The 144,179-nt window shown below is 36.4% G+C and overlaps 2 protein-coding genes across 2 annotated transcripts; both read right to left on the reverse strand.

Moving 5' to 3' along the window:
* Positions 1-17,290: 17,290 nt before the first annotated feature.
* LOC149790558 (metalloprotease mig-17-like) lies at positions 17,291-60,730 on the reverse strand. The gene is made up of 5 exons (XM_089973243.1): positions 60,626-60,730; positions 59,641-59,811; positions 37,355-37,490; positions 17,884-17,991; positions 17,291-17,332 (listed from the first exon to the last, which is right to left on the reverse strand). Exons 2-5 carry the CDS (start codon positions 59,745-59,747, stop codon positions 17,291-17,293), a joined length of 393 nt encoding a protein of 130 aa, XP_089829369.1. The 5' UTR covers positions 59,748-59,811; positions 60,626-60,730.
* Positions 60,731-63,424: 2,694 nt separating this feature from the next.
* LOC149790559 (uncharacterized) lies at positions 63,425-89,687 on the reverse strand. The gene is made up of 10 exons (XM_089973244.1): positions 89,618-89,687; positions 86,564-86,808; positions 84,306-84,395; positions 72,661-72,799; positions 72,122-72,271; positions 71,625-71,697; positions 70,685-70,778; positions 70,091-70,168; positions 66,504-66,661; positions 63,425-63,473 (listed from the first exon to the last, which is right to left on the reverse strand). The coding sequence occupies exons 1-10, from the start codon at positions 89,676-89,678 to the stop codon at positions 63,425-63,427; spliced, it is 1,137 nt and encodes a 378-aa protein (XP_089829370.1). The 5' UTR covers positions 89,679-89,687.
* Between the last annotated feature and the right edge of the window lie 54,492 nt (positions 89,688-144,179).

Below are 144,179 nucleotides of genomic sequence, written 5' to 3' on the forward strand. Positions count from 1 at the left end.
ACATATGTATGCAGATGAGGAGAAAACAAAGTGAGCGACATATGGGTGGACAGGAAGACAAAATAAGGGGATAACTAAAATGAGTTTATGAAAAGAATGACAATAAATCAATGATGTGCAGCAACTTTCAAGTCATCTCTAGACACTAAAAACCTATTTAAACCCGTCACTACAGCTACTGAAAAAGTTTCAGCGACTACTAAGAAAGTTGCAGCGGCTGCTGAAAAAACTATATGGGGAGATATTAAGGAGAAGGATGAGGAGAGGAAAAGGGTTATGTTTCCAGTATTAAAACAAACAAAAAAGATTTTAGAAGATCTTTCAACTAATATAGCAGCAGCTTAACCTCCACCTGTCGATGAAGAAATACTCGAGGATAGCACTGAAACAGAACAAGCCAGGGCTAGGACTGATGTGAACGAAAAATTTACCGAAGATGGTAAATGATTTAGGTGAGTTTGCCGCGCTGACTTTTGACGAACGAGAAAGAGTTTTAAAATCCAAGTATGTTGATGATAATATCAGTTGTAATAATTGGTACAAGTGGATATATCGTATATACTATGGACTTGATCAGGCTAGAGAAGCTGATAGTAGATATATTGCATTTATTAACGCAATAGATATATCTTTTTCACGAATACAACAACCACACAGTACAACTTTCTTTACCACAGCAACAAAAAAAACCAACCTCCTCCACCTTTGCAACAAACAGAACAACTCAAACCTCAACCCAAGAAATTATTACCATCACAACCTGTAGTAATTTTTACCGACGAGGCTCTTGATACTTTTACTGACCGGGATAAATTAATTGATATTGCTGCGTATGATTATGATTCTAGAGAAAAATATCTAAAACCTAAATACGTTGATGAAGTAGAACGTTCAAGTTGGATTTCTGCATTATATTTTGCTTCTAAAAATTCGCGTGTTAATACAAATGATCCAGAGTACGTAAAATTTAGACGGGATATAAATGACAAAATAAAACAAGATAAACGACAATCTCCAGGAAAAAAACCTGGTGCTACTGGTAGTGGTTTGGGAAATAATTATATTTGTCATTATAATATCCTCAATGATGTGTCACGATTAGAAGTTCTTATCGGAGGAAAACGTGCCGGAAATAACTCACCAGAAATAATTAATGATGCAGCTGATATTTGTCGGCGATTATTTCAAGGTGGTATCATGGACATTGGTGTTTACCGAGAACTTATCGATGAACTCGTTGATGATTAGTTGTCACCATAATTAGATAAATGATAAATAAAATAAAAATGATCATGTACAATAGACATTATAGACCCGTACAGGTCAGAGCGGTAAACTCACGATTACCAATCTACAGAGCAACTTACGGAGATGGACTTGGTGATGTTGTTCAAGGGGTATTTAGAAGATTAGTTCCGAAAGTAGCACCTGTTGCAAAACAATTATGTATGAAAGCTATTGATGTCGTTCGTGAGAAAGCTCTTGGTGCAATTGTCAATGTTGCTGGTAAGGCGGTCTTGGCGATCAAAGATAGACTAGCACGATTAATGCGACGAAAATCACAACCAGTAAAATTACCAAGCACTACAGATATGCCCGCAGACGTCAGCAAAATAATAAATCAGGTCGCAAATAAAAAACTAGCAGTCTTGATGGATCAAGAATCTGATGAATTACAAAGAAATATTACTGCAAATTTGATAGCAGGAAGTGGACTTCGCGTTCGTCGATACTTGATTTAAATCGAAGATATATAATAAAATGTTTAAACGTATATCCGACTCAGCATTTAAGATGGATAAACCGGTCCTCAAGGATGAATCGGTACGTGATTATCAGTTTTATTCCTACGATGCAAGAGAACCAAATCACCGGGGGCGTATCAAACTTAAAGTTCAGGATACAAGTAGATATTTCTTACCCGCTGAGTCATTTACTGAAGTAGAAGGTGAACTTGTAAAGACGGATAATACTGCATACGATGCCAATGCACGAGCTGGTTTTGTCAACAACGGGATCATGGCATTATTTGATAACGCCATATACATGATTGATGGAACACATATCGAATCGATTCAGAAGTATGTCGATGTTGCTACAACAATAATTGGTCTAGCAAGATATTCTGATGATTATACAAGATCAGCTGGTCCATCAATGATGTTTGATAAAGATATTACCAACCACGCTGATCATATTCAATATATTAAGGTACAAACACCACGAGGTACTGCAGTTGATCCACAACTGGTTGATTTTGAACATGAAGATAGACCAGGTGCTGCTTTTGATATTATAAAAGGTATTAATGGAAATTTCAGCTTAGGATTTGCAACACGCCGAGCAATGTTGTTAGGAACCAGACATTTTTCATGTGCGATTCCGCTGTCTCATATCTTCGGATTTTGCAGAGATGTTAGAAACGTTATCTTTGGAATTAGACACACAGTTGTACTTGTAAGAAAAGATGATGATAATATAACGAAACTCTCACTGTGGATGCCGGTATTAACTCCATCGGTCACAGAAGAACAGAATTTATTGTCTTTTATGGATCACGGCGGTAGATCATTACTATCATGGTTAACAGTAACCACAGATGCTGTTCAAAGTACCATTAGATGTATATTTACATGGCATATAGCATCACAGCAAGGTGTTTCTGCGCCACGACATATTTTTATTGCGCTGCAAAATAATAATCGGTTGAATAGTCAAGAACGTTCACATATGATATTTGACAATTTCGGTGTTAGCGAGGTTTCGTTGAGGATAAACGGACAACAGGAACCATCCGAAGATATATCGTTAAATTATACCATAAATCATGTGGCACGCGCATATCATCGTTTGATGACATTTATGGGACGTGATCTAAACATAGACACAGGGCTGCAAATATCACAGTTAGATTTTACAAAACTGTATCTGATTTATTACTTTTCGCTGGAGCATCTTGATTTATCGAAGCAATCTGTCGTTGATATACACTTCCGAGCTCGTGTTAGTACCCCGCCAGAACTCGCGGCTGGTCAACCAGTTGTTTATGGTCCTTACAGAGCAATCGCGTTTATACTTAGCGACAAAACCATGTTACTTGAAGGTGGAGGTGGTCGAATGAGAATCGTTGATGTACCAGTGGAAAATCTATAATCATTATTTGGAGCGTGGCAAGAATTTATCATAAAAACGTCATACAGTCATGTTAAAGTAACTCTGACTCCCGGTCAGGTGAAAAAACTTCAATCAAATTCAAAAAAAAAAAACTGTGGAACAAAAATAACGTTGAAACAAGATCAGATTTCTAGTGGTGGTCCAAATAAACTGTCACTAACCAAGAATCAAATTAAACACTTCAACAAAGCATTGAAATCAAAAACTGGAGTTCAACTTGTTCTTTCTACGAGTGCCATTAAAGATATGGTTAAAACAGGTGGTATTTTCCACTTCTTGCAGCAATACCAGGGCTAATAGCTGCTGCCGCTCCAACCGTAGCAAAAGCAGCCGCGTTAGGTGCTGTTGGAACCTTTGCTGGAATGGCTCTAAAGAAAGCAACAGGAAAAGGATATAAAAAAAGATTACCAGGATCTCGTTGGGGAAGAGGTCTGAGGCTTCCAGGATCACTTCGTTAGACGCTCCAGCATCAAATTTTGATTTACATGATCCAGCTAAACGATTAAAAATAAAAAATTCAGAGGTGCTTTTATGCTAGATCAATTACCGAAACAACCAAACAGGGTTGAAACAGGTATTATTAATCTCGACTCAAATTCATGACCCGGTACTCATTGCGTATCATACGCGGTTGATCCACGTAGAATCGTTTATTTTGATTCATAGGGGTTAGCTCCACCGCGTGAGTTTATCAAGTATGTTGCACCACTTCACGCGCAAGTTTGGTATTCAACGCTACCCACACAAACAATGACAGATCCGCCAATATGAGGCCGTGAAGTAATTAATGTACTTAACGCTATATCAAAATCATCCAAACCGCCACATAAAGTCGTGCATGATTATACAAGCAAAAGATTCGTTTTAAACAGATCTTAAATTATATTGGTTGATATTTACGGAAGAAGATCTTCATCTACCGGTGTTAATAAAAAGAAAGATGACACTGATTTGTCGAAGTACTCGATTAAAGATGAACTCGCTGATATTATGAATCTTTCTGGAGTTGACCCAGGTGAGGTTGTTATTTTTCAGGATCGATATGGTAAACTAAAAACCAGCAATGTCAAATGGAATGATATAGTTCGACGAGTACTCGGTGCGGTCACGGATAATATCCCTGTGTTTACTGTCAGCGGAAAAATCAGGGATTCAACTGTATCGTTTACAACTGTCAGATGAAATTGCAAAAAGCGTTGCTAATCGCGTGAAAAATACTGGAGACACAGTGACGGGAGAACTCAGCAAGATGCATTCGCCACGCGGCTTGCATGGCGAGAGGTGTACATTAACGCCTTCGGGCTTCCGCCCCCACTTATATAGAAAAAATCCTATCGAACGGTACCGTCGACAATATGCTCTTTACGAGATTTGAACAGTGACCCACAAAACAAGAATCGGCTGCGCTAGCATTGCGCTAATGGTTCTAATCTGCTTGTTTATGTTTCAGAAATCATTATATAGTTTGACCATTACTAAAGAAATCAGTAATTAGTATTTTCTCCTAAAACACAACTGCACTTTAGTTCCGAAACACATAAATTCAACAGAAATACATCGTATCAACGTATTTCTGCTTTACAAATCAGGTTTATAAAGTTAATTATTTTAGGAATAATATATGTATCCGAAAATAATTACAGAAACGTTCTGGCTACTTGTTGTTTGCTTTATCAATTATTATCGCAGAAAGAAATACAGATGAACCAAGAAACCAAACGAATTTAATAAAATAAAAATATTGTTTCTTAAAAATGTATTGTTTGTGCTTAATAAAAAAAACATGTACCAAAATGATTGTTATTGATACAAAATAACGGAAAATATAAGGGAGATAATTGATATTCTTCCTGCAAGCCAACGGAAAATATAAGGAAGACAACTGATATTCTTCCTGCAAGCATAACTGATATTCTTCCTGCAAGCATAGCTGATATTCTTCCTGCAAGCAAACGGAAAATATAACTGTAAATCACTCTCGACAAATCGAAATTTGTCGAATTAAAGGTGTCTCAACTGACTTTAGAAATACACAGAAAAATATTATAAATATTTATGTACAGCAATTTTCCGCTTACACAGAGTGCTTTGCGAGTGTCTTGGTCAAGGGAAGTAACTTCATTACACGAATATACTCAACGGAGTTTTCTCCCTTAAATACACTGAAATTTATATTTTTAACGTAGAATACTAAAAAAAAGAACAATTTATCGAATTTATGGTACAATATTACGGGTTTTCACCTAAAATAACAAGGATAATTAACGCAAAACAAATTATTTATTTACAAGTCTGATATTTTATCGTAAATATGTCTGCGGGTCTGTGACATGGTCAAAGAGAGGTAACTTCATTACATGAATATACTCAACGGAGTTATCTCCCTTACACACACTGAAATTTACAGAAAAAAATTAAATAAATAGTTAATAAATATAATCCGAGGTAATTGCTTGCTAAAGATGACAGTTTGTATTTAACAATAATAGAAAATAATTTTCTGTTTATATTTATTTGTGAAGGTAGATTTTTTTATATTTTCTGCGACGTATTTTACCACACGCAGGTTAACATCAAAATATTTTGCAGCAGAACACATTGATTGAAAAATTCTCTCTTCACCAGTCTCTACATTAAAAGATTTAATCGCTCTAGGAATCTTTGTGAACTTACCGGTCCATCCCCGTGCAGAGTTTTCGCTTTGTATAACAGCTTGAAGATTGGATAAATTATTATGGGTTTTTATACCGTCGATATGATCGATCACAAGACCATCTTTGATCACTCCGAAGAAACACTCGTATGTGAAACGATGACAGAGATAATTTTTCTTCCCAATAGTAAACGTTAGATAACCAGATTTAATATCAAAACCAACTGGTCTCTTCAACCTGCAATTTTTAATCACACCATCACGATTTGATTCGTAGTTCGTTATTGTAGGATGCTTTACAAACTCGTGGTTCATATTTTGCTCCATTTATGTAATAGCATTATTTGTTTAAATCATAATTTGTCTGAAAGCTTAGTTTAGATAATCCTCCACGGATTTTATAGCGTTGTTACTGTTATTTTCTTTATATCATGATATCTTTTAAGCTCGAGATATTTTTTTCACAACAATTTGCATACAACTGTGTTTTTCCTCGTACATCAACACCACATCGCAGACACGGTATTGGTCCTAAAGAACCTCTACGAACGCTTTGCAAGTGTTGTCCGCAGAATTCCTTTTTACAGGACTTATTACAAGGGGTCAATGAATCCACCATGAGCCATTTGCATCGAGACATTGTATATATAATATTTTAATTTAAATACTTGTTTGAAATATAATATGAACGAATTCGATAGATTATCCCGAATCAAACCTTGGAAAGCAGATAAATTTAATCTCGACAGAATATCTCCTGACCTACCGATGCGAGATCTGGTTGATCCGAAAAATAAAAGTTTGATTAATGAAATTCACGACGCCAAGAAAGAATTTCACGCAGATGGTGCATTTCATATGTGGTCAACGTTCAAGATTATACGTAACAAAGATATCATCGACGCTACGATGAACGACAAACGAGCAGCAGTCCTCGTTAACTACCTTCATAATCGCAAATATCTTTTCAGAATAAAATTTGTCGTGCTAACAGAAACATATGATTGGATTATCCGTGACAAATATGATCCTGTTCATGCTAATAAAAAAAAACTGTCGTACTAAGTATAGATTCCAAACCAGGTCTATTAACTGGTATTGACAAACCGTATTATGAACGAGCATACCCTGTAACAGCAGTTATTTATGGAATCTATCCGATGAATGAAAAACCCAGCGTTGATAATCTGAAGCCGATGAAATTTTCATAAATAAACTGTGTAGCTGAATGAGTAACAGAACATTTTACCGTTTCGACTCGTGGAAATGGTTTAACAGATAAAAGACGTAAAATAATAAAAGAGTGGGGAGAAATGGTTAAAGATACCGGAACGTTTATCAAAGATGTCGCTGAGTTAGGAAAAAAATTAAAATTCCCAATAACCTTAGCGACGATAACAGGAGAGATTTTGTATTTTTCACAATAAAAATCAAAAGGAGCTTCGATTAAAATTATTGATCATATCGCACACGCGTGGACTAGCGCAGTAACAATATTTCCACGAGATCGAACTGTTAAATTTTACCGCGGAGGTATGTTTGATTTTATTAACGAAATAAGTAAAAAACGTTCCTGTGTCAGTATGGTTGTTTCAAAGTTCTGAAAACGACGAATCAGATATGGAAGAAAAAAGTAAATTTGATCAGTTTGTAAGACCAAATGGTGTTATTTATCGAACAGATCTTCTCCACGAGAAAATGAAAAATCTTGCACTGCAATATACTGATGATACTGACGAACTATTGAGCAACTGTTTTACTGTTCCGTCAGTTGTGGCTCATTTTGCTAGAAAGAAAAATTCGTGGAAACCAACTAGATTTGATTTTCTCAATGATACTCGAACTCGAATACTGGCACGGTGGACTATGGAATAATAAATACGATCATAAAGATGTTATTTCGGATGATATGGTTGCATGTTATCCGGGAAGTGTTCTCGGATACGGAGATTGTTCTGTATACTTCAAGAGATTCGGTCATCCGACACACGAAATGACGCGAGTATCGATAAATGGACCATTACCGGATTTTGACCTGACTGGATTTGCTTGTGTCGAATCATTCGAGTTTGCTAAAGATGTTCATACGATTTGTTATTTTTGGTTCGGTAGGAATTTTTCTGAAAAAAAAATGTGGGCACCAATAGTACTGTTACGGTATATGCTTGATTGTGCCATATTAATATCGCTGAAGCAATTATATCATATCGAAAACAAACCGAAGTTTGGCTACCACAGCAAAAGGAATATTCCAATGATGAAAACCCGGATAAAACAGATTACGAGAATAAAATCGCAAAAGATCTTGGCAGAAAAATAATTGGCAAGTTCACCCAATGAGGATCATATGATCATAAACGACATTGTACAAGATTGATCATGGATGATGCTGAGTTAGATTTTATAATCGCTGATACAACGAATAAAAAACACGTTTATAAATCGAGAAATAGCCTTCTTGCCAAATGGAAATAAACTATGTACAATTGTGAGCTATACGGACGGTGAGTCACCTCAATATACTCATTTAAAATCATCAATGTTAACGTACGTTTTGATAAATTTATTATGATGATAAATAAAATTTCTGAATTTGCTGTCAGAGTCGCCACAGATTCGTTTTATATCAATAAAAAATATTCAGGACTGTTAGAAAAATTAAATATAGACACTTGTGCATCGTGGGGTTCGTGGAGAATACAAAAGGAAAATATACTTAATTATTCCGAATCCGCTGATGTTGCGGTTAAAGATATTTACCTGATAAAATCAGGCAGAAATAATCAGATATCTTCAGTATACGATCCAATATCCAGAAATAAAACGGCTCATCTAAACGGATCTGGCGGTTCTGGTAAAAACACTCGAGCGATCGAACTATTTCAGAATTCAGATATGATCGTGCTAACACCTACACACAGACTCGCGCGAGAAATGAAACAACGAGGAGTACAGTCATGTACTTATCATAGCTTTTTAGGTACAATGGACTCCTGATCGAATGGGAGAAAAATATATTCCAAGGATTATCGTTTGGGGTGAAATATGTACTGTGTCGTTGGAAGTATTAAAAACATTTCTCGATTGGTTGTTAACAAGAAATACTGCTGTGATAATGTGCGGCGATCACGGTCAACCACCACCTATAGAAGGACCATCTCCACATGATTGGCTGAAAAAGTTCGTTTATTACTATGAAGAAATAACTGATGATCATAGAACACTTGATGCAGAATTAAGGGAATTAAGAAAATTAATCAGACTACAACCGAATAAAATTCAATGTGAAGTAATGCGTGAATTGATCTCAAAAACACCCATGAAAGACTTTCTACAAATGTGGAGACCAAACGATTTGATAGTTGTAAGTAGAAAGATAGTTCGTGATACACTTCAACGGGAGTTGTTTCAGTTATAACGAGAGAAATTTCCAACGTGCTAGTTCCGTTATGTTATCGACCAGCAGATACGCGACGGCAAAATATTGACGTTGATATACCAGGACAGGGGAAACAGAATCTTGTGTTGAATGATATTGTTGCAGTTGATGTTGGTGTTGTTGAAGATGCTCTACGTGCTGACAAATCCCCGTGGACGCTTGGATACGCGATGACAATTTATTCATCTCAAGGCTTAGCTATTACTGATACTGTTGTTTGGATCGTTGATGATCGTATCGAATGGTCGAACTTAGTTTATCTTGCAGTATCTCGAGTTAGAAAAATATTTCAACTGCGGAGAATCGTCATAGACTCGTCAGTGATCATTGATGACCTCGACGGTGATATAATAAGAAAAATATTGGCTGGTTATAAACAAAGTGACAAAAAAAAAAATAAACGCGATTTTGATCTTGATGTTGAATTTATTAACACACTGAAACAACAGCAGAATAATCATTGTGCAAGTTGTAATTGTATAATGTTATGACGGTATCTGAAAAATGATCCAAGACAATTTACTGTAGACAGAAAAAATAACAATCTTGGTCATACACGAGAAAATACTCTGTTGACCTGTCGTGAATGTAATTGACGTCAGGTTGCTGGCACCAGTGCTAGTTAAGTGATTTGGGTGGCAATTGTGTGTCCTCGGGAATTATTTGTAATTGTTCACGTACAAATCCACGTTAAGGAGCAGTTGAATCCAGTCTGTAGATTGCTGGTCTACCAGTGGATCTTGTTATGCTAGATATCTTGTGCGTCGTAATACTCCAAATAGGATCAGTCGCTCTTTTCTTACCACCTTCATGTTCACCGGGTTCATATAAATACCTGACAGTGGTATTACATAATACTGATTGTGTTGAAAAATCACGTTGTTGTATTGGTATATGTTTTTTTTTGTGATCGCGTTAATTGGTTTCATGTTGGTTGTTCGAGTAATCTCATTATTTAATGCAGTTATCACATTTGGTAATCTTGCCACCCATTCGCGAGATCTTTTATCTTGAATAAATTCCTTCGCGTATTGATATCCAAATAACCGCTCAGCGAGTGTTCAATTAAATCGTTCAACAATTGCCTGATCACGATGAATTGCAGAATGTCCTAGTCGTATTTTGACATTATGTCGCTTCATCAACGATGATACTTGACCAAGAAATTCTTTGCCAAGATCAACCTGTAATAGTTGTGGCCATCGTAAACCACCTCGTTGATAAATTCGTTCAAACGCATCGGCTACTTCAGATGCTCTCTCTGCTGATAATGGTTCTGTATCTTAGTATCTACTTGCAACATCAACAACAGTTAGAGCGTATTTGTATGTTATTTGACGTCGACCATTTTTAACGGTATCACGTGGTAGAAATAATATATCAGCCTGATGAACTTCATTAGGAACACTAACATCAAAATGTGCAAAATGAATTTGCTTAGGTGGCAGTAGATAAATTTGCCATATTGCTTGTTTGAATAACCACGCTTTAGCAGTAGAATACTTGACTTTTGCTGCATCAGCAAGTTTACTAATTGCTGCTTTACCCTTCCAGTATCCAATTGGTGAATAATAAATCGATTCCATTTATATATTACCAGCCCCTAGCGCTAATTTACCTTTCATCGCGGATCTTACTAACCAATTAGCCAATGATTCTCTTATATTTTTATTTTTTTATAGAATTTAATGAATGAATCAATTTCACATCTGCAATATGTCTGTCTTGTAAATCATTGCTTTTACACACAACATCATGAACATGACACGCTTCATCAATAGCGTTTATTGGTTCCTCGTTTGGTTTTGGTTGATCCTGATTATCAAGCCTGATATCAAGTCGAGTACCAGGGCCACAGTAATTATATCCTGGTAGATGTTTTTCTACAGAGTATTTAGCCCAGGGAGTTCCTGGGAACTTTGACATTAATTTAGCAATATCACCACCATCTTTTTTAGGTAAAAAAGAAGAAAAAAACACTGTTGCATACTGCACATTTTCCACCATATGCTATTCTCGCATTTTTTGTTGTTATGTTACTCAGCGATACACACTAATACCAAAGGTGACCAGAGATAACTGTAATATTTTAGTTGTGTTTAATGGAGTTGATACTCATACGTTGCGAAATATTCATCAAACTTGGTGTGGCGGTGACATGGACATAAATAAATTTAGAAACATTTTTTCACGAGCGCAAGCTACTCCGCATGGCTTTATAGCAATAAATTTACATGATCCTCGAACACGATATAGAATCGGACTTGTTAAAATATTTGGATAAATTAATAGCAGCAGGAAGGGCGCGACCTCATATATGTAAACAAAGTACATACTTTTTTCGTATGATGTTTTGTTTTAAGCAAATTATATTTCAACCAAGTAGTCTGTTCGCCCTTCCTGCTTTTCTCATATGGTGTTTTGTTTTAAGCAAATTATATTTTAACCAAGTGGTCAGTTCGCCCTTCCTGCTTCTTCTTTTGTTAAATCTGCCACTTTCTTGTTTTCGCTTTCCTTTGTCATGGTATTTTCCACTCCAGGACTAAAACAATAAATCATAGTAAGATTCCAAATATTACCTGTATGTATGTATGTATATATGTATGTATGTATGTATGTATGTATGTATGTATGTATGTATGTATGCATGCATGCATTCATGTTTGCATATGATTAACTGCATGACATCAAACTCTTGGCTATGCAGAGCAGAGGAAAACTTAGTTCTATTATTTAGATCTAAACATTCTAAATATCTACAAGACTTAATCATTTAAATGAAAGTACATATTGTAGCAATACACAATAAAAGATGAAATGGTTTATTAAACAGACAAGAAACGTAACTTAAAAACAAATAGGCATTGAGCAATATATAAATTTTAATCATGAAGATACTGTCTAATATAGACATAATAAATGAACGATTAATATCATGAACATTAAGTCATGATATCCAAATAATAGTTTGGGTGGAACATGTATTCGCTAAATAGCGTATGATTATAAGACAAGAACACATCGAAACCATAAAAGGACACGTATGTAAATATCATATTATCATATAGGGCAAACGTTTATTTATATGTGAAAATAAATGCAAACGCAGAAAATTTTAAAATAAAAGGAACAAAGCAACTTATGTAAAAAAGACATGTAATTATTGATTACATTGATTAAGATGCGTTTCTTTTTCATCAAGTAAACGAATTTGTTCCTGAACCTGCAGACAACTAATCATACTTGTGCTTCACAGACACCTCGTGTAGAGAAAACTTTAGTGACACTTAAAACGTTATGTCTACAAGCTTCTCGTGACATAGCCTGCTTTTCTTTGATACCTAAAAATGTATAGGTAAGAATGTTTCCACTGTTCAACAATACGATTCACAATTAATGTTCCAGATAAAATGTTTTTAACAATTTTCTATAGAATTCCGCTAGGCATGTTAGAATGTTATATCCTTTTGAATGATATTTATATTTAATATTTACCGTATATGCTAGTCCAATAAGACTTGCTACAACTATTTCAGAAAACAAAAATAAAATGCCTAGTTAATATTTCGTGCTGCATTATTTTGACAAAATTCTAAATTGCTCTTGTGGCCAGAAATTGAGATCATTACATTGTAGACAAACTCTGTATTTCCCCATTAATAGTGTATACAAAATCCTGGAGGTGTTGTATAATATCAGCCAATTCATTGTTTATTTTAGTTACACTAATTAGATCAATGACGTAATTATTATTTTACCATTTTTCGATAAAAAGGATAAGCTACACGAGCGAACACACAGTCAATAAAATTTAGATTACATCTATAATATACAAGACCATTGGAAGGAAAAACACAAAGTACCCAAACTTGTATGTTAGTCTCTTTATACTGTGAAACCATGCCACAACATATTTTGTACAAAGGGATGCTCCTCAAGGTCATAGCTGCCATCGATTTTTGGTATAATAGGCACTTTGCTTCATTCCTATAATTCCTCCAGCAATCACCGCTTTTCTCACTTGGCCTAAAAGGAATTCTCTACCTAAGACTCAAGTCAGGCTATATTCTTCTCTGAGATAGGAGTTTCTGTTGGATTAAAACCGATGCACACACTTTCGCATCTGCAACACGATATTACCGATTATACTGATTTCGAACTCTATGCAATCAATAATGTTCACCCTACTGAACTAAGTTTGTATATTTGTTGCACAAGGTGTATATGTAAGATACCAAAATAACACAAAAAATATAAATAACTGTCTCATATAGTGCCATGGTACCAAATGCACTTGTATATAAAGTATAAATACAGTTTTAAATACGAATGTGCACAAAATAGACGAAAATTATTGGTTTGTACCAGAATCAAGAACATTGGGATTTGTAATAAATCCTTTTGTGCGCATGTCTTGAGAGGAACACGAAACTGGATGAAATCACATCACGAAATGCTTACATAAAATCCAAGTCACTCAGGAAAAATTCAAAGATCAACATGATACGAGATTAATCAAGAAATAAATCGTGTGAAATCAGTGGTTATTACAATAGATAATTGAGAGAAAAAAATGATGTCATCAGTCTTAGAATACCTTATAAATTTCGAGGATTTCGTTTCACAATAATTATCCAATTGCATTGAAACTCTCATTTACAAACAATTCCACGGATACAAATGCACCACGATTAAACAAACGAGATACAACAATAATGTCACAGACTATTACAAACTTCTGTCGAGATTGCCAAGGGCCATCACGTGTAATGAAACATTTCTGATATATGTATAACTCATATAACCCAACCCTCCAAATACTCAGAATCATATAACATTTCACATTTTAAACTGATACTATGGTCCATCCTTGTTTTGACTGCTCCGGTGGCCTAATGGTTAGAGTATCCGCCTAGGATATGAGTGGTCGCGAGTTCCAACCCCCTCGAGTCATAAGAAAGACTTAAACAAAAGGGTACTAACAGCCGCCTCACTAGGCGTTCATTATTAAGAAGTTAATGTTAGGACCCTTCGGCCGTGTGACAGGATACTATGACTGGGTTGGACATGATGCTACATGTCTATTGCACGATGATCCAGTGCTAAACATCACTGTTAACGCCTACACTTTATACATAGTAGCGAATGACTAAAAAATTGTTAAAGCTAGGTAAACAAATCCAAATTTGACACACATAAAAAAAATAAGCCAATAAATACATGATTTTATTGCGGGTCTCTGTGTGATTCATTCGCTTGATCTACTTCATTTTTATTTTATTATGAACTGGCTTTTATCTTAAACGCACTATTAAAAAGGACGTTTAAATCAAGGGGGAAATCAGTCCTTGATGGTACGGTTATTTACGCTGTTTTAAAAACTCCTGATCATACAAATTTAAAGCTGATTTATTTATTGTCATTCTTATTATATTGTGATTATGTATCTGATTTTTAAAACTCCTTACCATTTATGCATGTTTTTCATATGATATCATCTGCACGCATTCATTTAGCTGATCAACTGATAAAATCAATAAGGTACACAAGGACTTGAAAGATATCCTTGGATTTTAGTTTAAATATGTTTTCGTCTTATTCACAATATATAATCTTATTTTCTTCTTTACATTACACTCATAAAGTGCTCAAAGGGATATAACTTTTAAATCTTGACATACCATAAAAAGATTACGCTCTGTAAATTCAAGGGACACAAAAACTAAACAACTATCTTTTCAAAGTTCCAGCTGAAAATATCTATATCTGCGGAGACCATATTGTAAGACACATGTCCACATCAATAGTATGTCGAACGACACAAATTTTACAATCGGGTTTAAAGCAAGATAAAAGCAGGCGTAAGTGTTAAGCAAGTGAATGAGTGATCCATCTTTTTCATGTAGAGTTAATGCCCTTAAGGTACATTGGTTTCGGTAGAGCAATTATCAACAAAAGTCAACAAACTGTATTCAATTCGGTATATGTTTATATGGACCAATACCTATTAAATTCAGAAAATATATAATTGGAACTGGCTATCTACACAGCAGAGTAATGTCTCAATTATTAAGACGATTTTGATGTTTATGACATTTAGTATATACATTTTCGTAAATGCCCATGTTTGTGGTTCATACTTCTTTACGGTTTTCAGTGTACGTTTCTAAAACGGTCGAAACCATTTGTATTTAGACTGTCCCGGCCTCATTCGGATCGTCTATATAATAACGTGTATTGCGTTTTGATAATGAAGAACACTATCAATTATTTGTACGTAATGCATTATGTTACTTCGCTTTTGTCTCTAGCGCTGTGGAAAATATTTTAATTACCAAGCTGTCTTATAACAATTTTTCAATGCGTCTAAGGCTTCCTTTTAAGCATGAGAGATCTTTGCCTTGCTGTTAATTATAAATGTTTTGAGTTTTATATTAATGGACACGACGTGAATAACATAATTTGCTGCATGTCCCGGCAACGTACATCAAACCCTGTAAAGACCTGAAACAACAATACAACTTGAGCCTTGGTTCAAATCGTAATATAGCAGCTGTAATAGCCATTTCACCATTAAACAATTACCAACCCAACGTATCCCCAGTAAAACACAAGGGATACGTTGGGTTGGTAATTGTTATATACAGTTATATACAGTTTCTTTATAACCATATCTTTCTACATTTACTTAATGTTAATCAACCTAGCATTATTCAATTTTAGAAGGGAAAATATAATAAACACTATTTAATACTTAACTATTCAGTTAAATAATTAACATTTTCGTTAGTTCATTATGTTGTTAAGTAATACCATTTTTGTTATTAGATTATAATTATGATTCCTGTATAAGTTCATGCACTAAAAGTGTTTCGAGGACAATAATAGGCGTCCTATTTTATTTATGTCTAAATATCAATTCAGTGCTCTAGTTATATGCAATTTTTTAAACAACCAAATGTACCGTCTCATAAAACAAGGAATAAAACTGCACTCGCCAGTGTTTATGATCAACTATATACGAGTTATTTTGCATATTTATTATACGTATTTCAAATCAACCTCAGGAACTTAAGCACTTATTTGTCACAAAATCGACCATACATTCTCCACAATTGATATGAATGTACATAATGATGCTCAAGATATACTGTGTGAGTTTTCGAAACGATGTTTCCGGCATGTGACAAAAGATCTTTCCGTAAATGACCTTCAGTTGCTTATTGATTAATCCAAAGAATGTCACACCTATCAAAAAGTAAAAGTGCATCGAAACAGGATTACAATCTAAAGATCTAAAGAAGTATATATAACTGGTTTCATCGATAAATCGCCCAACGATCCCCAAGTAATTCATTATATGCGAAGGAACCATGATATTTATATATATATATATATATATATATATATATATATATATATATATATATATATATATATATATATATATATATATATATATATATATATATATAATAGTACTTGTGTTTTATTACGAAATTAGTGTTCATGTCAGTTAGTGGTTAGTGACATTTAAATGAATGTAAATTAGTATACAAGACTGGGTATGATTAATTCATAAGCTTTGTCCCAATCGAAACTACGAAGGCAAGTATCCTATCTAATATCCAATGTGTGGGTCCTGCATCGGATCCGATTTCATAGATTGCTGACTTGGGCTCGCTACGTCGTGGGCCTGTACAATACAAAGACTGTTAATTCTGTGTCATCTGGATTTCTCATATGAAGTGGGCTAATGTCGAAATTTTAAAGAGTCTATAAAAATAATATCAAATTCAGGCATCATCCTTACATAATCAATATTGAATAAACTGCATTCTTTAACTTTTCACTAATTAGTAGCTGAAGCAAGCCTTAAAATTTAATGAGTAATTATACATTTTAAAAAAATCCCGAAGACAATGTGCCTTTGTGTAATTGGTTGGTATTCAAAGGAACATGAATTTGTGACACGTTAAATTGTGCCGTAGTGACAATAAACAAAGCCCACTTAAAGTACTCACCTAATGTGAACCCTTCCTAACACATTTTGATTCAATGCACCACTGCAATAAAAAAAAAAAAAAAATATATATATATATATATATATATATATATATATATATATATATATATATATATATATATATATATATATATAAAGAATTCAAATCATATGGCGAATAACAGTCCTTTCATATGCACTGGATCCAGCAAGGGATCACGTTTGTCAGGGATTGATTAAGATACCTGTAATAAACTGACTACGAACAGTGCACAGAGCAAAAATAGTATCTAGCTAGCCTAAGAGCTTTTGACTCTTAATGAGTCTTTTTAAAACTTTACATGTCTATGACTTGTTACGGATATATATAATTGACAACAGTAAAGTTTGAATTATTGTTAAATAAGAAGAATGGTTTTCTTGTCACTTCGAAATATAATTTTGCGACAGTAGATAATAAATTGTCGTTGTTTATGACATTACGTTTTGACAGAAATTTTCATGCGATGATCTGATTAATGAGCTTTTCACAGTCTTGCAGGTAAACAAAATTCAGGAGAGAGAGAGAGAGAGAGTGAGAGAGAGAGAGAGCCTGGGTGAGATATATCTTACCATATTGTGTCCGCATTGTGTGCCACTAGCTGCACTGAAGTATCTTCCACTGCACCCGCCCGTTTTGGGATCTTTACATTTTAAGTAACAAATATTTAAAGGAACAACCTGAAAAAAAGAACATTATGTCAATCATAACTTAAGGTGTATAGTGTTACGTAATTACCTGGCCACATTGGTTTCGCAAACGGCTGTTAATTGCAGCCAGCTGGGGGGCAGTAGAGCTCGTGTCAGAGGTGTCAATGTGGTGTTTGAGACTTACAATTTATTACTACTCTGATTAGATTCCACATCTGTTGAATCCTTAGTTACATTTTGAATGAAAGCGTATGCACTTAGAACAAGTTCAATTACATCCAGACTATAATTATAATCCGAAACGACATTGTTGAAAAGCACAAAGTTTTTTTTTTTCTTCTAACAAAGCCATACTTTAGGTTGTTAGATACGTCATTGAATTATAAACCTGTTATAAATTATAAATGAGCTAATTTGCAACTCATGAATCCTTGTGCTTGAATTCCGTATTGCACTTCATAGTCACTTGCAGATATTCAATTATTTACATTGCTGGCAATTTCTGTTTTCTTGAACATATTTATTGGCGTACAGCAAGATCATATTTTCATGCCTTGCATTAGATTACCAAATGCATATTCCTCGCAGTTGTTTAGTGGCTTGATAGTCTCTTCTGCTTTATAAAACAAAAACTTTGTATCAAATATCATGATGCGTTTTTTTTAATTATTATCTTCTGACGCTTCCATATATAGGTTTATATCACCTAGCGACGTTTTAAAAGTATCAACGAACGCTTCGCAGTTATGGCTATATAGTATAGCCTGTTAGGTCATTGCTCTTATGTTTTCTACTTTTGCCATGTTAGAGGAAACGAACTCGTTTGATTCAAATCTCGCTATTTACTTTACTCTGCGCAAGAAACTAGTTCAATTGCAAATTATAATAGCTCATACATTCTATTTATTTTGTACTAGTTCAGACATTATGTTGATTGTATTAGCTTATTTTATCGACAACTTGATTATCAATATCACGTACGATATAATTCATAACTCTCTCGATATAAGAATTCATACAGAATCGCTTTTGTTTATAGATATCCATGAGGTAATGTATTCACGTTGGCAACTAACATAACGTGTCATAATCATAAATGTAATACCAGTGATCTTTTAAATCTCGTGATCCGATAATTTGAGCAGTAACATTTGTTAGCTCCACTCCTTAAGGTGCATCAGATATTCAGGTAATGACTGTAGCTTAAAAGCATGTGACTTACTATAAGGTCGTCAACCAAATGAAAACCATCTGCATCAACGACGTCAACACCATTAAAGTCGACATTACGTGTTAATAATGGTTTCATATCTTTGTGTTTGACAGGGATGTACGATCGTTCCCAACGTTTTTCGGCCACTAACAGACTGGATGCTGGCAATAATGGTATGAATGTGACAAATATGTGCAAACATATTTAATAAATCCTTATAGAACATGATATCGCTCATTTTGGTGGTGGTGATCTAGGAATGAGAATTGTGATAATATTTGCCAGTTGTCATCTTTGCTAAGCTAGTAAGTCTTATTTAACTTCTCGTACCCTATAATATCTACTTTTCAATCTAGTACTGTAATATTATATATACAAAGTCATTGATGATATTACATGATGATGATAATGTCACTGCTTTGGTTCCCCTTCCGCTTGGTGTTAATAAAATTAATATTGCTTGCATTTTCAATTATGGTGATGGTGAACAAATAAACTATGTAAACTGCATGAAGTATTATTTTCAAAATACCACGTTTAAGACAAGAACGTAAAAATTTCGAAACACTTTCCGACCCAGCATATCAGACATAAGTTCATATGCACTAAGAGTATCTTACATATCTCAGGTCGGGACACAACGTATAATATATCAGCAAAGTGTATGTGGCACTTTGTAACAAATAGTTAATTTGATTGATTGTTCAATTTTTAGTGAAATCGATCTGTTCTGAACCTATTGAATTTGACTTGATTCATTTGTCTCAAACGAAGTAGAGTAAATGCAATAATCAATTGATTTTTTATTTATACTTTTAATGTTTATTTCTGATGAATGAGTGTAGCATTGTTTAGTGACTAGGAAATCTTTAAGATAAATCAGTGGAACACGGATAATGATTCAATCGGCTCTCTGTGACACAATAATAGCTGATCGTTTCAGAGTGGTACAAGGATTATATCAGCCTAGCAAACACTTATCTGCAGTAAATCATTACGCCACTTTAACTGAGTTCAATTTATTACGCTTCATGTATTACTGCCGCTTCGGGTGTACATCTTTTATACGGATCTACTTTATAAAATTATAAGTTGGTTTCATTAGCTGTACTTCCTAAATACAATACTTATATTATAGCATTTTGATGCAGAAAAACGAGTAGAAGAGGAAAATATGTTAGTCTTTTACAAAGTTCGTCAGACCTGCTTGTTAGAAAATGTTATAAAACTATGTTCAGAAAAATCATCCATGTGTTGGTACTCCAAGAGAAAAATAGTTACTCCCAATTTGGTATTTCTAAGCAAGTGGTTTTCCACACTAATTATAACAAACATGAGACTCAGGTTCAGTATGTCAGACAAGAATACAAGGCAGCAGCAGAGGGGGCGAATCGGACATTTTGTCCAATCGTCGTTTGGTTTAATTAATACTTTCTGCACTCAGCGGATCCAGCGTCGTCAGCGCCTGGTAAAAAAAAACGACGTCGTCGTCGGGGGGTAAATCGAACGTCATTTAGTTTAATATACTTTCTGCGCGCCGATCCCAGTGTCGTCAGCGTCCGGTAAAAAAGCGCGACGACCGCGTTGATGTCATCGCCCCCTCTGCTGCTAAGTGGCTATTTACAATGATCTTACAAACAGAGTGATCACTAACTCCTCCTTTTGTAGATCAATTAGGTTATTTGACTGATCGGTAAGTCTGAAATTAATTCTTGTTAAAAACCGATTATGGCATCGCATATAGACCGGATTAATTGGACTCTCAACGATTAAAAATCCCGGAGGGGCTGTTGGTGAAAATGAATAAAGGATATACCTCTGTTGAGCCTGATTTGATTGCTTGGTATTCACCTGGTAACTCCCTTCGATAACATCACACACTAGATTGATTGCTATCACAGACGTAATATTTACGTTGTATGGAGCATTATGCCTACCATCCTCTCCGTTATCGTGTCTGAGGATAGTTGATGGGGCGAGAAAATCATCAAGAGATTTTCTTAGTTCTGGTGCGTTGTATCCTGGAAACTTGAAATCGGGTAAATTGGCTTCTGTGATATTATACTCGGTTAGGAATTTTTGTTTATTATCATCGCTGTTAGCGGATATTGTTTTAACGATTCGTTCATTGATATATTCCATGTCTGATATAAGTTGGTTTAACAACTCAACGTGTTTTCGTGCTTTTGTTTTCCGTAGCTGTTCTAGTTGTGATCGGTAATTACGATTAATCTCGGCAAACGCACCAGTGATATCATTTAAACTAACTGTGACCACGGCGGACGATTCAGGAGTTTCCTTATACGGAAAATACCATTGCATGGTATTCCTGTCTTGAAATATAAACCTGCTGGGTAATAACGTGTTTCTTATAATAGACAAATCATCTCGATAACTGGGATTAATTTCATGATACGATTGCGCATTCGTGTGCAAGTCCGCGGAGATTTCATGAGGTGGATTCTTAGGCCATCCTAGTATGGTTCTTATTGAACTGTTATAAATATCAACCATATACCCCGGTGTGCTTATTTCAATCGTCGACGATAACGTCGGTTCATGAACCGTAATAGCGATTTTTGATTCTTTTCCTGTGATCGATTTTATTCTGCGTTGAAATTCTTTATTGATTTGTTCTATTTGGTATGATCCAGTTGGTATTGTAACCTCCTTCCAGTCTGGGGTTCCATCGGGTTTATTTGTCCATGCAAAAACCAGCGAGTTTTTAGGTTGTTGTCCGTTAAATGCGTCCGCTCGGATATTAGGCCAACTGTGATATACTCGCAATTTTGACAGCGCTATTTCCTTTACTGGAACCGGTGATGGGAAGTTCACACTGAATTCGGGTTTTGTTGACGTTATCGATATCATACTTGTTTGTACCGGAGTGGTGTTCTCCGCGATCCGTTGAAGTAATTGAAACCCTTCGGGGTTCAGCGACATTATTATTATTCGCTGTTTTTAGTGTTTAATTTCAACACCGAATATTAACAACTTGCTTGTTTTCAGAAGAATGTTTTAAGCCCATTGAAGTGGTTTCAGCGACGTGGTTTCCGGCTTCCAGTTGAAAATTTTCGATTTTTGACATCGCGGAGCCATACAACTGGACCATCGTGGAGAATTCAACATCGGATATGAACGAATTATCAATCGACAACGAGATCAACCCGGATAATTTCGAGTACGCGTCGGATACTATTTGATGTTTTACTGTATACTCGTTGAGTTTTTTCTGAGAACACGATGATATCTTTCTAGTGATTGCGTTGGCGACTCCAGCAATTGTTGTCGCCGCGGAGATAGCGATTGGAACAGCGATCGGGGCTATCATGGTCACCGTGGATAAAATGACACCGGTACCAGCTACTATACCGGACACCGAGTACACGGCCACGTCGATGGTGGTTATTTTACGACGGTATTTTTTTTATTTTTGCACGGTATTGTTCGGAAAGCGTTTTCAAGTTCGCGGAGAATTCTTTTGCGGTATTGAATCGATAATGATGTGACGTCGGTGATACCTCTGATTCAATTACCTTGGTGGTCATTTTATTTTAAAAAAACTATTGTTTTCAATTACTTACTTAGATCCACTACAAATTCCACATACCATGTGATGTTTGTCCTAAATAGACAGCTATCAACGGCTCTAATTATAAACCGTTCGGTTGCATCCTTGTCAACGATTGTTGATATTGTATTGTTAAACCCGGATGAACTCGACGATGATATACTGAACTGCATCGCTGAAATCAATGTCAATCGATAAATGCCCTTAACAGTTGCGGTGATATTTACTGTATTATGCGTAGGAGTCCAATCGAATGATCCATGCCGAATTGTGCATACTGTGTTGATGGCGTTCTCATGAGGGATTTTTATTTTTTCGAGTTGCTCTGTCATTCTAGGTAGTCTGTCTTTAATCGCTTCAACATCAGTTTTGATCGTTCCTCCTCCCCGCCAACTCGCGTCTATATTATTCTTGTTCGCTGCAACATTAGTTTTGATTGTTTCTATTTCCCCTCCATACGCGTCTACATTTTTTTTGTTCGCTTCAACATTAGTTTTGATTGCTTCTATTTCCCGTGTATTCTCGGTCATACTTTTTTTGTTCGCTGCAACATCAAGTTTGATTGTTCCCATTTCATATGTATGCACGTCTATACTTTTTTTGTTCGCTGCAACATCAGTTTTGATTATTCCTATTCCCCGCCAATACGCGTCTACATTTTTTTTGTTCGCTTCAACATCAGTTTTGATTGTTTCTATTTCCCGTGTATACGCGTCTATACTTTTTTTGTTCGCTGCAACATCAGTTTTGACTGTTTCTATTTCCCCTGTATACGCGTCTATATTCCTTTTGTTCGCTACAACATCAGTTTTGATTGTTTTTATTTCCCCTCCATACGCGTCTATACTTTTTTTGTTCGCTGCAACATCAGTTTTGATCGTTCCTATTTCCCCTTCATGCGCGTCTATACTTTTTTTGTTCGCTGCAACATCAGTTTTGACTGTTCCTATTTCCCCTTCATGCGCGTCTATACTTTTTTTGTTCGCTGCAACATCAGTTTTGATTGTTTCTATTTTCTATCCATGCGCGTCTATATTATTCTTGTTCGCTACAATATCAGTTTTGATCGTTCCTATTCTCCGTTCATGCACGTCTATACTAGTTCTGATCGCTGTAATATCAGTTTTGATCGTTCCTATTTCCCCTCCATACGCGTCTATACTTTTTTGTTCGCTGCAACATCAGTTTTGATTGGTTTTATTTCCAATGTATGCGCGTCTATACTTTTTTTGTTCGCTGCAACATTAGTTTTGATCGTTCTTATTTCCCCTGTATGCGCGTCTACATTATTCTTGTTCGCTGCAACATCAGTTTTGATTGTTCTTATTTCCCCTCCATACGCGTCTATATTCCCTTTGTTCGCTGCAACATCAGTTTTGATTGTTCTTATTTCCCCTGTATTCGCGTCTACATTTTTTTTGTTCGCTGCAACATCAGTTTTGATTGTTCTTATTTCCCCTCCATACGCGTCTACATTTTTTTTGTTCGCTTCAACATCAGTTTTGATCGTTCCTATTTCCTGTGTATGCCCGTCTATACTTTTTTTGTTCGCTTCAACATCAGTTTTGATTGTTTTTATTTCCCCTGTATGCGCGTCTATATTTCCTTTGTTCGCTGCAACATCAGTTTTGATTGTTTTTATTTCCTGTCCATACGCAGTGATATCATTTATAGTTGTTTTAATTTCATCCGGCTTGACATTTTTTCTACCAAAGAATTTATCAACGGCGTCATCGACCCTGTTAACATTTTTTCGTAACGCGTAAAATTGGCCCGACAGCGTTGTAAACTCCGAAATAGTAGTTTTTATCCCCGCAAGATTCGGTTCGGTTACCGTCGGGGTCCCAAAAAAACTAGCGGTAGTGAGTTGTATATCGGTGACAGATTTTTTCACCTCGGTGACAGATTTTTTCACCTGCGCGTCGAGTTCGGTCACCGATCTATCTAACCTTGTAAAACCGTCTTGGACTAATGTTACCCTATTCGTTATCGTCGATAGATGTTCACCCGGTTTGAGTCGTCCGTCGCCGGTATACAACGCGATAGTGTTCTCGGCGGCATCACGCTGTCGTATTAAAACATCGTCGAGTGACACATTACTGGATTTTAATTTACCCTGGCGGTCTTGAAATACAACTATTTCGCCCGGGTCAACACTGGTTAGATTTAACGTATCAGCGATTTCATCCTCGATTAGTTTTTTTATGTCATCGGTGGCGGGCGTTTTCGTGGATTCTTTCAGCGCCGAAACCGGTCGTCCCCAAATATCAATCATCGTAATGGTAAAAAAAACGGTTTTTTTAATTAACCCGCCGGGCCTCTACGACCCCACTAGTGTATTCGTTTACAACCACATGAGGTGGTTTCCGCGATGATGAAATCGCCGCGAGTACGTTCAATACCTCACGGCCACATATCGGTGGGTCACTTAATTGCTGTGTTGGCAGCGTGGAATAAAAAACCGGGGTTGAACACGCCCGGATATACCGCATGAAGTCGTTCGGCGGGGCTAACGCGTATGAATCAAAATAGACGATCGCACGCGGATCAATCGCGTACGCAACCCAATGAGTTCCCGCTCCGGAAGATTTATCGAGGTTAATTATGCCGGTTTCAATATTCCTTGGTGCCGCCGGTAATTGATCCCTCATAAAAACACCTCTGAAGTTTTTTATCGCTAGCGCGTCTGCGGCATCTATTAAATCAAAATTAGACATAGGAGTCATTAAACGGTTCCCGGTAGTCTTAGACCCTTTCCCGAATACCATGAATACGGGGTTCCCGGTAGTCTTAGACCCTTTCCGGCCACGGATCGTTTTTTTTATAGCCTTTCCCGGTTGCATTTTTCAATGCCATTCCCGCCGCGGTACCAACGGCTCCCAACGCCGCCGCCTTAGCCACTGCTGGTGCGGCGGCGGCAATCAACGCTGGAATCGCAGCTAACAGCGGAAATATCCCACCGGTCTTTTCCATGTTTTTAATCGCTGCGGCCGAGAAATCTATTTGAATACCCTTTTTATTCTTCATTGCATCATTGAAATGTTTTATTTGACGCGCCGTCAACGATATCTTATGATTACCACCTACCATCTGCGACGGCTTTAGCGTTATTGTGGTCCCGCATTGTTTAGCCGACTTTGATCGTAATTTCTTGACTTGACCATCAGTTAGTGTAACGCCGACAACACTATACGACATTTTATTGTAAACGCGTTTGTGTTTTCAATTACATGTTTTCCACTGGCGCATCAACGATTCTCATTCGTCCACCAACACCTTCTAGCAGCATTGATTTATCGCTGAGAATGACAGCAACCGCTCTATAATCAGCACCACCCGGGGCTATACGAGCTCGGAAGTGTGTATCAACGACGGATTGTCTCGTTAAATCAAGATGTTCCAACGAAAAATAATAAATCGGATACAGTTTTTTAAAATCAAGTTGTGATATTTGCAAACCAGTGTCGACGTTTTGATCACGACCCATGTATGACAGCAATCGATGATACACACGTGCGATATGGTTGTCGCCGTAATTAAGCTGTATATCCTCGGATGGTTCCTGTTGTCCGTTTATTCTCAGCGAAACATCCCTGACTCCTAATTGATCAAATATCATATGGCTGCGTTCTTGATTACCCAATCGTTCCCTATTCTGTAGCGCTATGAATATATGACGCGGGGCTGAAACACCCTGTCTTGATGCCAAGTGCCATGTAAATGTATCAGCAACATTATCCTCTTTAGCATCAGTTGTTACCGCTAGCCAACTCAACAACGATTTTCCTCCCTGTTCCATAAATGATAACAATCGTGCTTCCGTGGTAACTGATGGAGTCAACACCGGCATCCACAATGCTATTTTAGTTAAAACGACTTTACCGTTATCGACGCCAGCAGCACGCCATATTGCATTGTTATCATCGCCCCTTCGCGTTAGCGCGATTGTATGCTTAGCCCCATAGATAACTTTTCTGACATTTCTGCAAAATCCGAATATGTGATGGAGTAGAATCGCGCATGAAAACTGTCGGCGTTGTCCTTGCAATGTTGCTACTCGTGTTGCAAACCCTAGATTAAAATTATCGTTAGTACTTTTTATAACAGTGAAATCAGCGCCTGGTTTTGCTCTGCGGTCTGGATTGGCTGCTTCAGCCTGTGGGTCAACTGCGGTATTTTCTTTCATCAGCACGTTAATGTACTGAAGATGGTCAGCGTTATTAGTGGTATCCTTCGCGAACATCATAGATGGGCCCGCCGATCTTGTATAATCATCCGAGTATCTCGCTAACCCAATTATCGTTGTTGCATCATCAACCTCGCGTTCTATTGATTCAATTTCTCGCCCGTCAATAAGATATCTGGCGCTCTCAAATAACGCCATGATACCGTTGTTAACGAAACCAACTCGAACACGATCGTCATTTGCGTATGGTGTATTAGCGGCAACATTTGTCACGAGTTCTCCCTCAATTTCGATAAACGCTTCACACGGCAAAAAGTATTTACTGGTATCTTGGACTTGAAGTTCAATTCGCGATCGTAGGTCGGCTTGTGGTGGTTGATAGGAATAAAATTGATAATCACGGACAGAATCATCCCTGCGCACTGGGGCATCCATATCAAACGCGGGATCAGCGGTTCGCGCAAACATTTTATTATTATCATGTGAGTGTTTTCAATTGAAATCCATCAACGTCGTTTTCGTCGTAAATTCTTTGAATTCTGTTTAAGACCATTTCCCGCTATAGCGTTCATGAACGCGTTGGTTGTTGCATCAGTGGACGGCGAAGCCATCAACGACGGAGTCGTCATCAATGACTGAGCCGCCAATGACTCTAGTTTTTCTTCCACGGCGTTATTTATTACTTTACTGACATTTGCAGGCATCACTGTCGTTGATGGCATCACCGGTGGTTTCTGTTTTCTTTTTCTCACCAACGACATTAGTTTATCTCGTGCGGCAGAAAACGCCCTTCCGGCAACATCTCCAATAGCACTAATACCCCTATCACGAATAACATCAATAGCCTTCATTCCTAATTGTTTGGCTAACGGCGCTACTTTTGGAGCCATTCTTGTAAATAACCCCGCAATGGTATTACCGAGACCATCTCCATAGTACGCGCGGTAAACAGGCAATCGCGAGTTTACCACGTAGACGAGTACTGGTTTATCATGGTTGTAGTGTATGATCATTTTATTATTATCATGTTAATGTTTTCCAATTAGTAATTGTGATCACCAGTAATTGATCAATCGCTGTGATGACCGTGGTCATCAAAACCATCCACGAGTTCGTTTATGAGCATTCGATATATATTAATACCCATTACACCGCCGGCAAATAGCCGCCTGCAAATATCAGCGGCTTCATTAATAATTTCTCTGGAATTATTTCCGGCTCGTTTCCCTCCGATAAGTACTTCTAACCGTGATATATCACTGAGAACATTACCAGGACAAGTAACACTAGCATTTCCAACTAAGCCGCTGCCTAAATATCCATCTCCAGTTGTTTCTTTAGTTGTGTCCCATTTACCAAAAAATCCAGTTGACTTTTCTTTATCCACTCTACTCAATACCATCTTTTTAAAATCCTCGAAATCATTGCGGATATTTTTTGTGATTTTAAATTTGCCACGTTTTGCCAGGTATACTTTTTTATCCAATTCTTGTCATTTTTTATGTACTCTTTATACATTTTGTTTACAGCGTTTTCTCTTAGATCAGGTGAAAAATTCAGCGCGGTGAATCTAGCTAATTCAGTTACATCTAAACTTTTAATTTTATTGTATACATCGTGTGTAAATATACTTTGTGGTGAATACATTTTTTTATAGTAACGTCTCCTTCCTCTTCTTCAGTATCACCTTGTCGTCGTAGTTCTTCTAGTACTCGTTCTTTTTGTCGTTGTTGCTGTCCAGTAGTTGTTATATCCACGGGAAGTGTTTCCAGAGACTCTTTTGTTTGTTCGGTCTCTGCTGCTATCTTTTCAAGTACAGGAAGAAGAGGCACTTCTCGTCGCTCGCCCTCCTTGGGAATATCTCCATATATTGCTCGTTCTGTTGCCGCTGTAACATCCTTAGTCGCTTTAGTTACCGGGGCAAATAACTGTTCACTTCCAACAGCAAAATCAGTTTGCATTTGTTGCCGCGTTTGAAGTTTCTCTCTCACTCTGTCTCGTAACGGTATAAACTTCTTAAGCGCTGCTAGCCGCTCTCTGGCTAGCCGAGTAGTAAGTGATTCACCTACCATTATTGTAAATTGATCCGCAATTTCAAATAAAATTTTCTAATTTTCCGCCGAGTCTTTCCATGGTGGCAGAAATATATCGAAGCGAAAGTTGTGTCATTGTGTGTATATGGATAGGTAATTAAAAACTTTACAGTACGACTTTATCGAAAAAAAATAAACCATTACTTTTTCACATCACATGTATATAATGTTACATTGGTATGCCGACTTCGTCACGCGACGTGGGCACAGGTAACTTCAAGCTGAGGCTCCCCACAGGGGTTTCGTCTATAATCCTCCTAATGTTTTTAATCTTACTAGAGATCTCGCGGCGTTTTTATAAAGCCGCCCGAGTTTTTTTCGTATTGTTTCAACGGCAGTGAATAACCCAATGAATACGCTTACGTCATTGCCATACAGGTTCTCATTAATCGTATGTTGTAATCGTTCTATAAAAGAATACTCGCGGGCTAGCGTAAAACGCCCCCGCTTCGATTGCTCGTTTATAACCTCATAATCGGATAATATTTCCTCGCTGTTGAGCCTATCAGATAATACAATTCCTTGATTTTTTAATTTTGAAATCTCAGTTAATATATTATTGATGTCTTGGGAATCCATATTCTTATAAACATCTTATTTCTAATATCAAAAATTTTAATAAAATTATTGGGGGTCATTTTTGACCCCGTTTTTTGTATGGACAGTACAATGCCGTAAATCTCCACTCGATGTTGCAGAAGTGTTTGTGGCAGATTACAGGCGTACATATACTTAATTATGGACAGTACAATGCCGTAAATCTCCACTCGATGTTGCAGAAGTGTTTGTGTCAGATTGCAGGCATACATATACTTAATTATGGACAGTACAAACAATGACGGGGGCGTGGTTTGCACTCAACCGAACCAAAACGCAACCCATAAAAATCAATCATGGTTGCGTAGTTGGAAAAAACCAACCGCGCACACTATGAATGATAGTGTGGGCTGCGTTTTGGTTCGTTTTGAACTTCAACGAAGGGGGCTTTATCCCCTCCCCCCCAATTATATAGAAAAAAAAAACATCTGACCGCTTCTCGCCAGGCAATTGCCCGCTGCGAGGCGCGAACCCGTAAATTGTTGACTCGAGTTTCATAGTCAAACATGTTTGCATCGGACTACGGACGCACCTAACAAATAACGAGTTTTTAAAAAATATAAGCACGTAGTGCGTTCCAGGTGAACGCGCATAGGTAACTCATTTACATTGAAACAGACGACTATTTGCAATCACGTGACAGCATAACTCTATCATGGCGACTTCGTCATACCCTCACGAGTTATCCCCCTTCAGATATGAAAATCGAATTCTATGTCCGTTTTTACTTGAGAAAGCTGTTTGATATACTCGTTCTGCAACAAATCGTACTGAGGCGCTACAAATGTCGAAATATTTTCCTGCCTCATTCATTGACTGAAATATTTTTTCCTCGTGCGTTGATGTATCAAATGATTTGACGCCCCTTGCTGCTTTTGAGTACTTACCAGTCTGGCCTTTTTTAATATTTTCACTCTGAGAGATAGCTTGCAGATTACACAGTCTGTTATTTTGATAATTAGAATCAATGTGATCAATAACGAGACTATCTTTGATCAATCCGTGGAAACATTCATAGATGATTCTGTGACAGAGATATTTTTTCCCTCCAGCAGTAAACATTAAATACCCGTGATTGTTTTTCCATCCAACTGGTTTTTTTTTGTCTATGGTTTCTAACAACGCCGTCGCGAGATGCCTCGTAATTAACAAGCACGGGGTGAGGTCTAATGTCCTGGTTCATTTGTATAATAATACTATTTGTCTAATTCATTATTTGCTTTAATTATAAACCTTTCAATGTAGTCTTGAGGGTTTTTTATAATCCTGTCGTTGTTGGGGTCAATGACGGCGTTTTTAATTCGTTTATCGTAATAACGTTTTAACTCTCTGTATCGTTTTCCACCGCAACTGATACACAACTGCGATTTTCTTCTTACACCAACGCGGCAAACCAAGCACGGAAATGGGCCAAGGGACCCGTTGCGAACGCTTTGTAAATGATACCCACAGAATTCACCTCTACATGATTTATTGCACGGGGTTACCGACCCAATCATCAACCATTTGCAGTGATTCATTATATAATAATTCTTTCATTTAAATACTTGTTTTAATTATATGGAGGAGGAGTTCGAGAGATTATCAGCAATTAAGCCCTGGAAAAATATTAAGTTTAATCTCGATAGAGCCCTCAAGGGCGCACCAAAAGCGTTAATAAACGATAGAACCCTGTTAAATAAAATACATAATTGTATCAATGAATTCAAGCGTGATGGTGCATCTCATAGTTGGTCAACATTTCGAATTGATGGCGTTGTTGATGCTACCATGAACAACAAACGCGCAGCAACGATAATATCACAACTTGACGGTAAAAAGTATTTTTTCAGAGTAAAATTCATTGTCCGGGTGGAATCAGGTAATTGGATCATACGTGATAAATTTGAACCAGTTCTCAGCGACAAAAAAACAGTCATTGTTAGCCGCGACTCCAAGCCGGGGTTGTTAACCGGAATTGACAAACCATACTATGAACGAGCGTATCCTGAAACAGCAGTTGTTTATGGAATATACCCGTTAAATAAGAAACCTGATATCGGAAAACTAGCGCCGATGAAACAGTCAACGGGGATAAATTGTGTAGCAGAACGAATAATAGAGCATTTTACAAATGCATGTCGAGGAAACAAATTGACCGATTTACGACGTAGCAAAATAAACCAATGGGAACTAACCGTAAAAGAGCGAGGAGCAACCATTAGCGACATAGCGAGATTAGAAACGTCGTTGAGATTTCCAATAACCGTTACAACGATAACCGGTGAAGTATTATACGAATCAAAGTACAAATCAAAGGGAGCCCCAATCAAAAATATTGATCATAACGAACACGCATGGACGCCCGCGGTCACAATATTTCCACGGGATAGAACAGTAAAGTATATCCCGGGGGAATTTATACAGGATAGTTTTCTCGCGGAGAGGAAACTATTTGATGCTATTGCTTGTTTGTGTAAAAACGACCCTGTGTCAGTGTGGTTACTTCGCAGCGCTGAAAACGATGCGGATACCTTTGATCAGTTTGTAAGACCAAACGGTGAATTATATCGCACTGAAGCGTTTCACAACAAGATGAAAAAAACCGCCATGAAATTTGAAGAGCATAATGAACAACTGCTAACAAATTGTTTTACAATTCCATCGGTTGCAGCTCATGTTGCAGCAAAGAAAAATGCGTGGAGACCAACGCGCAAGGAATTTCTACCGGATGTACAATCCAGTTATTTGGAATACTATCACGGTGGACTATGGAACACTGAATACAACCGCGACGCTATGATTTCCGTTGATATGGTTGCCTGTTATCCAGCGAGTTTTCTCGGGTATGGATCCGCCGCTGAGTACTTTAAACGATTTGGACACCCCAGACATGAAATGACTCGTGTTGCTATTAATGGACCACTGCCTGATTTTGATTTAACCGGATTCGCTCGCATAGTATCATTTGAATTCGCAGCAGGACTTCATCGCTGTTGTTATGTTTGGATCGGTAGACACATGACTGAAAATAAGTGGCTGCCAATAGCGCTGCTACGGTATATGATTGATTGTAAAATGCTAGTTTCGTTGATTGTCAGTGACGCGATTATATCATACCGGGCGCAGACTGAAGTCTGGTTACCAGAACCGGAGCGTCTAGATAGCATAATTGACGAGTCCAGAAAACACATTGATGCCGACGAGGAATATATCGTCGAATGGTCCAAAAAGATATTCAACCAACGAAACAGAGAGGCAAAAGATCTCGGTAGAAGAATAATTGGTAAGTTCACACAAGGTGGAAAAAACTGCGACTACAAACGATATTGCTCACGGCTGATTATAGATGACGCAGAATACGATTTCGTAATCAAGGACGCAGTGGCGAAAAATAAATACGTGAACTGTAAAACAGCTTTCTTGTCCAATGGAACAAGGTTGGGTACAGTTGTTACTTACAGCGATGGAGACAGCCCAGCATACCCGCATTTAAGGGCGTCTATGCAGGGTTATGCTTGCATAAATTTATTCTCGATGATAAATAGATTTCCCGACACCGCAGTTAGAGTTGCGATTGATTCATTTTATATTGACGTAAAGTATAAGGGAAACATAGCCGAGTTTACTAGTCCGGACGAGAGTTGGGGTACATAGAGAATTAAAAATGAAATACGACGCGATTATTCACCATCAGCAGATGTCACCGTTGAGAACAACTACTTTCGCGGTGATAATCTATCAGAATGGTCTAATGCATCACCGTGTTCTGATCCAATTTGTAGACACAAAACAGTTTATTTAAGCGGCTGTGGCGGGTCAGGAAAGACGACCCGGGCAATTGAATTATTTCGAACGCGTGCAAGTATAATCGTGCTTACACCAACCCATAGACTAGCGCGAGAGATAAAACAACGAAATGTTGACGCCGTTACTTATCACAGCTTTTTTCGATACAGCTGTGGTGAGTGGACTCCTGATCGAATGGGGGAAAAATTTATTCCTGAGGTTATCATCTGGGATGAGATATGTACTGTTTCGTTAGATGTTTTACAAATGTTTCTTGAGTGGTTGCTGCGCGCGAATACAGCGGTGATAATGTGCGGAGATCATGGCCAACCACCACCATTTGTCGGCGAGGGTCCACATGATTGGTTAAAGGGTTTTGTGGACTATTATGAAGAAACCGATACTGATTACCGAGCACTTGATGAACAACTGCGCGAGGTTAAAAAATTAATCGGATTACAGCCGGATAGAATTCAATGTGAAATAATTCGCGAGGTGATTCCGGAAACGCCGTTAAATGAATTCTGGAAAACATGGAGACCAAACGATTTGATTGTAGCGAGTAGAAAGATAGTCAGAGACACACTTCAGCAAAAGTTGTTTAAGTTGCATAAGGAAAAGTTTCCAACGCGCCCAGTGCCGTTATGCTATAGACCCGCGGACACACGGCGGCAGAACATTGAAGTTGAAATCCCGGGCCCGACGGCGTCAGGGACAAAAAAACAGGTTCTCGTGCTGAATGATATCGTGCTCGTTGATATCAGCGTCGTCGAGGACGCGCTACGTGCTGATAAATCCCCGTGGACGCTAGGATACGCAACAACAATACATTCCTCGCAGGGACTAACCATCACGGACACAATTGTTTGGATGGTTGATAATCGCATCGAATGGTCAAATCTAGTCTATCTTGCAGTGTCCCGAGTACGGAGGATAAATCAGCTTCGAAGAATTGTTATTGACGAAGCCAGTGACGGAGTCACCGACAAAGTCACCAACGACATCATCGATGCAGGCGTCATCAATAGAAAACTCTCGGGTTACCGCCAACAGGATAAAAAAAAAACAGCGGCGTTTTGATATTGATGCCGAATTAATAATTTCGTTACGACAACAACAGAATAATCACTGCGCGAGTTGTAATTGTGTAATGCGCTGGCGTTATTCGGATAAAGACGCTCGCCAATTTACCGTGGACAGGATCGATAACAGTCTCGGTCATGTCAAAACCAATGTGAGGTTGACCTGTCTTGAGTGTAATAGACGCAACGGCGCTAGTTAAGACCACGCGGGGGTAATTGAGTATCGTCAGGTATCACTTGTAGTTGCTCGCGTGTAAACCCCCGCTGTGGGGCAGTTGAATCCAGTCTATAGATCGGTGGTCTACCAGTTGATCGTGTTATCGTTGATATGTTATGTGTGGTAACACTCCAAATAGGATCAGTAGCTCTTTTTTTACCGCCTTCAAGCTCTCCTGGTTCATACAGATATCTCACGGTGACATCGCCGAGAATCGGCTTGGAAACGCTATCTATTTTTGATCTTCCGGGTATATACTTTTTTTTAATCGCGTCGCTGGGCTTCATGTTGATTGCTCGGGTAATCTCGTTATTTAACGCTGCAATTACGCCTGGCAACCTTTTGACCCATTCACGAGATCGTTTTTCTTGGATGAATTCTTTTGCGTACTGATATCCAAATAACCGTTCAGCAAGAGTCCGATTGAATCGTTCAACAATTGCCTGATCACGATGTAGCGCAGTATGACCTCGTCGTATCGCGACGCTATGATGTTTCAGCGTTGATAAAACAGCGCCGCGAAATTCACTACCAGGATCAACTTGTAATAGATTTGGCCAGCGCAGAGGACCTCTTCGATAAATCCGCTCAAACGCATCGGCCACTTCAGTTGCTGACTTTGTTTTTAACGGCTCCGCTTGTTTGTATCGACTCGCAACATCAACTACGGTTAGCGCGTATTTGTAACCGTTGTCATGCGGCAGAAATAGTATATCAGCCTGATGAACTTCATTAGGTACGCTGACATCAAAGCGCGAGAAGTTAATTTGTTTAGGCGGTGGTAGATAGATTTGCCATATAGCCTGTCTGGATAACCAATTAGCCGCAGTGGCCCTCGTTACTTTTGCAGCGCTTGCAAGCTTACCAATTGCGGCCTTCCCCTTCCAGTATCCTCTCGGAGAATAATAGATGGATTCCATGTTGTTATTAATTACCAGCGCCCATCATTAATTTACCTTTCATAGCCGATTTTACCAACCATGAAGCCAATTTTTCTTTGAAGGATTTATCAGGAATAGCATTTAACGCGTGAATTAATTTTACGTCCGCGATATGACGCTGTTGCAGATCGCTACTTTTGTAGTAAGCAACATCATGAGCATGACACGCCTTATCGATAGCGTTTATTGGATACTCACCGGGTTTGGGCTGATTTTGATCATTGAGTCTGATATCTAATCGTGTTCCGGGGCCAAAGTAGCTGTATCCTGGGAGGTGCTTTTCTCCTGGATACTTTGCCCACGGTGTTCCGGGGAGTTTTGATAACTTGGCTGCAATATCACCTCCTCGCTTTTTTTTAAAACATCCCCAGGTTTAATAGAAATAAATCTAAACTTCTTTATACCGCATTGTACACACTTACCAGTAAGTGCTGATCTGTTATTTCTTGTTGTAACGGTTGTCATATCATTTGTGCCAGTACGCACTCTACACAATATAGATCCATAATTTATGTATAGAGATATGAATATAATTGATTTTTCGGCGACTAAAACAAGAGAACCAGTTAAGCATGTTGCAGCGTTACCAAACTCGATCCGGATGATTATCATCGGACCATCTGGATCCGGCAAGACGCAATTGTTACTTAATTTAATAATGAGATGGATGAAGTGGGATAAGTTGTATTTAATCGCCCCTAGCGTAGATGATCAACGATGCTACGAGGTGTTGAAAGATTTTAACGAGAATGCATCAGCGATCGCTGAAAAAAATGTTATTGAGTTTATTACAGATATCAATGATGCACCAGGTATTGATGATATTGATGGCGACGTTAACAATCTAGTCGTGTACGATGATGTTATGTTAGACAATCAAAAAAACCCAGCTAGGATATTTTCCAGAGGCAGGCATAAAAACACCTACGTGATATATGTCACTCAACGATACACTCAGATTCCAAAAGTAATTAGAGACAACTGTAATATTCTTGCTGTATTCAACGGCGTTGATACACACACGCTACGAAATATTTGGCAGACATGGTGCGGCGGTGACATTGACTTTAATGTTTTTCGAAACTTTTTTAGTCATGCTCAGTCAACCCCACATGGATTTGTAACGATAAATTTACATGACCCTCGGACACGATATCGTATCGGACTTGACCAAATATTCGGTTAGTTGTAAATAATTTTCATTGTAAATAGCCACTTAGCAGCAGAGGGGGCGATGACATCAACGCGGTCGTCGCGCTTTTTTACCGGACGCTGACGACACTGGGATCGGCGCGCAGAAGGTATATTAAACTAAATGACGTTCGATTTACCCCCCGACGACGACGTCGTTTTTTTTTTCCCAGGCGCTGACGACGCTGGATCCGCTGAGTGCAGAAAGTATTAATTAAACCAAATGACGATTGGACAAAATGTCCGATTCGCCCCCTCTGCTGCTAAGGCTGGTGTAAAAGTATGCTTCTATGCGAGCCAAACCTGTGGGTTTAAGCGGCATATCTCCGATTAGTAAGTATTACGTTCACACGTTTTGCATAAAAATGCCACATAACTTGCTCCATGTGCTGCTAATTGAATAGCAAAATGGAATTTGATCATTAGACAAAGTGACCTATATTGTCGTACTCTATGGTTTTTCTGGTGATGTTAACGGGCCCCCACAGGTGCACATATTACACACACACACACAACTGGGCGCAATGTACATACCCCACAGTAGACAGATCCGGGACCATTAATGACATGACACTGGTGATCAAGAGTGTACACTTCTCCTGGCTCATGCTTTATAAACCCAGCATATTCCGTCTCGTCGTAAAAAATACCTGGCTTTTTAACGCATTCTCTGAAATAAGAACGTTGTTTGCTACGAAATATACATTGGCGGAACGCTTTATATCGGCACTATAAATATAACGTTAGCCCATATGAATAGCATAACGAACCGTTATGCAGAGACTATTAGCATTACCACATGTGATTAGACTAACAGAACTATATATGGACAAGTTACCTTGTAATGTTAAATTGTGCGTACGTTTAATATGACTTAACGTTATGGCAACACAAGCAGCAGAGGGGGCGAATCGGACATTTTGTCCAATCGTTATTTTGCTTAATTAATACTTTCTGCACTCAACGATCTAGTGTCGTCAGCGCCTGGTAAAAAAAAAACGACGACGGTCCATCCTACACGATGGTGACGTCATTTGGTTTAATTAACACCTTCTGCGCGCCGATCCCCAGTGTCGTCAGCGTCCGGTAAGCACATCGACGACCGCGTCGATGTCATCGCCCCCTCTGCTGCTAAGTGGTTATTTACAATGAAAATTATTTACAACTAACCGAATATTTGGTCAAGTCCGATACGATATCGTGTCCGAGGATCATGTAAATTTATCGTTACAAATCCATGTGGGGTCGACTGAGCATGACTAAAAAAGTTTCGAAAACCATTAAAGTCCATGTCACCGCCACACCAAGTTTGCCAGATATTTCGTAGCGTGTGTGTATCAACGCCGTTGAATACAGCAAGAATATTGCAGTTATCTCTGATTACTTTTGGAATCTGAGTGTATCGTTGAGTGACATATATCACGTCAGTGTTTTTATGCCTGCCTCTGGAAAATATCCTAGCTGGGTTCTTTTGATTGTCTAACATAACATCATCGTACACGACTAGATTGTTAACGTCGCCATCAATATCATCAATACCCGGTGCATCATTGATATCCGTAATAAACTCAATAACATTCTTTTTAGCGATCGCTGATGCATTCTCGTTGAAATCTTTCAACACCTCGTAGCATCGTTGATCATCTACGCTAGGAGCAACCAAATACAACTTATCCCACTTCATCCATCTCATTATTAAATTGAGTAACAATTGCGTCTTGCCGGATCCAGATGGTCCGATGATAATCATCCGGATCGAGTTTGGTAACGCTGCAACATGCTTAACTGGTTCTCTTGTTTTAGTCGCCGAAAAATCAATTATATTCATATCTCTATACATAAATTATGGATCTATATTGTGTGAAGTGTAGAGTGCGTACTGGCACAAATGATATGACAACCGTTACGACAAGAAATAACAGATCGGCGCTTACTGGTAAGTGTGCACAATGCGGTACAAAGAAATTTAGATTTATTTCTATTAGACCCGGAGATGTTTTAAAAAAAAGCGAGGAGGTGACATCGCAGCCAAATTGGCAAAACTCCCCGGAACACCGTGGGCAAAGTATCCAGGAGAAAAACACCTCCCAGGATATAACTACTGTGGCCCCGGAACACGATTAGATATTAGACTCGATGATCAAAATCAGCCCAAACCCGGTGAGTATCCAATAAACGCTATCGATAAGGCGTGTCATGCTCATGATGTTGCTTACAAAAGTAGCGATCTGCAACAGCGTCATATCGCGGATGTAAAATTAATTCACGCGCTAAATGCTATTCCTGATAAATCCGTCAAAGAAAAATTGGCCTCATGGTTGGTAAAATCGGCTATGAAAGGTAAATTAATGATTGGCGCTGGTAATTAATAACAATCATCCAAGAAAAACGATGGATTCCATCTATTATTCTCCGAGAGGATACTGGAAGGGGAAGGCCGCAATTGGTAAGCTTGCAAGCGCTGCAAAGGTAACAAAGACCACTGCGGCTAATTGGTTATCCAAACAGGCTATATGGCAAATCTATCTACCACCGCCTAAACAAATCAACTTCTCGCGCTTTGATGTCAGCGTACCTAATGAAGTTCATCAGGCTGATATACTATTTCTGCCGCATGACAACGGTTACAAATACGCGCTAACCGTAGTTGATGTTGCGAGTCGATACAAACAAGCGGAACCGTTGAAAACAAAGTCAGCAACTGAAGTAGCCGATGCGTTTGAGCGGATTTATCGAAGAGGTCCTCTGCGCTGGCCAAATCTATTACAAGTTGATCCTGGTAGTGAATTTCGCGGCGCTGTTTTATCAACGCTGAAACATCATAGCGTCGCGATACGACGAGGTCATACTGCGCTACATCGTGATCAGGCAATTGTTGAACGATTCAATCGGACTCTCGCTGAACGGTTATTTGGATATCAATACGCGAAGGAATTCATCCAAGAAAAACGATCTCGTGAATGGGTTAAAAGGTTGCCAGGTGTAATTGCAGCGTTAAATAACGAGATTACCCGAGTAATCAACATGAAGCCCAGCGACGCGATTAAATACGAGTATATACCCGGAAAATTAAAAATAAATAGCGTTTCTAAGCCGATTCTTGGCGATGTCACTGTTAGATATCTATATGAACCAGGAGAGCTTGAAGGCGGTAAAAAAAGGGCTACCGATCCTATTTGGAGTGTTACCACACATAACATATCAACGATAACACGATCAACTGGTAGACCACCGATCTATAGACTGGATTCAATTGCTCCTCAGCGCGGATTTACACGCGAGCAACTACAAGTGATACCTAACGATACTCAATTACCCCCGCGTGGTCTTAACTAGCGCCGTTGCGTCTATTACACTCAAGACAGGTCAACCTCACATTGTTTTTGACATGACCGAGACTGTTATCGATCCTATCCACGGTAAATTGGCGAGTGTCTTTATCCGAATAACGCCAACTCATTATACAATTGCAACTCGCGCAGTGATTATTCTGTTGTTGTCGTAGCGAGATTATTAATTCGGCATCAATATCAAAACGCCGCTGTTTTTTTTTATCCTGTTGGCGGTAACCCGAGAGTTTTCTATCAATGACGCTTGCATCGATGGTGACTTTGTCGCCGGCTTCGTCAGTGACTCCGTCACCGGCTCCGTCAATAACAATTCTTCGAAGCTGATTTATCCTTCGTACTCTGGACACTGCAAGATAGACTAGATTCGACCATTCGATGCGATTATCAACTATCCAAACAATTGTGTCCGTGATGGTTAGTCCCTGCGAGGAATGTATTGTTGTTGCGTATCCTAGCGTCCACGGGGATTTATCAGCACGTAGCGCGTCCTCGACGACGCTGATATCAACGAGCACGATATCATTCAGCACGAGAATTTGTTTTTCTGTCCGGCCTGGAATTTCAACTTCAATGTTCTGCCGCCGTGTGTCCGCGGGTCTATAACATAACGGCACTGGACGCGTTGGAAACTTTTCCTTATGCAACGTAAACAACTTCCGCTGAAGTGTGTCTCTGACTATCTTTCTACTCGCTACAATCAAATCGTTTGGTCTCCATGTTTCCCAGAATTCATTTAACGGCGTTTCCGGAATCACCTCGCGAATTATTTCACATTGAATTCTATCCGGCTGTAATCTGATTAATTTTTTAACCTCGCGCAGTTGTTCATCAAGTGCTCGGTAATCAGTATCGGTTTCTTCATAATAGTCCACGAACCCGCTCAACCAATTATGTGGACCCTCGCCGACAAATGGTGGTGGTTGGCCATGGTCTCCACACATGATTACCGCTGTATTCGCGCGCAGCAACCACTCAAGAAACATTTGTAAAACATCTAACGAAACAGTACATATCTCATCCCAGATGATAATGTCGGGAATAAATTTTTCACCCATTCGATCAGGAGTCCACTCACCGCCGCTGTATCGAAAAAAGCTGTGATAAGTAACGGCGTCAACATTTCGTTGTTTTATCTCTCGCGCTAGTCTATGGGTCGGTGTAAGCACGATTATACTTGCCCGCGTTCGAAATAATTCAATTGCCCGAGTCGTCTTTCCTGACCCGCCACAGCCGCTTAAATAAACCGTCTTGTGTCTACAAATTGGATCAGAACACGATGGTGCATTAGACCATTCTGACAATTTATCACCGCGTAAGTAGTTGTTCTCAACGGTGACATCTGCTGACGGGGAATAATCGCGTCGTATTTCATTTTTAATTCTCCATGTACCCCAACTCTCGTCCGGACTAGTAAACTCGGCTACGTTTCCCTTATACGCTACGTCAACATAAAACGAATCAACGGCTACTCTAACCGCGGTATCGGGGAATCTATTTATCATCGAGAATAAATTGATAGCGGCATATCCCAGCATAGACGCCCTCAAATGTGGATACGCCGGGCTGTCTCCATCGCTGTAGGTAACAACTGTACCCAACCTCGTTCCATTGGACAAGAAAGCTGTTTTGCAGTTCACGTATCTATTTTTTGCCACTGTGTCCTTGATTACGAAATCATATTCTGCGTCATCTATAATCAGCCGTGAGCAATATCGTTTGTAGTCGTGGTTTTTTCCACCTTGTGTGAACTTACCAATTATTCTTCTACCGAGATCTTTTGCCTCGCGGTTTCGTTGGTTAAATATCCTCCTGGACCATTCGATGATATATTCCTCGTCGGCATCAATGTTTTTTCTGGACTCGTCAATTATGCTATCTAGACGCTCCGGTTCTGGTAACCAGACTTCAGTCTGTGCCCGGTATGATATAATCGCGTCACTGACAATCAACGAAACTAGCATGCTACAATCAATCATATACCGTAGCAGCGCTATTGGCAGCCATCTCTTTTCAGCCATGTGTCTACCGATCCAAATATAGCAACAGCGATGGAGTCCTGCCGCGAATTCAAATGATACTATGCGAGCGAATCCGGTTAAATCAAAATCAGGCAGTGGTCCATTAATAGCAACACGAATCATTTCATGACTGGGGTGTCCAAATCGTCTAAAGTACTCAGCGGCGGATCCATACCCGAGAAAACTCGCTGGATAACAGGCAACCATATCAACCGAGATCATAGCGTCGCGGCTGTATTCAGTGTTCCATAGTCCACCGTGATAGTATTCCAAACAACTGGACTGTATATCCGGTAGAAATTCCCTGCGCGTTGGTCTCCACGCATTTTTCCTTGCTGCAACATGAGCTACAACCGATGTAATCGTAAAACAATTTGTTAGCAGTTGTTCATCATGCTCCTCAAATTCTATGGCGGTTTTTTTCATCCTGTTGTGAAATGCTTCAGTGCGATATAATTCGCCGTTTGGTCTTACAAACTGATCAAAGGTATCCATGTCGTTTTCAGCGCTGCGAAGTAACCACACTGATACAGGGTCGTTTTTACACAAGTAGGCAATAGCATCAAATAGTTTCCTCTCCGCGAGAAAACCATCCCGGGAGAATTCTTCTCCTAAAAATTCCCCCGGGATATACTTTACTGTTCTATCCCGTGGAAATATTGTGATCACGGGCGTCCATGCGTGTTCGTTATGATCAATAATTTTGATTGGGGCTCCCTTCGATTTATACTTCGATTCGTATAATACTTCACCGGTTATCGTTGTAACGGTTATTGGAAATCTCAGCGATGTTTCTAATCTCGCTATGTCGCTGATGGTTGCTCCACGCTCTTTTACGGTTAGTTCCCACTGGTTGATTTTGCTACGTCGTAAATCAGTCAATTTGTTTCCTCGACATGCATTTGTAAAATGCTCTATTATTCGTTCTGCTACACAATTTATCCCAGTTGACTGTTTCATCGGTTTCAGTTTTCCGATATCAGGTTTCTTATTTAACGGGTATATTCCATAAACAACTGCTGTTTCAGGATACGCTCGTTCATAGTATGGTTTGTCAATTCCGGTTAACAACCCCGGCTTGGAGTCGCGGCTGACAGTGACTGTTTTCTTGTCGCTGAGAACTGGTTCAAATTTATCACGCATGATCCAATCGCCTGATTCCACCCGGACAATGAATTTTACTCTGAAGAAATACCTTTTACCGTCAAGTTGTGATATTATCATTGCTGCGCGGTTGTCGTTCATGGTAGCATCAACAATGCCATCAATTCGAAATGTTGACCAACTGTGAGATGCGCCATCACGCTTGAATTCATTGATACAATCGCGTATTTTACTCAACAGGGTTTTATCGTTTATTAACGCTTTTGGTGTGTCCTTGAGGACTCTATCGAGATTGAACTTAATATTTTTCCGGGGTTTAATTACTGCTAATCTCTCGAACTCATCCATATAATTAAAACAAGTATTTAAATGAAAGAATATAGTATAATGAATCACTGCAAATGGTTGATGATTGGGTCGACAACCCCGTGCAATAAATCATGTAGAGGTGAATTCTGCGGATATCATTTACAAAGCGTTCGTAATGGCTCTCTTGGCCCCCTACCGTGCTTGGTTTGCCACGTCGGTGTAAGAGGAAAATCACAGTTGTGTATCAATTGTGGCGGAAAGCGATACAGGGAACTAAAACGCTATTATGACAAGCGAATTAAAAACGCCGTCATTGACCCCACCGCAGACTTCGTCATCAAAACTCCTCAGGACTACATTGCAAGGTTTATAATTAAACCAAATAATAAATTAGACAAGTAGTATTATTATACAAATGGACCAAGAGTTCAGACCTCACCCTGTGTTTGTTAATTACGAGGCATCTCGCGACGGTATTGTTAGAAACCGCAGACTGAAGAAGCCGGTTGGTACCGTAAATAATCACGGATACTTGCGATTTAATGCTGGGAAAAAAATCTGTCTTATTCACAGGATGGTGTATGAAGCGTTTAACGGACTGATCAACGACGGTCTCGTTATTGATCACATTGATGGATGTCCTCAAAATAACAGACTGTGTAATCTAAGAGCTGTTACACCGAGTCAAAATTCCAAATTTGGAAAAACAGGAGGGATGAGAAAGGCAAAACCCGTAAAGTCATTTGATACAATAACGCACGAGGAAAAAATATTTCGCTCTATGAATGCGGCTGGTAAATACTTCGATATTTGTAGTAAATCAGTTCTAGATGTTGCGGAGAATATAACTAAAACAGCGATCTCAAAAAAGACGGGTCATAGAATTCGATTTTCATATATAACATCAAAGGGAGATAACTCGTTTTGTGATAGCGTCGCATGACAAGAGTTACGTCCCTTGAAGTCTAATTAATGTTGCGTCCCTTGAAGTCCAATTAATGTTGCGATTAATTAATCATTTTACGATGAAAACTAATGAAATACACGCTATTATCTAACAGCTGTATTCTTTTTTTTAATGTTTTATTTGAGTATTTGGTTTCATTTAAATGCCGTGAAACACCATTAATAAGTATTTAAGGATTCAAACGATTCAAGGGAATTCAAATTAACACACACCTTGTGACTGACGCCGCTGTATTAGTCACTTTATATATAAGATGACTCGTTATAAGCCTGGGGCTTTCGAAAGCCAATTCAACTAATCAAAACTAACCCACGCTCTTGACCCGGGCGTGTGGTTGTCTTTTGTTCACAATCATGCAACCGGGTTAATTTAATTGGGTTGCTTTTGATTGGTTGAATTGGCCGTAGAGTTCCGCCCCGCCGTTTTATGTTTGTGCTGTCTTGTGCCGTCCCATCATCCATCAATCATTTCATTGTAAATATATTCATCCTTAATTAAGTACATGTAGTGATGTCCCCCAAGCATATCTTCTGGGCGGTCTACGATGACGTTTGTCACCCTAGGCCTCCCTCCCGGAGATGTATGCTTTGGGGTTCCAAGATGTGAATGTCCTTAATTAAGTATATGTATATGCCTGTAATCTGCCACAACACTCGAGTGGAGATCTACGGCATTGTACTGTCCATGTATGCCTGCAATCTGCCACAACACTCGAGTGGAGATCTACGGCATTGTACTGTCCATGTATGCCTGCAATCTGCCACAACACTCGAGTGGAGATCTACGGCATTGTACTGTCCATGTATGCCTGCAATCTGCCACAACACTCGAGTGGAGATCTACGGCATTGTACTGTCCATACAAAAAACGGGGTCAAAAATGGCCCTAATAATTTTATTAAAATTTTTGATATTAGAAATAAGATGTTTTATAAGAATAATGAATATCGAAGACATCAATAATATATTAACTGAGATTTCAAAATTAAAAAATCAAGGAATTGAATTATCTGATGGTCTCGACAGTGAAAAAATATTATCCGATTATGAGATTATTAACGAACAGTCGAAACGGGGGCGTTTTACCCTGGCCCGCGAGTACTTTTTTATAAAACGATTACAACATACGATCAATGAAAACTTGTACCACAATGACGCAAATGCATTCATTGGACTATTCACTGCCGTTGAAATAATACGAAAAAAACTCGGACGTGTTTATGAACGACGCCGGGAGATTTCTAGTAAGATCAAAAACATTAGAAGGATTATAGACGAAAACTCCGTGGAGCTCCCGATGGTACACTCGGCGGAAAATTAGAAAATTGCGGATCAATTTACAATAATGGTAGGTGAATCACTTACTACTCGGCTAGCCAGAGAGCGGCTAGCAGCGCTTAAAAAGTTTATACCGTTACGAGACAGGGTGAGAGAGAAACTTCAAACGCGACAACAAATGCAAACCGATTTTACTGTTGGAAGCGAACAACTCTTTGCCCCGGTAACTAAAGCGACTAAGGATGTTACAGCGGCAACTGTACCCGTTCTTGGTGCGCTTGAAAAGATAGCGGCAGAGACAAAACAAACAAAAAGGTCTTTAGAAACACTCCCTGCAAAAATAGCGGCTGCTACAACACGGAGGCCACCACCACTCGCTATAACCGAACCACAAGAACCTTATGTTACAATGGCCGACGAGGAAGAATTAGGTGCTACTGCGAAAGAACCAGAAGAAGAAATACCCGAAGAAACACCCGAAGAAACACCGAAAGAAAAAAAGAAAGAGGGAAATATACCCCGTAATGTTCTTAAAAAGTCCGCAATAGATCAAATTAGAGACATCGACGACGATGAAGAATTAGTTAATTTTGTTGCTACAACATCAACTAAGAGCATTCGAGATGAGTATATCAATGAAGGTTACAAGAAAAAAATAACCTCGACGGAGAACTGGGCAAGAATAGTGTATTTAGCGAGTAAACATAGAGAAGCATTACCACATCGTGGTGATCCCGATTACGATAAATTCCTCGAGAAAGTTAAGAGTAGAACACCAAAAAAAGGAAAAGGATACCCTGTTGGTAAAGAATCCTACGGTGTTACCTGCCCTAATAGTGTTCTCAGTGATATATCACGGCTGGAAGTACTAATTGGAGGAAAACGAGCCGGAAATAACTCTACGGAAATAATCAATGAGGCCGCTGATATTTGCAAGCGGTTATTTGCAGGCGGTATTATGGACATTAATGCATATCGAACGCTCATAGACGAACTCGTGGATGATTAATTGGAAAACTGGTGTTTTTAATAAGGATGATCATACACTACAACCATGATAAACCAGTACTCGTCTACGTGGTAAACTCGCGATTGCCTATTTACCGCGCGTACTATGGAGATGGTCTCGGTAGCACCATTGCGGGGTTATTTACAAGAATGGCTCCAAAAGTAGCGCCGTTAGCCAAACAATTAGGAATGAAGGCTATTGATGTTATTCGTGATAAGGGAATCAGCGCTATTGGAGATGTTGCCGGAAAGGCGCTTTCAGCCGCGCGGGACAAACTAATGTCATTGGTGAAATTCAGGAGAAAAAAACAGAAACCACCGGTAATGCCATCAACGACAGTGATGCCTGCAAATGTCAGTAAAGTAATAAATAACGCCGTGGAAGAAAAATTAGAGTCGTTGGCGACGACTTCGCCATCCGCCGATGCGGCAACCAACGCGCTCATGAACGCGATAGCGGGGAGTGGTTTAAATTCAAAGAATTTACGACGAAAAAATCGCAATTGAAAACATCAACATGATAAATAATAGAATGTTTGCGCGTACCGCTGATCCCGCGTTTGATATGGACGCCCCAGTACGCAGGGATGATTCTGTCCGTGATTATCAATATTATTCTTATTATGCAGCGCAACCCGACCTACGATCGCGAATTGAACTTCAAGTCCAAGATACCAGTAAATATTTTTTGCCGTGTGAAGCGTTTATCGAAATTGAGGGAGAACTCGTGACAAATGCCGCCGATAATGCACCATACGCAGATGACCATCGTGTTCGAGTTGGCTTCGTCAACAACGGTATCATGGCGTTATTTGAGAGCGCTAGATATCTTATTGACGGGCGAGAAATTGAATCAATAGAACGCGAGGTTGATGTTGCAACGACGATAATTGGGTTGGCGAGATACTCGGATGATTATACAAGATCGGCGGGCCCATCTATAATGTTCGCAAAGGACTCCACCGATAACGCTGATCATATTCAGTACATTAACGTGCTGGTGGAAAGAGATACCGCATTTAATAATCAAACTGAAGCAGCCAACCCAGACCGCAGAGCAAGACCGGGTGCTGAGTTCAATATCATAAAAAGTACTAACGATAATTTTAATCTAGGGTTTGCAACACGAATAGGAATGTTGCAAGGACCACGCCGAAAGTTTTCATGCGCGATTCCACTCCATCACATATTTGGATTCTGCAGAAATGTTAGAAAAGTTGTCTATGGGGCTAAGCATACAATCGCGCTGACGCGAAGGGGCGATGATAACAATGCAATATGGCATGCTGCTGGCGTCGCTGCCGGTAAAGTCATTTTGACTAAAATGGCATTGTGGATGCCGGTGCTGACTCCATCAGTTACCACGGAAGCACGATTGTTAGCATTTATGGAACAGGGAGGGAAATCGCTGTTGAGTTGGCTAACGGTAACAACTGATGCTAAAGAGGATAACGTCGCCGATACGTTTACATGGCACCTAGCATCAAAACAGGGTGTTTCAGCCCCGCGTCATATATTCATAGCGCTACAGAATAGGGAACGATTGGGCAGTCAAGAACGCAGCCATATGATATTTGATCGATTAGGAGTCATGGAGGTTTCGCTGAGAATAAACGGACAACAGGAACCATCCGAGGATATACAGCTTAATTACGGTGACAACCATGTCGCACGTGTGTATCATCGATTGCTGTCATATATGGGTCGTGATCAAAACGTCGACACTGGTTTGCAAATATCACAACTTGATTTTAAAAACCTGTATCCGATTTATTACTTTTCGTTGGAACATCTTGATTTAACGAGACAATCCGTCGTTGATATACACTTCAGAGCTCGTATAGCCCCGGGTAATGTTAATTACAGAGCGGTCGCTGTCATTCTCAGCGATAAATCAATGCTGCTAGAAGGTGTTGGTGGACGAATGAGAATCGTTGATGCGCCAGTGGAAAACATGTAATTGAAAGCACAAACGCGTTTACAATAAAATGTCGTATAGTGTTGTCAGTGTAGAGTTGACTGATGGTCAAGTCAAGAAATTACGATCAAAGTCGGCTAAACAATGCGGGACCACAATAACGCTGAAGCCGTCGCAGATGGCGGGTGGTAATCATAAGATATCGTTGACGGCGCGTCAAATAAAACATTTCAATGATGCGATGAAGAATAAAAAGGGTGTTCAAATAGATTTTTCGGCCGCAGCGATTAAAAACATGGAAAAGACCGGTGGGATATTTCCGCTGTTAGCTGCGATTCCGGCATTGATTGCCGCGGCCGCACCAGCAGTGGCTAAGGCGGCGGCGTTAGGAGCCGTTGGTACCGCGGCGGGGATGGCATTGAAGAAGGCAACCGGGAAAGGCTACAAAAAAAAACGACCCGTGGCCGGAAAGGGTCTAAGACTACCGGGAACCCCGTATTCATGGTATTCGGGAAAGGGTCTAAGACTACCGGGAACCGTTTATTGACTCGAGAGTCAATGACTCCTGAGTCTATGACTCCCATGTCTAATTTTGATTTAATAGACGCCGCAAACGCGTTAGCGATAAAAAACTTCAGAGGTGTTTTCATGAGGGATCAATTACCGGCGGCACCAAGGAATATTGAAACCGGTATAATTAACCTCGATGGGTCCTCCGGAGCGGGAACTCATTGGGTTGCATACGCGATTGATCCGCGTGCGATCGTCTATTTTGATTCATACGGGTTAGCCCCGCCGAAAGAGTTCATGCGGTATGTCGGGGCGTGTTCAACCCGGGCGTGTTCAGCCCCGGTTTTTTATTCCACGCTGCCAACACAGCGATTAAGCGACCCACCGATATGTGGCCGTGAAGTATTGAACGTACTCGCGGCGATTTCATCATCGCGAAAACCACCTCATGTGGTTGTAAACGAATACACTAGTGGGGTCGTAGAAGCTCAACGGATTTTAGAGAATAACATTTACAATAATAATGATTGATATCTGGGGGCGACCGGTTTCGGCGCTGAAAGAATCCACGGAAACGGCCGCCGCCGACATAAAAAAACTAATTGAGGATGAAATCACTGATATGTTGAATCTAACAAGTGTTGACCCAGGCGAAATAGTTGTATTTCAAGACCGCCAGGGTAAATTGAAATCCGGTAATGTGTCACTGAATGACGTTTTAATACGACAGCGTGATACCGACGAGGGCGCTATCGCGTTGTATACCGCCGACGGACGACTCAGACCGGGTGGACATATATCAGCGGTGACGGATAGGGTAACATTAGTCCAGGACGGTTTTACAAGGTTAGATAGATCGGTGACCGAACTTGACGCGCAGGTGAAAAAATCTGCCACCGAGGTGAAAAAATCTGTCGCCGATATACAACTCACTACTGCTAGTTTTTTTGGAACCCCGACGGTAACCGAACCGAATCTTGCAACAATAAAAAATACTATTTTGGAGTTTACGACGCTGTCGGGCCAATTTACCTCGTTACGAAAAAATGTTAACAGGATCGATGACAACTTTGATAAATTCCTTGGTAAAAAAAATGCCAAACCGGATGAAATCACAATAACTATAAATGATATCACTGCGTATGGACAGGAAATAGAAACAATCAAAACTGATGTTGCAACGAACAAAAGGAGTGTAGACGCGCATGAACGGGAAATAGAAATAATCGGCGCTAATGTTGCAACGATCATAAATAATGTAGACTCGCATGGACGGAAAATAGAAACAATCAAAACTGATGTTACAACGATCATAAATAATATGGACACGCATACACAGGAAATAGGAACAATCAAAACTGATATTGAAGCGAACAAAAAAAATGTAGACGCGTATTGGCGGGGAATAGGATTAATCAAAACTGATGTTGCAGCGAACAAAAAAGGTATAGACGTGCATACATATGAAATAGGAACAATCAAACTTGATGTTGCAGCGAACAAAAAAAGTATAACCGAGAATACACGGGAAATAGAAACAATCAAAACTAATGTTGTAACGATCATAAATAATGTAGACGCGCATGGACAGAGAATAGAAACAATTAACACTAATGCTATAGCGAGCAAAAAAAGTATAGACGTGCATGAAGGGGAAATAGAAGTACTCAAAATTAATGTTATAGCGAACAAAAAAAGTATAGACACGCATATACAGGAAATAAATACACTCATTACTAGGGTTGCAGCGAACAAAAAAGATGTGGACACGCATATACAGGAAATAGGAACGATTAAAACTGATGTTGAAGCGATTAAAGACGGACTACCGAGAGTAGCAGAGCAATTCGAAAAAATAAAAATCCCTCATGAGAACATCATCAACACAGTATACACAATTCGGCATGGATCATTCGATTGGACTCCTACACAGAATACAGTAAATATTACCGCAACTGTTAAGGGTATTTATCGATTGACACTGGTTTCAATGATGCAGTTTAATATATTATCGTCGAGTTCATCCGGGTTTAACAATACAATATCAACAATTATAGACAAGAACGCAACTGAACTGTTTACAATTTATGCCGTTGATAGAAATCTAGCCCGGGCAAACATCACATGGTATGTGGAATTTGCAGCGAATCTAAGTAATTAAAAACACTAGCTCTTTTAGAATAAAAATGACCACCAGGGTAATTGAATCAGAGGCATCACCAATGTCACATCAATATCGATTCGATACCGCAAAAGAATTCTCCGCGAATCTGAAAACGCTTTCCGAACAATACCGTGCAAAAATAAAAAAATACCGCCGAAAAATAACCGCCATCGACGCGGTCGTGTACTCGGTGTCGGGCATAGTAGCTGGCGCCGGTGTTATTTTATCCACGGTGACCACGATAGCCCCGATCGCTGTTCCAATCGCTGTCTCCGCAATGACAACAGTTGCTGGAGTCGCCAACGCAATCACTAGGAAGATATCATCGTGTTTTCAGAAAAAACTCAACGAGTATACAGTAAAACATCAAATAGTATCCGACGCGTACTCGAAATTATCCGGGTTGATCTCGTTATCGATTGATAATTTGTTCGTATCCGATGTTGAATTCTCCACGATGGTCCAGTTGTATAGCTCCGCGATGTCAAAAATCGAGGATTTTCAACTGGAAGCCGGAACCACCTCAATGGGCTCTGGTTATTAATATTAAACACTAAAGACAACAAATAATAATAATGTCGCTGAACCCCGAAGGGTCTCAATTACTTCAGCGGATCGCGGAGAACACCACTCCGGTACAAACAAGTATGATATCAATAACGTCAACGAAACCCGAATTCAGTGTGAACTTCCCATCACCGGTTCCAGTGAAGGAAATAGCGCTGGCAAAATTGCGAGTATATCACAGTTGGCCTAATATTCGAGCGGACGCATTTAACGGACAACAACCTAATAACTCGCTGGTTTTTGCACGGACAAATAAACCCGATGGAACCCCAGACTGGAAGGAGGTTACAATACCAACTGGGTCATACCAAATAGAACAAATCAATAAAGAATTTCAACGCAGGATAAAATCGATCACAGGAAAAGAATCAAAAATCGCTATTACGGTTCATGAACCGACGTTATCGTCGACGATTGAAATAAGCACACCGGGGTATATGGTTGATATCTATAACAGTTCAATAAGAACCATACTAGGTTGGCCTAAGAATCCACCTCATGAAAACCCCGCGGACAAGCAATCGTATCATGAGATTAATCCCAGTTATCGAGATGTTTTGTTTATTATGAAAAACGCGTCACCCCCCGACTGGTTTACATTTCAAGACAGGAATACCATGTATTGGTATTTTAGGGACGAGAAAACTCCTGGATCGGTCTCGACGGCCGAAATTAGTTTAAATGATATCGATAGGTTTTTTATCGAGATTAATCGTATTTACCAATCACAACTAGAACAGCTACGGGAAACAAAAGCACAAAAACACGTTGAGGTGTTAAATCAACTTATATCAGACATGGAATATATCAATGAACGAATCGTCGGGGTAATATCCGCTAGCAGAACTAATGATAAACAAAAATTCCTAACCGAGTATAATATCGCAGAAGCCGATTTACCCGATTTTAAGTTTCCAAGATACAACGCGCCAGAACTAAGAAAGTCTCTTAATGATTTTATCAGTCCATCAACTTATATCCTCAGACACGATAACGGAGATGGTGGTAGGCATATTGCTCCATACAACGTAAATATCGCATCGGTGATAGCGATCAATCTAGTGTGTGATGTTATCGAAGGGAGTTATCAGGTGGATACCAAGCAATCAAATCAAGCTCAACAGGGGTATATCCTTTATTCGTTTTCACCAACAGCCCCTCCGGGATTTTTAATCGTTGAGAGTCCGATTAATCCGGTCTATATGCGATGCCATGATCGGTTTTTAACGAGAATTAATTTCAGACTTACCGATCAGTCAAATAACCTAATTGATCTGCAAGAGGAGGAGTTAGTGATCACTCTGTTTGTAAGATCATTGTAAATAACCACTTAGCAGCAGAGGGGGCGATGACATCGACGCGGTCGTCGATGTGCTTACCGGACGCTGACGACACTGGGGATCGGCGCGCAGAAGGTGTTAATTAAACCAAATGACGTCACCATCGTGTAGGATGGACCGTCGTCGTTTTTTTTTTACCAGGCGCTGACGACACTAGATCGTTGAGTGCAGAAAGTATTAATTAAGCAAAATAACGATTGGACAAAATGTCCGATTCGCCCCCTCTGCTGCTACACAGCGAAATCTAACGTTCACGAGCATCTCCTAACACAGAGCACTACTGACCGACCCTAGCATAAACTGACAACATTTAAACATACCAATTAATACATCATTGCACTGACTTGAACCCATACATACTGACTAACGCTCACACTCAATCCCACAAAGAATGTGTTGTAAAGGAAGGGTGATAATCCCCTAGGAAAATGATAACGACCTTAATCTTACATGTGAATTAAAAGGAAACAAAATGGTTTGATAAATAAAGGGCACAACAAAGCATGCAAATTACTCATGAAGTTAGTAGGAGTGCTCTCAACACAAGGATATAACATAAATCAATTACATTTTAATACTGAAGTACAAAAATGAGTGGGTTTATATAAATAAGACAATAATATAGACAAGTACAATCCCTCAAAGATACACACAAAGCACTTATTTTAGCAATGATATAGTAATATCACTTCTTAAAAACAGAGGTAGGTGGCTCCAAGACTAGTTGCATTTTGCTTTACATGTCTTCTTTGTAAACGTATCCAAACGTGTCTTGAATGTGTGCACTTTTCCTGTTGCACTGTATCATATGTTATTTCTTACAAGGCACATGCTAACAGATGACCCACGGGACTAACACACCTCTAGTGGTGTGTAGGACCGGATCGAGTAAATAGAAAATGACGGATCCTTATCAAATGCACTTCCTTCCAAACGCCGAGAGATTCAAGATCTGCTAAGAAAAAAGTTGTGAAGCCCCATTAGATTGTGCTCACGTTGAAGAAACCTAAATGTTACATGAAGAACATGTATGGCAAACAATCCAATATATATGTAAAATTTCATTATAGTAAGTATCAAACTCACTGTAGAAAAGCAACTGTATTCGTTGTTACCAACTATATGGAAACCAAGAATTGAAAGCGCTGTACCAAGTTGAAGATCAATATCGTTTACGGTTGTGGATGACACACGACAAGTTGAAATACCTTATTTGAATTGAAATTGCTACACCTTAGGAATTAACCTCTTACTATATATTTGTCAGATGTCAAGCAGTGCAAGTCAACCAATGTAACTGACTTGACTAATGGGAAATGGCACACGTTTAATAATCTTTTGGAGCGGAAAACAATTATGTGGATATAAATTTTCTTGCGCCAAAAGGAAGTGATGTTAATATTAATAAAGAGCATTATCAGATGTACGTAACCTGCCCGATGGCGTTCGCTAGAGTCTACGCCACTATACCAGCATATAAATGGTCATGGGCGAACGTCTGACAGAGTCAAAGTATAGAGAAAAGCATACGTCCTGTTTTGAATAAGCAATTATTTTGAAATAAAGCGTGCGCGGAGATACTAAAATGTAGACATTTTAACATGTACTGGACCCTCGCTGATCGCTTAACTACGAGTCAGTAGTGAAAACCGTATGTTTCAGTTGCCCAAATGTCCAAACCGTAAGCAAAGTCACCTATATTATCAATATACTTAATTTGATGTCATTGAAATATAACAGGATGTCTTGGATTTGGAAAATGTAACCAGGACTTCAAAAGACAGGCGAAGCATTTGTTGCAGAGAGAGTTGTACTGGCTTTTAAGCGTAAACCTAAAGAAAGAGATTCAAGTCACTTTATTTTTAACTGTATAAGGACCATTACAAAGATATAGGCAAATGTGCCCGAACCATCTCATCAAGCTGCAAGCTCTTTTCTTTGGTATTTCTGGCATACCATAATTTCAGTTTTGACTGAGTAGAATAAACAGTATTTCTTGCTACATTCAAAGCCTGTAAAAACTTGATTTTTAACTCAGAGACCTTATCAAAATGATTGAACTTTGAATCTTCGGTTGAAAGAAGTTTCTCCTTTAACAAGAGAAGTTTGTCCTGTAAAGATACTATTTTTAGATGATAAGTGTGCATGCATCATGACACTATTATTAGACGATAAGTATACATGCCTAACGGTACTGTTGTCAGACGATAAGTATACAGGTATAATCCGAAGATGGTATATCTCAAAACCAATTGGTGTTTGTCATACTAACTCCAACTATGTCAACGTTATCTTGAACATCATTTAAGATTGAAACCGCACATAATTATCATCATCAACAACGATAACAATGGAAGAGTCATCCATTAGTGTATCAAACTTGATGTCGTTTTCGTTCACTATGGTTTTGTTTTTATTCCAAGGACACGTGATATGTTGTCTCCTCGAAACTCGGAAAAATGCGGCATTTGCTTAATCGTGGTATTTTTTTCGAATTTTAATTACTATACGCTCACGATATGATTAATAAAACATTATAGTCGAATTAGAACTTGCAGAAAATTACATTCTGTCTCATTTAGATAAGTGACGACACAGTTTGCAACTATTATGCTAAACAGTACGTCAAATGCCAGAATATGCTGCAGATGGACTGTCTGTTTCTTCTGATCAGGTGTTTCTACCATTTGAAAAGTGTGACAAGTTTTTTAGAAGTATCACCTCTGATTCTCGGCCAATACAAATGTTTCAAGATCTTGTGATATGTCTTAATGACTTCTAAATTACCATCTAAGGAAGTGTCATGGTCTAGAGTAAGATGTTCTAGTCTATGCGACGTATGAAAATCGATTCGAAAACTCACTAAAAACTCGTCACCAACAGGTTCCTCATGCAGTTATAATTTCCTCATAATATTCACAAAATAACAAACCGGTTTATGTGTGGCTTCACTTTCGCTAATAGACCCCATAAACACACATGGTATATCAGGACCATGTTCATTGTTTCAATGAGTGTCTTTGACATTGAGTGGTAAAAGAATATCAATGTACCAGGAGCAAATGTGACCTTATCTAAAGACTGGCCAATATATGTGTAAATTAAATGAATACTTCTCTGCCCAGCATTATTCTCTAAAGCGTTTGTTGACATAGCTCTAATAAATGCACATGGTTGGTATAAATCAAATATTTCATTTTCAGTATAATTAAGTCTTGATCCAACCTGAGGTTGTCAGTTCCAGGTGGACTGACCCAATATTAATTAGCTCCAGCTGAGCCATTTCCTAGTAATAAATTAATTCTCTAAATAGAAAAATACGTTACCGGTCCGATAGTAATACGTAATGGGAGAACGTTTGATCACAGCTTTACAAGATGCAGAGCAACATTAGCAAAGTCGTCCCTGAATTCGAACAATATCAATAGAATAAGACCTCTCGTACAAATGGACAACGCCGTAAAATAAACACCTATATCCCTATTATTTTAATAAATATAGATTAGGATGAATCACCAAAGGTTCGTATATGACTTCTCGATATGAATGGATAAAGTTTAGATAAAATTAATTAGTCTAGGTGTAGAGTGACCCAAAAAATGTATTGCATTCTTTTACATCACTTCTTTTTGAAGCTGAAGTTTCTTTACTTCTTTTACTTTCATTCATTTCAAATCCAGAAATAGATTTACTAATTGTACACAGACCACTTTTATCTTGTTTGTTTCTCTTATTCTCTTGTGTTTTCTCACATACGTGAAGTTAAAATGCAATTGTCTATAAAAAAAAATAGCAGGAACATAGCGAATTTGAACTTCAGAAAAATTTTGAAGTTCTATGAACTAATGTAATGAAAGTAATATATTGGATGAGCCCCCGCTATCTGTTACGACTCTATTGTCGAAAAACTAAATGAAATAAAAAGTTTAAAAAAACAAGTTTTGTAAGACCAAATTAACAAGTTTCAAAATGAGCATTTATGCAGAACTTACTGTATGAGGAATGAATCCTAAATAATCTGATAAGTTCTGTCTCCGATCCCAAGGAACCGAGTGTTCCGAATGAACTCCAGCTCCTGAATGTGGTTACATACTAATATCTTTGTACGTGCTGAAACCTTGATGTACCACAAGTACATTGTTCTAACTGTATTAAATGAATTCACAATAATTCATAATAATAATCGTGTATAGTCCAACCACTAAAACTAGTACTTTGCAAGTCCAATACATAATTTAAAAAATCGATTACTCTTAAACTAAATATAAATGCAACATTAAACTCATCTGCAGCCTGAAATTAGAATTAGAACAAGAATAATACTAGGAAACGGGCATTGCGAAAAGTGCATCTTCTCTTATATACATCGCCGCGACTTTATTTCGACTGTATAACGCAATCCCTCCTACGTGATTTATATCTCGACACAACCCACCAGATTAATGTCGCACCAAAACCTACAAAGCCTAATCATCCCAAAGAAGCTTACAACAAAATGTAAGCATGTCCTTTATCAATATTAAAGTACCTATGCAGTGCGATACGCAAACATATAATCTATTTTCATGGAACAGAAGTAAAACACACAAAACAGATATACAATGCATCCTAAAGTCAAGCTAAGGTGAAGTCCTTCGTGTCACAACGGCCGATCCTCGCAAGAATGCACGTTGGTGAGATTTCCAAATCATTATTAGACTTTGGGACAAATGTTGCAAGTCGCCTTTAATAAACGAAAACGATTTCAAGATCACATCACGGGAACGCACATGTAACGTCCTTGAGTAAAAAGGGACATAATTAAAAGATGAATAAATAGTGAGTATTGAATCATTCATCCAAAGCTAAAGTCTGATGTGAATGTGTGTTGTGCCTTGGGACAAAGCAGATGGCAGATTTTGCTACGAGAATAATGAAGACATAATAATGCGATACAGGTTCACTCCTCAACCTTAACTGAGGTCGAGGCTTTTATGTACTTGAAAACAAACGTTGTGCTGCTCCCAAAAACACTGGCGATATCTCACGAGTTCCTCTCTACGGATGGCGTATGTAAAATCTTTTGTAAAACATTACAAGCTAGTATGTCTAGGCCAACGTCACTATTGAAATGTAATCAAGTTCATAAATGAGTGATACGAATTAATATATGTACGGCCTTTTAAATTAACATCATGTACTAGACTGAGATGGTTTTAAACTAACTTCATGCATATACATTGACCAACTAATAAATAGTCTAACACATATGCAAATGTCTCTAGAAGTATATGCCATTCATGTTCCGACTGTTAGATGCTTTGTTTCATATATGTCGGTAGTGTTCAAAAACTGAGTCAAAACTTTATATTTCAGTTGCGGGAACGAGACTCAGCTATAATCATCTGCACAATTTCAAGTTTCAAAAGAGAGATGTTGTGATCAATGTCCGTTTTGGTTGAAAATAAATTTGTTAAATGTAGATGGAAAAATGAAACGCATACATTTGCTGAATTAAAACAAATGAATGGAAGTTTGCTACATGTGAGAAAAATATTATGCATGAATAAATTATATATGGACTATACAAAAGGTAACAACACACACACACACACACATATATATATGTCACTTCATGTCCGTTGAGGGTAATGCAACTTGCATACGTGCATGTATAACTGTGATTATATATTAATGTACATGGAGACAGTGAATACATGATACACTGTTACTCTCTTACTCTCTCCATCACTATTATAGTAACATTAGACACTTGACTTTGGACCTGCTTATCTCTCTCTCTCTCTCTCTCTCTCTCTCTCTCTCTCTCTCTCTCTCATGTTCTAACACCCAATAACTCAACCAGTATTAATTTTTGGGTTTAGAATAAGATTATAATATTGTGTATTGATGCATGTTATTATTCTCTGTAAGGTAACTGGCACTTATAGAGAATTGTGAGATAATCACTAGAATATTTTCTCCACTGCATTACATGCTGTTTAATATGTACAGGGCATACTAAAGTAATATAGAAATTTTAAGAACAAATGTCATTGGATGGTTTGTGATGTCGTATAGACTATATATTCCGAAGAATAATTTAAATAAATAAATCCTCTGAAATATTAACTGAACACAATTAAACTAATTCCTTTAATATCTGATCTTAGTGTAGGATTGAATAATTCTGAAGTAACAACATTCATATAAAAATCTTAGACAAAATAATTGAGGTTCATTTTCCCATCAAATCTGAAAAGACTGCAAGTTTATTATGTTATATGTATCAATACACATTGTACATACTTTCTCCTTAGTATCCTTTTGAACGTATCCACTGAGCACCTGGAGAAGATCCAGAGATTTCTGGAGTATGGAAAGGATGGGTGAATTGCTGGTTCTATGGGAGTCATCACAAAAAGATCATCTGCCCTACATGCACTAGAATCGCCTTCACCGTCGTGATCTGCTCCAAGACTGGAAATAGTAAGCAGGCCAATCACGTGATTATAAGCGGAGCACGTTACAGCTTGTATGAATTATGTTACCAAATACGGATTTAAGCTAGACACAAAATCGAACACAATTCTTGTGGTATTATTATCATAATTCCAACATAAGCTTTCTTTCAATTTAAATACAAGTTTCGATCCATTTCGACGGTAATTGGTAGTTCGAACAGGTAGTCAACAAAATGCGATCCCTAAGAGGTAATATTTATTATTTTGTTAAGAGTTTGGAGGTTATGAGTGTAAACACTGTAAAATGTCTGAATTATATTGTGCTAGATATATCATTTGTGGGGGCCTCAGTTGATCACGTCTGTAGCCATTGCTATTCACCTTGTACGATGAACAATCTTCACGCTTATATATATATATATATATATATATATATATATATATATATATATATATATATATATATATAAATAGATAGATAGATAGATAGATATAAAGTTCGTCAACATTTCACAATTTATTTTATAATTCTCATATAAATAATACCATCATTCTTGATGGAGAAAGGAAAAATGAAATGATGATTTAAAAAAGCTGAAAGTACAGGAGGAATAGAATTTCCCTCAAATCCAAGAGGTTTATTGGTATCATATATTTTCGATTGTTCAAATGATACGGCATTCAGTGCTTGAGATATAGGAAACCTAATCTCCGGAAAAAGGCATCGATATTGGATTAGCGTGCCCTGGAAGATGATGTTATGAAAATCAGGTATTTGACAGAGGGAAATAAAATGCTAAAACATAAATGGTGCGTAAAAATTGACTTACACGTGTCCAAGTTCGTGCGCCGCACCAAGCGCCGTAAAAAGATAATCACTTGCCCGTACAATCGAAACTCGTTTACCAGTCTCACATACCCCCTCCCGAACAGACAAACCTGAATGGAAAGTTAGAAGATTGCATATCATTATTACAGTCTAGCAGGTTAACATTTCGTACGTAACATATACTATGATCTTAAAGTAGCAGTAACAAATTTACAGGACTTTATTGTATTGATTTAACTTAAATGTCATCAACATGAATTTCAATCAATGCAAAATTAAAGCATATTATGCTTGAGATAGAAAGCTATCATAGTACTTACGTCTAATAAAAATGTTTCTCAAAATACATATAATAACAAAACCTCATGCCATTAGCGATATTAACGGGTATGGGTTTGTGTGATATTGGAACTCGATGGAGTTTCAAGACAAACATGCTATTCTTTAGGTAAGCCTACACATTTATTAGAATACTCCTAGATACTCCAAACATGTGTCCATTAAGTATGAAAAGTTATGTGCAGACTACACATCAAATCTTCCTAATATCTATCAAACATTTGAGTCCCGTTCAGTGGAATGTCAGCTTTTAGCATAACATTTTGCGTATGTTTCATATTTTACGTCATAAAAGTAGTAGACTTATGAAAATAAATTAGAAAAAAATACATAAAACTGTGTTGCATATTGAAACGTCAGTAAATACCGATTTTTTTACCCACTACTCTCTTCAACAATGAGCATCCGATTCGTAGCCGTATTATTAGTGCCTTACCTACGTGGTAAGGACCATTGAAACAGTTAAAAGGCTACAGAGACAGACAGACACATACATATATGCATGCAGACAGGAACGTTAAGCTGAAATATTAGCACCATAACATTATTCAGGTACAGTTAGCATAAGAAGCACACATGCTGCAAACTAATATATGGCACGAAGAAAAAATAAATGTGGTAGAAGCGATATCAAAATGTAAAAGCTGTAATTTTGTGCTGGGATACATATATAAATACATGCATGCTTGCATAGACAGACAGACAGACAGACATACATAGGGGCCCCGAGAGGCCGAGTGGTCTAAAGCGCTCTCCGTTACGAATCAATGCCATCTCACCTGTCTGCGTGGGTTCGAGTCTAGGATTCGGCTAATGTGGGTAAGTGAGAAAGCTTGCCAGTAGCTTCTCGTAGGTCAATGGTTGTTCCTGGGGTTTTCCCGGGTTCTTCCTCCACCATTAATACTGGCCGCCATGCATAGCCTATCGTGTGCTGAAAAATGGCGTTAAACCCAACAACAACAACAACATACATTCATACATACATACATACATACATACATAAAATGTAAACCGAACCCTTTGTAATTTTGCATCTGCAAACTAGGAAAATATTTTTGTCCAAATTAGGTTGTTTAACGCTAACTCAAGCTCCCAATTACGGCCACATCTTGACAACGGCCGAAAGTGTTTACTTCTATCTTTCTATCCTTGTATCATGCGACCGTCTGCATAAATGGACCATTAATATATAAATCCCAATTTAAGCTGGTTCGAATATTACACAAACAAATGCAACTGTGCATGTAAATAACAGCTACGCACTTAATACATACCACTTTCCGATTTATGTCTCCAGAACAAGATCAACATAAAGGTCGCCAACCACTACAACTCGAATGGAAATTCAGTCGAGTTTTTCAAGATGTTGGCGATTAAATCTAACCTGGGGTGGACATATTTAGAGCGCACACGAAAGAACGATACTCTATACAACAATCAAAAACTCACGGGGAGGTTAGCCTAAATAAAAATAATCTAATCTCCACGTTGCAGTCTTATCAAAATTGCAGTTGTATACCGAAAGGAAACTTTTTAAATATTATTATTATTATTATTTTTATTATTATTGTTATTATTATTATTATTATTATTATTATTATTATTATACTGTCATATATTTTAGTTCAAATTGCCCCTATTGAATAGAATATGTAGGAATCCAGAGTTTTTTGTAGACATCTCTTGTTACGTGTTTGTTGTATATGCCAGAAAAGAATTATTAGCTTGAAACATTGTGAAAACATGTTTAATTCGCGTGTTTCTTAATATTGGTGTCGATATATATATATATATATATATATATATATATATATATATATATATATATATATATATATATATATATATATATATGTGTGTGTGTGTGTGTGTGTGTGTGTGTGTGTGTGTGTGTGTGTGTGTAGTTACATATAGTGTAATTAGGGTTAACGTTCGAAAATATGTAGTAGAAGCGAGATTTGTTCTACATGAGCCCCTGTCGTCTTTGAATGCATGTTTATGCTAGATGTAATAATTGTGAAATAAAGTACCTGATTCATGCATGTATTTGTTTGTATGTTCTTTGAGGTAATACACAGTACCTTTTTTCAGGACGTCAGAAAAGAAAACCCTTACATATAATGATAATTTAGACATAACTTACATGCCCAATTTGTAACATAACCTTACATATATTGATAATTTAGACATAACTTACATGCCCAATTTGTAACATAACCTATGTAATGAAAGGAAACTGGTATCCCTTCAGATTTGATCATCCTTTATTTTTGTGCGTCTGAAAATCTTTGATATATAGTTTGAGGTGACTGAAAAGTGCCATTAGTTTAATGACTCTAAATAAGAAACTTGTTACTGCCATGTATTAATTTCAATAAGGCTTTGATTGGCGAATTAAGCATTGTCAGATAGAGAGAGACAGACAGACAGATAGACAGACAGACAGACATATATAAAGAGTTTACTTACCGTCACAAGGGTATTTTAGGCTTTGGTCGTACAGTTTGTACCTAAAATAAAATAAATATGTATGTGCACTTGTAGAATATACATTTTGACAGACCAGGAAACGTTTGAATCACAGTAACATATCAACCATATTACTGATGGCAACATGCGAGCGGAAGATATTAAAGGAACTTGGTGAAATGTGAACATGTCTCCAGAAACGGAAGGAATTGTCATATAGTCATGGATAAAATACAAAGAATAAAAGCGAGAAGTAGAACAATTGTTAAGCTCATTCCTTCTCTTTCTCGATATAGTTGTTCAGATGAGAAATTTCAATGGAATAAACCCATTCCACATGACACGGAATTGGCTTGACTTTGATCCAAACAATGTCAACTAAAATTGCGGCACAGACTTGTCAATTTAACCACAATATTTGACAGCTAATATAGAGAAAGATGGTCCTTCACATACGTTCGAAATACGATATGAAAAATTCACACATGTGTATAGCTTGTTTTTTGTTGTTTTAAATTGCGAATGACGTATATAAAATACTTTGTAAACAAATGAGAACGGAAACGATAAGGCGGTCTACATCATGAAACAGTATGCTATGCATACCTACCTACCTACCTACCAACCAACCTACCTACCTACCTACTTACCTACATACATACAGAGACAGACAGACAGACATAAATACATGCCTACGTAAATATGAAGGAAGCACGACAAAATTAAGTGCAACAAGATAGGAGGCAACCAAGCGTTTGTCTTTTTTTATTATTTCTTATATCGGACAGACGCCCACTAAGATCAATGCCAATATGAAACTTACAAACTCAATGTATGTTTTGTAATTATAAAAATAGCTAGGTTTGGTTTGATAGTAGCAAATATGTTTGAAATAAGGAATAAATATTTAATTCTGGCTTTCGTGTTTGTGATTGTTCTTTCCTATTCAGTATGTTCAAGAAGGCATTAGTTGGTGTTCAAGGTACTTGCCCAATTTTCCAAATGGAGCTTATTTTCCGCATACCATTCTATCAGGGGCCCCGAGTGACCGAGTGGTCAAAAGCGCTCTTCGTTACGGATCACTGCCATCTCACCTCTGTCTGCGGCGTTTCGAGTCTCGGATTCAGCCAATGTGGGTATGTGAGAAAGCTTGCCAGTAGCTTCTCGTGGGTCGGTGCTTTTTTCCGGGGTTTTCCCGGGTTCTTCCTCCACAACTAATACTGGCCGCCATGTATAGCCTATCGCGTGCTGAAAAATGGCGTTAAACCCCACAACAATAACGACCAATCTATCACTTTTATCTTGGGAACTGCTTTTGAATACCACATCATTTATTTCGATTTGTAAATTTCAGTACTGAAAAGCAAGTATAGATAATATATATGACAGCAACTGCTTACAGAATTTGTTTGGTCTAACGATCTTTTGGTCCATGTTTATAAATTCTGTTCAAGAGGCAAGTTTTCTCCAATAAATACATGTCTAACAATTAGTCTCTATGTATAATCACACTATCTTGAACCATACAATAATGATGTAAGAGTTGCTGTGATAATTACTTGAATAACCCTAATATTGCGTTTATATTGACTACACGTGCAATACGCTTATATTAATGAATGCATTTTGACTACGTAATTAAACATCTGTCAATACAGTCCTTTCGGTTCCCTTTGAAAGAATGAAGCTATATATATTGTGTTGATAGTCCATAATTATTTACTAGGTCGTCTTTCTAGTGTGTCTGCCACACACGACTGCTTATAACATCGACTGAATGTCGACAGTGTTTGACGATGTGTGCTTAGTCGTGATGGAATATGGATTGGTGTGCGAGGGCAAGACGATGGGAGCCGTTTACCCGGAGTCCTGGGTTCGAATTTCCGTAAGGTACAAGTCAGAAATTCTCTATCCTGTATGATAGCAGTATTTGTATTATATATATAACATCGTGTGTGTGTGTATATATATATATATATATATATATATATATATATATATATATATATATATATATATATATATATATATAATGTAGCATTAACATTATCTTAAGAAAAATCATAGGTATTATATATTATGTTATGGTGATGAGTAGAAGTGGTTCTCTAATCTTTATCGAGTTTTTGAGTATCAATTGTATAATAAAAAGCTAAAAGTGCATATGCATCCTAGGGACGAATATGTTTCCCATTCCTTTCCCTTCAAAGGATACCAGAACAAAATCATTTGAACCGTCAATTTATTGGATAATAATAATAGTAATAATAATAATAATAATATTATTATTATTATTATTAATGATAATAGCTGTACAGTGCTATTTAAAAAAAAATATTTGCACATTATATTAGGAACACTCTGTAAAATACTGTAGCAAAGCAGAAGTTGGATTACTCGTTGGTTTGTTTACTCGTTGGTTTGTTTTGAAAACTGCACTTCCATTACTGTGTTTCGGCATATGATTCTGAGGAAATCAGGTGCAAGTGCATTTCAAAAGTACACGGTAAAACTGTCTAAAGACATTGCGACAGTTTGCTACTAAGACTAATCAGACTTTATAGAACAACTGCGACTCATGAGTTTATGTGGTATTCCGGGTGCTAAATAATCCATCATATAAAATTGTATGCTTTAATGAGAAATCAAGACAAGTGCATATTTGCTGATCTTGTTCAAACACATTCCACGAGTAATATAGGCAAATTCCAAACACGTTCAAGGTACACAATTCTACTGATATACCATAATACACACAATTCTACTGATATACCATAATACACACAATTCTACTGATAAACCATAATACACACAATTCTACTGATATACCATAATACACACAATTCTACTGATAAACCATAATACACACAATTCTACTGATATACCATAATACACACAATTCTACTGATATACCATAATACACACAATTCTACTGATAAACCATAATACACACAATTCTACTGATATACCATAATACACACAATTCTACTGATATACCATAATACACACAATTCTACTGATATACCATAATACACACAATTCTACTGATAAACCATAATACACATAGTTACCTTGTAAAAAGCAGTATGGCGTCGAACTTTGGTGAAAGTTTGTGTCCTGTGTCATTGTCCCAGATTAGTACATCCAGAAGGTATTGATTTCCATCAATGTAGTTTGTTCCGTTCACAACATTCACTTTAGAGTTGTACAATTTAAGGTCGGTTTTTGTCTTGAAACAGAAAAGAAACAGATGGACACAATGTAACAAAATCGGAAAAATCGTTCTCCTTATGTGCGGCAAATATGGAACAAAACGAAAACTAAACGCGATTAATTTCAAACTTTTGTTTCAAAATATGTACGCACCTAGCACAATAGTTGACAAGAACAAAGTTGCATATTTCTTTTCATATTTCTTTAAACAATACGTACTAGATGCTTCAGGGTACCTTATGGATAATGATTAGTGTAAGAATAAATACACCATAATTATCTTATGTTCAGAGAGAGAGAGAGAGAAATTTTTATCTGTGCATACCAATGCCTAGACAGAACATGCTTTTTAAGTACATGCGTTTGTTATATGTTGAACATAAACATATATCCTATATGTATTCGAATCATGGGTTGATGTTATTATGTTTAGACAAGATGTTCGCATACATATATTAAAACCAAATCACGTTGTTTGCATAGAAAGAAAAAATAACTTTGAATATATATATATATATATATATATATATATATATATATATATATATATATATATATATGCATGATAATGCCTATGAGTCGTAAAACCTAAAACTGTCTTCGAGACTGCTATATAATAATAATAATAATAATAATAATAATAATAATATTGAGGACTTTGTATAGCGCCTAATCTTTAGAAGCTCTAAGCCCTTCACAAAATTAGACAACACATATAAGACAAAAAAACATATAATGATATGATTACAAAAACAAACACCGAGAAATTAGGAAACATAAAAAATGTATATAAAAATATATTCTGAGAATATTTAAGGTAGGAAAAATGACTAGGTCTTTAAGTTTGTTCTTGCAGTCGAAATAAGTGAGTTTTTTGAGAACACTCTTGAATGTGATCACTGTTTTTGTGTTCAGCGGGCAATTCATTCCACGTTGCTGGGCCCTGGTATGCAAAAGAACGCTGTCCATATGATAATGTTAAGAAGAGTATCTTCACTGCACTCTCATTTTTATAACTGCATATATATATATATATATATATATATATATATATATATATATATATATATATATATATATATATATATATATATTAGTTGTATGGTATCCAGCCTTGCTTGCGTTCTCTCGGCCTCTGGCTCAATAAATAAATAAAAAATTCTGCAATATGTGTAACTAATCGTGTTTTTCTTGGACAGTCCCCCCCCCCCCACAAAAAAATGAGTATGTTCGGACTGTGTTCGGATATACGTTCTTATATTATACCAATCTTATTGAAGAAATCACTGGTAAATAATGGTAAATAATATCAAATTTAACATTAGTCCACTAAGTGGTAGTGGCAATAGTTTAATCAAGTAAGTCTTACTGGACAATATCCTATGTAAATTCAGTGAAGTAATTATTATTACGCAACACCATGCCTGATTTTATTCAGGTAAGTATTAGAGAGTAACATCCAACGTAATAATTTATACTAGATGCACCACATTTTGTTATATCTGGTAATTTGCTGGCGCTCAAACACAAGAGACTGGAATGCTTTAATACTTCTGTCATTAGTCAGTATGGTCGGTACACATGACATCTTTCAGGCCATATAAAGTTATATGGGCAATGACACCAGTTTGGCAACAAGACAGTGTTTAGCTCCACTCTTATGTCTTCTTCAACTACTTTCATTTCATTATGCTAATATTGCATATGCAAACATTATTAACAAAACGGCATATTCTTTTTTTCAGTTGAGATTAGAAATTCCACAAAATGATATCTCTAGTTATTTATGACTGCAAACCAAAATATATGTATCCACTTTACGTTACCCAAATGTCACCCGATATTTGAGCGAATATCATACATACACCGCACAAGAAAGTTTTGTCTAACTGATTTATGAATATTGGAAAGGCAGCAGCATATTAAAAAATACAATGTCTATATAAGTTTCTGTTATTTCCCTGCTGTTCATGTTTGCACGGTTGTTTGAATATCTCGTCACAGCTAAGAATGAGGCAAGAAGCAGTGATAGTTTTGTTTAAATACGCCATGAATAGTAAATGCACTATTTCTAGCTAACCCTAATACAGAAGACAAATTCTCAGGAGTAGGTATTATAGTAAACAATAAATGGATCATCTCTAAATGGAAAATCCTCGATACACCACCTGACTTAAAAGGAAGGCTTATCCACTTATCGCTCCATAACTTACATGTAATACATATATGTGCACCAACTCGAGTCGAACAGAGTTTTATATTAAAACAAATTAATAAGATATACACAAACATACAGTACAGAATACACCTTGAGTTTAGATAATTTCAATATAGTATCAGAAGCATGCGACAGAACCATGGGTCTATCAAGCTATGACATCAAACAACGGAAATTCAAGAATTCATAACCAATAACAACTTACTAGACACATAGAGAACAAAATCCCCCCCCCCCCAAAAAAGAGAGTACACTGCGATATCTGCACAGCTTTAAGGAAATCACGAATAGATAGGTGCCCATTCACTATCACACAAGACATACCATCTCTATATAATTATGACATGGAGTAAACTATATATTTAATGAACTACAAACAATTATTAAAGATTTTTAAAAAATTTAGATAAATATTTAGCTTCCCGACTCGAACGGCATTACGAAATGAATCAAAAATAGCGGAACCTATTAATAGGTATGTGTCTGCACGGTGCATTAAATTATACATACATGCATAAATCAATCTGATATTGAAGGTGCTTTTATATTAAAGCTATTGAATAAATGGTTCTACAAGATGTGTTCGCTGTATTGTAATGGAATCTACATCTCGGAAACTATATATCGTCTAAGGACATTGTACCTTTAAACCGAGGTTACTGACCAAACTCTTTTCGAGTAAGAGAAAAACTTTACGTTCTTGATGCTTGACAATCTGGGCCTAAGGACTATGAGTTTATTCAGTTAAAATAAAATAAATATATATGGACCATAAAAAAATAAGTTTTTGCAGTTGGAAAGTTTGCCAAGTGAACGCTGCCATTTAAATAGCAGGACAAAGCTGGTTTCCGTTGATGAGATGAATCTGGTATTGGCGCAGGATGACGTGGATTAGACTTAGCACGTGTGAAGAACAATTTGTATGTAGGTATGCATAGTTTGAATAAAGCACGGTATTTTCCATCCCGTAAAAGAGGGAATATTGTATGTTATAACAGTATGTGTGGATTATCTGAACGATTGCTAATTTTGAAACTAATACTTTACAGTCCATTCACCCGCTTAAAGTCAGCCGAATCGTCTTCATATATCCCCACTACTGACGTTTATCAGAATGTTACATTTGTTCAAAGATCATTTATATCAAATCAGTGTTTCAGCGATGAAATATACATTTTACCGCAAGCAATAAAAACGTAGGAAAATCAAGTGCATGACATTACTTACCTTGAAATATATGAACCTAGAAAGGATAATATTGATTGATATACTATCATCTTGTATTCGTCTGTAGCGCAGATTAGCCTATGATAAAATAAAATACATTAGATGTAAATGTGAATAATGAACGATATTATCAATGTAAAACTGGATCACAGAGGGTGTACAAGTATAACATGTATTATTATTTAAATTGGTATCACGAACTATGTCACGTTTCGTAGACAATATGAAATATTTTCAAACTGAACACAATTCCCCTCAAATGTTTCGTCTTCTGCTTGGTATTATTTTCAGATATTTCATATTTAATTTAGCAGGCTCAAATAGGACCCGTTTACAAATAAAAACTCAGGGACTTTAACTCCACTTAATACTAAAACCATACATAAACGCCTATTGCCGATTATTATTTAGAAAATTTAAGTATAGAGACATACATCCAAACTTCACTATTTAGCCAATAACAAAGAGATTTTGTTTGTGAAGGCGGATATGGTATTGAACAATTCTAAAAATCTTTTACTTTTGAAAAAAATATTAAGCATGTAAATATGGGGAAATTTGTATGTATTGAGTATCTAAGAATTCATCGCTTACACCGTTCATAATATGCGAGAAAGATTCTCTTATCTTTGCTTTCACTTGTCCACTTCTTGTAAAGGGATTTGAAGAAACAACCAACGACGAATATCTGCAAGAAACATATATATGCAACATTTATGTGCGCATGCATTTGTCATGACAATATTTAGTAAAGGATGATATTCACAAGAATTTGATACAATATTAGTGCCAGAAAGGAAGAAACATTAGTTCATTTACTTGCATAATAATCGATTGTAATGTCATTAGTCTTCGTCTTATTTGCTACGTTCGTCTTATTTGCGACGTTCGTCTTATTTGCGACGTTCGTAACTTTTACTTAAGATTCGGTATATCGAGAATACTAATTTTCGAAAATATTGGAATTAGTTAACACAAACAGTCTTACAACAACTATCTCTTTAAACTGCACTGCTAATTCTAAAATAAAAATAACGCATAAGTTCGCAAAGATTTCGTCATAAATTTGTTTGAGGTTTTAAAGATTGATTGACTGATGAGCGTTTGTTTTTACCTGCACGCTCACCTAATTTGTGCAATTTTGTGAAATATAATGAAGGCAATCGTGCAATGGTTTCTAGTTAAAAATATTAACAAGCGTTGTTTAGTGACACTATCAGGGATATATAAATATATATATATATATATATATATATATATATATATATATATATATATATATATATATATATATATATATATAGAGAGAGAGAGAGAGAGAGAGAGAGAGAGAGAGAGAGAGAGAGAGAGAGATGAAGATAATAAAGTACAATGTTAGGTTCGGTAAATAGGCGAGCGGGTAGGTATAGGCAAATGTGTGTGTAGGTAGATATATAGATATTAGCATACATTATTTGCACACAAAGTAACTATTGATATATTTATATTGGTAAATGGAATGGGATATATGTTTACATGCAGATATATTACTTACAAATCCCATACTCCTGAATCTATCAGTACGGCGACCTTGACATAGTAGAACGTCGTTGGCGCGCGGGTTTTACCTGTGTGTGTAATTTGCAATGTGAAAATAGATTTATGTTATAACCCTAACATTTGATTATAAATATAAATTCCGTAATGAAAAAAAAAACAAACAAACACTGATATGATTGTTTGCACAGTAATGTGTGTAATAATGTATATATTTCTAATAAATGTATATTGTTATATTAAGGCATATGTTTCTATACAAAGGTATAATCTTATATACTAAGGTTTATTCTAACAAGGTACGTAATGCTTTAAAGGCAACACTAGTTTTTCATTGTTAACTTTCGCTCCATTACCATATTGAGATATGATGTTTTGTTACCATATATATATATATATATATATATATATATATATATTTATATATATATATATATATATATATATATATATATATGGCATATCCATTGTTACATTCATTATAACTGTTCTCACCGTTTGCAGCTCTATTATTTACGACTGTTGCATTTTTGTATATCATCATGTCTGAGGGAGAAACATTGTTTTGCTTTTGTTGCTCTTCAAAACGACGGAAAAGAGCCATAAGTTCTTGTTCAACTGTTTTCTCATTGACGTGTGATGTGTCTGAAAAAAAGAAGTATTCTTTATCAAATATAAAGACCGTTGTGTAAGTATTTAATTTTATTATTGAAGCAACATGTCCCTGCATTATACCTTTAGACATAAAAATTAACCTTAAATATATGTAATGAAATATATTTCTAGAGGGAATAATTTACTATTTTTTATTGATCTTGTTATCATCTTACATAGATATAAACAAAATGATGTTGAAGTGTAATAGATACAGTGACATGTATTATTCATTCATTAATTACATTCTAGAGAGAAAAGATATCTCAAAATAAATTTATAAACTATCATGCAATTATTCATTATATATGTAATTGTCTTACTTTTTGCATATTCTGTGCTCGAGATATGATACAAAAAGTTTGTAGAAACTGAATTACCTCTTTGTATATGCAATTGATCCTGTATAACATATCGTTTGCCAAAACGACCTGGAACTTTCAACACGTTTCTTGAAGATACATCAGTTGTTTCTGGTTGAATATCGTAATTACGTTCACCTATCTGTATGTTTCCATTCTAGAACATGAATACAATTTAAAATGACCTAAATGATAAGTATAATTGGCTTTTCCTGACTGATGTTAGTCTTAATTTGATAGCCTTTAAAATATTTTAGTTCGTTATTCTCTATACATATAAATTCATACTCATTCGATACAAAAGCTGCTAGACGTAAATTAATGTATATGACACTTGATATGTTGTTGTTGTTGTTGATGTAGGGTTTAACGCATTTTTCAGCACAGGATAGGCTATTCATGGCGGTCAGTGTTAATGATAGAGGAACAACCCAGGAAAACCCCGGAAAGAACCACCGACCCACGAGAAGCTACTGGACACTAGAAATAACTTATGGATTACTTATTATCCTCTTTTATATACACTAGTTTGTTATATATCGCAGTTAAAAGTTTATAATACGTTTTACTCTATGTACTGTCAATATATTAATCTCTATACCTAATGGAGTTTGGAGGTACATATCAAGATATTGAACGATGCTAATAATAATGTGGGAAAGCCTGCCAGTAGCTTCTCGTGGGTCGGTGGTTCTTCCCTGGGTTTTCCAGGGTTCTTCCTCCACCAGTTATACTGGCCGCCATGTATAGCCTATCATGTGCTGAAAAATGGCGTTAAACCCTAGAACAACAACAACAACAACCAGACCCATTTCCTTGTTTAATGTTTGATACAATTTCTCATCAACATAAATCGCAAAACGTTGCTTTTTATTGATAAGGAGTTAAAATTTCAAAAGTTTAACAAGGATTTTCAAGGCTGGAGATCATCAGTCCTAAAATGTATTACATATTGTGTCACTATAAGTTTGCAATATTCTCCATGGTTCAAAATCAAATGAGGATGCAGACAATGTCACCCCCTATCACCATTCACTTTTTCCTTTATGTGCAAGTAGTGCGTGCGTGTGATTAGATTTTGTATGACTTGGCCGGGGATCCAACCCACGACCTCCCACTTCCTACGCGACGTTCTAACCGCTAAGCCATATAAGCGGTGTTAAGTACAGATTTATTTGAGCAATTAAAACGGACAAAAATTAAAACATCAAAGGAATTTAAATTAAAATAAATTGAAACAACAAAAACGTTATCTAGTTTCACATTATACAGATTGCACAATTATCAACCCTGGATCGTTCAGAGGAGTCCGTTAAGTCAGTTATAGATTGTATCTACCAATATTCAGGCCCTAGTTTAAATATTTGAAATAAACTAAATATGTGTGCAACTAGAAGAACTCTAAGGTACTGTCAGTAATATCATTTAGATTGGAATACATCTTAATTTACGTAAATGGGCTTTACATTCTCCATAGAGGTAAATGATATGGTCAAGCGCAGTTAAGAACTCATATTAGAGAAGATAAAAAAAATCACATTTATAGCAATCAATGATATCACTTACTCCACCTTGGAAGAACTATAGTTGTGAAAACCTGGCAATACTCAAGATTAACCGCCTATATCTATGCTTACTTTATCCAGAAAGTTCAATACTCGGATTTGCTTTTCCAAACATTTTAATAGGATAGTTCTAAAGAGGAAGTCAGTGGAATATTTTATGTAAGGAGTATTTTGAAGGTGGCATAATATATGATGGATATTAAAATGTTTGTACATGTATGGAAATTCAGTTGTCACCTCTAAACCTGAATGGAAATACATTTTAACAACTTCCATGCCAGATATGTACCTGGTTTTTTTCTCTCACCTGGAATACATTTCTTGACAAAGGTGAGAGGTGCTTAGAACGTATTCTGGATAGATGCATGTCCACCATCAATTTGAATTACTTAAAACATTTAATGCAGAAAAAATCATATGATATTCTTAAAACCATAATCTGGACGAATCGTGCTATTACAGTTGAAAGTTTTAGTTGTATGTGCTTGCACTGGTAAAAAAGGAATTGTTTATGTAAACTATATACTCAATGAAAATGGCTTGTGGATTAAAATGGATGTAGTTTGTAATAATTTTGGAAAGCATTTCAACATTCTAAGACTTTTAAGGCGGGATGCCCATATCTTTCCATTATATTTTAAGAAATCGTATATAAATATTAATTTTAATATGTATGGACCTCTTTATCAATCTGTAATATAGAAAATTACGGTCTGAAACAAGCATCCATCAACAGTTAAATATTCATTCTTCTAGGCGAACATCAGTTTTAAAATGGAATTAATAATAAAATTCTAAAGATGCGAATGTATGAACCGAATACTTTGTATTGCTTTTAAAGTAACCCAGTGTCCCAGATGGGTTCTAACTAAAGGAATGCATGCAATTGTATCAGCAAACATGACCCATTATAAAATGAATGAATGAAGTATTATTGTATGTCATAATTGTTATGCATGTATCAATGTCTCCATGGAAATTGTGTATGACCAATGACAGCCATACAAATGTCTCTTTAAATCATTCCTACTAAGCCACATCTATAGTTTAAAACAACCACAGGCATGTCCATCTATGAAATAATTAACTATGTGTACATTGATAGAGCTACGACTTCATTTATCTACTGCTGCTGTTGGGTATGTAAGAAAGAAAAATAGATGCGGCTATTTGTACAAATCTATTATCATTTCAAAAGAGTTCGTACTGTAAAGTTTTAATTGATGTATATATTTGTATGAGATTGGTCATATAAACAAAACAATCATTCAAATTGGTAACATAACACAAATATTGTCAGTTCAGCAAACTATTGTTACTGTATAAAACTATTTGAATATAAAAGTAGCATGTATATGTATGTATGCATGTATGTATGTATGTATGTATGTATGTATGTATGTATGTATGTGTGTATGTATGTATGTATATGTGTATGTATGTATGTATGTATGTATGTATGTATGTATGTATATGTATAAATGTATGTATGCATGTATGTATGTATGTATGTATGTATGTATGTATGTATGTATGCATGTGTGTATGTATGTATGTATGTATGTATGTATGTATGTTTGTATGGATCGTACATGTATGAACTAGTTAAAGTAAATACGTTTACACCCCAAGTCGCTCTCTCACCCTTCTTAGAAGACTATTGACACAGTTATATATAAAGTTTTCTCTCCGCTATAAGTTGCAACTATTAAAGTGTGTATTGAGCTTAGAAATAGAATATAATATTAACCATACTTTTTTACCACTATTCCCTGTAAAATAGTATGATAAAGGATTGTGAGTTAGTCATGGAGATGCTTCCCGATAGATTAGAGAATAAAGATAATAAAAAAAATACCCATCAGTATTGTGCTAAAATACATGAGAGTCTCTTTGGACTACCAGCTACGGGTAAAACAGCACTCGGTGAATGATAAGGACAAATATAACGAGGCCTATTATGAAGGACATAACTAGCAATATTCCCTGTACTAATTGTATCCTATTACCAAAATGTGATTGTGTTAAAGGATATATATATATATATATATATATATATATATATATATATATATATATATATATATATATAGAGAGAGAGAGAGAGAGAGAGAGAGGGAAATAGATAGTTGATACACATTTGCTGTTGAGAAAGCAGCTAATTGCATTAAAAAAACTACCTATGAAAAAACTAACTGCTATTTCCACACACTGATGATAACAACTATCTCTTTTGGGGGAACATACAACATCAGAAGGGTGTGTTTCCTATTATATTGACAAATAGTAGATACGCCGAACGTTTATCCGTCATTTCAAGAAGGATTTAGAGGCAATTATACATGATAACGTTTGTGTAGGTTCTAATGAATCATTACTATGAATCTCAAAAGTAATGTTTGTTGCTTGGGGACTGATATTTTGAGGAAAAAAAAATGAATTCATACCCAGCCTGACCACAAGTTGTTCAGCTTTATTACGGATGATGTTTACACTGATATCGATTCGCTTAAACCAAAATTAAGATTTAAGGAGGTGGAATATTAACATTATGTCACTTATCCCTAATTGACAATTTTGCATATATATATATATATGTATATATATATATATATATATATATATATATATATATATATATATATATATATATATATATATATATATATATATATATATATATATATATTACAATGACTTGAGATTCTACTTCTGAGCTTTTAGACTCCATACATTTCGTTAAACCTATTAACATTTTAATATTTAGCGGCATCCTGATATATTGTTTTGAACAATTATCAGCTCCTTGTTTTGTGTTTTGTTGGTGATCTTGATGGCTGCAGTACTTTGTAACAAGAATCATGTTTTAGATCGCTTTCATATTATGATTGATTCAACACAATGTAAAGAATATATTGGCATAAAAGGCATTTCAAATATTAAATTAAGGCAGGTTATTTACACAAAGCAATATGCATAAACAATTGTGATGACTAACAACGTGTCATTTAGTGATTTTTGATGACGATAAGAATATAATATGGTTTACTTTATTAGAAGATGTTCATTGGAAATTTTAATTTGAACAATCAATGATATAAATTTGATGGGCAGAAAAATTATGATAATTTTAGTAGGAGTGTTACGACGACAACAAGATTTGCAAAATTCAACAAATAATTTATCTTCCTAAGTACAAATTAAAACATGAGAAAAAGAACTTACGGCCTTGCGAATTTAATCAAAAAATAATTCAAGAATTAATGACACAGGCCCTAATAATAAAAAGCCCTGAATTAAACTCAGCTGAAGTCCCGAAGAGATATAAAGTTAAAGGCTATGACGTGTTTGATATGGTCTACGAAGTACTGATGTGTCAGCAGTCTCTTGTTGAATAGTATTCCAGGTTTTAATTCAGTATAAATTCAAATGAATGACGTTATCCAATAATTTTATCAGATTACGTTTGTATTTCTAGAAAAAGGAACCACTTAAATTAAATAATTTGAAGGCAAAAAATCATCTAAAACTGGTGACAACATTATACAAAATTATAATAAAGTAATACTGGTAAAATTCACAAGATATTATCGTTATCTCCTTGACACCATGTCCCAAATTAGCATTTTATAAAATCAAATATTACCTGATGTAAAATAACCTTCTAAAATAACCTAATGAGCCTTGTTTACCTACAGCAAAATAGTCTATACCATTTACACTGGAATTTACAAAATCCTGACCCAAATCAACGTTTTTACCTTAATAATAATAAGGTTAATAAGTTCATACACATAGAGAATAATGAAGCTATTATTAGTTGCTTACATAAATGGAATATAAAACTAAACAAAAGACAAACGGGTCAAGCAGAAATGAATTCAGTTTTGGACAAGATCAAGTCGAGCAAACAATGTTACAAAACAATAACAAGTAATGAAATAAAAAAATTAAACTAACAAACAAACAATGAAATTACACACACACACACACAGATATATATATATATATATATATATATATATATATATATATATATATATATATATATATATATATATATATATATATATATATATATATATATATATAAAGATATTCCAGACGTGATATTGCGTATATTCGCATAATTTTAAATCGATGACCTTATAAATATCTGCAGCATATAATATTGTTAGGTTTCTGATGGCCTAATATACTGAGGTTATTTAACATTTGATATTTATTTTGTACAATATTGTACCTTGTCTTTTTAGCAATGGATCATATCAGTCGTATTATCGGTTTCAGGGGTGTAATGGAAAATAAGTTCATCGAGACCCTAACTGCATCGAGTAAACTTTATTGAGCAAACAAATTTTTCCTTGTCTTAAAATTAAAGCAGTTTCCATTTATTTGCTTCATCTCAGCCTGTGCTCGGTTTTCTTGCTTCGGGTGTAATCTCTATAGGTACGAAGTCAAACTTAAATTAAATCGTCCAGTTAGTTGCGTATGTAAAATCATTACATACTTCTAATAGCAAAGGAGTAATTAAATGCATTGCTGAAAATTATTTACATATTATAGCAAATACCATTATAAATATAGAACTAAAGCAAGCGTTGCGGAAACGAAACCGTTTTCCTTTTGATAAAAAAAACACAACAACTAGTGTCTAAATCATCTATTTCCCAACACCTGCGTATGTTCTTTCAATCTTTGAAATAAATTTCTAAGTTCAGAAAAGCGTTGTTTTTGCTGATATTACAAATGATAGCAACGACATAACGTGCATCCAATAGCATAGTTCATTAAGTAGATATGAAAATTTTAAACGTATGTATGTATGTATGTATTTATGTATGTATGCATGTATGTATGCATGCATATATGTATGTGTGTACATACGTACGCACGGATGGATGGATGGATGGATATCTAGCTTTGACATCGATAAATATCTTTGGAAAAATTAGATTATTTTGTTATTTTAAATAGGGCGAATGGTACGGGCCTAAATCAGATTGCAAATAAACATTACGTATTTGACGTCAATAAAAAAAGGTTGTTACATTACATGAATAAGAATTGAATTATATTTGTTTCTTTAACGAATTAACACATAAGCCCAAAATACCTGATCTTTTTTACCACCATTTTGCTTACAGTTAACATACAATAGTGTTCCTTATTTCAAATTATGTTTCTTTATATTGTAAAGTAACAAATATGAGTTTTGAAATAGCGGACAATTAGTAAAAATATAAAGTATCCTATTGATAAATATTTGGAAAATGATAATCATATTGATAAATATTTGGAAAATGGAGACTTTAAGAGAGCGGTTACGAGAAGAACAATTAGATAAGTTGCAGGTTGAGTATTAAGTAGCTAAATCATTTTCACGACTAATGCCCCACAATAAAAGGAAACTTCAGCAATAAGTAGATTAAACGCACTATCAGCTTATCAAACATTTACACCAAAAACATAGCCAGCTAATACCACCATTGCCGCAATCTGCAGAATGCAGGAATTATTGTCATCATCTTATATACATGATCATCAGTAGGCAAAGGTGCTGAATGCTCTTTGTTAGATTGGGATTCTGCCTGGAATTTACACAAGACGATGTACCATTGTATAACAGTTTACACAAGACTATGTACCATTGTATAACAGTTTACACAAGACGATGTACCACTGTATAACAGTTTACACAAGACGATGTACCATTGTATAACAGTTTACACAAGACGATGTACCATTGTATAACAGTTTACACAAGTACCTCACTTGGTTAACGTTAGCAAGGAAGCTTTTAAGGACCTGAGCAGTTAAGTAACCAAGCTAGAGGATGATATGGAATACATAAGGTTTCAACATCTTTCCGTAATAAGAGAGAAACGGGCGAAGCAGTGTTAGTCATTATAAATTCATTAGGTAGATATAAAAGAATAAAGGCAGGATTTGTGTTTAACATAAATATAACAACTTCCGAAATATACGTTAGAGGGCTAAAGTGATACAACTTTCAGTAAGTCAAATGCCTAGTCAGTAACACATAGTTAAAATATGTTTTAACACAAGTAAATCCCTTTCCATTTCAGAATGTGACAATGTGACCCCCTTTTAAAAGCCGAGTAAAGGAGGATGCCATTAAATGCAGATACGATCAAGTCCTACACTACAGACTTTAAGACGTTGAAATATATTTGCAATATGCCAACCTTATGTACTCATACATGAATATAAAGATTTTTACGATGCTCAGACCAAAATCTAATAACTGACAAACAACCCCCCTCAGTCACTAGTGACGATTAATTGGATAATGTGACTAAAGTAAATGTGACCGATGTAATTTACGTTGGTTTAAAAAGTACACAGGAGACTTATTAGATCACACTATACTTCTATCAGAAAGTTCCAATGGTAATATACCCTCGCGATGAAATAAACAATTACGGACATATATCGAATTGTCAGACAAAACTAAAACTAGATTATCCCCAGCCACAGTCACTAACAACCCGCTTCAAAATTGCCTCTCTTTCAGATGCGACAAAAGCCACGACAGCCTTGAATCACATCTGATTACTAAGCTAAGCCGACTAATGTCCTTATTAGTTGTTTTCTTCTTCTTTTAGATAATGTTGCGATATAATGTCTTTACTCGTATGTCAAATACTTGCATGTATTGAAACAACCTTGAGGCAATCAAGAGATCGAACCATCTACCCCGTTACTCCCATTCGTCATAACTAGTAATCATATAATTCACTTCAAACACAAATATGCAGAACAAAATAAATACTAAAAGCGCATTTCTTTTGCAAAATTAAAGTTGTAGTGAAAAAGATTGATGCAAATAAATTCTGAATGATTTAGTAATAAGTCTAATCCGTAGATTTGCTTACAGGTGAACATTATTTCGCTATAAATAATAATCTAAATAAGATCCAGAAACGCTACCACAAAAAAGAAAATCCGGTTAAACAGTGCTGAACTAGAAAGTATAATGCAGGTTAACCACGAATCTGTCCATACATACTGCTCCAACATCCTGTCAATGTACAGTACTGAGGATCTTATAAATCAACTATTGTTATAATTCTACAATTTCTTCCAAAAATGCGAACATCTGCCATCTCTGAAAGACATACGAAACATAATATCACACACGATTATTGCTTAGCCATTGCAGCTCATCCAGAGCATTTTTCTTTGTTTTTTTTCTAATCATCGATTATTCCAGGCTTTTTGTAATGGACATGTGCAGTAAGCGGTTGCTTGCCGTCGGAGATGGTTTTGTTTATGATTTATACAGTGTAAACCCGTGTCTTTGTTATCATATTGTCTTTACGAGCCCAAAACAATTCATATATATTCTGCTTTATCTCTTTTTACAGTTTTGTATTCGACCAGTTTTGATTTACACGAGTTATGTAAGATACTAAAATACTAATCCATCTTCTCAGCCATGAGTACATCTTCAGTTTAGATAATTCCGCAGTCAAATGCAATAACCATCCAACCGGTGTTTTGATGTGTGATGGCTTAAAAAGCCAGACTTCTTTATACAATTTTTAATGTTACATGGTTACAAAAAGGCGATACGCATACTCTATACAATACTGGCAAAGCCTGCCTATGTCCACAAAGATGTGAGTATCAGTGTAAAATCGTCAGAAATTAAATGAGCATGTTGGATGCGACATCAGGATCATCCTTGTACATCTCTATCATTATCAGTCATACTCATTAATTTCATCGAATCAGATATAAAGGGCGGAATACACTGCACTGATCCTCCTGAGTGTGATCATCAACTATCACATTGTTTTCAGGTCGTCAAGCTGCAATATGTACTACCGGAATATCCCGTCGTACTAAAAACCATGTGGTAGCTCAATTATTAGTGCAGCGTACTCGTAGTTTAAGTGTACTGTGCCTGTCCACTCCATTCAAGGTTGGTTGCCTCCATATGTTTTTGATAGAGAATCCCATCGAAAACGCTATTGTGTGTGATATATGCCATAATAAGCTAAGAGCTCATAAAGCCTACCATGTAACAAAACAACAATGCAAGCCACCCTATCTTTGCAATATCGACAATATACGACAAACACCACTACAAAGGTACTCAATCCCTTTGAGTTCCATCGTTTCATCCGTTGCATACTTTCAAAACATGTAACCAAAAGGTATGTCATCCTGTTAGACTAGCGGATCCCACAGTACAACTAGAATTTATATTAGCCATGGGTCCTACCAACATGTTGCGTGAAAAGAGAACCCATGATTTGCAACAGGAACAAATGACTAAACTTTGTGAAAGGCGAATTCGTTGACGTACTGCGTTGTTAATAAATGTTTCGTCCAATGATATAATTTGCTGTCGCTGGAAGATGTTAGTTGATCTAAATATATGTTAACACTGAACATAACTTCTTATGCGGATCATGGTCTGTCGTCAATGACAATATAACCAAGAACTTCGCGAGATTCAAGAAGTCATTTCTGAATCCTCATTCGAGATGGAAACACCTGATACACAAATCAAGGAATAACATATCTTTTGCATGATATTAAACTTTCCTTGAGTTCTTGCTGTATTAGGAAAACAAGATTAATGTGACTACATAGAGCTCAATCTACCAACATTTCTACAAAACGATAGTTCGTAGACGGCTTATTTAGGTTTCCTAAATAAGCAAAGGCCTTCCGCTGTGGAAAATATTGCAATGCAGAATACAATCTCTGTAACCCTAGAGTAGCCCCATGACTTGTCTTGGAGTACGACTCGGGCATATATGAATTATCAACCATTTTGTACTTTACGGTTGCAAGTGTAGCCCGAATAACCACCGGTATGCCGATCAAGAAGAAATTGTATATATGTCAAGCTTCCTAAGTCTAATGTCCAATTATAAACATATTTTGAGCACCAAATTTCTTTGGATAAGCTAAGTATTAGTAAGAATCACTCGGTATGACTACTGATGCCAAATGGCCTACTACTGGGTGTTATGTATATCATCACCAACATTTAGTGATCAACTGAAGAATCACTACTGTCTACAGAGTTTGCCATTGTAAAGATAAATGTCTAAAACACGCACTCCGATTATTGCATAACTTTTATAACACTTACTGGTACTAGTTACATCAAATTGTGTTCCAAAAAGGAACCTTTCACCATAGTGCAATTATTATTCATCGAACAGGTTTTGATATTTTTAAAATGGAAATTGCGGTGTGGAACTTGATGTCCAAAACCTGACGATGTCATTTCGAAATCTGAACCATGTGGAATGAAGTAGTAACCATAAATAAGCGCGCTTGATATTTAAAAAGCTTTTGGTTAACATAAAAAGTAATTTTGCATCCAACATATTTGCAGATATTCGACATGAATCTGAGTTCCAACTTAAAAAAAAAAAAAACTAGAGCAAATTTGTCAAGTAAAATGTATGTCTGTCCGCTGTCTTAGATAATTTACGGGAAATCTGCTGCCAGTTTATACTTGTTAGTTTTTACCTGCCACTAAGTATTTCTAAAAAACCCGAAGGCTCGTTCTCCTTGCTGTGGATATTGATGGCCATTAGTTTAGCTGCACACATGCTATGGTGGTTGTCTTCCTGGGCAATGGATGATGATGATGGCGAATTCTTCTTCTGGACATAGATATTATTGCCGTCAGCAATGATAAGACCGCATCAAGAGAACTGATGAGCTTTCTTATCAGTCATTTGCCTTCACTCAGAGTATAGAATTCATAAGCATTCATATGTGAATAAAGGAGCCATGCAATGAAGAAATTATTACAAACACTGTACATGCTCAAGTATGAAGCATTTGGTTCAAAATTGTATTTCTGGTCCCGATTCTCTGGAAAAATGAGAAACCGAGAATCTATGAATAATAGTTCTCCATTTGGCAAATCTAACAAACTTAAGTGTATGCCTGTCTGTCTAATATATGGTCATAGCTTCCTAACAAATATGTACTGTTTGGGCTATCATCTGCAACTGCTCTAAATACTAGGCAACCATATAGTGTAATGTATAGCCAACATAATCTTATTTGTATATTTTAGTATGGTAACATACTTACAATGACTCTATCACACTGTCCATTTGATCTTTTGACGCATCTGACGGTCAAGAAAGCATAATTCTCCACATCCTGATAGTAAGCTACATCCTATTAAAATAAACACGCACACATTTATATTTGAATTTAAGAAAGCATGATAGTAGGTATTTAAACCTCTGTCCGATGTACTAATGTACCAAAATTCTATATGTAAAACAATGGTATAATCCAAAATGACATATAATTTTTTTAATATAGTCCTAAAATAGCTATTTAGTACGAAAATCAGTGAGAAATGAGCAATTTAAATAAATCAATCTGTTCCAATATCATCTGTAACATAGCTAAATGTGAATCTTCTAAAGTTTGATGTTGAAATAAGAATGGGTAATTATGTTTACTGTAACTATATATTAATACCTAAGTCACAATAGGAGGACCAGGATGAGGGTTAACAGTTCATTTCTAGAACAATCCAAGTTGACAACAAAATCAGAAAGTTCCAAGGAAAAATACTAATGTCCTAAAATCAGATACCAATAAACATGCTTACATGCATTAACAATAATCTTAATACATAAGACAAAATCATAAAAAAATTATTAGATTGATATTATCTTATTAGGAAGATCACAATATGTTTTGTCAAGTATGCCCTAAACTCAATCACTGTCCAAAGTAGATCACACTACAGAGATTTATACAAAGGATTATCATTGAAAATAACCAGAACACATTACAAAAAATATACACAACAATATATATATCTATATATATCTATCTATCTATCTATCGCTATATATATATATATATATATATATATATATATATATATATATATATATATATATATATATATATATATATATATATATATATATATATATATATATATATATATATATATATATATATATATATATATATATATATATATATATATATATATATATATATATATATATATATATATATATATATATAGTTATGGATATTTAATTTATATAGTTTGATCGTTTCGAATTCAAGATCTGGATAATTGTGTTTGATCTTTGTCCAAAATCAAGTTCATATTCTACCTGACCTGAATCAATGATTTTGTTTTTGCAAGCAGATTTTAATCTGAGACGTGAACGTTGGAAATTTCCATTGAAATGCCGAACCTAACTGTTGTTCACCACATTTTTTATTCTCCTTTTAGTAATATATCTACTCATCACAACTAGGATTTGATCTTGTAAATATTTGGATCCTTCCAAAATGAGGTTTTCCATTAGGTAATGATTTTTTGTAGAAAGTGATAATCGTGACCTGAGGTCAAGTAGACGACTATACAATCTTGCTTTACCTAGAAAGTATTCATTCATGCTTTAAGACAAGGCCAGAATCAGCTATACTGCTGTTGTGTCTAATATTTAATTTGTCTGGATTTTATTTAGTCAAATCATATCATTCAAATTATTCTTCTCTGGAATTACAAAGTGCTCTCAAATAAGATTCTTGGATTTTGGATTTATAATCATATTTAAATTAGAATGTTGCTTATATTGTATCATTGTTATTCAATACAAAATTATTGGCACTATCGGACCTGTGCTAAAACTTAAAAGATTACATTTTACTTTCGAGATCTAGGGCGATAAATTATTTGTTGAATCTTCACAAAACGTATTGGTTCTCACTCTTTTATATTAATTATATTTATACCAGAGAGACATAATATATATACATATATATATATATATATATATATATATATATATATATATATATATATATATATATATATATATATATATATATATACAGTATTAGTATGTTTGAAGCATTTTGAGCGGTAAAAGCCCCATCTTGGATTGTTTAATGAAATGTACACATTTGAATATCTTATTTCAAATTCAACGTTTTCTTAATTTTCTCGCTATCATTACTCTATGTGTCTTTACTGAACAATCTACAAAACCTATGATGTGTGCAGTTAAATTGATGTTATTTATAGTATACATTGATATTACGCTAACCTTTAGTTTCCTAAGTTTATAAATGCATCAAAAAATCATAGCTACGTGTGTTTAGGAAATTGTTAAGGTGTGTCGGAAATCCGATCCTGTTTTTATTTGTGAAACCAAATTTCTTAATAAGGCTAGCCTTAACTTTTTCAATACATTAAAACCCATACATATACCAACTATTGACTGCTATCAGTTTCTTATTTCTTTAAGATGGTAGGGAATGATGCAAGAATACGTTTTTGTTGAAATCTTTTGAAAGCTTACCGACTTTTCCAAATCTCGTGTTTTCACCAGAATAGATCTTCCGTCTTTCGATGTTCCTGCCATATAGATATCAGCATTTGGATCAATGTCATGGTTCCTCTTTAAATTTAAGGTAAGATCTCCAGACATGCGCCTAAGGTGAAATGTCAACTCATCAGGGAGGTCAAAATCACCTGGAGTCCGTTTCTCTGTCTGGAATTCAGTAGTCAAGTCTCTCAGCCAGACAGTTTCCATACTTGCATGTACTGGTAAGAAGAGGTTCGAAAATGATGAAAAAGTAATATCAAAAAACCACATAACGAGTAAACGAACGAAATACACAGAGTACTCGGCAATCAGTTACTTCATATTACTTGATATAATAATATTAATAATAATAATAATAATAATAATTAAAAATCCTACTTAATAGAATTTGAAATGTTCGCGTTTTTCTCAGTCAAGAAGACCTATTGGTCATCGTCCTAAAAGTCAATAAATAATATATATATATATATATATATATATATATATATATATATATATATATATATATATATATATATATATATATATACGAGAAAAACGTTGTTTACTTGACCCTCAATCAAGGCCAGGAACTAAGTCAAAACTAGAACCATTGTTTCTATTATTATGTATTTATGGAAAGATTCAGGTCAAACTGATTTTCCTGGAAAATATCAAATTAATAGTAAACAAAATTACATTACGTCGACATGTAAACAAAATAAAAAGATTCCAAAACCCACAAACAATCAAATCAAATCAATCACAAATTACCGCAAATATAAAGTAAATCAAATATACGTAACAATAAGCAAATAACGCATTTCCTCAATGGAAAAAAAAAATCATTTCCAGCGGACACATATATGTTCGACCCCTCTGATACAGCTAACTATCTTAGTAAGAAGTACTGAATTTAAAAAATGACATACGCTTTTGAAGAGGATTCTTGTGAAATGCAACTAATATGCGCCCTATGTTTAATTATGATCCTCTTGTATGACTGCAGCATTTGCTCAGAATTTATTTTCTTGCGTTACTCTGTCCTTGACCTTTTGACCGTGAAATCAATGACCTATGTCCTTTCCGTAAACCATCCTTACATTGAAGGTCGGCGGTGTTGAAGTTATTTTATTAGGCCGAAACTATTTGTTGCTTTCAACCAGTTACGTTGGTCTCTAATCAACAGTTTTCCATAGTGTGTGGTTGAATATATCATATAGAGCTAATTGTAATGACAAGAGTTCACTGTTTAATCTTGCAATCACAGGCAGCTTGACCTTTGATCTCATGACTATAAAACTAAGTGCAAACCACAACGTGTTATTTTGATTATTTGTGATGGAGAAGTCCAGTTATTCTGCAGAATATATTTTCTCATTTCGTTCAGAATGACCTTGACATTTGAGTCCGAATGAATTGCATTCTTCCTTAACCCACGTGAAAGGTGGCCACAACACCGCAAAGTCTGGCGGCTCTGTATAATGGAGAACTACAGTTTTTGCGCGGAAACATTTAATTTAAGCCACGATGACCGTGATAGTGATATATTGACCCTAATATGAATATGAATGACACTATCCGCCTATTTGTGTAAAGGCAGATGATGAATAAGTTGAGGTATTGTGCATAAAGTTTTTACCTACTGGCAATCACGGTGACATAGAGTTGGTTTTATGTTAGCCCGAAATCGATGTGATTCACCTTTACCCAAATGCAATCCATCCACACATAATTTACTAAATTTGAATGTAGGCAACTCAGCTTTTGGGATGAGACTGACCATTTAAAATGTGCAAACAAGGAAAATCCGACAAGGCCATAACACATTACATAATACGATCTGCCGTTATGTCGTGGAATCAATACGAAAGAAAATTCATGGACGAAAGAACCAACGGTATCATTTGTAAGGAAAATGTGAAGACAATTATATTGAACGCAGTAATGAATGTATCAACACACGGGCCTGATCATGTTCCTAATATCAATAAGTATAAGTCTTATGAATTTAAAAGGAACATATTTACGAAACAAGTGTATACATCACCATATCTAATCAAATGGGGGGGGGGGGTATTTAAAACAGTAATCCCGGACGTGCGAGGTCGCGGGTTCGAAATCTGGATGAGACGTACCAATCTCTGATAAAAATGCTACTAGCAGCTGCCTCGCTTGGCGACCAGCATTAAGAGTGTCCTTATTGTTATAGGGTTTAACACCATTTTTCATCAGAAGATAGGCTATATACGTCGGCCAGTGTAAATAATGTAAGAACACATCCAGGAAAACCCGGAAAGAACCACCGACCCACAAGAAGCTTCTGGCAAACATTCTCACGTACATACATTGTCCGAGCCCGAAGAGGTTAGCAGTAGGACTGGTCGGCCTGGTGTCAGGATAATTTGACTGGGTGGGACATCGTGATACATGTCTTCGGCTAGACATCACTATGAACTGTCACACTGCAGACAGCGTAGCGATATGATTCAACAATTGTTAAAGCTACGTTAACAATGCAAATGTCACACACATAAACACAAAAAAGCAATAAATAAATAAATTTACTGCGGGTCTGTGTGCGATTCATTCGCTTTATCTAATTCATTTTTGTTAAGAACTTACTTTTATCTTAAACGTAGATAGGTATAAAAACGTTTTATTCAGGATGGGAATCAGTCCTTAATGGTAGGGTTAGCTACGCAATTTTACAAACTACGGCCGATTGTTTGTCTTTGCGTTCGATCCTGCTTAAACTGTTCAGTGATATTTACACGTTTTCATGTAATGTTAACGGATATTATCAAATTTTCTAATGGTTAAAGGACAACATTTTATTGAAGAGACGCAATTTCCTTACTGACAGCATAAAACTGTTGGGATCTTCAGCTTTCGTCAATGTTTTAGTATTTTGTTCTTTTCGTAGCATGGACATAACAGACCTACACTGACTAGTTATCATAAATTTTAGAATGAACGACTTGTGTGTATGCCTGTGCATGTGAGTGTGTGTGCGTGCGCGTGTGTGTGTGTTACCTAAACACATACCTGACTGAATCCATGCCAAGGCAGTAACAAGAAACAGAAATACACCATCTTTCACTGTCATGACTGGTTGGCGTCGACAGAAGTACTGACGGATTAATAAGCCTACATCTGCTTACTATATACTATGTGTTGGTAACTTCCAGTCAGGATTAAATTGCTCCAGCCACATGTCGACATTGATACTGAAAATATTTGATAAAACTTACGTATCGCAGACAATAATAGCTGCGGGGGAAATACGTAAGAATTCTCGAATTCTTGTTTGTTATCTTTAGCAAAGATTGTTAAAAGGATCATTTAAAACAACATTGATTCGAACATGATTACAGGTGCATCATTCTTTACATGTATTTAATAGTTAGAAACTCTATGATAACCAAACTTGAAAGAATGACTATATCGGGAATCAGGAGCGAATTTGTAAATTGTTAAAGTACTTATCGTATGCATAGTCTTTGCATTTACAATTCGGACAAAGTCATATGTCGTCCTCACTCATTTATAAAGGTGCACATGTATGTATGTGTATGTATGTATGTACATTTGAAGGTATAAATGAAAATATGCATGCTTTGGTTGATCTGCTTACCTGTCTCTCTGGCAGTGTCTAGGACTTAATAATAATAATAATAATTATATATATATATATATATATATATATATATATATATATATATATATATATATATATATATATATATATATATATGTGTGTGTGTGTGTGTGTGTGTGTGTGTGTGTGTGTTGGAAATTTACTTATCATTTTATCATTACGACCGCTCTATCCTGGAAAATGACTAGTATATCACACTATGCTCACGTAGGTAAAATACCAATTCTACTAATATTGCTACTACTACTATTACCACTAATAATATTACTACTAATATTACCACTACTACTACTACTAATACTACTGGGGGCCCCGAGTGGCCGAGTGGTCTAAAGTGCTCACCGTTCCGAATCACTGGCATCTCAACTCTGCCTGCATGGGTTCGAGTCCAAGGCTCGGCTAGCGTGGATACGTGGGAAAGCCTGCCAGTAGCTTCTCGTGGGTCGGTGGTTCTACCCTGGGTTTTCCAGGGTTCTTCCTCCACCCGTTATACTGGCCGCCATGTATAGCCTATCTTGTGCTGAAAAATGGCGTTAAACCTTAGAACAACAACAACAGCAACTACTACTACTACTACTACTACTACTACTAATAATAATAATGATAATATTAATAACAACAGGGAGGGGTGTAATACAAATAACATGAAGTAGAACACAAATGTTAAAGTACATACAATCGTAACACATAAGCTAATGGTCCAAAGATGTCTTGGTGACAACGACTACCATGAGTGAAAAGTCTTTGTCGCTAGGCTTCTTCCACCGTTACAAGTGCCTTCACATGCTTTGTTTTGCGATGTGCCTTTTATTCAGTGTTTCCTAAATACAACATTTCAAGGCCTTCCACATTGTGTTAGCTTAGTAACTCTTTCTTTTCAAGTCTATACATTCCTTTTCCGTTTTATAGTTTCATGCTCATGCTTTAGTACTGTTTATCAATTTATCGGCAGTGTCATTCACATCGATATTCAGGTATTGATCTTATATTAACTAACCATCTAGTACTGTTTGCCAATTTATCGGCAGTGTCATTCACATCGATATTCAAGTTTTGATCTTATATTAACTAACCATCTATTACATCTAATTATAGCCAATTTGTAACAAATAAAGCGATATTACATGGTTTTTAAGATAACATAATTATTGTCTCTTTTTGGATTTATATAGACACAGATAAACATATTTGCTAGTTGCTGCTTATCATGTATATGGTTCAGTGTTCGTCTCGGTGTAGAGGTATTCTGATGGGATGTTCTAAATATGCAGTCATGTTTGGTTATATTTAGATCCTTTACAGTCCTGACTAAAACGCATTTAATTCATACCGTATTTCTGCCTACATAGTCTATGTTTACCTTGTCTGATATTAAATCCAATGCTAGTCTACATTTGACTTAAAGTTGTATAAGTAAACATATATAATTTTTCAGGTGTACAAATATTACCACACACATGAAAAAGAGTAATGCAAGTCCCAAAATAGAAGAAGAAGCATGGGTAATGTCTATTAGATAACGACTTAAAAATTGTTTAACAATGAGAAGTGCGTTTTATAATAACAGGTAATGTTGTATTCTAGTGTATCGCCCAAAGAAATTGGAACAACAGGCTACTAGTAAATATTGTATTATGTGTAACATTATCCGGCTCCAAGTCTTCTTATTTGTTACAACATCATGGAGCAAAAATGTCAGGTACATATAAACGATATCTTAGTAAAGGGTGGGTTTCCATTATCTAATCTTTAGAAATCAATCCCCGTCTGCACATGCTGTTTTTGTTTTTGTCCAGTGTCAAAACTAAAGTTCTTTTCAAAATGTAGTTAATGGAAAGTTTGTTTTGCTATTGGATAAATACCTTCATTGCTGTCTAAAACTATACTAATAAAATAATGAATCAAGCGCTAAGTACAGCAAAGAAATATTGGGCTGCAAATACGTTTGGGCTAAAACTCATTGACCTATCTTTTGTTTTTGGTCATATATATATATATATATATATATCGGTCTCTGTATCTGTTACCCCGCTATACCCTTCTGTCTGTCTGTCTGTTTGTCTGTGTCTCTGTTTGCATGTGTCTATCTATCTATCTATATATCTATCTATTCAAAACCCGTTCTTACTACCATGTTGATATGATTTTGACAGTAAATTATCACGTGTTATGTCAAATTTCAGAAGACATTAAGTGACAATGGGGTCTAAGTACATTTTACTCTCTCTCTCTCTCTCTCTCTCTCTCTCCATTGGTCTGTTTGACTGAATTTTACCATCACGCATAGGCTCAGAGACACTGTCGCATGACACATGCAAAAGTCATTTCCGTACCTTTCTCATGGATTCTTACCCGTATCTTCCTAGGATGCTACAGAGAGAGAGAGAGAGAGAGAGAGAGAGAGAGAGAGAGCAGAGGTGATTGTGATGAAATTGTGTACCATTTTAAAATCCAATGAGAAAACAGGGATATATACTATTTTTTCGTTTTTCTCACACATCACTCAGTGGCATTTCATCAGTAATCTATAGAATCGATATCATTCATTTGCAACAATTTTTATATAAGGATATTATTGCTCCTTGGTGCTATATACCGCCACTTTTATATATATATATATATATATATATATATATATATATATATATATATATATATATATATATATATATATATACTCTACAGAGATTTCATCCCAGGTCCGCGTATAAACGGCACCTATCGCCTTGCCTGCACAAACCAGTCCATATTCCATCATGACTAAGCATAGCTCGCCAAAAGTGACGCAAATTGGTCGGTGTTATATGCACTTGTGTGTAGTAGACACTCGCTTGACGACCTAGTAGTTAATTCTCATGCATCTACAGCCACTCCGGATTCCTATTTAAAGCATTAAAAGTATATAAGACTAATTATAGAGACTTTGATATATTAAATTGTGTTGCTTTCTTGGCAACATCGGTAACATGAAAAAAGTAGGGATCAGAATAACACTTTAACGTCTGCAATGCCTTTTGCCTACTTTCTCTTTTTCATTCTTCTGAATTTTGCTCCAGTTTTCTTTAAAATGACTACATGCATTAGTTTTATGTAAAAGTAGTAATGCCAGTATACACAAAAAAGTGAGTTTAGACCATTTGCCAACGTAATATAAACAAACGATTCAATTGTTTATTAAATAAAAATGACTGAGGAAAATGTTTACATGTCGGAATTAAAGCGGTAGGTATAATTATTTAATTTGCAAGTTCTGTTTTCTTGTGTAAAATTCTCCAATCACATTACAGCATGCAAAGTGAACATGCAAGCGTTTGTATGACCACAAATTGCCCTTATGTTATACAAATTTACAGTGCTTGATAAGCCAATTTAAGTACATATAATTCATGAGAAACTTGAATGATGTTTATTTTTATTGAACTGCACGGGTTGTCCAAACCCACACAAGTGCATATAACACTGACTCATTTGCGTCATGTATAAGACTAACCTGTCACAGCGGTGTTTTACTTATCACACATACGACGTTTATGGCTCGAGAGCGAAGCATAGAAATTGAAACCGTTATATCTTTTTTCTTTCAAAATCATTAATTTGTATTAAGTGTTTTCAAATATGTTGACTTCATTCTAGCATGATGATTTAGTAAATGATCGAATTAACAAATTATGATTTTCAGCAACTCAATAAATTAAATTATCTTAGCTATCGTCAAATTAAAAATGGAGAACAACTCTATTTAGGAGAACATCTGAAAAATCATTTTTAAATGGAATACATTTGAGTGTCTAGTAATATTCGCAATCCAAAATCAACTATTTCACTTCTCAAGAACAAAATAATATTAAACAACCATAAACAAAACGCAAGGAAAAAAGGAGCACAAAAAAGGAACAAACAAACATCAAAACAATGAACTGAATGAATGATTCTAAAAGACAATCAGACCGTAACCCCACATCTACCCAACAGAAACAAATATATGTATACACACATATATTTATATGCTTGTCTGGCATTCGGGACACACCGAAAGCAAGATAAGTGTGGGAGTTTATTTATAGCATTAGGTTAATTGCCCTTCCTACGAGAAGAGCACATAAATATAAAAAAATGTAAATATTTTTTTACAAATCGATGAAAAAGTGTGAACATAAAAAAGACGTCCTCAGCAGCAGGGACACTGACATATGTATGTGTGCGTGTGTATGTGTGTTTAAATGCAAAATTGCTATGTGTGTGTGTGTGTGTGTTGGGGTGGACAACCCTTGCATTTCAATAAAAATAAGCCCATGAAATAATTTCGAAAGTCAAGTGACAGAAATGATCTTTAAATTGTCACTTCTCAAGACAAAGAGATAACACGCAACACAAAGTCCACACGTACGCGTGCAGGCACAAAGTATTACTTCCTATGCGCACGTTGACTGGCGATTGATGTAAATCGGCAAATGTAAGTGAACGATCCCACTTAACCCATCAATTTTCTTGATTGTACATATGTTCATTTTCATTGCTATGTTTGTGTGATGATGTTTGTGACATGGTAACACTGTTTACCAGCAGAATTTTTTGTTTACCTAAATATGCTTAATGAGTTAATGATCTTTGAAAATGTTTTAATCTCACTCGTGATTGAGAGGAAATCCAATCGCGACTTGTGTAAATTCTTGCATTGATCCCACTGACATCTGTGCTTATATGGTAACTAGCACTCGTTTATGGGCATATTAACACTTTTCCAACAAGTGCTAATCAGACATAAATTTGATAACATCAAGTTGTTGAAAGTAATGAGAGACCATATTTGTATGTTTCAGTTCGTTTTTATTCCCCTTAGGGAACGGTGTGAATATTGATTACATGTTCACTATGTGCAGCAGGTAAAGAAAATTTAGGACTTTTTTACAGGGTTGCATTCATCAACATACTCCATTAGCTTGTTGCATGGCAAAGTTGTTCATGTTTCCGTCTACCAGAAGTATTGCTATTATAACACAAGTCAATTACTTTCTTTTCTGGGCCTATCATGCTTAGCCTGAAGATGATTTTCAATTATGGGCAGGAGTGCTGCAACAGCATCACCAGGCTGAAAACTCCTTTCATTTGTGTCTCTGTCATATCTTAATTTTCGTTTTGATTGAGTGGAATTAAGATTTCTTAATGCGTCACAATCCGTTGACATATTACATTTAATATCATAGTCATAATCAAATAATCTTATATTCCAGACTTTGGCTTAAATAAGTGTATATATTAGGAACTACAAAATGTAATGGACACTGTCTCCAAAGAATATTTCAAACGGTCTAAAACCTGTCCTTTGACAAATTGTGCCAATATCTTTATTATTTTTAAATACCACATCTAAGTTTCGACCAATAAATGTTAATCACGATCTTACTTTGAGTCTTTAAGACTCCGACCAAAGAGTTCAAATGACGTTGCTAAGAATTACCTGTCTGTATGACTTAGTAACAAGAATGTGATTGCTCAGTGACCAAGCGTTAGGTGCAGCATATGTTACTGCGTCACAGTATTTAGCAATACATGTTTTAGGTACAGACAGCTTTCTGAACATTAGCAGTATTAACTGCACAAGCAGGCTATACATTAGTGGTTTAAGTTTCAGTATGAACATCCTTTTATATCCAAACAAGTCTTCTCCTAATCGAACTCCTTTGAGTAATAATCCCAGAATTTTAGTCTAAATAGTAATATGATCACATTCCAAATCAAAGATACATCAAAATAAAAAGATGTTTCCTTACCTGTTTTTTTAAACACGATATTAAATACATATGCAGACTGACATTAAAACAATGACATATGTGGTCTGAATAAACTAATGAATTAATTATCCATCTATATTTCCTAATGACAATCTTACAACGCAATATTTTCTGCGTGACTTAATGTCACAATAGCACACGTTGGAACAGATCCCACCTCAATAAATCATCAACAGAGATATGTACATAAAACCTGTCAAAATTATTTCTTATGGTTAATACTAAAATTTACAAACATCTATTTATAGATCACATCAAATATAGAGACGAGCAAAACTGAACTTCCAATAAATACACAACAGCTAGAAAATCTGTAAATTGTATTAACGTTTTATATTAGTTCAATGTATGTGGTAGAAGTATGTGTTTTATCAAAATATTCAGAGCATATAAGGAATCCGATATTTTATTTACATTTTATTATGATATCAAAATGTGGAGTATAATCTTGTCTAGGATCAATGTACGTAGAGCCATGGGGGGGGGGTATATTTTCGTGATGATCAGGAGGCACATAATTTCTATATTTGCTTAGTTTACAAAGGCTAATGATAACAATAGCCAAAAAAAAAAAAAAAAAAAAAAAAACACTTTGACTAATTTCAAGTGCCACGAATAGATACTCGTAAGTTGTCTGATTATTGGAAGGATTTTAAACTATTTCAGTTTGTTTTCTGGGCTTACGTACAATTTGCTCAGCATTTAAATTAGTGCGGCAAAATCCGCTGAAAAGTTTTAGCATTCTTTATGTATTTTTGCAGAGACTGCTAAGCAATATAAAATGTTCAACCGAGTATTATCCTTGATGGTGCTATTGTGTTCTACGCTATTATATTGTTATTCTATCTGAAATTTCAAATTATGTCAAGTACATGTTTCAGCACGGACAAGGTTAGACTTAAAGGTAAAATATCGACTTAGATTTAGTTGTTCTTTATACATAATTACTAGTATGACCTTGGTCTCTTTAAAAGTGATTTTGCCATCTAATGTATATCTACCATGATTATATGATGTAAACACGATATTTTGTAATGTAGCTGCAATGGCTAAAGTTGCTCATCAATTGGTTAACTTTTGCATTAGAAATGGTACGCTTTCTATGAGATTATGCTTCTTTATATGTCAAGTGTTAGTTGATTTAGTAAAACAAGTGTTCATTACTCATTCCGATCAGTCACAGTGAATATTTGAAAAGACGTTTTAGTTGTATTACTACAAAAATTTGAGATGGATTATTTAATTCAATTATCTTTCATATATGTTATTCAGCTGAATTACAATGTGCTCCTTGATATTTTGGATTAAATACGATTGTCACATCAACATGTTCAAGACTACTGATTCATAGGCACATTCACTATCTTGAACAGCATCACATTCAATAATTTTGGAATTATTACTGTATATTATGTACTTTCGGACCAGTTATATATTTGGAATTATATTCTCAAGTTTTTTATGAATTTTCCCTTTGCAGCGTAAGGACAAATCCTTTTGTTGAAAGTTCTAAACATAATGGTTTAAATTCTTTATGTTACATAGTTTAATGTAATTTCATATCTTGCCATAGCAAACGATACTTTACTTTCTATATTCAACTATGTCACAAAATATTTTTATTATAATCACATGTTTCATTATATTTGAAAGTCAATGATTATTTTGTTACTTGTCCACTATTAAAGAGCAGGCAAAACAATACGCCCCATTAAGCACATATGATTATGTATTATTAAGACAAAGTGTATATAAATATCCAATAGTATGTTTTTTGCACTTAACAGGCCTTTGAATGAATTACGAATATCAAATATCAAACGTATTTCCTGGCCTTAAATCATCATTTATATTGGATTTCTGTAACTAATGATCATTACAGCTTGCAGTAACACAAGCAGTTGAATGATTTCTTAATCCAACATCTACCTATTATTTAGGTAAAGTAAGCATTTGTTACTAGTTTAATGGAATGCACTGACTCAAAATTATGATTTAAAAGTATGCCATATCTAAATTATTTGAAATTTTATTTGCTGTTGTTTTCACTTGTAGTTTTTTTTGTTGCTAGTTTGAAGACATAATATATGTACATATTCGTAAACATTTTGCATAAAGATACACATGATGTTTGCGTAGATCATTGATATCATAGTGAGTGGTAATTAGATATATACACTGCGTAATTGCTGCAGAGTTAAATGAACAGAATAACTTTATCGTATCTGGCAATCAATAACTTTGGTTTCCTCGATGTAGGTATTAGTTGTGTTATTCCATTATAGTTTCAGTGTACATTTGCAAAATTTTTAATAACATCTTTAAGTGTATGATTGGTTACGAAATGTACAATGATAACCACCTACATGTCGTGTTCGCTGTAATGAAATGTATGTACATTACTCATGAAGGATCATTATAAATCCAAATAGATATATTTAATTATTGAGTATTGCTTGACTCACTATTTCATCACTCCAGGCATTTAGCTGACACCACTGTAACACAAGCACAAGCCAATTCCAAATGGTCGAATGTCAAAAATGCACAAAGTAAATTGTGATTTTGCTAATCAAGATAAACACTTTAACTATAATTACTTTTTAGTCCTACCACCAATCTGGAAAGCACTAGAAATTAAACTTGACTGTTCTACTATAAAATTCAATGTTAGAAAATGAAACATGTTTTTAAATGAAAATTTAAATTGAACTTAAATTTTAATGAAAATTTGGAACCTGAAGTCGACAAATTTTGTTCTATGGCAAAGTCTCTCCATTCCTTTATGATGAACATCAATGGTTTTCCTTATCAGGTGTGAAGCGATTAAACCAGAGCCTGTCAATCAAATGTAACACTGATGCAGACCATCCTGAGGTGCAGGACTCAGACAGCATGACGTGTGACTAGTGCAAAGGACAGCTAGACACCAATGGTGATCATTCCTATGCACAGATTTAGCAGGAGTCAATGGACACTGCAGATGGACATAGAACACAATTAATTTTACTTTATGTTCTCTACATTTGTTTCTCAGTACCGACCTTTCCACTGTGTGACAATCAATGCAAATCATATGTTAATCTAAAATACCATCAAAGATGAATTCATGGTGAGGTTCTTGTCAAAGGTTAACCTGCTCTTTTTTGAGATGATGTACTGTCAACATAGCAGCATGTAAACTAAACACAGATTTCATTTTCGCATCATCACCAAGGCCTTATTACGCACGGTGCACTGTCGCCAATTTGCACACAGAAAACAACACCATGAAATCATATTATCAAGAATAAGCAGATACCTTTATATCCCTACCAAACATGTATAAATAAAACTATTCTATCACCACCAAAATAAGAGAGGAAAAAATATTCTAAAAATAGCCAAACTACATTCGTGGGTACTGAACTGGAAGTATTAATTGTGAAGTGATTCCAGATAAAAGGGATATTCTTAATTCCATGTGCAAAATGACAGTGCTCAAAGACACCCTGAACAACACATGGTACAGAAGGGAAAACAGTAGTGGGGAAATCCGTAGGAAACACAACGCATGTTATGTGCAGTTGTGTTACTTACTACCACCTGATGAGACCTATGGAGAGATCGAAACAGTTTTCTCTTGATATGAAGACACAGAGAAAAAAATTAAAAAGCAATGAATGGAACGAAGGAATGGACTTAAGACAGCACTGTCATGCCAGCATGGTCTATTAAAATAAAGCCCACACTCTTTCTTTTCTTCTTCTTACTCAACACATTCATCCATCCATCATTCCTTCCATGATAGACATAATTTGAGATGGATATAGGTGGATGTATAGGATATATCATGATACCTGTATTATTCCATGTTACAATTTCAACTTTATCATGCAGTATGCAAAGACACCATGGCCAATGCAATACCCATAACCTTTGCAGCACTGCCTATTATTCTTAACGGAATCAGGTTCTAGAATCACGTGATCCACATTCACACACAAACTATTGTGGCATAAGTGGGATGCATCGAGCTCATTTGGAATAGTCAGACTTCTCAACTTTACCATTAATGCCGGTCTATGGACAAGTTCTTTTTCTGCCATGTGTTTCTCTCAGGATCCCTATATGGCAATAGGCCATATAATCTATTGGATGTTACACTTCCTCTCCATATTCTACAATGATGATTATGTGCTAGCACAGAATTTAAAGATATTTTGACTGACAGGCTTTGAAATAATCGTCCAACGCAACTTGTATGTGGGGTAGGAATATATTTCTGCTAATAGTAATGAGTTTTGTCCCCAACAGATACAATGTCTGTGAATTTATGGGGGAAATTCATTTTTAATTTCTTTTAATAAAAGATTAAATTTTTTAAAATTTAAATTGTTACAATTTGAATTACATTTTTTAATTTCTATAGTCAATGTACACAAGAAGTGAAAATGTCATGTATCTATCATTAATAAAAAAATTTGATAGCAAATTAAAATTTAATCAAGACTGCCCTGACAGGGTTAAACAATTTCACCTCTATGGACAAAACTTCCATCCATGATCAAATTAATGTCTTTTAAATACTGCTGCAACGTTTTAAGTAATTTCGTCCATGAATAGGACAGTTACAGGCATTTAGCTGATACCAATGAAACACAAGCACAAGCCAATTCCAAATTGCCGAATGTCAAAAATGCACAAAACTTGAAGTTTAATTGTGATTTTGCTAATCAAGATAAACACTTCAAGTAAAGTATAATTAGTTTTTAGTCCTAACACCAATCTGGAAAGCATCAGAAATGAAACTTGTCTGTTCAACTCTCTTAGAAAATTCAATTTTAAAAAATGATACATATTTCTAAATGAAAATTAAAATTTAACTTAAATTTTACAGAAAATTTGAAACCTTAAGTTGACAAATTTTGTTCTATGGCAAAGTCTCTCCATTCCTTTATCATGAACATCAATGGTTTTCCTTATCAGGCGTGAAGCAATTAAACCAGAGCCTGTCAATCAAAGGTAAGCTGATGCAGGCCTATCTGCGGTACAGGACTCAGTAAGTCAAAAGAAAGTCTGACTACTGCAAAGGACAGATAGACACCGGTGATCACTCCTATGCACAGGTTTAGCAGGAGCCAATGGACACTGCAGATAGAAAAGATTATCTTAATTCCATGTGCAAAATGGCAGTGCTCAAAGATACCCTAAAGAGCACATGGTACAGAAGGGAAAACAAGTGGGGAAATCCGTAGGTAACACAACGCAATGCTGTGTGCAGTTGAGTTACTTACTACCACCTGAGACCTATGGAGAGATCGAAACAGTTTTCTCTAAATATGAAGACACAAAGAAAGAAATTAAAAACCAAAATAAATAAAGCATACAAAGTCGTAAAATAAAATACATGACATGACATGACATAACATACTAGATGAATGAATGAATGAATGAATGAATGAATGAATATAACGAAGGAATGTATTTAAGATAGCACTGTCATGCCAGAATGGTCCATAAAAATAAAGACCACACTCTTTCTTTTCTTCTTCTTACTCAACACATCCATCCATCCTTCAGTGCCCCGAGTGGCCGAGTGGTCGAAAACGCTCTCCGTTACGGATCACTGAGTGTGTGTCACTCTTTGTGCGTGTGTGTGTGTGTCACTGTCGGTGTGTGTATGTCACTGAGTGAGTACGTGTGTGTCACTCTGTGCCTCCATGTGTGTTTGTGTGTGTGTCAGTCACTGTCTGTGCGTCCGTGTGTGTGTGTCACTGTCTGTGTGTCCATGTGTGTGTGTCATTCACTTTCTGTGCGTTTCTCTGTTACTGTCTGTGCATGTGTGCGTGTTAATCACTGTCTGTGCATGTGTATGTGTGTTAATCACTGTCTGTGCGTGTGTCATGCATGCGGGAGTCACGGTCAGTTCGTGCACGTGAGTGTGTATCAGTCACTGTCTGTGCGTGTGCATGTGTGTCAGTCAATGTCTGAGTACGTGTGTGTATCAGTCACTATTTATGCGTCCGCGTGCATGTGTGTCAATCTCTGTGCGTGCACCAGCGACATTCTGTGCATGTGCGTGTCAGTCCCTTTCTGTGCGTGTGTGTGTCAGTCACTGTTTGTGCATTCGTGTCAGTCACGGTCTGTGTGAATGTGTCTGTGTCTCTTAGTCACTGTCTGTGCGTGCGTGTGTGTGCGTCAGTCATTGTGCGTGTGTGCGTGTCAGTCAGTGTGTGTGCGTGCATGTCAGTCAGTGTGTGTGTGTGTGTGTGTTTGTGTCAGTCAGTGTGTCAGTCAGTCATTCAGTCATATTCCTTGATTTCTAGAGCTAGTTTTGAATTTGATTTAAGAAGGCTAGGTTCTATCCATCTGCAGATGAAAAAGTTATATCAGAGACAGATACTGGGGGGACATTTTGAACATGGTAAAGTTTATCTTGCATGTGTTACACAAGCCAAGATATAGTCATTATCATATCCCTCTACTTCACCTATCTACAATTCATGTATACCAATTGTAGTTTATTGTAAAAAGTTACACAGCCAATGACCACATATGCAAGACTCTGAAATTATTACTTATTTATTTAAAAAGCAGGTTCATTGTATGTACAATAATCTCAAGATTTCAAACTTCTTGCAATGCTTGCAAAATATATATTGAATATTTAGGTTTACTGCATCTTTCTACCTGTTTGCATGTAAAATGACACTGTATGATATGTTGTCGTTTATATCAACAAAACACTACATTTTGCAGGTCTCTAGTATCTGATGCCATTATCCTGTGCTTTCTGATAATGTGCCATCTAGGGTGTCTGGACTGCAGTCTGGTGTTTGTTTAAATTTCCCAGCGCTGTCTCAATGAGGGTTAGAGCTTCAAACTTTACTGTTTGAGTACATGTCATTACATTACTAATGGGTAATTCTGGAAAGCGTTAATATCCATTTGTTTTAATATATCTTCATTCAACATTCTTTGCTGGCAGCTAACAATACTGCCCTTCACAAATTTTCCAAAATGTGTTAAACCTTTTGGGGAGTCAGAACCACTGATCACTTTGAAATGGGCATCTTCTTGAATTGGGTTGCACTTTGTAGACTTAACAGAACAACCATTCAATGTCCACATGCACCATTCTGTCAAATTGTGCACAAGTATGTTGACATGGATAGATTTTCTGCTGCACCTATAAGATATAAAAATGTATGTTATATGTATGTATAAAAAATCCTGCTGTTTTGTTAGCAAATGTTAATCTCACAGTCTGTTATTCAAATAAAAAGAAGTATTCACTGGAATAAAATAGTTTATCCACATTTTCAGTTGACAAATGACAAAATATTTCATTTATAGGGAAAATCTCAGCCCCCTTCCACCTGAAATATGACAATTTATGTCAAGGTATCCATTTTTTAAATGTTTTATTCCGGTTTTACCACAGTAATCATTCGCCACAGCTGTACATTAAAATATAACTAATCAAAAGGAGAAATCATGTTTCAGTATTTGTTTTCTCATGTACAACTATTTTTTTATGAAGTAGAGAAGAAAAAGAACCCAGTCAAAATGGGTGTAAACAGCTCAGATTGTTATTTGAAGTACAAATGACAGTCATCTTTTTTCTTGATCTGCCTAGTTCGTATTCGTTTTCGTGATAGATTTGTACATGGGAAAAGGAGTCTGAATCACCAAATCAAAATTAACTGACCATCTATTGCTTGTATCAAATACTAAATACGCACACATACATGAAACAAACTTCTGCATCTTCAAATAGTTGTGTTGATTTTCACACGACGAGGATGGGTAGGCTTGTGTTCATCCCAACCACGAATGCAAGGAATGCGAGGATGGAAGTGCCTGAGGGTTCACTGTAATCAACGTGGAATAACGTCACTGCATAAACATTAGCAAAGCCATTAACTCACAATGGAAATGCAGCAATTTGTCTTTTCATGTTTTTGAATGTTGGTTTAACATTTTGTTTTGAATTATTTGAACCATTTTCATACAAATAAGAACAAAGGAGATGTGGGGCCAGTTAGTCAATACTGGACAAAATACTAATTACTGTCCAGTACAGCCCAGCTCTTGCCAACGAGGAGGCCGCCCCATCTGAAGAGCCACACGTGATGAAGGCTTACTATTATCCTTATCATGGATATAATAAACAGTACTGCGATTAAATTAGATTAGATACTTGCCTCCAATTTTAAAAACCCCAAGAGATTGGTCTAAAACGCTACAAATGCAGTCACACTCAACTATTAAGAAACCAAAGACCTTCGCAGTAAGGCAGTTTATGTTTTACGCACTTTGGACCAGCTTTGGTAAAAATATGTTATTGTCATACTGGAAAATATCCATTAAAGGTCCAGGAGTATGATTAGACTGATGCAGTAATAGTAAACATCGTGTTCAACTACAAACTTAAATTAGCTCCTGTAGTTTCACAAACTGAAGTTCAAACCCTATGGAGCTCATAAACTTGACATAATCTTTAATCCGTATTGACGGCAATCGTCTTTCTGCCATTTGTCATACTCGGATCAAAATATGTACACTAAACGTTATTGTTGCCCTTCATGCTTATTCCCCATGACTGAATATTTTCTTTCATTCTCCTGCACTATCAACTTTTTAAGATGTTTATGTTTCCTTTCCTTTCATTATGAAATGTCACTTGTTGGAAGAAAATGTTAAAAATAAGCAACAGCTCATACTGACATTTCGCGTCACAACTACAGTCTAAAGCATCCGATTTACTCTGGACTAATTCCACTAAATCTAACATGAGACCCAGATATGAATCAAACAAGGACAAGCCAGTACTCGAATTTGACTGCAAACAATTTACATTTGAAGGGTAATTGCCTTAAGATTTATGACAAAATCCTAAGGATTCATAGGTTCGTCTGACATGTAGATAATATTTGTTCACATAAATCATGTTCTTCTCAACTCCAAATCCAGTATAGCTCTTTCTTGCCTCAAATTGTAATAATCGTCAAGAGACTGGTCTAAAACGCTACAAATGCAGTCACGCTCTATTAAGAAATCAAATACCTTCTCAGTAAGGCAGTTTATGTTTTACGCACTTTGGACCAGTTTTGGTAAAAATATTGTCTTTCTGCCATTTGTCATACTCGGATCAAAACATGTGCACTAAACGTAATTGTTTCCCTTCATGCTTATTCCCCACGAATCTGAATATTTTCTTTCATTCTTCTGTACTATAAACTTTTTAAGAGGTTTATGTTTCCTTTCCTTTCATTATGAAATGTCACTTGTTTGACGCAAGTTTTAAAAATAAGCAACAGCTCATACTGACATTTCATGTCACAAATAGTCTAAAGCATCTCTAATTACACTAAATCTAACATGAGACCCAGATATGAATCAAACAAGGACAAGCCAGTACTCGGATTTGACTTCAAATAATTTGCATTTGAAGGGTAATTGCCTTAAGATTTATCACAAAATCCTAAGGGTTCATAGGTTCGTCTCGTATGTAGATAACATTTGTTCACATAAATCATGTTCTTCTCAACTCCCAATCCAGTATAACTCTTTCTTACATCAAGCGCATGCAATGCACAGTTTTGGTATTTGTGGAACAAGTTATTATTCAGTAAAAGTGACATTAACGTTTGAATTATTATCAGCCTATGAAATATACATTTTAAATTATACATACTATCCAATCATTAGGGTAAAAAATGAAGAGAAAACGCGAGTACTAACAAAAAAAAGCTTTCATCACGTGTCCCATTTCAGTCTCAAAATAGGACTGAAATGAGAAGAAAAAGAAATAGTTTGTGAATATCGTTAATTTCCTTCCATATTCTGGTATGCAGTCAATTCTATATACAAATTAAACCGCTTACTGGGAAATGCAAATAAAAATAGCTCTTCGAATAACAAAAAGTTTCCACCAACCCAATGTAAGAAAATTTGAGTTCTGAAAATAATTAGACTACAATAATACGACTGACACATCTGATAAAACTGTCCTTTGGAAGAAATGAGCACACGTCATAGAAACTCAATATCTAAATTCATCTTCCTCTGTGAAAAAGTGTGCACATCTGTCGGAGAAATCCAAGAAGTTAGTGTTCAATTACTTTGCACAAACATTAACAATTACTTTGCACTAACATTCCCAAATTACTTTGCACAAACATTCACAAATAGGAAAATGAAAATGTGATTCATATAGTCTCATGTAATGAAGGTAGCCCAATTGTACTTAGTTTCAACACACCATGTTCCATGTACTCAATTGAAACAACAAACAATTGAACAAACATGATCATTTGTAATCAACATAAAAATGGTACCAAACATATGACGCAAGACTCATTTGTTCAGTCTGTACGATCAATAACCATATTTGACTCATAAATGCTTGTATAAACTTGCAAAGGAAACATTTTGACCAGGTTCATATATCCAATGTCAAACCACAGTTATCCTGAATTCTTGGGATGGCCCACACTTGTAAAGACAACAAACACCCTTCATTGATCCACCATGCGTACAAGTTTACAAATCAGCAATTCCGTCCTTGTATGGCCTTGATAGTCGCACCTGCTTCCATCCCCATACAGACATACAAATAGCCAGACCGACAGCCTGATACACGCGCACAAAGACAGATACATGTTTGATACGAGGAAAGCTTACAAACAGTTTCCAACCTTGAATGAAGTTGATGTGATTTTAAGAAACTTTTCCATCCAATCCTTGACAATAATCTGAAAAGAAAAATATTATTAATGCATATCAAAACCATTAACTTGCAATAAAGTGTACACAGCTAAATGTGAGGCTATGCAAGGCTAGGCTAAACAAGGCAAGGCAAGGCAAGGCAATGCAATAGACATGGAATACACAAGGTGAGGCAAGTGAAAATATTACAAGATATGGTGTCATAAGGGCGCAACGCGAGGTCACTCAAGGCTAGGGTATGCTAAGCAATGGAAGGCATTAGGAAAGGGCTCTGCAAAGGGATACACAGCACAACGAGAACAGTATTAAAAACATGGCATCATAGCACAATGTGAGGCTATGCTAAACAAGGCAAAGCAAGCCATTAGGCAAGGGATACGCAAGGAAAAATAAAATACAAAACAAGATACAGTGCTGTACTAACGCGATGCAAGTTAATGCACCTACGACAGGTTAAGCTAGGCATTAGGCTAGGGTTAAGCAAAGTTAGGCATGGCAAAATAACACGATAAAAGACAAGGTATCCAAACGACGCAATGTGAGGCTACACAAGCCTCAGATAAACAACGCAAAGCAAGGTTTTAAGCAAGGGATACGCGTTGAATAATAAAATACAAAACAAGACACGGTGATGTTCTTCTTCTTTGTTTTTTAACGGCGCATCAGCACTTTTAGGCTATTTAGCGCCAAACAAAGTGTTACTTGTATAATCTTTTAAAACTTATAAAAGGTTCTATATCGACCAGCGATATAAAAGAACAAATGGTTGAAATTAAAAACGGTAAGATGGTAACGGTGCAAAATAAAGCTTCCCGATCAACGGGAGATGTAAAAAAGATGAATAGGTATTAAAATGGGACGGTATATATATTGCATAAAACTGCACAAGGTGATAGCATAAAAGTCAGAGTTTAGAGTAAATATTTACGGCTTTCAAGAACTCGATAATACGAGTGATGTTTATATTATCAAAAAGTTCTTTCATGTCATGCACAACGTAATAACGATCGCGCGTAGGTTGTAGGTCAAAGCACTCTATCATAAAGTGCTCGACAGTGAATGGTTCATTGCAAGAAACGCACTCTGGTGGGTCTTCACCTTTTAGTATGTGGGTGTGGGTGATATAAGTATGACCAATTCGGATTCTTGCAATGACTACCTCCTCCCTACGAATGGTTCTGTAGGAGGGAGTCCATTCTCCTAGAGTTGGTTTGATTGCATGAAGTTTGTTATTTACAGCATCATTCCATGATGCCTGCCACTTCTGACGTAAGAACTTTCTGATACAAGGTTTAAAATCAGTATATGGTATTTTAAAATCAGATGGTTCTTGAGAAAGGGCCATTTTAGCAGCGCGATCTGCTTTTTCGTTACCTTTAATACCAATGTGGCTAGGTAACCAACAGTATATTATATTGTGGGAGACACTCAGCTCGGTATTTTTTACGAGTATGCTTTTCAATAATGGGTTCTCCAGTTTTCTATTGTGTAGTGACTGGAGTACTGATAGCGAGTCGGAGAAGATAATACTGTTTAAAATACAGTTCTTTTCTATATGTTGCAGAGCAAGGTCTATTGCTCTGATTTCGGCTGTAAAAATTGATGCTCCATTTGGTAAGCGAACTTGCGTTGTGTGATTTCCACAAACAAAGGCTGCAGCAGCCTTTTCCTCATCCTTTGATCCATCAGTGTAAATTCTGGTATAGTTTTTAAATTCGGTGAGGAGTTCATGGTAAGAGTTGTGGAAGATAGAAGGGTTTGTTTCGGACTTTTTCCCATCGTGTAGCGTAAAACGTACTTTTGGTTGTTTAATTAGCCAGGGTGGTGTTTCGGAGATGGATGTTTTCTGAATTTTTGAAAGATCTATATTTGCAGTGTCAAGGCTGGATGATATTCTAATGCCAAAGGAAGGTATGGCGTTTGGTTTATTTTCGTATAAAGTTTTGTATTTGGGTTGAAAAACAGCCGAGAAAGCAGGATTCAGAGGGTTTGATTTTAATTTGAGAGCATACTGTGCGGAAAGCATTTCTCTACGATGCGATAACGGTGGTTCATTCGCCTCAGTTAGAAGGCTTTCACAGGGGGATGTTTTAAATGCTCCCAGAGCCAGTCTTATTCCCTGATGATGAATTGGATCAAGCATTTTAAGATACGATTTTCTGGCAGAACCATACACAACGCAACCATAGTCTAGTTTGGAGCGAATAAACGTTCTGTATAAATTTAGGATGACTTTTCTATCAGCACCCCAGTCAGTGTGCGCTACTACTTTAAGTAGGTTAAGTGCTTTTAAGCATTTAGCTTTTAAGTTCTTTAGGTGTGGAATAAAGGTCAGTTTTCTGTCAAAGATTATACCTAAAAATTTGGTTTCCTCAACAACTGGAATAGGTGTTCCATCCAGTGTGAGGTTCGGTTCATCGTGATGTTTTCGTAACTGACAGAAATGCATGCATACCGTTTTTGATTTCGAGAATTTGAAACAGTTTGCATTGGCCCAATTTTGAATTTTGTTTATATTTTGCTGCAGTTGTCTTTCAATTGTATGCATGTGCTTTGACCGATAACATATTAGAAAATCATCAACGTATAACGAACAATCCACACCAGGAGTCAAACACTTGGTGATGCTATTAATTTTGATGTTAAAGAGCGTCACAGATAAAATACTGCCCTGGGGCACACCCATCTCTTGCTCGTGCAGATCTGAGAGGGTAGAGCCCACTCGTACTTTGAATTCTCTGTCGGAGAGAAAGTTGGATATGAAAGAGGGCAGACGGCCTTTTAGACCTAGATCGTTCAGGTCATTTAGTATCCCGTACTTCCATGTCGTGTCATAGGCCTTTTCTAAATCAAAGAAAACCGCTACTAAATGTTCTTTCTTAATAAATGCATCGCGAATGAATGTTTCTAGTCTAACCAGATGATCATTGATGCTCCGGCCATATCGAAAGCCACTTTGGAAAGGAGATATTAAGTTGTTAGTTTCCAAATACCAGACAAGCCGAGAATTGATCATTCGTTCCATTGTTTTGCACACACAGCTTGTGAGTGCAATTGGTCGATAGCTGTTGGGGTCTTCGCTATCTTTACCGGGTTTGGGGACTGGTATTACAGTTGCTTCTTTCCAGATTTTTGGTACATTACCAGTAATCCATAAATCATTGAAGAGTTTCAAAAGAGATGTTAATGATGATTCTGGAAGGTGTTTCAGAAACTGGTAATGTATCTCGTCAGGCCCAGCGGATGTATCATGGGCCTTATCTAAAGCCTCCCTAAGCTCCGATAGTGAGAACAATTGATTATAACTTTCCGAGTTGTTGGATGTGAATTTTAAACGTGACTTTTCTTTTTGAGTTTTAAGTTTTTGGAAGGCTTCTGAATAATTAGATGATGAGGAATTTTTCGAGAAACTGTCAGCAAGAATATTTGCAATGTCACGTTTTGAACTAAAGTTGTTATTGTTCAGTGTCAGATGTCGGAGAGGGTTTTGCTTTCTCTTTCCGTTTATTTTGCGTATAGTGTCCCAAACTTTTTTAACAGAGGAACGAGAGTTTAAAGACGAAACATACTTCTTCCATGATGCTCTTTTACTTTCTTTGATTATGCGGCGAGCTTTGGCCCGGGTAATGCGATATATATTTAAGTTTTCGGGCGTCGGTTGATTATTAAATTTCCTTAATGCTTCTCGGCGTAGTTTAATGGCTTCCTTACATTCCTTAGTGACCCAAGGGTTTTGGGTTCTTTTACAATATGGCGAGGACTTGGGAACGGATTCTTCTGCAATCTCTATTAAAATAGATGTAAAATGCTGAATGGTGTCGTCAACATTGAAAACTGTATCCTCATTCAGCCTAGTTTTACAGAGTGTTTCAAACTTGGCCCAGTCGGCCTTCTTTAAATTCCAATGTGGAATTACTTCATCGCCTGTAGAGTTAAGATTTACAAGAAAGATTGGGAAGTGATCGCTGCTGTGAAGGTCATCAGCGACCTTCCATTCATAGTCCAAAAGCAGAGAAGGAGAACAAATTGTCAAATCGATGCTTGTGTATGTACCCGTGCCTGGGTGTAAATATGTAGGTGTTTTGGTATTATATAGACACAGATCGTGTCTAGAAATAAAGTCTTCAACTTTGTGACCTCTGTCACTTATATGATTTGATCCCCATAAAATGTTATGGGCATTAAAATCCCCGAGTAAAACAAAGGGTGCGGGAAGCTGCTGAACAAGATTGTCGAGTTCGTTTGGTACTAGGTTAGTGTTTGGTGGTAAATAAATAGAGCAAAATGTAATCACTCGATGTAGAGTGACGCTTACAGCAATGGCTTGTAAATTGGTGTTTAAATGAATGAAGCTATGAGGAGCTCTGTTGTTTACAATAACAGAAACTCCTCCTGATGCCCTATCAACATTTGGAGAGCAGGTGTTAAACAGGGAGTAGTTTTTAAATGTGATATTGTCTGTATCTTTCAAGAATGTTTCTTGAAGGCATAGTACCGCAGGATCATGTTCGTTTAAAAGCAGGAGAATATCATTGTAATTTGCTTTAAGTCCTCGACAATTCCATTGTATGATAGTGTTTTTCATTATAAATTTAAATTAAAGATTGTGGAGCTAGGTTAGACCTTTCGCAGACGGAATTTGTTTTGTTATTTCTCTGGAGGAAGTACGGGGGTGAATTTTTTGTTTGTAGGTCTGGAGTTCCCTTGTGCGCATGGAGCAGATTCTTCTGCATCCATGCTCTCGATGTCTCCAAACCCGTTATAAAGTTTGATGGGGTCATCTGACCCCTTTTGTTGCCTGTTTCCGTGAGATTTTTTATTCTTTGGTGATTTAGGTTGCTGGGTATTATTAAATGTAGTCTGAGTAGATGCCGTGTTTTTCTGTGCTTGGTAATGGGGGGTGTTTGAATTTGGTGTTGAATCGGGTGCTTCTGTTTGTGTTTGAGCGTCCTTCGTTGTTTTAGGATTGCTCTTCACTACAGTGGAGAAGGATGGGCCAGGATGGGCTGTTTTTGCCTGTACAATTTTTCTGGCTTCTGGATAGGGAATATTATTTGTGTATTTTACCCTCTGAATTTCCTTCTCCTGTTTCCAGGTATCGCAATCCTTGGAATTTGCGTGGTGCTATTTTCCGCAGTTGACACAATGCGGAGTTGCTCTACAATCAGATTCCTGATGAGCATTGTCTCCGCATCGGCCACATATTTGGCTCTTGGAGCAGCGGTCTTCGTGATGGCCGTATTTTTGACACTTATAACACCGAAGGGGGTTGGGAATGTAAATCTCTACCTTTACTTGCAAAAAGCCAACTTTCACCACTTTGGGTACAGTTGGCCTGTTGAAGGTGAGTACAGTGGTGTTGGTGTCCTGCAGATTGTTATTACGTTTAATACGTATTCGTCGGACTGCAGTGACACCTTCATCTTTCATTCCTTCGATGATGTCAGCGTCGGTGACTCCAGCCAAGTCACGGCAGCGAATCACGCCTTTGGACGTATTCAGTGTGGTGTGAGCGAATGAGGTTACTGGGATATCAAAGAACGTTTTCATTTTCCTGATATTGTCTGATTGACCTCGTCGCTCACACTCAATAAGAAGACAACCCGATTTCAACTTTTTAACACTTTTAGGTGTGCCAATCGATCCTGTGATAGTCTTTTCGATGACAGATGGAGATAGTGCGGCAAGCGGTTTCGTGGCATCTTTTGACTGTATGACCATGAAGCGTGGAAATGACTCCACACTACATGGTTCATCGTCAGACTCTGATAAGGGTTTCGATCTTTTATTTTGATTTTTTTTTGGAATTATCCATGATGGCTAGATTAAAAATTCAGCACCCGTGCTCCCCACCAACCAAGGAGCCCAACAAGGGGACACTTTTGAAGTGTCAGGGATACACAGATGCCATACTCAGTTGATAAAATTACCTTTGAATGACCCTGAAGTCGCCAATTTCTAAGGTCGGTAAAATTCCCCCCCCCCATTTACCCGTTAAGCCACCGCCTTCTAGGAAGCCTTCTAAGACTTGGAAAAGGGAAATATAAAGGAAAAGAATATAGGGGCAACGGTGGTATCAAGAGAGATACAAGGAGAGAGAGAAAGAAGGTGAGAAAGTTAATAAAGATATCCTAGGGCTCGGCGTGACCAGCCGATTTGTCGGAACCGGGCCCATCCCTACCACCCGTCTAAGAGAAGTAGAGGCCAAAGTAGTGTATTGCAGGGAAAACCACTGCTCAACTACCAGGATCCTTTCCTCCCCCGACACGGGACGCAACCCACGGCAAACAGGTTGCCTCTACTTAGTCGCCTTTTACGACACGTAGCGAGGCACGTCGGGCCAATTCTACAACCCCGGACCCGCAGGGGGACGGTGATGTTCTACTGCAACGCAAGTCAATGCAGCTAAGGCGGGCTAAGCAAGGCTAAGCATTAGGCTAGAGCTATGCAAGCTGAGGCATAGCAAAATAAGAACACGATAAAATACAAGGTAGCCAAACGACGCTATGTTAGGCTACGCAAGCCTAGGGTACAGAACGCAATGCAAGGTATAAAGAAACGGATGCGCGAGGAAAGTTAAAATACAAAATAATACACGGTGCTGTACTAACGCAATGAGAGGTCACACAGACATAGGGTAGGCTAAGCATGGCAAGGCATAGCAAAATAAGAACACGATAAAAGACAAGGTAGCCAAATGACGCAATGAGGCTACGCAAGCCTAAGATAAACAAGGCAAAGCAAGGTATTAAGCAAATGATACGCGTTGAAAAATAAAATACAAAACAAGACACGGTGCTGTACTACAGCAATGCAAGTTAATGCAGCTAGGGCAGGCTAAGCATTAGGCTAGAGGCATGGCAAAATAAGAACACGATAAAAGACAAGGTAGCCAAACGACGCAATAATAAGGCTATGCAAGCCTAATAGAAACAACATGAAGGTATAAAGGAAATGATACGCGAGGAAAATTAACATGCAAAACAAGACACGGTGCTGTACTAACTCAATGCGAGGTCATGCCGACCTAGGGTAGGCAAGGCATAGCAAAATAAGAACACGATAAAAGACAAGGTAGCCAAATGACGCAACGTGAGGCTACGCAAGCCTAGGGTAAACAACGCAAAGCAAGGTATTAGGCAAGGGCTATGCAAGGCAAAATGACAATACAAAACAAGAAAAGGTCTTGTGCGCGAAAACACACAAGGCTAGGGTATGCTAAGCAACGCTAAGCATTTAGGCAAGGGTTAAACAAGGTGAACCGAAACAAAAATAAAAAACAAGACCTTGTCTTGTACGCGAGGATACAGAAGGCTAGGGTATGCTAAGCAAGGCTCAGCATTTAGGCAAGGGTAGGACAAGGTGAAGCGAGGCAAACAATACAATTCAAGTGTGCCTGTCCTACAAACATTTACATAGTTTAAATATTTTTGTCCTTTGGCAAATCGTCCTTACGATCGTATATTCCATCAATGCAGTTCTGAAATAACGAGACAAGAATAGGATTCATGTGTATGATACAATATCGTCTTTGACAATAAAATATGCTCACTTGTCGTAGAAATTCAATGGCAAGGCGTCTTCCTCTCTGAGGAATGGAATAACTGTCAGGCAATCTTGCCATCAAGTACATACATCACTGAAAGAAGATTGCATTCATGTCCAAAGAAAGGCTCCATCTTATCCTGATTGCAAACCAACCAAAGATGTCTGCAAATATTCCAACAAGAGAATTATGACTTACACATAGAAACAACAAGACGGATTGCAATTAAGTGGGCATATTTATTCTAGAAATAAGTTAATGCATCTTCCTCTAGGAATTAGGGTAAACAGACACCATTTTCGCGATAAGAGTTTCCATTGTTGAGAAACAAATGTGCGTGCGTACATAAAGAAATGCTCCAATCGGTCCTAAAGAGCCTGCATATAATTGGGAGCTCTAAACAATAATCGGACATAAAACATCATTAAAGCATAAATGTCCCTTGCAAAAAATTGTGCATATGTGTCCTAGAAATCCAATAACTTACTGCGTCTTCCCCTCTGAGGAAGATAATAACATGAAAGGTAACCTTAGCGTCAATATTTTCCATCATTGAAGGAAGGAAGTCTGTGTATCCTTGAAGACATATTCCATTTCATCCAGAAAAGTGAGCCTACCATACACGCAGTTCTGAAAAATAATCCAATAAGTAAAACATGATTAATGCTTATGAAAAAGCCTGTCTCTTGCAATAAAGTGCGCGTATTTGTCCTAGAAATCCAATAACATAATGCGTCTTCCTCTCCGAGGAAGGGAATAACATTCTTGACATCATTGCATTCCATCCTTTAAAACCCATGTCTTCTCTTGTTTCCTCGAAAAAATGTTTCATTCAATAGAGATGCGCCTGCATACTATCCATGCAGTTCTGAAAATAAAAGAACAATATGATTAATACATATAATATTATATCACTGCAATAAACTGTATCCACGGGTCCTAGAAATCTAGTTAATATGGCATCCTATGTGACAAATGGCATAATATGAAGAAATCTTACCAACATTTTCCAATGTTGAATGAAGCTTTTGTGTTTTGAGAAACTTTTCCATCCAATCCTTAACAATTTTCCTGCCATAAATTCAGAAATTACAATAATCTCAAAAGAAAAATATAATTAATGCATCTAATAAAACCATGTCCCTCGCAAAAAACTGTGCAAGGCTAAATGTGATGGACAGTCAGACGGATGGACGTGATTAGCCTAGAAACCCAAATGCTGATGGACAGTCAGACGCATGGACATAATTGACATAGAAACCTAAATGCTGATGGACAGTCCGACAGATGGACATAATTAACATAGAAGCCCAATTGCTGATGGACAGTCAGATGGATGGACAGGATTAACATAATAATCGAAAGTATTGCTGGACAGAGAAATGGATGGACATTATTAACATATAAGCCCTGTAGTTCACGAACAGTCAAATGGATGGACGTGATTAGCATAGAAGCCTAATTGTTGACGGACAGTCAGATGGATGGACAGGATTAACATAAAAATCCTAATTGTTGCAGGACAGATGGATGGACGTGATTAACATAGAAACCCAATTGTTGATGCATGGACGTTATTAACATAGAAGCTCAATTGTTGACGGACAGAAATGGATAGACTTTATTAACATAAAAACCCAACTGTTGACGGACAGTCAGATGGATGGACATGATTAACCTATAATCCCAAATGATGATGGACAGTCAGACGCATGGACATGATTAACAAAGAAACCCAAATGCTGATGGACAGTGAGACGGATGGATATAATTAACACAGAAATACAATTGTTGACGGTCAGTCAGATGGATGGATGTGATTAACATTGAAAACCCAATTGTTGATGGACGGTCAGATGGATGGACGTTATTAACACAGAAGCCCAATTCATGACGGACAGTCAAATGGATGGACGTGATCAACGGAAGCCCAATTGTTGACGGACAGTCGGATTGATGCACTTGATTAACATAGAAGCACAATTGTTGACGAACAGTGAGTTGCATGGACGTCATTAACATAGAAACCCAATTGTTGACGGACAGTCAGATGGATGGACGTGATTAACTTATAAACCCAAATTATGATGGACAGTCAGATGCATGGACATAATTAACATAGAAACCCAAATGCTGATGGACAGTCAGACGGATGGACATAATTAACATAACGTGATTAACATAGAAGCACAATTGTTGACGGACAGTGAGATGGATTGACGTCATTAACATAGAAACCCAATTGCTGACGGACAGTCAAATGGATGCACTTGATTAACCTATAATCCCAAATGCTGATGGACAGTCATACACATGGACATAATTAACAACGAAACCCAAATGCTGATGGACAGGCAGACGGATGGACACAATTAACATAGAAATCCAATTGTTGACGGACATTCAGATGGATGGACCTGATTAACATTGAAAACCCAATTGTGGATGGACCGACAGATGGATGGACGTTATTAACATAGAAGTGCGATTGTAGATGGACAGTAAGATGGATGGACATGAGTAACATAGTAGCCCAATTGTTGACGGACAGTGAGATGGATGGACGTCATTAACATAGAAACCCAATTGTTGACGGACACTGAGATGGACAGTCAGACGGATGGACGTGATTAACCTATAAACCCAAATGCTGATGGACAGTCAGACGCATGGATATAATTAACATAATTACGTCATATGTTTGGTACAATTTTTATGTTGATTACAAATAATCATGTTTGTTTGAATTGTTTATATTGTTTCTATTGAGTACATGGAACATGGTGTGTTTAAACAAGTGAGCTACCTTGTTTACATGAGATTATAGGAATCTTACTTTTTGAGATGAGTTTATATGAATTTTACCTTCATTAGATGAGAATATATTGACATTTTTATTTTCCCATTTGTGAATGTTTGTGCAAAGTAATCCATCCATCAGCATTTGTTTTATATGTTAATCACGCCCGTCCATCTGACTGTCCATCAGCAATTGGGCTTCTATGTTAATCAAGTCCATCCGTCTGACTGTCCATCAGCAATGAGATTTTATGTTAATCATGTCCTTCTGTCTGACTGTCCATCAGCAATTGGGCTTCTATGTTAATCAAGTCCATCCGTCTGACTGTCCATCAGCAATGAGATTTTATGTTAATCATGTCCTTCTGTCTGACTGTCCATCAGCAATTGGGCTTCTATGTTAATCAAGTCCATCCGTCTGACTGTCCATCAGCAATGAGATTTTATGTTAATCATGTCCTTCTGTCTGACTGTCCATCAGCAATTGGGCTCCTATGTTAATCAAGTCCATCCGTCTGACCGTCCATCAGCAATTGGGCTTCTATGTTAATCCTGTCCATCAGTCTCACTGTCCATCAGCAGTTGCGAGCGACATGGTTATTGCGAGCGACATGGTTTTATGATATGCATTAATTATATATTTCTTTTCAGATTATTGTAAGTTCTGAATTTATGGCAGGAAAATTGTTAAGGATTGGATGGAAAAGTTTCTCAAAAACACAAAAGCTTCATTCAACATTGGAAAATGTTGGTAAGATTTCTTCATATTATGCCATTTGTCATAGAGGATGCCATATTAACTAGATTTCTAGGACAAATGGATACAGTTTATTGCAGTGATATAATATTATATGTATTAATCATATTTTTATTTTATTATTTTCAGAACTGCATGGATAGTATGCAGGATCAGCTATTTTGAATGAATTTCAAGGACACAAGAGAAGACTTGGTATTAAACGATGGAATGTATTGATGTCATGAATGTTGGATTATTTTTCAGAACTGCGTGTATGGTAGGCTCACCCTTCCAGATGAAATTGAATATTTCTTCAAGGACACAGACAGACTTCCTTCCTTCAATGATGGATAATTTTGACGCTAAGTTACCTTTAATGTTATTCTCTTCCTCAGAGGGGAAGACGTGGTAAGTTATTTGATTTCTAGGACAAATGTGCACACTTTGTTGCAAGGGACATTTATGCTTTTATGTTTTATGTCCGATTACCTTTTCAGAGCTCTTTGAATTGTATGCAGGCTCTTCAGGATGGAATGGAACATTTCTTTATGTACGTATGCACATTTTTTCTCAACAATCAATTTTTATGTTGATTACAAACGATCATATTTGTTTCAATTGTTTGTTGTTTCAATTAAGTACATGAAACATGATTTGTTTCAGCTGAGTACAATTGAGCTACCTTCTTTACAGGAGATTATATGAATCATACTTTTTTAGATGAGTTTATATGAATTTTACCTTCATTACATGAGAATATATGAATCACATATTTATTTTCCCATTTATGAATGTTTGTGCAAAGTAATCCGTCCATCAGCATTTGGGTTTCTGTTAATCACATCCATTCATCTGACTGTCCATCAGCATTTGGGTTTCTATGCTAATCATGGCCATCCGTCTGACTGTCCATCAACAGTTAGGTTTTATATGTTAATTATGTCCATCCGTTTGACTGTCCATCAGCAATTAGGCTTCTATGTTAATCAAGTCCTTCCGTCTGACTGTCCATTAGCAATGAGATTTTATATCTTAATCATGTCCTTCTGTCTGACTGTCCATCAGCAATTGTGCTTCTATGTTAATCATGTCCATCCGTCTGACTGTCCATCAGCATTTGGGTTTCTAGGTTAATCACGTCCATCCGTCTGACTGTCCATCAGCATTTGGGTTGCTGTGTTAATCAAGTCCATCTTCTGACTGTCCATCAGCAATGATGTTTTATATGTTAATCATGTCCATCCTCCGACTGTCCATCAGCATGTGGGTTTCTGGGTTAATCCTGTCCATCCATCTGACTGTCGGTCAACAAATGGGTTTCTATGTTATTTGTGTCCATCCGTCTGACTGTCTATCAGTTTTTGGGTTACTTTGTTAATTATGTCCATGCGTCTGACTGTCCATCATCATTTGGGATTATAGAATAATCATGTCCATCCATCTGACTGTCCATCAACAATTGGGTTTTTATGTTAATAAAGTGCATCGATCTCTGTCCGTCAACAATTGAGCTTCTATGTTAATAACGTCCATGCATCAACAATTGGGTTTTCTATGTTAATCACGTCCATCCATCTAACTGTCCATCAACAATTGGGTTTCTATGTTAATCACGTCCATCCATCTGTCCTGCAACAATTAGGATTTTTATGTTAATCCTGTCCATCCATCTGACTGTCCGTCAACAATTAGGCTTCTATGCTAATCACGTCCATCCATTTGACTGTTCGTAAACTACAGGGCTTATATGTTAATAACGTCCATCCATCTCTCTGTCCAGCAATTCTTTCGATTATTATGTTAATCCTGTCCATCCATCTGACTGTCCATCAACAATTGGGTTTCTATGTTAATTATGTCCATCTGTCGGACTGTCCATCAACATTTAGGTTTCTATGTTAATTATGTCCATGCGTCTGACTGTCCATCAGCATTTGGGTTTCTAGGCTAATCACGTCCATCCGTCTGACTGTCCATCATCATTTGGGTTGCTGTGTTAATCATGTCCATCCTCTGACTGTCCATCGGCAATGAGGTTTTATATGTTAATCATGTCCATCCTCCGACTGTCCATCAGCATGTGGGTTTCTGGGTTAATCCTGTCCATATATTCTGACGTAAGGACTTTCTGACACTAGGTTTAAAATCAGTATATGGTATTTTAAAATCAGATGGTTCTCGAGTAAGGACCATTTTAGTAGCGCGATCCGCTTTTTCGTTACCTTTAATACCAATATGGCTAGGTAACCAACATTATATTATATTGTGGGAGACACTCAGTTCGTTATTTTTGACGAGTATGTTTTTCAATAATGGATTCTTCAGTTTTCTATTGTGTAGTGACTGAAGTACTGATAGTGAGTTGCAGAAGATGATGTTGTTTAAAATAGGTTTGTTTTCTATATGTTGCAGAGCAAGTTCTGTTGCTCTGATTTCGGCTGAAAAAATTGATGTTCCATTTGGTAAGGGAACTTGCGTTGTTTGATTTCCACAAACAAAGGCTGCAGCAGCCTTTTCCTCATTCTTTGATCCGTCTGTGTAACTTCTTGTGTAGTTTTTAAATTCGGAGAGGAGTTCATGGTAAGAGTTGTGGAAGACATAAGAGTTTGGTCTCGGATTTATTTCCATCGTGTAGCGTAAAAAGTACTTTTGGTTGTTTAAGTAGCCAAGGTGGTGGTTCGTAGATTGACGTTTTCTGAATTTTAGAGACATCTATTTTTGTACTGTCAAGGCTGGATGATATTCTAATGCCAAAGAAAATCATCAACGTATAGCGAGCAATCCACACCAGGAGTCAAACTGGTTATGCTATTAATTTTGATGTTGAAAAGCGTCACAGATAACATATTGCCCTGGGGCACACCCATCTCTTCCTCGTGCAAATCTGAGAGGGTACAGCCCAGTCGTACTTTGAATTCTCTGTAAGAAAGTTTGATATGAAAGAGGGCAGACGGCCTTTTAGACCCAGATCGTGCAGGCCATTTAAAATCCCGTACTTCCATGTCTAGTCATAGGCCTTTTATAAATCAAAGAAAACTGCTACTCAGTGTTCTTTCTTGATACATGCATCGCGAATACATGTTTCCAGTCTAACCAGATGATCATTGGTGTTCCGGCCATATCGAAAGCCACTGTGGAAAGGATATATTAAATTGTTCTTTTCCAGGTACCATACAAGTCGAGAATTGATCATTCGTTCCATTGTTTTACTCACACAGCTTCTCAGTGCAATAGGTCGATATCTGTTAGGATCTGCGCTATCTTTACCTGGTTTGCGAACTGGTATTAATGTTGCTTCTTTCCAAATGTTAGGTACATTACCACTAATCTATAAATCATTGAAGAGTTTCAAAAGATATGTTAATGATGATTCTGGAAGGTGTTTCAAAAATTGGTAATGTATTTCGTCAGGCCCAGCGGATGTAACATGGGCTTTATCTAAAGCCTCCGTAAGTTCCATTTGTTATAACACTTGGTTATAACTTTCCGAGTTGTTGGATGTGACTTTTCTTTTAGAGTTTTTAATCTTAAGAATTAATTTTTAGAGAAATGTCAGCAAAAATATTTGATGCGATCGTTTTTAACTAAAATTGTTATTGTTTAGTTTCAGATGTCGGAGAGAATTGTGTTTTCTCTTTCCATTTATTTTGCGGATGGTGTCCCAAACTTTCTTAATAGAAGAAACATACTTCTTCCATGATTCTCGTTTACTTTCTTTGATTGTGCGGTGAGCATTGACCCGGACAATACGATATACACTTAAGTTTTCGGGCGTCGGACGATTGTTAAATTTTTTCAATGCTTTTCTCGACGTTGTCTAATGGCTTCCTTACATTCCTTAGTGACCCAATGTTTTGGGGTTCCTTTACAGTTCGTTGAGGACTTGGGAATGTATTCTTCTGCAATCTCGATTAAAACAGAAGTAAAATGCTGAATAGGGTCATTAACGTTGAAAACTGTATCCTCATTCCGCATAGTTTGACATAGTGTTTCAAACTTAACCCAGTCGGCCTTCTTAATATTCCATTGTGGAATTGCATCATCAATTGTAGAGTTAACATTTTCAAGGGATTATGGAGAGTGATAACTGCTGTGAAGGTCATCAGCGACATTGCATTCGTCTAAAAGCAGCGTGAACATAAAATCAAATCGATACATGTGTATGTACCCTTTCATAGGTGTGAATGTATCGGTGTTTTGGTGTTATATAGACATAGATCGTGTCTAGAAATGAAGTCTTCAACTTTCTGACCTCTGTCACTTATATGAATTTATCTCCATAAAATGTTATGGGCATTAAAATCCCCGAGTAAAACAAATGGCGCTATACGTTGCTGAACAAGATTGTCTAATTCGTTTGGTAATAGGTTAGTGTTTGATGGTAAGTACATAGAACAAAAGGAAATCATTTGATGTAGAGTGACGCTTACCGCAATGGCTTACAAATGTGTGTTTAAAGGGATGACGCTATGGGGAGAGGGGGGCTCTGTTGTTCACAATAACAAACTCTTCCTGAGGCCCTGTGAACATTTTGAGAGTAGGTGTTAAACAGGGAGTAGTTTTTAAGTGTGATGCTATCCGTACCTTTCAAGAATGTTTCCTGAAGGCATAGTACTGCAGGATTATGTTCGTTTAAAGGCAGAAGAAAATCATGTCAGTTGGCTTCAAGTCCCCGACAGTTGAATTATATGATGGTGCTCTTCATTACATATTTAAATAGAAGATTGTGGAGCTGTGTTCTTCTTTAAATAGAAGATTGTGGAGCTAGGTTAGACCTTTCGCGGAGGCAAACTGAGAGGTTATGTCTCTGGAGGAAGTACGGGAATGAATGTTTTGTTGATAGGTCTGGAGCTACATTGAGAGCCACCCTCAGGACAGGTAGCAGTTTCTTCTGCATCCATATCATCAAAGTATCCAAACCTGTTGTGCAGCTTTATATGGTCACCAAACCCCATTTGCTGCCTATTTTTTTATGATTTCTTTTAACTGTTTGGTCATTTTGTCGGTGTAGTGTTCTTGAAGGTTGTTTGGGTCGATATTGAATTTTTCACACGTCTGTAATGCGTAACGTTTGAGCTGGAAGTGGATTCAGGTGGGTTTAAACGGGGATGTATTCAATGCTTCCAGAGCGAGTCTTATACAAGTCTGAAACAGGTATTATTATATGCTCATTTGTTCTCCGTTAACTTTACATTATCAGAATCGTTCAATATTGTACGACATTACACCCCTTCATATTGCACCCACGCGCTGGACACGTGTGCCCAATAGTGTAATAGAAACTACTTTGTAAACAAATCATGAACATTCGCATAGTAGACGCAATACGTTTTGGTTGATTAAATTTGTTTCTGAATGAACAAAAGCAGATGTTTCGTGGACTGCAACATACCAACTGTTTTGCTACATTCCACGTTCACTTTTTGATACATTGTTTCAGATTTTGCGATAGACACCATTATTCATAAAATTGCTTGGAACCTACAAATAACATGCAAGCTATAAAGGCATAAACTGTCTCTAGCTGGTAATAAGAATGGTAAAAAATATACTTACAGTTTTACATCCAGAATTTCCTCAAAATGTACTTTCTTAGTTCTGCAAATCAGAATTACACAAGCCATGTCATGAGTTATCAAGCTTGATAATCAAGTCGATTACACATTTCGAAATTGTACTGTAACTTCGACTATATTCCAAGTGCAATTACATCTTCCTTACTGTACTCAAAATGAAATAAACATTACATTCAAAGGCGTCTTTTTGATAACTGCAATTGAAACACTTCATAGTTTTCCCACAAAATGATTTCAAATAGTCAATGACAGAACAAACACACTTGCAGATGTTACCACGCTTCTGCCGAGTCGCTTCAATCCGATGTATTTCATGTACAATTTGCACAGATGAATCCAGTCCAAAATCACAAACTTTCGTCGAATCGAAACAAAATACCAAAATATATTCATTCCAGATCAAATGGAAAAGTTGTTGCAATGCGCATTCATTAACAATATGACCGCAAATTTCAATTTGAACTAGACACGCCATTTTCTTTCGAAAGTTATGTCGAGCGCGCGACTAAGTTCAAATTTATCTGGGAGGAGTTATGTGCGCATTAATAATGATGTTGTGTAATGATAAATATGTATTTAGGTTGGAATGCGGCATACATTCATTTACGTTGTTTCTTGTAGTGTATTTTTTAAATATAATTAAACCTTAGGTAGAATTTTAAAAAATTAGCATATAATAAAAAGTTCCTGTATTTGTATGGGAAAATACGAACTCGTTTAGTCGGAAGGATATACTGCACTCCCAAGGTTGTGCAGTATTCCATCCCAAAACTCGTTCATATTTTCCCATACAAATGCAGTAACATTAACTATTTAATTCCTATACTAAAGTTTATTTTATAGTTCAGCTTCATGAAGATAGTGTTAAATGAACTATATATCTCTTTTGTCATGCTCCTTACAATGAATTTAGTAAAAAATGAAAATATAGATGGCATGTGGCTGAATCACAGTAATAATTATTTCACTACTTTGCTTACCAAGAATATATTTACAGCCAACATTTTTAACAGTGTGTTAAATCTGTTTTAGAGACTGAGCTATTGAGATTATTGATGTGTAATAGCTGCAATGTCTTGCTATCCATCCAGATAATCAGATCTTCAGCCTCATAAGGATCGATTATGGAGAGACATTAAATTTACTTACTTTTTACCAGTAATTACACACGATATAAAATTATATTTCTTGGCTTTTTAAAGTGATAATTTTGCTCAATTTCAGCATTTCGCTCTGGCATCGCATCAGCAGATTCAATTACAGTCAACGTACATAGTAGAAAAGCAAAACTTCCAGGTTTAATGTGCAAATATGGGTAGTACACAGGAACATAATGGAAGCATTTGAGCAAGAGTTCACCCATTTCTTTCTTTTAAATATTCTGACATAAAATAGTATTGTATAAATATTCTTAATATTCTTACATTATCAATTATGGAGACATGTACATTAATAAATGAGTCACTTGTAATTTCATAACAAAATAGTACGCTTATTGAAATTATCTCAAGCCATACAAGACCAGCTGGACCTGGCCCAAAAATGTAAAAGTTTGTTATTTAGTTCTTGTAAGATTGGATTATGTTTTCTAGGGAAATGTAGTATGCAAGATCCATAACTGAAACTTTAAAAAAACAAATGGATTATATATTTTAAAAAATTCTCGTTTGTATCTTTTGGAATAGAACTGGGGTTATGTAGTAAATATAAATATTCATCCATCTATTGGTTAGTATATATCACTCAATATGGAAGACACAAGCTTGAAATCTAGGTTTCTGTTGGTAGATATGCATATTAGTATTGTAACATTATCTATATTGTCACTGACTATACTCATATCACTTTTGTACAGAGTAAATTGTATAGGTATTGGAGAACATTTGCTTCACAGAATGGGAATTATATACATTTGAACTGATTTGTACAAGATCTGATCAATTGAATTATTTTCTTCATTTTCTTCAATTATTATTTCATACATGCTTTTTTTCTCACATATACGTTATTACATAAAACGGTTAATTTGGGTATGCATCTACTTCTCTATTTCAGGAAGACACAACCCTAAATATCGAAAAACTTTTATGAAAAATATGTAAAATTAAACCGGTTGGAAATTTAACTAACTTCAACCATGCGCAATGTTTCATTGTTTTATTTAATAGCTTCATAAATGGTCATCGTTATTCTGGATTGGAGATTGTATGCAATTTGTAATATGTTAATTTTTAATTTCTATTACTACCTTTTTGCTCTGTGAATATTTACAATTCATCAATACATATTGGTGCAATTTTCAATTTATTTTGAATATTTTTTGTGTATGCATTGTCATTGATATTTAATTTTTATTTTTGCACTCATGTGCTCCAATTTTCTTATTCATCTACCTGGTTTTCATTTAGCTAGTTTTAGTTGAATGTTATTAAATTTATTTAAAACATTATTGAAGATAAATAGTAACTAATGTTTCACATATTATTTTTTATAAGTCTAGACCAAGTATTATGCTGCAATTTATTAAAACATTTATAAATTGCATATTATGGTTATCAGATGGATGATAACAAATAAAACAAGAAATAAATAACTAAATAAATAAAAGGAAATGATACTTTTTATATTATTTATTAAATCAGAGCAATCTTTCAACTCTGAAGTGTTTACATATTAGTTATGAAAAGGTTCATGCTATGGTTATGGTCATTTCTTATGCTTTGATCGATTTACTGCTTTAATCAATTTGATTTTTATATTTATACAGTTTTGTATAATGGCCAGAACTTGTGTTGCATATTACATTCACATACTCTACAATTCCATGTCTCTGTACTGTAAGGAAATATTTAAATCTATGCATGTGGTATACTATTTTGATCCACTCAAGTTTTTTAAATCAGTGGTCTAGGCTGTCAATGGAGGCAATTTTACTAAATGGAGTTAATCAGGTCAGCTTCATGGTACTAATTAATATTAGTGAATATTGTTCTGCTTTTTGGATCACTGCAGAAAATGAAGAACGATTTTCCAAAAGATCTATTCACAAATGTAAGGCAACATCGGCTTTGCCAGCTTGATATAATATAGTGCATAAATAAATGTATTTGTGGGTCTCTTCGTGTGTGTAAAATCAATACAGGTTGAATAAAAAAATATGTTTTCTTGCCAGGGTGTATAAGAATGGAAGTAACACTGGCATTCATAGCAACATGGTTTTCGTATGATGGGCACCATATACAAATATGTAGGAGGGTTATAAGATTTTTACGTCTTTTCAAAAGACCACATAGTATTCTTTTGTGATAATAATGTAATGATTCATACTTTCAGCATGACTTGTTCCAATGCTTTTGTAATCGACAAAGAAATTAATGCAAGTTGAAAGTCAGTGGCATGCATCTTTATATGGCCATACATCTACGGAATGATTGTTTTATGCGTATCATAGTCACATCCCTGTTTCCTTACTTTGACTGTTATGTTTTGAACTCCAGCAGGTGAATATCACGTGCAAGTTGTCCACATGCTGTATTAATATTCTTAGTTCCAGGTTATTACTGGAGAAAAATGAAGATGAAAAGCGGATATGAAAAACTGTATATTGCTCTTGTAAAATAAATAATATTCATGAATATTATTTATTTTAGATCACTGCAGTTAATATGGATGAAGATGACATTGATTTAATCTCAGATGATTTCTAATATCGATTTTGACCCCGTATTCACTAAAATATTATTGGAATGATCACAAAAGTTGGCGGAAGTATTACAAAAGTCCCACAAACATGGTAACGGCATAAACATTTTACCAAGACCCACATAGTAGCTACATTCACACATTTATTGAGTGACACATATGCTGAAGTTGCATTAAAAGTTTTTTTTAGTAAGTTCCACATATTGGTAACAGTTCTGTCATTTTCATTGAATAAGAAGTACATACACTTTTGCCGCATTCAAATTATATGTCAGTACACATAACCTGGCTGTCAAATATTACTCGATATTGTATGCTCCCCAATTTTTCATAAACTGCTGCTTAAGTAATTCAGTGCTGAAATTCCAAGAAATATTATTCTATCAGCTTGTAAATGTTTATTCCCCTTCACTTTCGCATATAATATTCCTGCAGTTTGATATTCAGAAGGGACTTACTTGTTGATCTAAAGTCTTACCAACTAAATCAAACAGTCTTGAATTTTATCATTCCTTACGATTTTTTTGTCAAATCTAGATATTGTAATGGACTCTGTGAAAAGTGACATGGTAAGAAAATAGATACTGCTGAGCTGTCTTCCATATAGAAATATGGCATCATTAACAAATCAAGTCCTATTACACCGCCATTTAATCTTACCTGGTTGACTTCATGTTCAAGAAGAATTTTCCATCAATATTACTGTTGCATAATTATACTGGAAAATATCTAGTTATTTTCATCTATATCATTGGTGTTTGTGGATGTACCGAATAAAATCTATGTATATTCTAAGTCATTTTCAATTACATCCCAATTGTACTGATAGAATTATCTGCAATTAATGAATGAGGTGTTATGTAATACATACAAAATGGCATACATATTTTAGTTTGGGGATAGAACTTGTTTTTATAACAATGACTGAAATTGCTCGGCATTAACAAATCTTTCTGCCGTAATTTAATATTCTTAATTTGCACTAAATCTTGGTTTTGAGTATGTACCACATCGCAATATATCATCAATATTTGACAGGTTTGTGTTAGAAGAATAACTATGTTATGCTTTTATTTGCTATGTTTATCCAATGAATTGACTTCTACTTTTAATCAAATCTCAGATGTAAAAAAAAAGTTGCTTTAGCTCAAGTCAGAGTTTGTGAAGATAAAATTCCCATTTAACTCTTTGTTCCCAAAAAACTTAAAAATGACCCCTTCTCCTGTTTTATTCATCATAATGTCAGATTTCTTATGATTTTTTATCAATGGGGTTTAAAACTGGGCCTCTGATTATCCATTGAAAATATTATTTGAAACACTGAACTACTGCCAAATAGTCCTTGTTCATACATTTGTGCCATCACATCCGTTAGCTGCTTTCAGATTTTCATAATTACTTAGGCAAGTATGAAATGCGACCGTCATCTTTATCACTTCTTATTTATTTTAAACATATTTCTGAATGTTTTGATGACATCATGATAGATCCAGACTGGATTCCGGACAAGATTGATAGCAATATGAATGTAAGGATTAAAATAATAAGCAAGCCTTTCTTGGTGTTAAGTGTCTGGCCATATTGCATGGCAACTCACCTCCTACCACCAATCCATTTCAACACAAATCTTTAGATTTACATTGTAAATATCTATCGAGATTCTCCAATAAAGGTTTGTATGATGTGATAATCATATCATGCACACAGGTTATATATTAGTACATAATACACTATTTTACAGTCTAATCTAGCTGAAGTTATTCAGAGTTGCAATACTGTTCAACAGCAACCTGTCTGCTAGCACCACTTTCTACCAAATAGCTGTAAATTATCATGACATCGATGTCTTTCAGTCCGAGGCCGGCGTCATATTGGTGCATTTGTCTTTTATACCAATGTATATCATATGAGCAATACCAATCCCATTATCTATTTAAGCCTATTCTTAAATTCAGTTTAAACTGTGCTTGGATGGCCGATTGGTCTAAAGTGCTTGCCTTTATTGATTACTGTCATCTCACCTCAGTCCACATCAATTCAAGTCTTGGGCTTTGCCAATGTGAGAAATGTGGCAGTAGCTTGCGTGTGTGGTTATTATTTGGCTTATTCCCTGGTTCATCCTCCAGCAGATATACTGTGAAATGGAATTAAACCAAACACAACAAAGCCGATTTACGCTATTGTAGTTTTGTCCAAAGTGTCATGATTATATCATTAAAGAGAATAAAGTGTAATTATTATTAGTGGACATATAGTCTAAGTTTCGTTGGGGCTTTTGTAAACATTCTGCTGTATACATTGAATATAAATATTACTTTGTGTTTTGGTTGGAAATGATCAGAAAGATTATAGTTGAAATATGTGTCATTTAATTATTGTAACAAAATGCAAGCATTAGTTCGAACAGAGGTCTGAGAATCTTGATGTCAGTTTGACAAGTGAGAAGAGCAATATGGCCGAATGACCCATATTGATTTAGAATTATTTACAAATATAATTTCTAATTATAGTATGAAATTATATTTCTTGATGCATGATCATCACTGTTACAAACTTGTGTTGCTATTGCTTTTGGAGTATGCGTACCTTTTTAAAACATTTTATCACATTGAGGACAGTTTCTTTTAAATTTGCATTCACATTCTATTGTATGGTTTTAGCTTAACAATAACAAAGCGTTAATCAAATCTTCTAAACTCTGAATCGTGTGAAATTTCTAAAGTGATCAACTATTGGGAAAAAATAATGTTTTCCTGATTTAATGTGATCATAGGAATTCAAAATTGGACTTTTAAAAACTTCCACAAAAAAATTCTATCTCTGTGACTGTCTATTTTGTCTGTTGAGTTGTATTATAAATAGTAAATTTTTTCTGAGAAACTTAGTAAATTGACTGTCTTTTAATGAGAAAGTTTAATGACATGTGCTGGGCAAATTTAACAGTTGTATCGTTTCATTTGGGGCTGGGGGGTGTCATTTGTTAAACAATTTCTAGTCTCTGATACCTCATTTTCAGGAAGTGAAAATAAGTCAAGAAATAGAAGTACATACCGATGCTGCAAATGCGAGTAAACAACTTTTGTTACCATTTATACTACTTGCGAATACAATTTTACACTGGAGTTGTTATTAGCATGATTTGAATCCAATCCTGACTAACTGTGAGGTACTAACATTTAGCATTTACTGTAAACTTAGTTGCTAACCAGCTCATAATTAATAGACAGTTGCATTCAATGAACATGATTTTAATTTCTTTTTATTTGTATGCCAAGTTTAAAATTTAAGTTACATTATAACCTGTTATCTAATATTGACAATGAAACAACATGGTCTCCATATGATAGCCACGCTTCTTTTTTTAGACAATACGCAAATGTAGTTACAAATGCAAAACTTCTGTTGTTAAGTTGTTTGTTCCTGGATCTGTACAATTTGTTCTGGTGCAGATGTGGAATCTTTGAACTTAGTGAATAGCTTGGTGTTTAAAGCATGTTCAGACAAACATTTTCATCAAGCGAGTATGGTGATGTTATTCTTGCTTAAGAAATGCACAATTTCAGATTACAGAATTCCTTTACCAGCTTAATGAGCTCAATAATTATTATACACATATATTTCCAATTGTTGTTATTGGTAATAATTATTTTTTTTAAGTGGCTGTCTTGTAGTCATTCCAGTTGGACTACAGATGATACAGTATATAGCAATACATGGGTAAAAACAAAATTATTCACACCCAAAATAGAATAGGTAGTTGTTAGCTGTCATTCTTCGAGACTTCTATTAATTGTTGCATTTAGGTCTATTTCGTATGCATTACCTTAGAATTGCTTGGTAGGCCTATCTCATTGTATACTGTACCTTGACGTGAACATTGGATAACTATAACCTACTTTCACATTTGAATTACTTTGGCTAATTGTTGTATTGAGGGTATCTTCTCTTTCTGGTTTTTGTCACTGCTGTAAAAAAAATTGTTAATGATTGAACATGTTTTCTATGAAGATAACACTACAAGCTTTCACTGCATGGATTAAAATAAGAAATTATATGTTTGTACATTACACCTCATAGATCAATTACATATGTTGAGTGATGATGGTTCCATTGGATTTCTCTTTGACTTTGCTTTTGTAGACCAGAGCTATCTGAATGCCTGATAAAAGTAATGATTCCACCGAGAAAACTGAACACAAAAACCCAAGCGTTCATGTCTCTTCTGCAAGAAAGGACAGAGTCAGCTAAGAAGACTGTCACAGAATTAGGCAAAGAAATAACTTTGTTTTGTCTTAAAAACAATTAGACTATTTCTCGTTGTTCATGTGTACAACGTTATATAGGGTGAATGTGTTTTTCCAGGTAAGCGACTGTATTAACATGTACCTAGCCACAGATTACTTGTGTCAGGTATCATGACTAACATGATATGCACGGGTATTCTACCCCGACTTGTACTCACTCTCCTATGGATTTAAGTAAGACGAATCACGGAAAACCACACTGGTCGTTTTTGGATCACGTCAAGGAGTATACACTCTCCTTTATTCTCCAGCCATAGGGGTAAGTGTTAAATTTATATTCTTTTTATTTGATAGGCGAAGCTTATTCGGTTTGTACTGTGTTATCGCGTAATAATGTGTTTATTACAACGCAGATTTAAAGTATTATCATATATCTAGAGATTATACAGAAACTATTATGTCCCATTTGGTTTTATTATAGCTGTTTCTCACTGTGTTGGAAGCTGTTTCTGACTGTGTTCGTAGCTGACTGTTTGTAGCTGACTGTTATAGTAGTTGACTGTTATGGTAGCTGACCGTGTTTGTAGCCGTGATTGTCTATGAAATGTGATTGTGAATATTACTAGAGCGGTCCGAAGCTGTCTAAAGTTTCTTGGAGTCATCTGGAGCTTCCAGAACAACGCTGTCTGTTGTGATAACATTATTGTGAATCTTAGTTGTGATAAGATTATTGTGAATCTTAGTCGTGATAAGATTATTGTGAATCTTAGTCGTGATAAGATTAGTGTGAATCTTAAGTTGTTTCAAAGATTATTTTGAATCTTAAGTTGTGTCAAGATTATTTTGAACCTTAGTGATGTCAAGAGTATTTTGAATCTTGCGTTAAGATTATTTTTGAATCTTAATATAATTTTGTTCGAGATTTTGTGAATATCTTGTTGAACAAAATACTGTTTGAGGGGTATGTGCAGTCCATGAGGGTTCTTGGATCTGCACTTCATTTTATTTAATATTTGTTTTGTTTATTTTCAATTGTATTTTTGCATCATATATTTATCATTATTAATTCATTCATAAATTTCCACCTTTCCCACATTGTGTTTGGCTTGTTCATTTAGTCCAAAAACCCATTCGGTTACAATTCTGCGACAATGGTGTCAGAAGTGGGATATTTGGATTAAGTGAACCGTCATCACATTGTTTGTAAAAGTAAACTCTTATTGTTTATATTCATGTGTGACTTTCTTGAGAAGACAATCAAGTAGGTGTTTATTTTGTTTAGTAGTTCTAGGTCTGTGGGTCTAGTATAAATATATATATTCATTTTGTTTTGAGTTGCCTTCATTAGGAATAGTTTCTTTTGCAAAATTAATTTTTTGTTAATATTAATCATGTCATCCCTTAAGGACTTGGTCGCCTTAGGTAAAGAACTTGGGTATGAGGGTGAAAGTTTAAGGGAATTTATTAAGGAAGAACAAGCCAGCGAGAGGGATGAAAGGGTTAGGGCAAGGGAATTAGAAAAGAAAGAACAAGCCAGGCAGAGGGAAACAGAGGAAAGGCGGGCAGAATTAGAAAGGGAAACTAGAAAAACAGGCCGAAAAGGAAAGGATAGAATGGGAAAGGGGAGCTGAGAGGGAGAAGATAGAGTTAGAAAAAAAGCAAGATTAGAAGCTTTGGAGGTAGAAGAAAGATTAAGGCAACGAGATCATGCACGTAAGGTAGAGTTAGCAACAGCTAGAAAAGGAGAACACGATTCTGCCTCTAGTAAATTAAAGGGTCCCAAACTACCCCCCTTTGACGATGAGAAAGATAACATGGATAGTAATCTTCATCGGTTTGAGCGGTATGCCGAGAACCAGAAGTGGAGTCGAAATGACTGGGCACTGCATCTCAGTGCTTTATTAAAAGGTAAAGCGCTGGATGTGTACTCGCGACTTTCTAGAGACGATGTGTTCAAATACGACGTTCTGAAGAAAGCACTTCTAAAAAGTTATGAGCTGACTGAACAGGGTTTTCGTAAAAGGTTCAGGTGTAGCAAGCCCGAGAAGGGGGAAACCTTTGATCAGTTCATCGTTAGAATAGCGAACTATTTTCAGCGGTGGATTGAATGCGGTAAAGCGGTGAAAACGTTTGAAGGGTTGACCGATTTCTTGCTCAGAGATCAACTGTTGAACACAGTGGGGCGGGAACTAGGTCAGTTTCTAAAGAGAAAGTCTATTCAAACGTACAGGATATGGCTAAACAAGCCGATTTCTATGCCGAGGCTCATGGGGGAACCCAGAACGTGGTTTCAGTCTACGAGACCGATGCCTAGGGAGCTTGTGAAATCAGCTGAGGCATGTAGGTCAGTTAGGGACACAGGTCGTCAGGGTATACAATGTTTCTTGTGTAAGGAATGGGGTCTTATTCAAGTAAAATGTCCTAAAAGAAAGGGATTTATGCATAAGGTAGCCGTGGCTGTACAGAATAAAAGTGTGTTTGGTAATATGGTGCAGGTAGAACCAGGTATTCATACACTTGGCACGTGTCTTTTTCCCGAAGCGCGAGTACCAACCGCGAGAGGTTTCGTGAACGGTCGAGAAATCGTAGTATTAACGTGACACTTGTTGCACGGCTGTAGTGATCAAACCTAGTCTCGTGCAGGATAACCAAATGCTCGGGTGAGAGTCCCCATGCATGCTACTCGATCAAACGATCGGTCGCATTCCCGTAGCAAGGATCACAGTAGAAACACCTTTCTTAACCGGAACTGTAGATGCTCTATGTATGGAAAACCCTATTTACGATCTGACGATCGGTAATGTTGTCTTCCAACCATGGCAGATTTCAGGATACCTTTGGCCCAGGCAGTCGAAACGCGAGCGCAAACCAGGCGAGAAAAAAACGCGTTTCAGAAATTAATAGTCCCTGAAGCGATCTCCGGAATTTCGCGTGATGATTTCAAACGAGAACAAGAACGTGACGAATCCATCAAGATTGTCACTGAGAAAATCTCGTCCGGAGCAATTAGACAATGCAAGGGTGGGGGCAGCTCGAGATTCGTTCGTAGGAACGGGCTAATTCATAGGGAGTTTATCACTCCGGAGGGTAAGAGGTATTGGCAAGTGGTCGTACCCCAGAGATACAGATCTCAAGTACTTAGGGTGGCCCATGAGTCTAGCATGGCAGGACACCTAGGTAAGGCGAAGACCACCAGTAGAGTAATCGCTGAATTCTACTGGCCTGGTGTTAATGGCGATGTCACATGATTCTGTAGGTCTTGTGACGTATGCCAGAAAACCGTATGCAAGGGAAGGGTTACAAGGGTACCCTTGGGACAGATGCCATTAATAGATACACCGTTTAAAAGAGTGGCGGTGGATATTGTTGGCCCAATACAACCAGTTACCGAAAGGTTTGATTGATTGATTGATTGTTTTTTTTAACGGCGCATCAGCACTTTTAGGCTATTTAGCGCCAAACAAAGTGTTACTTGTATAATCTTTTAAAACTTATAAAAGGTTCTATATCGACCAGCGATATAAAAGAACAAATGGTTGAAATTAAAAACGGTAAGATGGTAACGGTGCAAAATAAAGCTTCCCGATCAACGGGAGATGTAAAAAAGATGAATAGGTATTAAAATGGGACGGTATATATATTGCATAAAACTGCACAAGGTGATAGCATAAAAGTCAGAGTTTAGAGTAAATATTTACGGCTTTCAAGAACTCGATAATACGAGTGATGTTTATATTATCAAAAAGTTCTTTCATGTCATGCACAACGTAATATCGATCGCGCGTAGGTTGTAGGTCAAAGCACTCTATCATAAAGTGCTTGACAGTGAATGGTTCATTGCAAGAAACGCACTCTGGTGGGTCTTCACCTTTTAGTATGTGGGTGTGGGTGATATAAGTATGACCAATTCGGATTCTTGCAATGACTACCTCCTCCCTACGAATGGTTCTGTAGGAAGGAGTCCATTCTCCTAGAGTTGGTTTGATTGCATGAAGTTTGTTATTTACAGCATCATTCCATGATGCCTGCCACTTCTGACGTAAGAACTTTCTGATACAAGGTTTAAAATCAGTATATGGTATTTTAAAATCAGATGGTTCTTGAGAAAGGGCCATTTTAGCAGCGCGATCTGCTTTTTCGTTACCTTTAATACCAATGTGGCTAGGTAACCAACAGTATATTATATTGTGGGAGACACTCAGATCGGTATTTTTTACGAGTATGTTTTTCAATAATGGGTTCTCTAGTTTTCTATTGTGTAGTGACTGGAGTACTGATAGCGAGTCGGAGAAGATGATACTGTTTAAAATACGGTTCTTTTCTATATGTTGCAGAGCAAGGTCTATTGCTCTGATTTCGGCTGTAAAAATTGATGCTCCATTTGGTAGGCGAACTTGCGTTATGTGATTTCCACAAACAAAGGCTGCAGCAGCCTTTTCCTCATCCTTTGATCCATCAGTGTAAATTCTGGTATAGTTTTTAAATTCGGTGAGGAGTTCATGGTAAGAGTTGTGGAAGATAGAAGGGTTTGTTTCGGACTTTTTTCCATCGTGTAGAGTAAAACGTACTTTTGGTTGTTTAATTAGCCAGGGTGGAGTTACCGAAAGGAAGAACCGGTATATTCTTACTCTTGTGGATTACGCAACGAGATATCCCGAAGTTGTAGCGTTACCAACGATTGAAACAGAACGGGTGGCTGAAGCATTGGTTGACATCTTCAGTAGGGTAGGGGTGCCAGAAGAAATCCTTACGGATTGTGGTGCCCAATTCACCTCCGACCTCATGGGTGAAATAACTAGACTGCTATCAATCAAACAGCTAAACACTACCCCATACCATCCGATGTGCAATGGACTGGTAGAGAAATTTAATGGAACCCTAAAAAAGTATGCTACGAAAGATATGCGCGGAACGTCCGCAAGACTGGGACCGTTATTTGAACGCGGTTCTGTTCGCGTACCGTGAAGTACCGCAAGAAAATTTAGGATTTTCACCCTTCGAATTCTGTACGGAAGAACAGTTCGAGGCCCGATGCGGATAATACGCGAACTGTGGACAGGTGACGTCGCGAGCGAGGAAATAAAAACTACATACCAGTACGTGTTAGATCTGCGAGAGAAACTGGAAAGTACATGCCAGATGGCACGCGACGAATTAATGAAATCGGGACGTAGATATGCCAAGTATTATAACCGCAGAGCGCGAAATAGGAAATTTCTTGTAGGAGATCAGGTTTTATTGCTTCGTCCTACCAGCACAAATAAATTACTAGTCCAGTGGAAAGGTCCCTACGAAGTTAAGGAGGTCAAAAATGACATGGACTACAAAATTGACATAGACGCTAATTTAAAGACATTTCATGCTAACATGCTTAAGTTGTACATCAAGAGACAGAGCGACAATGTAGAAAAAGGGGTCTTGAATGTCGTTTGTACAACAATCATCGACAACAACAAAGTAGAGTGGGGACCACCACAGGATATAGCTTTTTGCACGCTGAAAGAAAAACTCATTAGTGCACCTATATTAATATTGCCAGATATTAGCAAACACTTCATTTTATGAACAGATGCCTCTGAAACTGGGTTGGGAGCAGTTTTACTGCAAGAGCAAGATAACAATAACTTACCAGTAGCTTACTCGAGTAGAAAATTGCTACCGAGGGAGAAAAACTATTCAGTTATTGAGAAAGAGTGTTTGGCAGTCGTGTGGGGAATTGGGAAGTATCATGCATATCTTTTTGGGAGAGATTTCCTTCTCGAAACTGATCACCAACCCCTATTGTATTTAAGCAAGGCCAAGGTCGCTAACGCTCGATTGATGCGTTGGGCGCTGACACTACAACCATATCGCTTCCGTGTAGAGGCAATAAAAGGGGTTGAAAATATAGGGGCAGACTACTTGAGTACGGCATGATTTGAAATCTGGATAAAATTTATTTTTATTGAAAATCCAGATCGCGGTATTACCGGTGTAAATAGTGTAACATATCGATAGTAGTTATTTTTCTTTTATTCTGTGAGGGTTTTTATAATAAAAAAAAAATGTGTGCATTTTTTTTTTCTTCGGAGGGGGTGGTATTGTCACAGAATTAGGCAAAGAAATGACTTGGTTTTGTCTTAAAAACAATTAGACTATTTCTCGTTGTTCATGTGTACAACGTTATATAGGGTGAATGTGTTTTTCCAGGTAAGCGACTGTATTAACATGTACCTAGCCACAGATTACTTGTGTCAGGTATCATGACTAACATGATATGCACGGGTATTCTACCCCGACTTGTACTCACTCTCCTATGGATTTAAGTAAGACGAATCACGGAAAACCACACTGGTCGTTTTTGGATCACGTCAAGGAGTATACACTCTCCTTTATTCTCCAGCCATAGGGGTAAGTGTTAAATTTACATTCTTTTTATTTGATAGGCGAAGCTTATTCGGTTTGTACTGTGTTATCGCGTAATAATGTGTTTATTACAACGCAGATTTAAAGTATTATCATATATCTAGAGATTATACAGAAACTATTATGTCCCATTTGGTTTTATTATAGCTGTTTCTGGCTGTGTTGGAAGCTGTTTCTGACTGTGTTTGAAGATGATTCTGACTGTGTTCGTAGCTGACTGTTTGTAGCTGACTGTTATGGTAGCTGACCGTGTTTGTAGCCGTGATTGTCTATGAAATGTGATTGTGAATATTACTAGAGCGGTTCGAAGCTGTACGGAGCCGTCTAAAGTTTCTTGGAGTCATCTGGAGCTTCCAGAACAACGCTGTCTTTTGTGATAAGATTAACGTGAATCTTAGTCGTGATAAGATTATTGTGAATCTTAAGGTGTGTCAAAGATTATTTTGAATCTTAAGGTGTCAAAGATTATTTTGAATCTTTAGGTGTGTCAAGATTATTTTGAATCTTAGTGGTGTCAAGAGTATTTTGAATCTTGCGTTAAGATTATTTTTGAATCTTAACATAATTTTGTTCGAGATTTTGTGAATATCTTGTTTAACAAAATACTGTTTGAGGGGTATGTGCAGTCCATGAGGGTTCTTGGATCTGCACTTTATTTTATTTAATATTTATTTTGTTTATTTTCAATTGTATTTTTACATCATATATTTGTCATTATTAATTCATTCATAAATTTCCATCTTTCCCACATTGTGTTTGGCTTGTTCATTTAGTCCAAAGGTTACAATTCTGCGACAAAGACATTTCAGAAATAAGCATAAAAATGTGCCAGAAATTAGAGCAATTGAATAACTGCCTCTTAAAGCAAGAGCAGAGGCATATGACAAATTAGGGGAAAAAGCCCTTTGTGCGATAAACCAGCAATGAATGAAGTCTAATGAGCCTTTAATAAGGGAAAGAGATCAAGGAGATGGGGAGCTGACCATGTGCACTTATTGTAGGTTTGTTTTACTACATGTAATTTTACAGGCACTTAAAACAGTGCCACACATCACCTGTTTCTAAGAAAGACATGAAATACATCAAGGCATAAACAAAAGCACACCTTTCTGATAAAACACTTAGTTCATTCAAGGCAGAGATTTTAACACATTTTAAAATGGAGGAGACAGGAAACATTTGCCGCACAGGTAAGTTGATACAAATATACGGGGCAAAGGAATGGTACAGCTCAGCGTAAAAAAAAGTAAACAGTCTGTTATAAGTAATATGAGGAGTTTGGCAAACCTTTTAATAGAGTTTCGAAAGCAAGAAGAAAATGAAGATCTGTCTAGCGAGGACATGTTGGACCGAACAAGGATTTCAGAGTTTAGAAGCATCTATTATAAATGTAACACAAGATTGTAATGGTGAAGAAAAAGCAGCTCAGAAACTTAAATTAGGTTATGCTATCAAAAGCGCAGCCAAATCTATGGATGGACTTTATGGCATGGAGGAAGATACAGAGTTTGTCATTAAACATGTGAAAGGCATTGAAATGTTCAGGTTTGTGTTACTAAACAATTGGGGGAATTTGTCAGCGCTCAAAAAGAAATTAGCGCTCAGAAGAGCTGAAGTATTGAGAAAACCACACGAACTACCTATTGAAGATATGATGAAATTAAAAATATTTGTTGAAGTAGAAAATGCAGAAATGTTCAAAGATCCATATACCACACGGGGACAATACGAATATAACAGACTAAAGTCCACTGCTTCTTACTAGACTAACACTTTATAATGCTCGAAGAGGTGGTGAGCCAGCAAGACTGACATTCAATGAGTGGGAGTCAGCGAAGAACAAGGAATGGGTAGACCCCAGTTTAGTTAGCAAAATAGACGAGCCAATAAAAAAACACCTAGCTAGTCAGTACGTGCTGGCTCACGAGCCTGGGAGGTAGGACACTGGATCCAGAGATGATGATGGAGTGGCAGAAAACAACCTCTACCTATTTGCAAACACCAAGGATCCATGGAACAATGTAGAGGATGTGACGCAGTCCATGAGGTCACCAAGGCTGCCAACCTAAACCAGCCGAAAAAAGTTACAGCAACATCTGTTAGACATTGGGCCTCTATATATTATGCATCTCTCGATGTCAGCAGAGAAGAGAGGGTCACTTTTCTAAAACACATGGTCACTCAGAGGAAATGTCGAATAACATTTATACCACACGCTCAAGTTACAATCAATTATGTAAAGTTGGCAGATTGTTTGAAGCACTTGATGAGGACCATCTCAATCCTTTAAGTTCTGTAAACACGGCATCACTGCCCCACACAAAGAATAATTCAGGTTTTCTGGAAGTGTCATCAGCTAAAATGGCATTGCATGTCATTAATAGGTCAGCATGTAGTTATTTTATTAAAACGCGAATTACTGCATGCACAAATATTTAGTGGTTTCAGTATCGGATGTTTATTGAATTCTTTTCCCCACCAGCTGTTGATGCTCTAGCAATGAAGATAACAAATTTACATCTCTATTTTGATATTAAGGTTATTTTTTTCTTGTACAATGATTATGGACTTTGTCTTCCTGAACAATTCTCAAAATATAAAAATAGGTACATGATCAGTGGGGATAATTATTTACTCTCTTTAATGATTAAACCTTTACAATATGTTTGTGGTATCGTTCTTTGTATTTAACACATTGTCATAGACATTTTCAATTATATACTAAAAACAAATTACGACTAAAACATGCATAAGCAACAATTTTGTTATGTCAAAACTTACTGAACCACATAATGTAAATATACTTGATAAGAAATTACAGAGACAGCTATTGGCTAGGTACTTATCCTCACTGCCATCTCACCTCTGCGTGGGTTCGAGTATCCGATTCGGCTAATGTGGTTATGTGAGAAAGCTTGCAAGTAGCTTCTCGTGGGTCGGTGGTTCTTTCCGGGTTCTTCCTCCACCATTAATACTGGCCGCCATGTATAGCCTATCGTGTGCTGAAAATAGCGTTAAATCCTACAACAACAACAACAACTTTGTCACAGTCATTATGCTTGTGAAACTAGATATGACCAACGAATTCCTTTAATTTTCTATGATATATTCAATAGAAAAAGACAATATTATAACTAATCCATACAATATTTTATTTATATACAAAATTAACACAAAAATATTATTCTTGGCAAATTTCTTAAAAAGATTAAATGGAGACGCTTCTAGATTGTCAGTTTGCTTTGGTGTGCTTGTATTATTTATTTGACAATGCTCATGGTTGTGCATGCAATGTTTTTATTGATATGATGCAGATAAGATATTAATGCATAATGTCATGTACATACTCAGATCATCAAATGCTAGCCTTTAATTCCAAAAAATGAATATAGATGCAAATTGTGCAAGTTTGACAGATGTCAGTTCCAATTTGCATGTAGCATATATATATATATATATATATATATATATATATATATATATATATATATATATATATATATTCAGTGAATGAGTGATAGTACTTAGACACTTAAAATCTACAGGTATATGGTATCCATTCAGACGTGCAAAAGGTCAGCAGATGTTCAAAACTATTTGCTTTAAATTTCTCCGTTGATATTTCTTTCAGAAAATCTATACTGGATTGTGTGCAAATTGTTTATAAAGAAATATAAACTCGGTTAATGATCATTTTTTGTCGGTTTGTATAAATGCCAAAATGTATATCAATATATAATTTTTGGAAAGAGAACATTTTTCATATTTGTACTTCATTCAACACTGAAATATATTTTATGTATGAAATACAATATTTATGATTTTTGTTATGATTTAGACATGTTAAATTCAGCAATATTCAATAGCTTCATTATTATATGATATGTGTTTGGAATATCGTTTGGTAAAATATATTATTAAATGTTTACATTTTACTGTATTTAGCAGAAATGAACCCTTCCTTGCCATGTTGTCTACGGGATGAAAAGGATCCATGTCCATCATACATACACAGCTGTACTTAAGCATACATACTAGTTTTTAACAATTTAAAATTTAGTATTTTGAGAAAAAGTACCAATTACTTTAATATTGTCAAGAGCAGCACAAACAATGGCAGCTTTGTCAAAGCTAAGACCCATCTGGAGAGACAAGAATATGTATGAAAACTAAAATCACACTATTGCGAGCTCTGGTCATCTCAGTCTTTTTGTACTCATGTGAGGCATGGACCCTGACAGCAGAATTACAACGAAGAATCCAGTCACTTGAAATGAGATGCTACAGAACCATCCTTGGCATCTCTTACATGCACCACATCACAAATGAAGTGCGTAACACCATCAGGCGCGAAGTAGGCCAATATGAGGACCTCCTCACCACCGTCAAAAAGAGAAAGCTGAAATGGTATGGCCATGTCACTAGAGTCAACAGTCTATCCAAAACAGTCCTGCAGGGCAGCGTCCAGAGTGGCAGAAGGAGAGGTAGACAGAGAAAAAAGTGGACTGACAACATCACAGAATGGACCAGGAAAAGTTTTGCGGAGACACAGGCATTGGCACATGATCGAGACAAGTGGAGGGAACTGGTCAGATGTTCAGCAGCACAGTGCCTCAACGACCACACTAGGTCATGAGACTGGTGTTGATGATGATGATGACCAATTACTATATTTCAGAATAACATACTTTTTTAATTTGTTTTTTTAATTTATATTTTATCTTATTTTTTTTTAATTTAAGTATAATGGCTTAGGTTAAACTTGATTGTCATGTATATCACATAATTATTGTCAAGCATCTTGTAGCTTTATTTTAGAGTTTCAACGAAATCATACTGGATTAAAGCAAATTGTAAAAATGAGTTTGAGTTACCTAGTATATTTGAATTTTAATGTTCCCAAAATATCAAATATGTTTTGCCCTTAATTATTAAATAATTGATTTATGTTAAAACAATGAGGAGGCATAAGTACATTTGTATAATTTTTTAGTTGCAATTTCAAATCATGAGCAGACCCTTGCAAAAGTGTCAAGGAAATGTACACAAGGTAAGAGTTTGTAGTATTACATAAAGTGTGGATTGATGTGAAGCAGTTATATTCAATGCAAATATTTTTAACAGTCATTACCAAATGAGGTTACAATAACAAAAGCCCAATAATCTTTATAACTGAGACCAAAGTTAGCATAACATATCACAAAACTGATTTAATAAATCTTAATGGTATTTTTTGTATCTACTTGTATAGCTTTTAAACCTGTCAAATATATTTTTAAAAATTATGTGATACAAGGATATTTTAGACCGAGATGGATAAGAAAGTTTTGTTCTTTTAAGTATCCTACGATTCCTTTGAAAAAGTAGGAGACAAAACGCTACCGTCTCTACATACTTATGAACTCATTGCATTTTGTGCTTTTTGTAAAAAATAAATAACATTATGATGAACTATCTGAGCAAGTTTCCATTGTTGATCATGACTGAATTATATCTATGAATGTTTCAGCTCCAACGCTGAAAGAAACTGAATAAATCTATCCAATTTTTGGATACTTTTAAAAAGCCATTTTGTTGTTACTTACTTAAATAATTAACACAATTAACTGGAACCACACATGTATATTTATCATAATTGTGTTACAGCCAAGAAAGTAATGTGGAAGCCTGATGATGAAGTTAAGGTAACGGATTAATTCCATACAAACCTCGTGACAGATGTGGTGCCTATTAAGTAATATACGCTTTACTATCGAGTGTTATTCTAGAAAAATTAAACTAATATGTTGAGCTAATAATACTTTAACATAGCATTTACATTAAAGTATATATAATTGAACCCATTGTTTCCACTCATATACACGCCACATTCTATATAATCTAATGGGATAAAACTTGTAATAGATGATGTACAAGTAAAACATCATTGTAAATGGCCATTTGCAACTTAAATTTAACAAGTATGCATATTTCACAGAATGATAAGTCTACAATGTTTGGTATTTTTCTATCTGTAGAGAGAATTTTGTTTATATATACAGTGTATAACACGGTCGAGTTATATGGCTCACAACTACCACGTTATAGCGGGGTCACACTATATGTGTGTGTGTGTGTGATATGTTGGTGAACATAAGATGTCCTTGTCTCTAATGTTTGGATAAAGAGCTGTAGTGTTTTTAACAAATTGAATTACACGAGTGTTTTTAAATATTTTCTTTTCAGACAAAAAGCAAGTAGATGCATTCTTTGCTTTGAATCCACATATAGCAGAGCTGCAATGGAAATTGGAGGAGAAAAAATATAAAGACTACAATGAAAGTGCTAGGAGAAAAAACTGCAGAAGAAAAGGTTTAAACAGATGATCAGATCAAGCATTCATTTCAAAATGACAATTATGACACAAGTAAGATGAGTTCATCTTTGATCG

Source organism: Sinohyriopsis cumingii, chromosome 10 (assembly GCF_028554795.1).
Source record: "Sinohyriopsis cumingii isolate HCF-2022 chromosome 10, ASM2855479v2, whole genome shotgun sequence".
Taxonomy (NCBI): domain Eukaryota; kingdom Metazoa; phylum Mollusca; class Bivalvia; order Unionida; family Unionidae; genus Sinohyriopsis; species Sinohyriopsis cumingii.

Coding starts and splice junctions, on each gene's coding strand:
- LOC149790558 (XM_089973243.1), bottom strand. CDS start 59,747: ATGACTCCCATAGAACCAGCAATTCACCCATCCTTTCCATACTCCAGA. Junction 37,491..59,640: donor AAAAGGATACTAAGGAGAAA/GTATGTACAATG, acceptor TTCTTATTTCAG/AGAATGCGTTAAAAAGCCAG. Junction 17,992..37,354: donor CCGGATCTGTCTACTGTGGG/GTATGTACATTG, acceptor TCTTTTTTTCAG/GTTGTTCCTTTAAATATTTG.
- LOC149790559 (XM_089973244.1), bottom strand. CDS start 89,678: ATGACAGTGAAAGATGGTGTATTTCTGTTTCTTGTTACTGCCTTGGCA. Junction 84,396..86,563: donor CACGAGATTTGGAAAAGTCG/GTAAGCTTTCAA, acceptor TTATTTTAATAG/GATGTAGCTTACTATCAGGA. Junction 72,800..84,305: donor GACAGTGTGATAGAGTCATT/GTAAGTATGTTA, acceptor TTCATGTTCTAG/AATGGAAACATACAGATAGG.